We start from the raw sequence: 144,179 nt of genomic DNA, 5'->3' as shown, positions 1-144,179 counted from the left end.
TTGATAAAACTTATACAACAAAGCGAATGGAAAAAACCCTTCATCAAAATCCACTCGAATAGTCGTCGAGAAGTTTTGTAGTATAACTAAAATTACAGTGTTTCGCTCATTCATTCATTCATTCATACATTCACAAATGTCAAAAAATCATATTTAGCTTTTTAATTAAATTCATTATTTTTCTTTCATACATGATTCGTAAGTTTGGCTGATATATTATATCGTCTACATGCTGTTATTATGCGCTTACTATTAGTGTAGGAAGGTCGTCAAAGTTAGGTATAATTTTGTTCATAATTAGAGAACTTGCATTAATTGGTGTGACATATTTACACCCGTTGACACCACGATCCAATCGGAATCACGCTAAATTCTCATTTTTTCAGCTTGTTTCTATGCAAAATTACGTTATGATATATTGAAAGTAAGTTTATAAACCAACCATTTATCATTTTGGAAGTAATTTAATCATTTCTCCGTGCGGTGGCGTTGCTAAAAACGATGTGTTGACGTCACTGGCGTTTTAGAAAAACTTTTTTCAATTGTAAAATTACATGAAAAAACAATTTTAAAAAAAGTAATGAATTAATTACAAAATTTCTTAATAAATAATAGTAACAAAATTTTAAGGAGCTTACCAAGGTATAGAGTCTACCCAGGTAACTTTCCTTCCTTTCCTTTACTGCTGGTGCCTGTAGTCATCCCTGTTTTCCCTTATATACTGCATTTCTCATGTCGTACGTATATTCGTTATTACGAACTGGCCGACTTGACGTGTGCTAATGGACGCCGCAATGTATAATAACTTCTAACATCAAGAAGCTCTGTTATTATAATACGATGAAAATTATAATTCTACTGTATTTAATAATATGAAAGTGGAAAGAATGATTTATTTAGCGTGGTAGGGGGTGTTTGCTTTAAGTGACTTTTGAAGGGTTTCCATACACATATAAAAATGTAATTTTTTGTGATATATGAATATTTTTTTAATAATAATAAACTGACTATTCTTGTAGGAACTTAGAAATAATAATACCATGATAATGGGATAGTTAGTTTCGATTCTATATTTCAAAAAAATATTAATTTTTTTGATTGTATTACTAGTTTTCCAAAATTTTGAGATCAATGTACTCTAGGAGTGGTTATTTAAAGATACGACCATAAAAAATTAATTTAACATTTACCAATGTTAAACACTGATCGGATTTAGTGAGGCTGGTGGATTGGAAGATTTAATGAACCGTACTGACCTTTACAAATTGAGGCTAAAGCCTCAACTTTCTTCCTTAATTTACATGGACTATTTTTGGAGACATTTATGAAAACATAGCTTCCATCTACCATTTTACAATAAAACCAATGTTAAATATGCCTTGTTTTGAAGTCATTTCTGTATTTAAATAATCGGACACCCCCCCCCCCCTTAAAATTTTCATAATTGATTTAGATTTAGCCCAACTTCATACACAAAAAAATTAACCTTTTTATTAAAAATTTCTTTCAGGATTCACTGTGTGTATGTTAAGATTAATCGGTGTTAATTAATCGATTAAAGGTTTCAACTTTAAGTCAAACGTGTAGGCGGGCGAAAATTGTTCCGATTTATTAGACGTTCCCGATAATCGAGACTCTATTGTATTATGAAGAAGTAAATTGATATTTCAATTAATTGAAAGGAAATTTGTTTTTATCGTTTTTCAAAAACAAATTGGTTTATAAATATTAGGTATTTTTATAAACTATAAATATATGATATTTTATGATATAAAAATCATATTTGAATAAAATCTATGTAGCTATTCTAAAAGCTTCATGACGATATTATCCGCTGTTATTTATGTCAGTTTTGAAACGATACCACACATAAATGTATAATACTATTTCTAGCTAGCTCAATACTGAAAATAGAACAGTTGTTTGATATAATGTTACATTTTAAAACCATTGTCGTATCACCCGAAAAACTCATCAATCAACAAACTCTCAAACGAAGTGAAAAGTACCTAAATCAAATTAAAAAAAAAAAAGTTTTTCAATTCTTTGCACACAATAGTTGCAAGACTTCGACTATTTTCGCGTATCGTTAACGAATTTCTATTGGTTTATACAGCAAACAAACAAAAATCGTCAAAACATGAAAATTGATCTTGCTCTCATTGGCCAGAGTTACATTTTTCATCAAAATCCGAACATCAAGATTGCTAATAATTTGCTACTGTCTCTTTTTTAAGTGCGTAAGTGAACTTTGTTTGCGGTAGATTCTGATTTTAGTTTCTGTAATTGCTCTTACTGTAGTTATCAATATTGGCATGGTAAATTAAGATATTGATACTTATCAGGCCACATTTAATGAAATTTCGTCCATCACTGATTTTTTCGATATACAATGGAAGTGACAACATTCAATTGAACACAAATTAATTGAATACTTTATAAGCAATCCTTTTACACCGATATTTTATACGTGATATGGATATTTTATGTCTGAAAACTTAATAAAAGGCTCTTTTTTTCTAAAATTTCCATATGTAATTTATCGAAATTACTCAACCCGTTCAAAATTCCGAATTGCAGTAACCGTGGCTAAAAACAGGCCAGAGAAATAATATACAAAATAATTTACTATAAGTGATACAAAATATCAAAAGTAATTTACTTTCTTTTAATTGCGTGTATAGGCAATTTTATAACAAATATGAAATGAAAATTACATACTGAACAAAATAATATCTTGAAACCATAATCCGTGCGGTATAATTTTTCGTCCTTAGCCCGTACGATAAGCTTTAAAACGGGGGATTAATAATGGAAATTGGTCAAGGGAAAAGGAAGATTTCGCGGAGTGGCAGAAAAACAGGGTAGATAAAACATATAAGATATAAATCGAAGCATCATGCTTTAAACCAGAAGTATCAGTTTTGAAATCTCGTCAGAGAAACTTTTTCCCTTACAGTTATTTGTTAAGACTGTACGGCAGTTAATTGAAGAGACTCTTTGCAGAGAAAGGGAATTAACTAACGTCTTTTCCTTGTGGTAGTTTTCCAAAGTACAATATTTGTACGAAGCACAGTATTTTTCTCTAATCGCTGGAACACTGGATATTATTGACTGTTCTAACATAATTTATTAGAACTACACCACTGGTCTTACTCCAAACCTATTTCTCTTCTATTTATGGTACACGCTAGCCGAAAACCGAATAGGGATGAGTTTTCCAAGGAGAGAGTGTAGGCTTGTTGGTTCATGTTTAGATGGAAAATTTATATACAAATGTAGATGAATACATCTGTTTTGTATGTATGTACCTACCATGAAAAACTAGATGAAAACATCTGACAATAAAAGATTATTTATAAAGATTTAACCTTCAAACGAGAACACACAAAAATTTGTATACATAAAGCTTTCGGTTTGTGCTTTTTTTTATGATTAACATAAAAAGTTGACATAATTTTGAGGTGGTTTTTTGCTTTTATATATTTTTAATAAAAAAATTTTCAGTTGACTTCTGATAAATTGATGAATTTAAATTTCAAAGGCTATAAAATTCAAAAAATGCAAATTTTTAAAGACCACAAAAGCATTTCGTTCAATGAAAACACGATAATGTTAACCAGGGTGGACTTTTATCGAAAATTCTAAATACATGAACTATTTGCAGAAGTTTTTTTATTATTGTTCAAATTTTGTTAAATTTGCTTAAAATATGCCAATTATAAAATACATATGAGCGCCTGAAGCTTTTACATATGGTAAAAAATAAAAACATAGAGTTTTTTGGGTACTTCCGGTACATAATATAGGTCATTAATATTTAATAATTTGATTATTTAAAAATATTTTTAATGATTTATGGCACATTTCTGTTTTATATTATCCATCTATATCCCTGAAAGGACCTGCATAAATTACTGTGGAGTATTTAAGATTTCTTTTCACAAGAGACTCGTGAGACAGTCGAAATTTCAATGGGATCATCAAGGAAGGTTTCAGTAATTTCTCCTAATGTCAGTTGGTTGAATATAAAAACTACCTATATTTGAAACTTCACTTCGATAAAATTAATTTTTTTTTTTTTTTTGAATTATTGTAATAATACGAAAGTTACACGAGTGGTTTTGCTCAGCTTTGATGAATATGTAATTTTTAAATGTATACACATCATTGGTAGGTATTCAAATTTTTAAATAATGACAAGTTTGAAACACACAACATCAAACGAATTATAATTAAATTATATTCTGTATAGTGTACGAGAATCGATATTTTATTTATCATATGTATATTTTCATTTTATTTTTTGTGTAACAATGTTGTATAACATTGTATCACAAATGTTTATAATATAAAATAAATAATTTTAAAAAAATCAAAAACCCGACTGCGTTAAATAAAATCTGAAAAGAAAGAAACAAGTCCAGTTATTTATTTTGCGATTTCAACAGTCTGGGCACATTTTTGAGAAGATTTGAGTCTAATGGGCCCCAACTGTTAAAGTCACTTTGCAAGTATTGGACTTGTTTTTTTATTTTCAGATTTTACTTAACGCAGTTGGGTTTTGGATTATTTTAATTATTTAATTTATTTTAAACTTTTTAATATATTTGTAATCCCCTTTAAATTTTCTCTGATTTTGATACCCTGCTCGTTAGGTTTAGTTAACTAACTTATTAACGTATTACTATTTCTCTCCAAAAATTTGCCATTTTGTTTTGTTTTAAAAAAAATCTATCTGTCGAAGAATATAATTTTCTCCTCTTTATTATTATTTTTTTTTAATTTCTTATATATTAATATTATATGAAATATTGGCGAAAAACGAAATGTTTAATTGGTTATAAATTTGGCAAATTTTTAATGTGCTGAAAAACGCTTCTAGCACTTTTTTATGGACATTATTTCAAATCCAACGAGCTATCACACGTATTTTTACGAACAGTATTTTTATATTTCACGAATTTGAGCTTATCGCCTAGGCTATCTCTTATTTAGATTGAAATCAGCAATCTAAGTATGTTATAGAAAATTCATGTGTAAATATGGACTAATTATTTAACATAACATACACATTAAAAAAAATATATTTAAACAATATTCATATTCTGTTTGTGTATGTTTTAAAAACCAATAGTAATTTCTCATAATACTACAGTAAATAAGCCGGAAAATACCATCAAATGTGGAAAAGTGGTGGAACAGCTCCGATTTCAAAAATTTTTTGTGTACGTGTTCCTTAGACCTCTAGGAACATTCAGCCGCACTAACCTTGGCATTGGAAAAAAAACTGAGAAAGTTAGGGTAGTTTTCCCATCCCCAAATAGTAACAGTGAAAACAAATCAATATTTCACCTCAAAAATCGTCTTCCGAGGGCTTTCGAGGTCACTGATCATGAATTCAAGGTTTAAAAACAACTGAAAATGGTTGCAACCCCATTAAAACTACCCCTAGAAGTGTCAATATTTAAAAAATTTTGAATTTGACCTCAGAAATTGTCTTTCTGCGGTTTTTGAAGTCGTTGATAATGAATTTGAGGGTAAGAAGCAACTGAATGTAGTTCCAAGCCACCCCTAAAAACCACCCCTAGAAGAAACAGATATAAAATTTTAAATTTTTAATCGAATATCGTCTTTCGGGGGGTTTTTGGCATCGCTGATCACGAATTCAAGGTCAAAAAGTAACTTGGATGGTTGCAACCCTATTAAAACTACCCCTAGAAGTGTAAATGATTAAAAAATTTGGAAAACTTTGAATTTTATTTTAGAAATTGTCTTTCTGTGGTTTTTGAAGTCGTTGATAATGAATCTGATGGCAAGACATCTGGGGGTAGTTTTTTTAGGGTTGCAACCCTCTTCAGCTACTTTTTGACCTTGGATTCGTAATCAGCGCCCCCAAAATTACCCGAAAGTCGATATTCGAGGAGAGAATTCAAATTTAAAATTTTATCTCTGTCACTTCTAGGGGAGGTTTTAATAAGGATGCTGTGACATTCAGTTACTTTTCGACCTCAAATTCATGATCAGCGACTCTTAAAACCGCAGAGAGGCAATTTCTGTAGTGAAATTCAGTATTTTCAAAATTTATTTATCATTGACATTTCTAGGGGTAGTTTTAATGGGGTTGCAACCATCCAAGTTACTTTTTGACCTTGGATTCGCGATCAGCGGCCCCAAAAACCCCCCGAAAGACGATATTCGAGGAACAATTTTAAATTTTTTCTCTGTCACTTCTAGGGGTGGCCTTTAGGGGTGGCTTGGGACTACATTCAGTTGCTTCTTGCCCTCAAATTCATTATCAATGACTTCTAAAACCAGAGAGAGACAATTTCTGAGGTGAAATTCAGAATTTTCAATTTTTTTTTATCATTGTCACTTCTAGGGGTAGTTTTAAGGGGGTTGAAACAATCCTCAATTGCTTTTTGACCTTAAATTTGTGAACACCGAAACTAAAAGCTCCACGAGACACGATTTCTGAGGCAAAATTTTGAATTTAATAAAGTTTTTGTCTCTATCACTTTAAGGGTTATTTTAATGGGGTTGAAACCATATTCAGTTGCTTTTTAATCTTGAATTCATGATCAACGACCTCAAAAACCCTCGGAAGACGATTTTTGAGTTGAAATATTGATTTGTTTTCACTGCTACTATTTACAGAAATTTGGGGATGGGAAAACTACCTTAACTTTCTCAGTTTTTTTTCCAATGCCAAGGTTAGTGCGGCTGAATGTTCCTAGAGGTCTAAGGAATACGTTCACAAAAAATTTTTGAAATCGGAGCTGTTCCACCACTTTTCCACATTTTCCGGCTTATTTATTGCACTATAACATGGTTTTGAATTTTTTGTGTGTTGTTTTTTCACCAAAATACACTATTTTTAATAGGATTTTTAATACCACAATGGGACAATTTTATCTGATTTTAATGAACATGTTTTTATAAAATTTATCAGATTTTGCGTTGAATATATTTTGTAATAATTTACACATAATTTTCAATAGTTATTCTAGGTTCAGTTTTTAAATATTTTGTTTAAATTTTCTGAAAGCTTTCTGTAGTGGCTTACGATTTCAATCTCGTGCTATTGGAATCATATATGTAGTTCCAAATTGTATTACAGATTAAGATTCTTCATGCAATTTTTATATGTAAAAAAAAAAAAAAAAAAAAAATTACGGAAAAAACAAATATTATATAGGACGAGCATTTCAAAGTGGCTAAATGTCAGAAAAATCTTTGTCGGACCTATGATTTTCATTAAGAAAATATAATTTTTTGTAAGAAGAAAAAAGAAGGAAAAAGTGTACAATTGAAAAATAAAAACAAGGGACCCAGATAAACTTAAGAAGACCAAAAAACAAGGGCGGTGGTCGAGCCTATGGCGTAAGGGCGGAACATGAGTAAGACGACATCTGCTCATAGAAACAAGGCTGTCTTAAATTTAGAGCCATTAGTTTTTTTAAATAGATAAATTTGTACGTAATTTCTTGCATTTCCGTCAAATTTCAAAGTAAAACAAACTTTACGATAACAACGTTGCCTAACACGAAACGAAAACAATTTTACCAATAAAATTAACTTAATTTTGTGTGAAAAATCTTATTCTGTAATTTCAGACTTCCATTTAAAATTCTATAGTTATCTCCTGAATTTAATTGGCTGGAAGTCACCTTCAAAATTATTCGATAACTTTATTAAAAATATTGAGTAAGTGTTTGGTATCCTAGTTGAGCCAACTCATCAATTTTTATTTTTAAAGAATCTCTTGTTTATTACGCTTTCACGCAAACACTACTAAATGGATTGGAATAAAACTTTGGAATATGGAAACTGTGTCGTTTGATGATTTTTTAATTTGATACATGGTTTAATTACATAACATTAAAATAAACTTTAGAAAAGGTATTTATCTCTTCACGGTATATGAAACAAGTTGTTATTCCACGCGTAAAAATAAATTTTTAAAGAACTATTTCAATTTTAATAAAAAGATTAAAATATGAAAATTACTTTTGCAAATTTGTACTTTGAAGAGAAATAAATATTTAAAGAATGATTAAATATTATATATTTCGAAAATAAAAACATTTTTCTCATTAAAATATCTTGATCAAATTACATATTATGTATGAACAAATTCAAGGGTGGTTGGTAAAAAGAAATTAAGGGGATATTATAATAATTATTATTATTACTAATTAGACAAATTACTTTTAATGGTTTCTTTCATTTTTACAGTGTAACAACATTTACATCTGTAGCAAGTGTATACCGTAACAGTGCGAGTGAAATACGAACCAAAGACCGCCTGTAGTGTACGACAGAAACGCCAAAAGTTTAACAACACAAATTTTGTCTACATCACCATAGGGGGTGTACAGTGTGGTGGATCAGTGGGTGGTTTTTCATTTCAAACGAAAATTTATTGTATATTCGACGAAAATTAACTAAGTAAGTTATATTTTTTTGTTTTACTTTGGTATCAATGAATTATTACACTAGTTTACAAAATAAAATAAGTCATATCCATCAGCGAATATCATATCGGTTTATTTAGTGGCAATAACTAAAGGCAAACATATATTTGTTTCATTTTTCTTACGTAAAAGAATCAAGTTATCGTCATATTTTACTTTCGGGCTTTGAATAGTGAAATAAATAATCATTTTTAAACTTTGTCAACTCTACGATAGCTTAGCTTAATACTATCATAGCTTTTAGCATTTATGCTCCATTTTTTCAAACCTTTTTGAAGGAACTAGGACTAGGCCACAAGAAGGGCACAAGAGACAATTATAAATTTTTCTAAATTTTTATTTTATTTGTTATTTTATGGATTCTTATTTTAAGAGACACAAATAAATATAAGAAAAAAGCTAAGACGAGTTTTTTAATATGGTTGTAGGCGTTGTAAAACAAAAATAATAAGTATTTTGAAAACATTTTTTTTTCTAATTTTTTTTTTAAACCCAGTGCATCTCAATTGTTAAGAAACACTTTTCATTGAAAGGAAAAATTTTTGAAAGCTAGTTATTAGTAGGTTTTAATAGAATGGCTTCAATTTTAAGGTTTATAGATATGTTAAGTTTTATTTACTCTGCAATTTTTAATGGACAATTTAAATTTAGTATAGTAAATTGTACTGAATAAGTTGCACAATTTGATTTAAAATTTTTCTAATCTCATTACGAAATCCTAAAATTCTATTTACGAAAGTAAAGTAATTAAACAATTTTATAAGCATCTAATATAAAGCTAATATTCATATAGAGGCGGATTCATCTGTTTGCTGTACGTATAGGCACGTGACCTATAAAATATAAAAACTGGTGAAACTTAAACTTACTTATTATTAATTAAAAAACTTACTTATTATTACTATTACTTCTATTTTCTAGAAAATAAAGACCCTAACAAAAAAGTTTTGTCGATTTATTATTGAAATGATTGCAGGCTCTTTAAAATTGACCTTCGATTGATTTTCGATTATTCTTGAAGCCTATTCATAATTTGAAATAAACTTAACTGGGATAGAGTTTTTGAAGCGGATTTATAAGAATCAGTGGAAATTTAAATCGTGTTTCTTCTTTGTTTCCGTTCCTTCTGATTTAAAACTGTATAAAGAATTTTGAAATGGGAAATTCAATTTCCAATTTAAATATTGTTTCCATCTTCACAGGCAAACCTAATCCAATGAATTGACAACATCGTGCCTTAAAATAGGTAAACAATATGTTCAATTCAATTCGATTTTCGTAAATTTTGTGGGGCCATATTCACCTTAATAAACAATTTTTTTTTTAACTGAAAACAAAAATTTTTATACTGATTATTACTTAGCATAAGGTAAAAAATACGATCTATTCAAATATCCAATGAACTGGCAGGGACAGGATCATAAACCGACGGATTGAAATTGACGGACAATATGTTCAAGTGAATACAATTACCACAATACAACATATAGCATTTGTTGAGCACAGAATAAAGGTCGCGCCAAAAGAAGAAAATTTACAAATTTCTCTCTAATACAATTATTTTTCACATATTAAAATTAATAGGCAATATTATTGCATAAATGATACAATTTTTTTGTAGATGAGAAATATTTTAATGTTATTTGTGCTCATAGTAATTGCTTTTAAATGTTCATTCTGAAACTACACCTGATTTAACGAATCCAAACCAATTAGCAATCAATATATATAAATACACTGATTGTACAAAGATAGATTTAAGTGAGCTTTTATGAAAATGAATTCAGTTTTGTTAAGTTTCATTGTTCTTGTATTTATATGGGTAGCAGGTAAGCAAAATTGCATTTTTTCAAAGAGACGAAAACTGAAATAAAGTATAATTCAATGAAAACGAGAGTTATACATGGTGACGAAGCAACTATTGAAGATTTTCCGTTTATAGTGTCTCTACAACATAAATCTGAGGAATCTGATAACTACGAACATGTATGTGCCGGCTCAATTCTTAAATCCAATGTCATTTTAACTGCTGGGATTGTATTCTAGTAGGGAAGCTTAAGGAATTCCGAATTCTTGCAGGCTCAGAAAATAGATATGATACGCACAAAGGTGTAGTTATATTACATCTGCTATTAATAGGTTTCTCCATCCATCATACAATGTTATATTGAAGAAAGATGGTTCGTTAAAGGATATAGCCTATGATGTAGCTTTGTTGATTCTAAGAAATCATTTACCAACAACATTTTCTAAAATTAAATTATCAAGAAAAGATCTTGAGGCTGGGGACGTCGCAGAAGTAGCTGGGTGGGGTCTTATTAATGTAAGTACATGACGGGTAAACAAACAGATCGAATTACTTACGAATTAAAATTACAATAAAAATAAAAAAAGGTAATGCTTTTAAACTGAAATCATTCTTGTTTTAAGAAATATTATTTTATTTGTTTCTGGCCAATCTTAGCAACAAAATAAAAATATATCTTATTTATTTTTCTGTCTTGTATGTTTCTCTTCTTATCTTTAAACTAAAACATCGATTTTACAGGGCTATTCGTGTCCGTTTAAGAAAAAAAATATTGTTTATTGTGCTAACTTATAAATGCATTAACTTGAGAAATTAATACTTTTCAGAAATACAATGACACAGACTTCCTACAAAGAGCACAAGTTTCAATACTCGATGACAATAATTGCAAAATAAAAGCTAAAGTAAGTGTTCCCGATGTTATATGTGCTGTTCCTGGCCTTGATGGTGGTCTACCATGTGTAGGAGATTCTGGTGGCCCATTAGTGAAAAATGTAACTGGTAAAAAATACTTATATGGCGTGGTATCAACCACAAATTGTTCTAAACTTTACAGAATTGCCACTTTTAAAAAAGTGTACGCTTCCGACGTACTGGATTGGATTATAGGTGAACTGAAAAAAATGAAGAACTCTAAATATGATATTTTCAATTATAACATAGGTTAATAAAAAAATTTATGACATATGTTAGGTATACATATAAGTCGCGATTCATAAAGTATTATCGAAGTTAGTAAAATAAATCATTTAATGTCTTAATTGTTGAATCATAAACTTGTGCCAACTAATATAACTATGGACCAAACTCAATATTAATACCAATTTATTTGCTGACGATAGATTTTATATGATCCGATTTTATAATAACACAATTTATTAATAATAATATTAAGTTATTGATCACAAACTTTCTTATAAAGTTTCAAATTACAATTAGTTCAAATTAATTTTGTTCTGTATCTCAGACGTTGAATAATATTGTATCCAGATGATTTTTGAATGATTTTTATATAAATTTTTTGAGTCAAAATTGCGTTTTGTTAGAAGTGGCACTTTCAATTACCTTTTTCCCACTTTTGAACAAAACTGTTTTCATAATAGTAGGCAGATTTTCGTAGGGCCCTGATTATGTGACACAATGAGATCGCTTCATATTTCCCAAATCCGGCACTGGAAATTGACATTGTTACTTTGTTATTTTTCATAGATATTTTGACAGTTCTCATTCCCCAAAAGTCATTTTATAATTCCAGTCTTTGCTAAATATCTACAGCAAAGGATCTGGATTACAAAACATGTGCATATAGGAACGTGCAATAATATATTTGTGTTGTCTTACGAGATAAAAGTTTTCAAGTGTATGTAACTGTAATGAGGTTCATGATTACATTGAAAGCATGTCTGAATAACTATTTATTTCAAAATGTCCGAAAATGAATTCCAATCTGATACTGGTAAGAAACTGAATGTAAATGAATCAATTTTAAATGTTTGGGAACGATGGAAATCGGAAGATAATCAAAATGAAAAACGAATCGAAGCCTTCGAAGAAATTAAAAATTGTAAGGAATGTTTATATTTGGTGGAAATGCATTTATCTACTCTTCCAAGCACTTTTCCATATGGATTAAAAAAATTGATTCTTAAAGAAAACAAACTCACGCTAATACCAGAAAACTTACCGGAAACACTTGAAATTTTAGACATTTCAAACAACAAATTATTTATGATTACAGGGAATTTACCATCAAATTTAGAGGAATTACTATTGGGTCATAATAATATTATCAATGTCCCAAATACCTTACCAGATTCAATAATACACTTACAACTATACAGAAACTCAATTACTACATTGCCCAATAAATTACCTAGATGCTTAAAACTTTTGGACATTCACTCTAATAAATTATGTTCCTTACCAGAAAACTTATTCGGCTCCCTGAAATCATTACAAATACTACAAATGAAAAGTAATAATTTAACTAAAATAAAATTGGATTCTGAATCGTTAATTGAGTTGGATCTTGGTAATAATGAAATTGAAGCAATAGAATTTTTCAATTTGCCCAAATTGCAATACTTAGACGTTAAACATAATAATTTAACAAATCTACCCAATTTATCCCAAACATTAGAATATTTATATGCATCTTCTAATAAGTTATCCGTAATCTTCGAATTGCCAAACTCACTAAAAGCATTATATTTAGATTCAAACAACATTTCGATTTTACCAAAACCTTTACCTCTTCAATTGAAAGAATTGTCGTTACATAATAATAAAATAACCGAAATACCCACTGAGCTACCTACATCATTAACTTATTTAGGTTTAACAAATAATCTGATTATTGACATAAATTCAAGAGTTAAATTTCCGACGAATGCCATAATTGATCTGGACGAAAATCCCTTATCTGAGACAAGTATAGAATATTTAAAACAATTAATACGTACCGGAAATCCCCCAACTATTTGTTTCGATGATCTCGACGAGTATTATGAAAACTATGTTAAAACTAGATCATTAGCAGAAGAAGTACCATACTGGCTGGAGGATGAATTGGTTGATCCGTGTTGGAATCTTATTTCAGAAGAATCTGGAGCTACATCTTTTTCTTATTTTTTGTATAGAATACGACAATCGGTATTTTTCGTTGAACCAATGAAAGGAGATATATCGAAATGGTTGTACTCAATGGGGGAAGAAAATAATTCTAAACGTACATTGCGTGAACTAATATTTTTTATGGCAACAGAAGAAGAAGAAAAAAATTTCGGGCCTTGGAACGCTATGATTAGATGGACCTGGAACCAAATGAAGCTTCTTGAAGTTGTTTTAAACGTTGAATCTGGTAAATATGATAATAAAATAGAAGAATTAATAGAATTAGCAAGAGGGATCTATCGATTAAACTTACTGGAACAAATAACCAGACGAAAGTTGCAAAAAATGAACCAACAAGAAGAAATAGAATGTAATGAATACCATATGAATGTAGACTATCAAATTCGTTTGAAAGATATATTGGAATTGCCAATTAGGCCCTACTTTTGGCCATGGGAGCGGATTAAAGAAGAAAAAGTATCACGAAATAGTGAAAAGGCATCCTGGTATAGTTGTTTTGCATTATCAAATAAGAGTATTGAACAAGCTATCAAAGAAATTAACGAGAAAGAACAAACTGAATTCATTAGTTTTTTATTGATTGATTGGCAACCATGGAAAGAAGTACTTAAACGATGGAATTATGAAAAATATATAAGTTCAGAAAATGATGTCAAAAATGAGGAAATTTTTTGTCAGGCATTGGATAAACGAAAAACAGAATTTATAATTGAATCTAATATGTCAGATTTACCGTTAGACATTGAAATTCAACTTGGTACACAAGTTCAACGTGATATTGCAAAAGATATTTGGTATAAATTAACCAATGAATTTTTAGAAACTAAACAATTACATTTAAGAACACTGGTTTAACGAAAATTGAGCCTTTGTAGACGTTTGCATTTTTAATAAATATTATTATTCAACCTTTCATATTATTTTGAAAAATTTCGTGAATACCCGACATCCAAACAGTTTTGGACTTTGTTTTTGAAAATGTTTTTAATTACAAACATCACTTTTTGAATATCAAAAAATAGAAAATTGAATTTACGTTTATCATTTATTTGATTAAAACAAATGAATACTTAAACTGTTTTACATAAACTTTTAGCAATAATCCCTTAAAAATCAAAATTCCTTCAAATTATTCCCAAATGACTTACACTTAACTATACAATTATTAAAATATTATTCATAAATTTTATAACTTTTAATACGATTGTATATCTATCGTACAATTTTGAATGAATAATGACAGCTCTAATGTTGGCTCCTGAGTTATATATAAAACTTTTAAGGCTTCCAGAACACTCACCTACCATATTATACCTTTCAGTTAAAGTTCCCTATTGTAATCTCAGGACAAAAAGGCTTTGTACTAATTTATTACTAATAATCGTTAGTAAAGTAGTTCGTTCATATTCAAAGATGTACCTACTAGACCTAGATCGCTTAAAATAACCAACGGAAATTATAATTATCGACTTCATCTGTCTTTTATTAGAAATCCAGTAATTGTGTCATATATATTGGTACTTTATTGTGTAACATTGGCGAGTTCAAGCTTTACTTAGACAGTAATTGATAGAAAAATCTAAGTTTTTGTGCGTTTTTTTCATTCAATTTGAATAAAAGTGGTCTTTGAAGAAAAACAAACCACTTTTATTGGATTTGGCAAATTTGTTTCAAAGAGTGTCTAGATTTCGCAGAAAAAATTATAACAATTTTGATATAAAAACACTTTTGGGTAAAATTTTTTAGTCCGTTTTGCCTATAAACTGTACGGTTTGCGAAAAAAAGTTTCGAACAAAAAATGCTACTTTTTTAGTCAATGACAACTATCTAATTTAAAGTGTTTATCTTTCGATTGAGTACCGATTATGTAGTAGGGTGACCCTTTCTTTGAGTTTGAAAACCTTGGTCACGTTTAATGTCTGCATTTTTCACTTGAAGCATTTTTATCGATAAAAGTAATTTTTCAAGACACTCTGTATATTATATACACAAACTCAGCAATCTATTTTCGAAATGAATACCTATGCGTATATAATAGAGTTTTAGATTCCTACCCATTTGATTCTCCGACTTTATGATTCGACTTTTGGACTATATTGTATGTTCACTATCACAAATGGCATACAAAAGGAGTCTCAAAATCCCAAAACGGTTTATATACAAATCCCATGAGTAGTTCCCATATTATATACATGGCATGTCGTATCATACTGAACTGAAGTATATACTCCTATAAATGTATAAGGTATATATTTTATTTCTATTATTTTAAAATTATACAGGCTGTTTAATGCGTAGTTGTTATATTTACTCCCGATGGAAGAAAAAGGTTTTTTAAGTTTAACATGCCAGTGTATCTGTGAGTCTGCTTGTGGCATTGTATTTCCTAAATGGATGAATCAATTTTGTTTTTTTGTATGTTTGAAAGGTAATTTGATAGTGAGTTTTCTTTGCTTATGTTGCAAGTGCAAATTTAGGGTTACTTACTCCATAATAACTATAAAAGATATGATGACCCTCAAACGGAAGCATATGTCAGGAAACTCTAAATCAAATTACCTTTCAAACAAACAAAAATCAAAATCAGTCATTCCGTTTAGGAAAAACGATGCAACGATCAGACCTGATTTTGAATCGGGATTTTCTTTAAATTTTAAATTTATTAGTAATAAATAGTTTACTGTAATAAAATATATAAGATGAATGATGCAAATTTTCCATCCCTATATTTCAAAATTGGAATGAAAATAAAAAAGGCAAAATAACCAAGGCTGTAACGACGGTTCATAGCGCCGGTGGCTAGTATTAATGTTGCACCTTATATCCAATTTTGATAAACCAACCATGTTGTCCTACTAAATTTGGGTCATACTTTTCAAATTTCTAAGTAAAACACAATTCGCTTACTAGCACGTCAGTAATAGTTAGCGAAAAACATAATAGCTGAAAGGAATGACCCAAAATTAATGGGTTTCAATAAAATTCCAATAAGATCGGATCAAATTTGCCTGAATTATCAAAAATATCGAATTTTTTAACTTTATGACGTCATCAGAATCCAAAAAATTTGATTTTGCTCTATCACATCCAAATTTTATCCAATTTTGATAAATCAAGTATGTAATCCTACTAAATTGGGGTCATACTTTTCAAATTTCTGATCAAAATTAAGCTAGCTCTAATAGGTTTCAAGAATGTGGAGTCCTGGGCCCGGAATTAATCACATAAGTAATAGTTAGCGAAAAACTAACATAATAGCTGAAAGGAATGGCCTTAAATTAGTGGATTTCAAAAAAAATTCCAATAAAATCTTATCAAATTTGCCTGAATTATCAAAAAAATTGAATTTTTTCACTGTATATAAAAGTTTGGTTCCTGATTATTATTGAAATCACCTTTGAACAATTGTAAACACACAGTACATAAAATATTTATACGTACAATGGTACTAACCGAAAATTGTATAGATATCCTAGTACCAAAATATGTGTACATTCATAAACAATACCCCTCTGTTCATCCCATTCCGTTCTGAAACTGTTGTATAATGCTTTTTAGATATACCTTTTTTGATAATAGTATGCACAATTCATTCTGACATATTTCTGTAATGCTTTTAGAAAAGTCTCTACCTCTTAAAGTCACAACAAATTCTCTATGTATATGTAAACATATAGGGTAAAATTTAGTACCAAGTACCAGGAGTAAAATATACCTACAACCATTCTGCAGTTGCTCGGCAGATATCGTACAGCATTTGTAATGAAATGAGAGTATTTTATCAGAATTCAGGTAGGTTGAAGACTGGTTTCAATTAGTTTTGCTTTCGAATCAAATAAAAATAATTTTTATTCTTCTGATTGTCTACTTACAAGCTTATCACTGTTTATTATTTTATAAATCATACTCTACGTAAATCATTCGATTTGGTGGGTAACTTGTTATCCCTACAATATTCCAGTTTTAAACATAATGTTAAATTTTGAGGAGGTTAAGTTTCAAATCGGAAAGTGACTACTTTGAAACTATCAGTGAGCGATGTATTTGCGCGAGCGAAAAGAAATCTCATTCACCACGGGTCTTTATAAGATCCCTGTTAAAGAAACGTAAGGTATAGGTTTTTAAGTTTTATAATGGCATACACTGTCTGATTCTGTTCCCTAGAAAAAATTTCTTTAAAAACCATATAAATGTAAATTTTGATTTTAGGTACTACTCCTTCCCCTATTATATGCCCCTTGTACGCTACTCACATTTTCCAAATTTACAAACAATTGTCGTATATGTTATGCGTTTTTTGTGTGTCTCTTTTGATATATTTATAGGGTTTTTTTTGCTAGTGGTACTACAAGATCATTTATTATCATATTATGACTATAATCACGTGGGTGGACTCTATAAAAACATGTATTACGTTTTATCTTTAAAGATATCCATCATAGTTGAATGGATATAAGTTTCTTGCTTGTAAAATTCCTTTAGATGAAAACCGTCTGCTACTGAACAAACATTGGCACGTAGACCTTATTTCCACAAAAATTTTAAAATAAGTCTATCGGATTGTTTATAATTTCTAATGCAATATTGGAATAAAAAAGATTAAGTTTATAATAAGCACAGTTCATTTACGACGATTGATTTTTAATGGTTCTTGTAGTGCTTTTCACCAATCCAAAAATTTACTTTTGATACGGCTAAAATCAAACTTTTTCCCTGTAGATTGTCTGTACGGCCACTTATTTGATTAAAATAAGTGACCCTATTTATTACTGAAGATATTACTAATATTCTAATAAACAAATAATTCTACATCTGAAATCTCCGGAGACAACAAAGAATCAGAACGTAAGTAATACTTCGAATAAAAAGAGATAATAAACGAAAAATAAAGAAAAACATTATTTGCTTTTTTTTAATTTCACATTTTAAACGAATTTCATAAAAGGGAAAACTGTGTTACGATAATGAAATTTCTCCCGGAAAAATTAATATCCATTTTATAAATTTTTTAAGACATTACAAAAGAAAATCACCCATCGCAGCGGGGTTGGAAAAAAACAATATCGTATCATCCCATATCATTATCGTTATTATTAAACATTGATTAGATATTGTACTTATTATATAACATGCTTTGTACATAGATGTACAAAGAGTTTTAAAAATAGTCAAAGTAGAATTACAAACATATACATTATTTCCAAACCTGTATCAGACTTATTATAGCTACCTATATATTACAAAACACGGGATAATACAAAAATTCTTAAACCCTAAGTAAAAAAGTTTCAAAAAGTAAAAAAGCCTTCCTAAGTAAAAAAGCCCCAATTTCAAAGTTTTCGTTAATGTAAATGATGTAGGTTACACTGAAATGAAGCCACTCACGAATTTCGTAAATGTGTTAATCACGAAACTATACCCGCTCTCTGTACTGTAGACTTTACATTCATTCTTCGTCTAGTATTTTTGAATACCCGGTAAATATACATGTAAGTATGTGGGGTCGTTAGCCTCCCTTGACTAACTCACAAAGAAACAAACATGAGATTGTTATTACTAGACATTGTGGTAATACAATGGTTTTCATGGCGCCATCAAGACTGCTTTAATAACTCCATTGAACTAAACCATCTTGAACTCTCTCTATATATAGTATAGACCTCATATCTATCTATAACTTTTCCGTCGATTTTCCCATTGAATGGCATAGTGAAATGCTTTATAGCAAAGCAGTCAGTCGCAAGGAGAGTGAGAAAGCAAGAGGTTAGGGTGGAATGTGGTGTGATAGATCGCGTTTTACTAAACTATTAGCTGCGTGCGTTTTCTGTTCGAGTCTGTACTTGTATATTTGTTATATATATAAAGCTATTGTCATGCAATAAATATGAACGTGATGAACTAGAAAATAATGCATTTTTATACATCCAACGTAGAAAAAAGTTCGATTTCATTTATTTGTTCAAAGTATCAATGAAATATATTCAATGATGCAAGATAACAATTTACTAAACGGGTGTTTTATGCTTAAATTATTAAATTTTATTACCAGATCAAATAAAGTTTACCGATCTTTTACTGAAAAATTTTATATTCTAGTTATAGTCCAGAAAATGTCGGGGTACTTATTTCGGTATTTTATAGGAATTGTGAAAATATTTCATTTATAGCCGAACTGTTTAAATTCTTACACATTAAGTTTCCCAAATAAGTTTTTGGATCTACTTAAGACGCTTTCGAAATACCAGGTCTTAAATTTTTGCTTGCTTAATATAAGAAGTAGGAAATTTTGAATGTTGTATACAGAGTTCTTTAATGAGCTATTTCCACGTAAACGAGAGTCACATTGTCCAAAAATAGCATCTTTTTGGACAAAATGTCCTCCATTTACGTGATAACATATTACTAAACAAGTCTTTATTATAAGAGAAAAGTAACTCATATAAGTTTTATAATATGCAGTGTTCTTTCAAGAAATTCTCTAATTAGTTTCGCTGGCTGAATCATTGGAAACTTCGTCTTTAAAAAGAATGGCGTGTCTTATGGCTCAATAACTAATGTGGCCATTTCGGAAACACATAGTCAGTAAACTTTCCCCATATTGAACTGGTCAAAATTTGTGAGGCGCCATTCTGTTTGGAGAAGGAACATTCGAAATCAAAGACAATAAATGCAATAAAATGAGGATCTTAGACGTAACTGGCGGCCGACAGCAAACAAGTACGATCGAAATACTTTCGAGGTAAATTTCGTTGGGCAAGCATGAATTAATTTCTCTATTTTCCTAGGCATTTAGGAAGTATTCTTGCATAATTTTTCCGAGTATATTAATTACTCATTTTCGCTAGCCGTATAATTTTAGCTACTCTATCAAAAACACGTTTATATGCCCAAATATTTGGCTTTGTTAAGTTAAAAATCATTTTCTCGTTAAAAATACTAATGTCAAAGAAATATGATAAAAATAAAAGTAAACTCCATCATAAAATGCTTGTTTTTAAATTTATTTAAAATCGAATAAATATGAACATTAATTTTCACACTCTAAAAAACAAAGTATCTACTCAATAAATTTAACAGAAATAATAATTTGTTAAAAATATTATAAAAAAATTACAGTAAAAACTCATTTACAATTTAATGAATACAGTGGAATAAAAACACCAAACCTGTTACCAATATAAAATATCAAAACATTTTATTTTGTAAAGTGTGTACCAAAATTAAAGCCAGAAGTAATTTAAATAGCAGACACAGTTTTTTTTTATGTTAAAAATTGTAATTTTTTTATTAATTCATAAAGTTTACAGTATATGTTTATGTATACAAAACTATATCCAGTAAAAATATGGTCTAATCTTTATGAATTTTTTTTAATTTATCTTTTCACACATTTTATGAAGCTAAATCACTATTTCAACCATAGTTTAAACATAAATCGCGAGCTGTAGCTATCTAAATTTTCGCCCTGTTACCAATTCCGCCCGCGGTATGCTTAGGGTAGCGGGTTCGATTCCGGCTGTCGCAACAAAATTAATTAAATTAATAGTTTTGATGGGCTGGTGTAGTGCATGGTATATGCATGAAAGAGGTGCACACAACCTCAGATATGGTATCACAATGGGCCTTATAGCCTAAGTGTGTCCTTCGTGGACAGTCAATATAACCTAACCTCACCTAACCTAAATCATTGCCCAACTGTACCCAACTTAACGTTGTCCAAAAAACCAATGAATGTGAGTGAATTTCCAGGCCTCACGTTGTCATTGCTTCTTCATTGTCAACACTTAGCCACGCAAATAGGCAAATATTCAAATCTTGCGTTAATTTTGGGACACCCTTTACAAATTCACACACACACAAACACACATTAGTTACTATAACGAAAACATAGCCGTTGGGGGAAACTTAAATTATGTGTTAAATTTCCAACCATTTTAATAAAAACATTTACATTATTATTAAGTATTTTTAATATTATATATAAATGGAAAATTATGATGGGAAAACATGAATTTTATATATTTTTTTCCTAATGTCTAAAATCATTAATAAGCATGTTATTATCAAAATAATAAATAACGATACAAAGGGTTGAAGGTTAATCATGTAAAATACCTTTCAAGCACATAAAAGACTCTTTAAAACTTCAAGATAGCTGACCAGTACCCATTAAAATGATAGCAAGTCAAAGCGCTCCATTTTTCGTTTCTGTTTTTTTTTTATACATACCCTCAAGGGCAGTTTCTTCTCAGTGCCTTTGTGCTTATACCCTGGTAACAAAGCCTTTTGAGAAATATCCACTTTTCTAAAAACAAAAATTTTAAATTCAAAAAACTAGTCAAAATTCGAATTTTATCTTTCGAGATTTAAAATTTCCGAATCAAAGACTGTGGCAATGGTTTAGGTTTCGGAATTTTAAAATCCAAATCAAAATAGATATCTGTGGAAAAAATTCGAGATCTCTATGTCACTTAGCAACTAAGCAACTTAGCTCTGATTAAATTTTTACATGGTTAATCAAGTGTGATTAATCTTAGACAGTAAACCTTACGCCAGGAACAATAATAATTTTTGACAATATTAGCCCCGGTTTATTAAGTCAAAAACGAAGCTTTTTGGGACCAATGCATTATTTTTTCCTGTTCGATCAGCAAATTTTGAAACCGGGATCAATACCTATGCTTTTGGAAAAACTTGAACTTTTCAACCCAAATATTTACGTAAACACGTTCGCTTTTAGATATTATGTAAATATATTTAAGAAAAATTGGCCTTTTATTCGATTTTCTTTACCCTGACTTATGTTTACCCTGAGTAAATTTACGCCTGAGTAAAGGAAAATGAAATGATATTTTTAAAATTATCCGATTACTTATTTACTGACGTTTTAAAAACGTTTATAATACAAATTGGTATTTCTTTGAAGTAACAAGACCTTTGTAATATTTTTCTTGAAATATTTGCAGCATTAAATAAGAAATAAAATCTAATAAAGGAAATGAACAAAAAAATACAAAATAGAATGCTAATTTATAAAGGTTTGAATCTTCACTAAACCATACAAGAACGCTATTGATGGAGAAAATCTGTACTTGAAACATGAATAAACATTCGATAATACAGTTTGTTATATCAAAAGAAAAGTTATTCATATAGTTAGTTACCTGCTGCCGTCTACCGATCAAAAGTTAAATTGTATGTTCAATTCGAGAAGTTAGTTTCTAGTGTTGGAAAAAAATAACATTACACATAAGAAATGAATTTGTTCACCATCGATTTTCTGTTAAGTAGAAATTTCTCGGATTGAACCGAGGAATATAAATACAGGATGGCACACCAAAAATTGATTCTGTTTTCTGATAATGTATGAAATTTTTCATTTTTCTTTCATAGTGAAACTAGAAGCCAAAATTATTGTTCGCTATGAAGTTTTCCATACAAAGACCGTGAACCCATAATCAAGCGCATTTTCAAGTTTATTTTCTTCTTATATACAGAAAAGGCTCGATAATCGTCCAGTAATCGGAACACTGTTCGCCCACCCGCAATTTCCACACAACTCTGTATCAATCGCTCAATATAGTACATTTGATGGTTTATTGTTATGAATCTAAAAACACAAGTATAACAGAAACACGTGTTTAATGCTGCGTCTACAGTTTCGCTTAAATACATACATTCTAATGCTGTTTTTGCAATGCTTTATATTATTTATAATATTTTTTTGTCTTTTAATGTTCTCTTTCAATGGTTTGTACTGAGTCCCGATTGTCGAAACTCTGCTTTATATATATAGGAATGCATCATGTTTTTTGATGTTTATTTTGGCCTGTCGTATACGATAAAAGAAAGCTATTGACAATACAACACGAAGAATGAAAAACGGGATGCAATTGTAAAAATAAAACCCGTTTTCAAATCTTGCAAATTTTCTATCATTCTTTTTTCTCTTATTGTATTCTTAATGGCTATCTGCGAGCAAATAATAATCTTCAAAAAACTCAAAAATTGAAACGAAATAAATTTTCCTAAGTGCTTACTTACTGTCTGACAATTGATAGATTGATTATATTGGTCAAAAGGCAATACTTGAATGTCCTCTTCACTTTACTGAGGCGTTTTCGATGTATTCGATTCTGACCTCCTAACTGGGTGTTATGAGGGGATACAACGAGAATAATCTTGTAGCATGTACATCGAAATATATCATGTCATTTGGTACTACTTCTATACTTGGAGAGTTGAGTATTAAATTATTGAATTGTGTATATTATTCGTCTGTAATAAATAAATTAAAGGACTGCAGGTACAGAATGGTTCTCACAATACGAAAAAATTGGCCACGCCAATTGGGCTCCTAGGGACCCCTTTTCAGTACTCCTCTTATTTATAAGTAAGTGTTTTCGAGTATCAACCTACCAACCATCAAACAGTTAAGATTTATACACAAAAGTGCATATTAGCCAATTTTTTCGTATTTTGAGAACCATTCTGTATCTGCAGTCCTTTAATTTATTTATTACAGACGAATAATATACACAATTCAATAATTTAATACTCAACTCTCCAAGTATAGAAGTAGTACCAAATGACTATATATTTCGATGTACATGCTACAAGATTATTCTTCTCCATCTAAATTACTTTCTTTTTTTTGTATGTTTTGTTGTTCATATTATTCTTTTTCGTTATATCTTAAATTGCTGTTTGGTAGCAGAGTATAGAGCAAAGCAGCAGACAAATAAAAATGAAAATATAATTTACAACTTTGAATTTATTATTATTTTGTTTCGTGTGAATTTTATATTTTTTTGATAATATAAAAGAAAAATATTGTAACATTTCTTATATCAATGTACAAAATTCAAATACGAAAGTATGGGCGTGAGAGGATTAGACAGACCCTAACTATCAGAAATATCTAGTTTTACAACAGAATGAAGGAATAATTATTCAATCACTAATCACCTCCGTTCAGAAAATTAGGAATAATTTACTATCAATAGATGGTTAGACGTTCAAAAGGTTATATTTAACTTCACTTTTATGTATGTCTTGGAATTTTGCAATCAAAATTCGAGACATTTTCGGGTTTCCAATTGAGCTAAAATTTTGCATGCATATGTAAATCAAATGGCAATGCATATTTATGATAAACATTATTTAATTTTCCAATCGATTCCACCATATTTGGCATACATACATCTTTTAAATTTAAATAAAAATACTTTTTAAGCGACAAGCCTCGGGAGCGCTCCATTAAAAATATCTAGGATGATTTTACGCACCTGAATCTTTTAAATAGTCTAGTATGAGTGACTTATAGGAAGAATTATTTTCCACTGTTTAATACAATAAAGCTTGTTTCTTGTTTCTTAAAAAGTAATTTTTATTAAAATTGTTTATATTTACAACAAAACTTTAATAATATTTTGTCTTAGAAGTACCAAAATAGTATCAAATGATGATAGAATTACTTTAATTAATTTCTATGTAATATGTCTATAAGGGATGCTACAAAGCAAAGGGCAGATGTCTAATTAGCTGTTTGATGATACTAATTATGCTCTAATGATGCCTGATCTAAGCCAAACGTTTGAATACTGTATAAGATATAGAGATGACCAGTTGATGAAAATTTGAAAAATTTACATAATGAAATAACTTTTGCTTCTTATATAATATTAAATTTAAAGAAACCCCGACAAAAAATCAGGTCTGATCAATCCATTTGTAGCACCGTTGGTTTGAAACGGATGAAGTGTTATATATTTCAAAAAACCTGTTCAGCTATTTGAATATCATTACCTCTAGTTTTTATCGGGTATGGAACTTTAATATCGACCGTGAAACATAGTTAAGAACACTGTCGATCAAATTACCTTATTTATAAACAAAAACAATCAAAATCGGTACATCCGTTTAGGAGCTACAATGCCTCATACAAAAAACACAAAGATACCCAAATAGAAATATACCCAGATACAAAGACACCTTAAACTTGGAACACACCTTGCCAGTGTGTTCCAAGTTTAAGGTGTCGGGGGTAACAAATAATACTGAATAAGTAATGTTTATTTTTGATTTTTATTGGTTAGGGCAAGCTTTGATAATATTAACTTTTGCTCGATTGGATATTGTAATAAATCACCATCCATGTATTTATTCCAAAACCGTATATTTTTTTAAATAAGCATATGGTGGAAACGCAAGGAAGTATTATATTGTAGAGACTTACCTATTACATTAAATGTTATTTGCGCTTCCACCATATTATTACTTGATAGATAAACAACACTCTGATAGTTATCATGTTAATTATCATTTAAAAATATATTATTTATGCAATTTCCTCTTTTATTTTCAAAATTTCTAATGAAACAAGTTTAATTAATTGATTTTATTCAATAATTTGTCATTTACTATAGCAATTACCACAACAAATACCACAATCGATAAATCATTTCAAAAGTAATAATCGCTGGAGTATATTTTGTTCCAACCATAAAGTTTGTTCATGCTAACGACATTTCGATTTTTTTCAAGAAATAAATAAACACCTTCTCAAATGTTCGATTTAGTTTAGTTCGCTAAATTTTTTTCGCAGAAACTTATTACGATTTAATGACAATTCAGCAATAATTGGATCCCAAAAAAGCGAAAATAGCTTTTTTATATTCAATATTCTGTAATAAACTAACTTCAAGTTTTTGAGATCATAGTACAGTAAAAGATGTTACAAAAATCGACTAATAAACGAAAATGAAAAGAAACCGATCGCATTTTGCTAAAATCTCATTCATTGTGTTTCTAGGTGTCAAATATCATTAGTAACTCATGAGGTAGTGGGGAAAATGTTTCTATTTGTTTATACATGTATAACGTATACGTAATTCAAGTTGCCTATTTATTAATTTTGTAGTCAACTTTAACATTAACCGTTCCATTGAATTAAGAATTTATTGTTTATTAACAAAAAGAAACATTTGCGTCACTAACACATGCCATACTAATGATATTTGACACGTAAGAAACACATTCCATGAGATTTTACCAAAATTTGAGCGGTTTTTTCATTTTCCGTTATTTGTTACATCTTTAACTGTATTATGATCGTTATCTGTTCATATAATTTCCACTTTCGATTATAATTCTCATAGTTTTAAATAGCTATTAATCTCGGTAATTGATTATATTTACATAAACTAAATTTGAAAACAAAAAATGTACAAATGTAATCGAAAACTTGAATACTGTAATTGAATGGAACAAAAATATTTCAAAATTGAGTTGAATTAAAGTTTGATCATGTTTGTTTACTTGTTTGAGAATTATTGATACATGAATATAAAATATTTATTACATACTATGATATGTAAAATGTTTTATTAATTAATATGAAATTTTAATTAGAAATTTAAGTACCAATATGTTTGTACGTGATTTATTTGATATTGTGGTAACAGTTTAATTTAACATAAATTCGTATTCATAAACTTTTACCATAAGTTCGTATTCATAAACAATTTAGAAATACGTTTCGGTGTGACGACATCTTACAGGAGTTTTTGAAATATTATAAAGTGTCGAAAAGAGCCTACATTTACAAATTCAAATTTCATACAAATTTGGTTATTTTTACAATGGATATAGTAAAAATTACACATTTTTACATTTGGCAGCGTCCATGTTGATTCAGATTATAATATAATTCGATATTGGAAGCCACCCCTGCACCTCATTTCCCAATGAAATAACAATTTATATCGGCCAAGAGAAACAGATGATATAAGCGGATACAAGCGTCTGAAACTACTAGTTAGACAGAGGGATCGAACATAGTATTTGACGTCATATCTGATATTTGCCATAAGAACTTCATTCTAAATTATATTTTGCTAGAAAACGATACAAACAAATCTTTGATGACTTTTACTTGGTTCTTTTTATAGTTATTTAAAAAAAAAAAATTCTGTGCTGTTTGTTACATGGAAGGACTTTTATTAAAGCGAAGAAAATAAAAGAAAATCACCATTATGCTCGGTTAGTACACAGAAAATCTATTAATAAACTTTCAATTAATGGTTTTACTTTCCCACAAAGTAATTTGATTATCCACGAGTTACCTTTTATTTACAAATAAGCAAAGAAATAAGTAATTTAAGTACTTATTATAAAACTCGCATCATAGAAACATTTTTAAGTTTTCTGCATTATAAATACGTATTTTGACTACAATGTAGTAAGCCATCATCAATATTAAATCATAATCGTAATTATTCTTCTACGAGATGTTTTTCATCACCAATCTGATGATTGTTTCACCCAATTATCGATATATGAATGATTTATGATCATTCTTAGTATCAAATCAAAATATATCTTTTTAAATTCACCCCAGATAATTTAAGACTTATTAGAATATTGACTATGAATGTTGGTTAAAAACATACCTCGTTTGTTAAGTGTAATTGAAAGTTTGTATAATGGAGATTGGATAATATTATAAACTAGCTCGTCCCGTGAAGAATTCCGCTCCCTTAGTTAACCCGTGGCTACCCAATATCCGTGGCTAAAAGCAACAAACAACAAATTTCATAAAATGTGAACAGTAACTGAAGTAACGTTATACTTGATTTGATATTATTTTCAAAAAAACGTAATCACATTTTATATTTAAGTCTGGAATGAAAAGCAAAGATAAATAAAAAAAATACAAACTATTCATCATTTTTAAATGGAAAATTTTATTTAAAAACCCCACAATTATTTTACAATGAAAACAGAGAAAAGACAAGAAAAATGAGAAAGAAAATTTCTAAACACAAACACAAAAACCTAAAGAAATGAATAAACACAACTCAACAATATTCTATGATGTGTTTTAGACCGTAAGCCCACGATGAAGCAAAACTTGCATGATTTTCTTACTTTTTGGGGGTTAATAAAAGTATATTTGATAATCAACAAAATTAAGGCTTTAACCATGACACGTGATTCAAATTTTTGGACATTTGAGTTTTACAATTTTCGTGTGTTTTTACGATTTTTTTCAAGATAACTTTCGATAACATCATACTTAAATAAAATTACAGACAGTCTACAAAATGGCAGACAAAAGGGTGGAAAAATGAAAAAATGAAGTTCAATTTAAAAAAAAAAACACTTTTTTTCAACTTTTTCATCAGTTTCAAGGATATGTTCAAGTGGCTCTCCTGTAGTGGGACACTTATACCATAAGAATCGTTGTGATGCCCGGAAGAAAGCAGTACTCCATGAATCATTTGGAGCTGTTTAAGAACAACAGGAGTCAACAGACCTCAGGTCGGAAAGATTGTCAAGGAAAAGCTGACTCTAATCTCAGCTTTTCCTTGACTCTTCATGGCAAGAGCTGAAGAGTAACAGAGAAGATGAAACGTCGTTTCTACCTCTTACCTACTGTGACTGCTTCTTCAATAGCCGTGATGCACTGGTTGACCCAGTGGTTCTGCGTGTCTCCCCAATACCCAGTTTGTGTCCAAGCTATCTTTAAAAAAGTAGATAAAAAAAGTAATGGAAATTTCGTTCCATTATGAGTTCACGATCTATGTGTATTCTACTATATTCTACAATTAAAATAAAGCATTACTTAAATGACTTTGAGAATGAGAGGAGAAAGAATTCTATACATCTCTAGCTTCTACTCTATGCATCTCACATAGGAGAGTTTAAAAAAAGGACCTTTTCATGTTTCATCAAATTCATTCGGAAATATAAACTCGAGTAATGAGTGGTAAGTGAGTTACTACAACTATAAATTTTACTACTAGTGTGCTAGAAAATACTTTAGTTCAGAAAAACTGTACCTATCTATTACTTCAATCAAATATTTGAAATTATCCCTAAAACCCTCTTATATTCACCATCAATTTTATTGTTCAAATGTCAAATGTTAGTTTAAAAAAACGAAAAATCGTTTAGCGCTTACACTCATCAGCTTACACGCTCAAAACTCAAATTAAGTAAGACCTGTGTATAGATTTTTATGGGAAGATTATGGCCAATTTAATCGTACTAGTGAGCGAATAATTTGCATCATTGTGAAAAAGTTCAAGTAAACTGTAATCATTATAAGTAGTGTGTATCATCGTAGCGTCCGCCAAGAATACGCTCTTGAGTTTCTGTTTGTGGGGTTTTCTTAATGGTCGCGGTTATATAAACAACATACAACATTGGAACCGCAAATATAGCCAAAATAGCCTCCCAGAACTGACGACAAGTCATAGAAAACTTCCTCGAAAAAAAATTACCTTGGCTAGCCACATTTTTCATATTAGATTTATCAAAAATTAAAAAAAATCAATTTGAATCATTGATAAAGAAACTGGAGACTTTGTTAATCAGATAATAATATGTAAAATATCACTTAAACAATAATTTATTTTTTGATCATTTTTTGTAAAAGTAATGTTCGCAGATATATTAACGGTAAGTAAGAGAAGTTGCAATGGTTGGTCATATGGTCACGCGTATGCGTCCTCAGTCATAATATCTCGTTTCCTTCCATTTGTACTATTAAAATAAAGGTTTGTTCTAAAATTTAGCTTATTCTGTTAGATTCCGAAGATGATTGGAGTAGAGGGTCGCACTCCCATGAACAGCTTGTTTGAATTTGATATTACAAGCATATTTTATTATAATATAGTGAACAATTCTGATGAAGTTGATGCATCCAAGCAAATTTAAATTTGTATGTACAACAACTATAAAATAGAAATTCATTCATTCATTCAAGTTGACAATAACAAACATACCTACTATGTGCACTGTTATACACAAGCACAACAGTACCCACCCATTTAGTTCCAACTTGTATAGTATAAAAAGCTGCTTGCTGTGTAAAAAGCTCTCAATACTCCAAAAGCTGTGCTGTCTGTGTGTATATCGAATAAAATGCATTCATTTTCTAGGTTACAACACAGAAACACTACTAAGCGAGTACTCACTCATTTTACTATACAAAAAAATATATTACAACTAAAGTGAGATAAAATATGTTCATACTATTTCATTTAATTTATTTACATAGTCATCTTAGAATATGTACCCATGTATTCAATTAAAATGAAACACAGCTTAGAAATTTTGATGTAATAAGGAGTGAAATTTTCATGGTCTGCATGTCAAAATTTACAAGAAACATGGTGATGCAATGAGACTAGAGTAGACCTATAAACACCATTGGATGTTTTGTATGTTATTATAAAAACTCGGTTTGGAAAAATATAAATGACTGGAACATTTAGCGTCTCTCTGAGAAATTTCCGGTATTAATTGTAATTAGTGAACCAGATGCAATAATTCATCCGTTTAGAATCTACGATGCCACAAACAATCAGACTTGATTTTATGTCTTTATATTTTATACCATGTATATATGAAATATATCAAGGTATACTCAGTTTAGTCCCAAGTTTGTAACGCTTAAAAATGTTGATGCTATGCACAAAATTTTGGTATATGTGTTCATAAAATCAACTAACAAGTCCATTTCTGCTTGTCTGACTGTCTGCTTGTGAACGCGATAAATCAAAAACGAAAAGATATATCTAGGTTAATTTTTATGGCGTGCTCAGGACGCAACACAGATAACGGTCTTGTCCGTAGGACCCATCTTACAAAGCGTTAGAGATACAACAAAAGTTTAAACGTAGAGAATATTCCTTATGAAAAGGAAAACAACTTTTGTTTGAATCATTTTTTCGTAAACATCACTGTTTACCCGTGAAGGCGCAAATTAGGTTATAAACATTATATAGTATGAATACATTATTACCATAGAATAATTTAATTTAATCATTAATAAAAGTAACAATCTTATAATAAAGTTTGTAGACATTTTTTTTTTAATATTTCCTCGAGCTGGCGCTATATTCGACTTTGCCCACAACGAATATTTAATACTTTATGTGCATCTACAAAGTACACTAATATTCAATTAAATTAACAGAGCTTAGAATTCTTAGAAAATTCAGAAACCAATTTCTTATATCCTACGGTTTACCTGCAGTTTAAAATTTTCAATAAATAAATATTAAAATAAAACATTTTCAATTTGTAGCAGCACTGTATGACGAAAAGTCCGAAGGTAATTTCTATCAACGGGATTTTTGACCGAGTTTTAACAGTCGTGCTTCTATTAATTGGAAAAATGGTATGCAATTTTTGTTTTACTAAGCTTTTCTAGCTTTCCTTAGCATGAAAACTGTTCACTCTCTGTTCTACTTAATTGTACGTCTGTGAAATATGTCATCACCTCAATGGAAAATCAAGCAAATATAAATTAGTTACTTATTTTGAATGACTCATAAATAGACAAAAATATAAGAACGAAAAATTGATAATTTATAAGAATTTTGTTAAAAAGACAACATAAGTTGTTTTAAATTCTACTCACGTAACTCAATTAAATGAAAATCTTATTTAAAAAAAATATATATATATACTACCAATCAACTTTTTTTGATTTCTCTTTGTTTTTCCACTTACATCTACAAATATATTTCTCTTTGTCTTTCTCAACCATTCGACTTTTTAACACAGACAAAGAAAAGTTTTTAGTATTTTATTCCTTAAATAATATTTATTGTTGACTTTTCATTAATTAGAAAGTTTTTCCACCAGATATTTTTTGGGGAGTCAATGAATTATAATAAACTTTGTCGGGTTGTGGAAAATACAGTCTGTACAATTTTTTTTTTCTGCGTTAAACTGTTTGACTTTTTAATTATAAAACTTTCTCTGTATATTAAAAGAAAATTTCTTGTGAAAATTTCATTGTCATTTTCATTAGCATTACTAAGATGATAAAACATGATGAGTTGATGAATTTTTAACTTTTAAGAAATTAGAGATAATTAGTATGATTATAGAAAATTTTATTGATTTTCCATGAAAAAAATTCGATTCGTTTCTTTGGAGCGTTGCTCTGCTTTTGAGTTTTTCTAGACTAGAAAAGTTTTTCAAACGGCTGAGCAGATTTTCTAGAAGCAAGGCTAAGAAAACTCCCGATCAAATTATCTCTCAAACAAAAATCAAAATCCGGTTCATCCGTTTCGGAGCTACAATGCTACAAACGAATCGATCAAACCTAATTTTGTGTAGGGGTTTCAGTATATTTTTACCCGACTGAGCAACGCAAAGGAGTGGTAATGTGTTTATCAGTCTATATATGTGTGTTCCTATATGACACACTAGAGATCAAACACGTGGGCCGATTTTGATGATTCAGACGTCAATCAATTTTTTTTTAACCATGCAAGTGCTACTGAAGATATGACAATAATGAAAATTCCATATGGCGACCACCAGACGCCATATTGAATTATGTCAACCATGTCAAGTGAGGTATCATTGAATAGCTATTAAAAAGACAAATCGATTAACGCAATAATCATTAAAATCGGTGCACACGTTTGGTCTCAAAGAACCAAACATACATACATACATTGACTGAAAATGAAAGTCGACAAACTATGGTAAATGTGTTATAGTTGAATAGGTATTTAAAAATCCTAGCTAAAAAAAGTACAATAAAAAAATTAGTTAAAAAACAAGTTCAGCAGTTTACATAGCGATTTTAAAAGTCGGGACCCATTTAAATCTACACCGGCTCAAATATTACCAATAATGGGTCCCGACTTTTAAAGTCGGGTTTTTTGAATTTTTAAATAATTTTGTTCATTAATTTAATATTATTATAAAGATTAAACAACAAAAAATCAGCGCCTATGTAATCTATTATCATAATTTTTTTTTCTCTTTATAACAAAATATCGAATATACGATACAAGGTTCGACCGATCAAACGACCCCGAAAAAAAAACCATATTTTGTTTAGGTATATATACATTTACGTTTTTATATTTTGTTGCAATCTCATCTATTATTGTTCATTCATATCACGTGATATGTGATAACCTACATAATATAACACACGTAAAATATACGGCAGAGAGACGGCTAGATGGACGGGCACACCAGGTATGGTGAAAAACGATGAATAGATGGACATTTTATAGTTTGCAAGTTGCTAGCAAACTAACGTTTATTAACTTCTTGATAGAATGTGTAACTATTCAACTCGAAAATTAACATGAAGATATTAAATAAAAAATTTAAAGAAACCCCGGACATAAAATCTGATCGATTTGCTTGTGGCATCGTAGCTCCAAAACGGATGAACTGATTTGGTTTTTTAGAGGTTTTTTTAATCGAGAGTGTTTTATATTTTACATTTTATTTGCAATAAAATATACGAAGACGTTTTAAAATTTTCATCTTTTCTAGTGGTTATTAGGTACGGAACCCTAACCCGTGCTTGAAATATAGCTAAGAACACTCTCGATCAAAAAATTACCTTTCAAAAAAGTAAATTAATAAAAAAAAAACAAGTGAAAACAAACAATTGACTGAGTTAATTGTTGAAATACCATGTACAGAGTGTTGATGTGGTGTCACACACACAACACTGGTATTCCATTTTAATACACACTATATAATGTTGTAAACTAATTTGCGCCCTCACGAGAAGACAGTGATGTTTACGAAAAAATGTTTTAGACAAAAGTTGTTTATTTTTTTATAAGGAACATTTTTTTTATTTAAGCGTTGGTTCTTTCTCTAACGGCTTACAAGTTGGTTCCTACGGACCCCAGACCCAATTGAATTATGTTGCTCATTTACAAAATCATAGATCTTTCGGAAATGGACGAATTAGTTTATTTTATGAACACTTATACCAAAAATTTTTTCGTAGCATCAATATTTTTAAGCGTTACAAACTTGGGACTAAACTTAGTATACCTTGATATATTTCATATATGCATGGTATGAAAATAAGGCGAAAATAAGACAATTCCCCACCCTATCTGCAAATTTTCAGGGTACTGTTTTTTAAAATTTACTTTATTTAAAAAATTAAATTTTATTTAACAAAATAAAATAAAAAATCACAAAATTATTATAAGTTTGTGTTTTAAAACAACACTTATTATTATTACCTATGGAGAGAAAAATGAGGCTTAAATAACCGAAAATGACGTAACAAAATTTATGGACGTCCCTTAATCACAGAGGAAGATATTGGTATGATCCCTTAACCTCAAACTCACCACGGTTGTATATAAATATTTTCACTGTAAACTTTTTAAACGTAAATTACAACACATTTACAGCAGAAAGAGGAGATAGATAGATACATTATCATCATTCTAGGTAAAATGTGATGTTGTGAAGTTTTTCCGTCTTTTTGACTCTCTAAAACGGTTTGCACTACTCATCATTACTATATTCGGGTGTTATGTATATTATAAAATTTAGGAATCCGAAACTGCTTCAGATCACAAAGATTTTTTAATTTATGCAAGATATCAAACAATGGCTGACTTAAGTATACAAGTCTTTTCGTAGTAATGCCTTAACAGTAAGCTAAAGTATTTCTGCAAGTTTTGGTGGGAACTTACAGGTCCATTTGGAGGTACTTACATGAAAGTAACAAAAAAAGGCCTTTGTTTGATGGTTTGCCAGTGCAATCATTCAGATATCTTAAACACGCATTTCCCTAATCGGATAAACATCGTTGTTTGCTTTCAACTAATTTAAAAAAGTTGACTAAAAGTGATGATGGCGCTTCACGATTATCAGTAATCAAGGAAGTCAGATTATTATTCGTGGCTACACGGAGACACAAAACACATTCTAAATGACGCTTTAACATTCTCAGGGTCGTTCGAATGATCAATAGCCTATGTTGGAGCCTGCACACTTTTTTTATAAAACAGTTCTAACCAAAATCACAAACACCAAATAGTTACAAGCGACGGTATAAGGTCGATCTTCACCCACCTGATAATCAGATGAAACAGAATTGTATTAATTTTAAACACACAGTTTTTTTAGGCAAGCATATTATTTTCGTAATTAAATTATCTTTCTTCTGATACCAATTTCGATTGATTAACAGATCGGTGTTGTTACATTTATTGGCTGTTCGTATGGTATGAACAGATCTACACCGATCTGTTAACCAAATGAAATTATTATCAAAAGAAAGATCATTTAAGAAAATAATGGTATGACTTGATAGAAAAACTATGATAGAAGTTTTTAAAAATCAATAAAATTCATAAAAATATGTCTCATCTGGTTATCAAATGGGTGCAGATATTGTTATTATTCTGAAAAAAAAGGTTATTTTGAATATCTTTTTATTTAACTTAAGGGTAGAATTTACTAATGTATTCTGATCCTTCGACATCTTAAGCCCCATACTTGTCCGAATTTATTTACTTGTTTATAAGATAACCTGAAATATTATTTTGTCAAGAACTATATAGGTCAACCGAATGAAGCAAACACGTGTGCCAAATATTTTAAAAAAATTTCTAGCGATGAAATGTTTTTTTCCTCTAATTGATAACAACTTTTTTAAATTGCATTAGAGTGACTACCAGATACTTAGTGAATCAAACTTTTTTTTTTGCTGGAAATCACTCTCCTCTTCATGCCTTTCAATGACTTTGTTAACAGCAAAATTGAAGATAAAAACATTCTTCAGTTTTATATCATTTGAATATAATTATGCATAATTTATATAAATTTTTGACAAATTGTAAATCATAGCCTCTACATAATTTTATATAAATTTATTTTTTAAAGCACTAGCTAATTAAAAATAGTAGATAACATGATTATTGAATGATGTTTGAGAGTAAAAATATGAGAGCACAGAAATAATCTAAATTATTAAACTCATTTTAACTAATTTCACCGTATTTTTATCACAAAATTTGTTAATACAGTTTTTAAGATTAATAAGTTTTACAAAAAAATTGTTTAAATAAAAGTTGAAGCTAATTTTGAGTCAAACAACTTTCTCATTTACACTTTTACAAAAACATCATTTTTTCTTAATGAAAATCGTGGAAAACGCTTTTTTTGATATTTTAACGCCACCTACTTTTTGTAATTTAACTCGTATGACGTTGCTCCAAGGACATAAAATGGAGCTGACAGTGTCTTCTACATTTTTTATTTGAAAAACTTTTCCCTTAAATCAATAGATTCCGAGAAAAACGCATTCCAAATTTTTTTTCCCCATTTTTTTGGATTTTCTCAAAAACAGCGGAACGAAAAATTCTCTTAATTTTTTTTAAGTTATTTACATGCCCCCCTAACGATCTATAACCTCAGATCCACCATTGTAATTTTTTCCAGTCAAAATGCCAGATTTACTGTACCATAACAGCTTAATAGTATTTATGATTTTAACCCACAAGAATGTGTTTAACATGTGTACGAATTTGTGTGTCTGTATGTAGCAACGTAGCTTCGAAACTGATTTTGAATTAATTTTTTCGGTTGCTTTATTTGCAGTTTGAAAAGCTTTCCTCATCTCTGCAGCTTTTCGAACGTTTAAAATTTGATTAGATAGTACTTTAGAAGTAACAATTTGAGTACCATTTACCCAGTAATGTTTTTTTTTTATTTGCTTTTCTTGGCTTTTCTTTAACATCAGGTTTATTCCGAAGTTCGGTCTTTATTTATTGTTTATCCCCTGGATTATATTGGAACAGGACTATTCTAGGAATTCATTTAATATTAAATTTAATCTTAGATCTTGTTCTTCTATATTTCAAACAATCTACCACTCAACACAACACAAAATACAATTTCTATGATTTATAATATCATATTCTAAGTGGGGAAAAAAGAGCAATACGAAGAGCACTCACCAGTTATATGGAGTCGTCTAGAACGATATGACCCATATGAATGTCATTAATGCATTAGTAATAAGATTTATATATACACTTGCTACCAACACACAAACTTAAATTGTTGATCATAAATTTAAGATAATGTGTTAGTTGTCGTGTCATTTAAGTCCAGTTAGCAAGCACCAAGTGAGCTTGGTGCGCTTTATATGTATATCAAGTTATATATAGTTTTTAAGGTTTAATAATACCGCTGCAATTCATACAACAAGTCTAGACCTCATATTTCTGTAACATATATATATCGTATTCGAGGAAGAAATAAATATTCCTCTAGGGATGTTCTGAGGAATGACAACAAACCATATTACTTATACATCGGAATTATATACTTTACAATACGTTTAATTGACGATTACCTATGGGCACTCCGTTTCAGGATGTACGAGCGCCAGGGCAATTTTGGATAAGAGGCTTGATTGATTTTTATATGAAGTTGGAATAAGTCTATATAAATTCGGTAAATTTGGGGGGGGGGGGAGGATAACCCGATTATTCAAATAAATAAATGACTTCAAAAGTTGGCATGTTTAACATTGGGCTAATGGAAATGGATGATATATTTTCATAGATTTCTCCAAAAAAAGTCGGAGAAAAGTAAAACAAACAAAAAATCTATTTAAATTAATGTTAAAACCTTAATAAATTCTTGAAAACAAAAAAAATTTGTCGTGCCGGACTAATTAAGGATGTATGAACACGGTATTGGGGACACAAATTAAAAAAATATATATTTTCAATTTTGATGGTAATGTTATAATTTGAATAAGGCGAAAAGTAAGAATACAATTTTTCCATATTTTGAAGAATTTTCAAAATATCTTTGTTTAATTATTTAGGTCTCAATATTTCGAAAACCAAGGCAGATATCGAAAAATTGTATTCTTACTATTCGTCTATATTCACAATCGCCTACATTAAGCGATAGCAAAATTCATCATCAAAGTTGAAAATAAGGTACAAATAATTTCAATCACAAGTCTAAACTTTTTGGCGCTCGTACTACCTTAAATTCTTAATGCTCCTTATTTCCGTTTGGGCAATAAACGATTTTATTCAAAATTTTATGTGTTTGAGGAGGAAATTCTTTGTTCTGTGTGTGAATATGTTAGAAAGATTACCGTACCAGCTAACTAGAGAATTTGAATGAAACAAAGCATCGAAGAGGGTCATAAAACAGTTTCAAGTTTGTATTAATAATTTTGTTAGCGTTTACTTGTAATACTTCAGACTACAATTTTTTTCATGCTCAAAATCATTCCAAAAAAAGAGGGGGGAACTGCCTCCATTTTAAGGAAAACCGTTTTGGGCTATATCTCCGTAACAGTGCACTTTAGGCCAAAAATGGTCTTTACCTTTACTGACTATTTCACCGGTATATTTTTTAAGAATAAAATTATTATAACTTTTACATTAAACTGTTTTTTCTAAAATTAATATTTATGAAGTTATAACGCGTTCAGTGTTGCAACCACCGGGTGCAAGATTAATTAAAAAAGAAGTATACATAATGTCATCATAAAAAATTCAATAAATATATGAAAAAATATTAATGATAGTGATATAAATTGCCTTCTTACCTGCTAAAGCAGCGACTATCCTTTGAAATTATTATTAATTTCATTTTTATGTTGTATTTGATGAGTAAGAAACTTGGTTTGACTGGGTTTTTTAAATATGACTCATATAAGATTCTTAATCTTAATCTCCGGAAAACATTTTTTTTTTTTAATCAAAAATGAAAGGTTATTTTGTTTACTTCCCGTCGTATGCATTCTTTTTGCATTCAAATCAATATAGGCAATCGAGAAGTAAGCGCATTGTATACCATCCACCATTCTATGATACCAAAAGCTAGAAGCTAGATAGATACTTCGCTATTCTACATAAATACATATTCTACATTTCTATAATGTATAGAATTAAATGAGCTTTTGAGCTTTCAACAACATATTTTAAAGTGTTCACACATTTTCTATTATGTCTTAAGGAAATGTGTTGTGTAATGTTTTGGACTAATTTATTTAGTAAAGTTAATCAAGCGTTTAAATCGAAACAAGACCTACAAATGATTAGATTGGTATAAATGGTAAATAATATTGGATGATTGTTTTCGAAATGATTTTTCTTAATTATGTAAAATTCTGTGAATAATAGAATTATGCTTCATTGATCTTTCATTGTTAAATATATAAAAATTCGATTTTTCTGGCGATCAGAAAGAAGCATGGTTTTTGGAATATTGTCCTTTTTCAGTCCTGCGATTTTATGGAACATGTTTTTATGGACTTGACTATAACGGTCCTAGCATCCCTAACTGGGGCTGTAACAAGTTACGCTACTTAAGTGTGTAGAAATCTTTTATACCTTGATTTTAAAGTCTTTTAATATTATTGTTTAAATTTAGTAAAGTTTCTACAAAGTAAAACTTTTTCCAACGAAGGCGACTGGCATTTACTAATTTTTCTTACATCAGTAATGAATATGAAAAAAATTACTCCTTGAGTGGGTAGGTACGAGCCCAAAAAAATCTGGAATTTCAAGTCGAAGAAGCTACCAAGGCAAATTACATATCTACAAATCTAAATTTGATGTCTGCAGTTTGTAAAGTTGCTGGATGGTTGGTTAGTTACTAAAATCGATCCAAAACAAGCCGGAAGTTGGAGTTGCCAGCACTGCTTGCCGTTTTTTCATTGTTCGCTGTTTCGTGCTTTGCCAATTAACTTTTAAGTTTCTTGATTGTTCAAGAAAACACAAAATTCGAATAAATTATACAAATTCATCGACTCTTCTTCAAAATAGGTTCAATATAGTTATCCAAATTATATCCAAAGGTATGGAATACGTATAACTTCAACCAAAGACCGGAAAGATTGTTGATAAAAAATATTATCCTTAAATCATTATAGTCACCTCCTTCGTCGTTTATAAAAATCAATTTGTAACTACCGACTTACCAATTCATTGATAAGGCACGTTTTTGTACACACTTAACATTTTTATACCATGCAATATTTATATGTAATATGCAAGGTATACTAAAGTTAGTCCCAAGTTTTATACCATGGATATATGTAATATGCAAGGTATTCTAAATTTAGTCCCAAGTTTGTAACGCTTAAAAATATTGATGGTATGAACAAAATTTTGATACAGGTGTTTATAAAATCACCTAATTAGTTCATTTTCGGTTATCTATCCGTCTGTCCGTCTGTCCTTCTGTATGCCAACACGATAACTCAAAACGAAAAAAGATATCAAGTTGAAATTTTTACAGCGTACTCAAGACGTAAAAAGTGAGGTCAAGTTCGAAATGAGCAGCATAGGTCAATGGGGTCTCGATCTATGGGTCCGTAGGACCCACCTTGTAAACCGTTAGGTGTAGAACAAAAGTTTAAATGTAAAAAATCTTCCATATCAAAAAATAAACAACTTTTGTTGGAAACATTTTTTCGTAAACATTACTGTTTACCCGTGAGGGCGAAAATTGGGCGTAAATTGTATAGTATGTATTATATGGGGATATCAGTTACGTATGTGTGACATGTGGTATGTTGTCATGTGACAGAGTAATCAACACTGTCCATGCATGGTATTTCAACAATTAACTCAGTCAATTGTTTGTTTTCACTTGTTTCTTTTGTTTTATGATTAAAAGTAATTCGTTATACTTTGTATGAGTGTTAGGTGTGAAAAAAAAATATAATAAAAAAATGGTTATTTATTTTTTTATGATTGAAAGAAAAAGGTGTTAAATAAAAATTATGTGAGGTTTAAAGGTTATCATAATATCATGATCTATTATTGTAGTGATATGTGTACATTGCCTACCCCACACTGGCTACTATTAACCTCATACAGTACAATCAGTCACCCTATAAATGTTAGGGAAAACCTTAGGTATGTAAGTTTGACTACAATACACATATTTTGTTTTATATACCGACTACCGACTGTATACGCGCGTCGTTTTCGTCAGTTAGATATGCACATTTTACCCATACGGTATCCGTATTATATTCGGTATGGTATATAGAAAATTATATATTTGCGCACGCGTCAAGTTACATTTTCTATATTAGAAAGAAAATACCATTGAGTTTATATTATATTATCAGGATTATGAAATATGAAATATATAATTTGTTTTTATTTTGGCACAAATTAAGTAATTATAATCCTTGATTCTTGGTTGCTGTTAAGAAAACGATTTGTTATATCCTTCAATTTAAGATTCTATAACCTCAAAATTTAAAAACTGAACAATTTCAGTTTTAAATTAAAAGTATATTACGACTTCAGGCTAAAACCGTAGATATCCTGGCGTATGTAATATATACACCAGAGCATCCAACATTCTGTGTAATAAAAAATACAAATTATTTTAAAACAAAACTATTGAAACCAATTGACAATTGACTGAGTATATTATTAAAATACCATGTAGACAGAGAGTGTCAATTACGAAATCGTTTGCATTTTATATAGTAACTCTTACACACAAAGTAATAAGAGTTTTTTCTTATCATTTTCTTAGTGAAAATATTAATAATCAAATACCAACATACATAAAATAAATGTATACTTGATAATATACAATACATGTATAATGCTCTAACCTAATTTGCGCCCTCACGCGTAAACAGTGATGTTTACGAAAAAAACGTTTCAAAAAAAGTTGTTTATTTTGTTTTAAGGAACATTTTTATGATTTAAACTTTTGTTCTATCTCGAACGGTTTACAACATGTGTCCTAAAGCCCTAAGGTCCTACCCTAGACCCAATTGACTTTTATTGCTCAATTACGAATTAGCCTCACTTTTTACGTACTAAGCACGCTACAAAAATTTCAACCACATACCACAAGAAAGATATTGATAATTTTTTTTAAATCATTCTTATAAGTGTACAACTGAGATCAAAAGCCGTCGAGAATAACGTCAATTTTCGGTTAGGGGATAAAACTGGGCAAATAATGTGTATGTGCCTCTTTCACATTTCATAGTCACTCTAATTGGAGGAAAAATATAGGCCGTTAAGATTAAACTATTATATTATTTTATGGCAGACAAATTTAGTAATTAAAAATTAAATTTAATTAAAAATTTATTCAGTACCTATAATATTGATGAACAGATCAAAGTTTTAATTTTGTCAAATTTAAATGAATGTATTTTGGAACTTCCCAACAAAACTTCGTTTGTATTTATTAAATTTCATCTGGCAATGCTTTCGAGTTTGAATTTTGGAATTTTTATTTCCTCTTGATAAGAATGAAGTACGTCCTAAACCTGAAAGCGCTTGTGTTACGAACGAAGGATCTGGGAAAGTATATCGAGATTTCTAACTGGAAAACAAAAATTTTATTGTTTGAACATAGATCAAATTCATATTCCACCACAGTAAATTGGGAAATTTTTTATAAATTATTTATGTAGTATTAGGGGCAATGTTAGCAAATTTGTAGCAATTTGCTTAAATGATTTTAAAATCAGCATTCTAGATTGAGCACTAGAAAACACAGTATATTAAATATAATCCTATCAAGTGTCAGGCATAGTTCATGCCTATTTAATTTTAATCAATAAAAAATACAAATTTAAAACCCCGCCGTTTTGAAATTAAATTGTTCGTGATGTTGCCAGCTCTTATACCGTAAAGTTAAATCCTTATAAAATATAAAATATCAATGATACATCAAATCCAGTACCAAAAAGGCATTTAAACTTGTACAATATTGATTATATGTATCTTTGTTTAACACATTTCATATTCAATATAATCTTACTTTATCTAATAGAAATGGCTATATACTAGCATTATTTAGTATGTTAAAAACATTTCAGAACACCACCATACAACACATATATATATGTATACATACAAGCAGGAAAATTGTTGACGTTTGAAGTTATGTTGTTCGAGGAATTTCCCATCGGTTGTTGTTAAAATAGCGTCGTGGCGGCACATCGCCAACATCGAATTGACATAATCATACACATAGAATATAGAAACGTGTAATACTGTGTGGTTTTCCTATACTTGCTTTAATAGGGCGTCACCAAAAAGGCATTAAAAATTTCGCCAAAAAAAAGGCAAACAATTTTTCATATATCGATTAGAATTTTTCTATCTATTCTGTGTTACGTGATATTTTTGTGGGTATCTTACCATTTCGGGGATAGTTAGTTTTTTCTTGACACTTGAAGTGAATTGATTTATTTTTGATTTGACATTTTCCCCGAAAAATATACGAAAATGATGATTTTAATGAATGACAGTTCTATTTCTTGTGCCAGGTTTGGTGGTAAGTACGAAAATTTTATCTTGCACAATTTCTGTTGTTGTTTCCAAACCGGCTTTACACCAAATTGTTTCTGGCAAGCTTTCAAGTGCTTTTTGTTTGTTATGCAATAAGCAATATTTATAAGAGTTTAATAAATTTATGTGAAGCTTATTGAAGTATAAATGTTAGATAAAAATGTTCTAGTTTTTGTATGACCATCGAAAATAATTAATAAAATTATTCTCGTTGACCCGTGAAATGAAACATGATCTCTTTAATCTCGTTTTATCCATACTATATACAGGACCGTATTTATTTGATAGTAAAATACTTTTAATGTGTCCGCTTTTAATTCTGCTATAGTCAGTGTATTTTTTTGGAAATTCTTGCAACAACGTTAAAAACTTGTAAAGATGAAGTACTAAGGTAATCAAAATATGGTGAGTAGAAGCACTATTGAGAAATTTTTGAGTAGCAAACTCTTGAAACTCCTAAAAATTTGTGGAATTTTAGAATTATTTGCAAAGCGTTCGTTTTATGTTTTATCTATTATCAGCCATTGAGCTGTTCAATCGTAATGTTACCAAATTGTAGCATGAGATAATGGACTAAATTAAAGCAAATTTATTATAGTACTTTAGAATTCGGAAAATATTTAAGCTTAGTTTAACAACCCTTTTACACTATAATTCTTGTTAGTGGAGCGTGCTCTTTCACGCGATCCGGAAATTATCCTGCCTTACAGGCTACAATTTAACAGATAACCACTTTTAAATCAGTGTCGAACACGAAACGATTTCTGCGTTTTTTTTTTCAAGTATATTCTAAATGGACTTAAAAAATACGGGACTTAAAAAAATAGGGGGAGAAGTTGTTAGGCTAAGCATAATTAAGCCGCAAACCAATATTTAATGGTGTATCTATTAATGACAATGTATGGTGATGGGCACTCAGGCTATTCTGCATGAGAGTCTAAGTGATAGATAGACTTCAGAAGTTTGTTACTTAAAATATGGCGCTTATTCAGTAATGTTTAGCTACCTAAAGATCATCTACACGATAGAACATGCTTGGATATTGTCATGCACTTTTCAAGCATATGATTCACATGTTCGTATTTAGACCTTGAAAAGTTGGGTCAATTTATAACCAAAGAAAAGAAAGGATTTCAGTTGTGGGAATTGAAAACGGTATATCTTCCATCGATATAGAAAACTATTTCAAAAAATAAAAAGGCAACAGCAAACAATATTCCCAAGCGATCTCTCATCAAAGTACTGACTGTGTCCAAAGTTGCTTAACTTCAGTAATCAGTCGTGAATCAATGTTTAGAACATTGTCACGCGATATGCATGTCGCCTCTGAGGTAACGATGACGTCATCAAAGCTTATTCGTGATGATTTGTCCAATAACAATAATCGTAACTGCCAAGTTTCACCATCGCCACTTTACGAATATGACCAGTATACATAAGTTCGACCATTCTTTTTATTCACAATACAATTATGTCCTATTTATTGATTTAAAGTCTATCCGAAAACCAATTCAAAGTAAAAAACGTCATTTCTCATCTCGCATACAATAAATCGACTATGAATGAGTCTTATTAACGGAGGCATTAGTCAACATTCTAAAATTTCGCTGATGATATGATCAATAATAATTACTAAAACCTCCGAATTGGATAGCTGTAGCTTTAACTGCAGGGCCGCTGTTGGTTGGCAAAGTTAAAGTGTTAAAATTGCAAAACCCTGTAGGTATAATTAAAGCTATTAAATTATGCAATAGCAAAAACAATTTTCAAACCAACATTTATTGATTTAAAATTGATTTTGAATAATAATAAATAATAAAACGACATTTCTCTCTCCCATTGAAACTAGAAATCGAGTATGTGTGAAATTCATATTGAACATTATAACAATATAAGTGATTTACCTTTAACTCCCCCCTCCCCACCCCCACGTTCATCCACTCTTATATCCCTCTCTATATGTAATATATTCAATTGATAATAACAATAATGCGTTTATAATAACATTACCACAGACACATACATAGGAGTACTTCTGCCATACAATTCAAAATTAACCATTCGAATCAACCCAATAATAATTTTCTAGGTATCTACTCAATTCAAACCTCTCTCATTCATGCATATGTATATTTGGATTGTAGTAGTTCGATTTGGTTGAACCAACAGGCTGATTTACATATAATCACGTAAAACGTAGCATTGTTATACACACAAGTGTAACATACAAGTTGAATTCCTGTTTTAGGATGTGGAATCCAATTAGAACAATGTGGTTTAAAAGTTATTTTCAACTATTATTTTATGAATCGTAAAAGATGTTTTCAAGGGATAATTTTATTAACCTTTTTTCATGAAGCCGAATTTATTTTTTTTAATACTAGCTGTGAACTACCCGCTTTGGTGGGAAAAATTCCTACTTTCACATCTCCCCCCGTATATCCTTGCGTAGGGGTTGCAGTTTTATTATATACACGTCAGGCTCTTTTATTTGATACCCCACTTGGGTATATTTAAAAATATTCGATTATTCATCATCACTCCATCTTTGCATTCCACTCCTTTTTAAATTTTTGGAAGACAACCCTTTCAACTCAAAACTCTACTGTATTATGCATGTATTTATTATACATAAAAACATTCTTCTTAAATCACTCTTTCTATTAGAAAAAACCACATCAAAATCCGTTGCGTAGTTTTATAGATTTAAGCATACATAGGAATTGGGGATAGGCAGACAGATCGAAGCGACTTTGTTTTATAGAATCTATTGATTCGATTTAATTTTATACCAAAAACCAATCCGGTCATTTTTAATAAAACCAAAATCTGAATTTCCTTTCAAGAGTATGTTGCTCCGTCAGAATATCATTGGTCACAATACTTTGACCAACGTTCAAGACACTTAAAAAGTTTCCCAAAGAGGGCTGAACTTTTAGACACTACTGCTCTATATATTTACTTATGCAAGGAGTCAAATTTACAATTACAATTTGGCTGCCTTGACTTCTATATTGCATGTAAGACGCGAACAACATATAAGTTCTGTATTTCAAGAAATATATCCTTATTGTCTTCTTCATCGACACCAAAACCAGACTAATTTGACTTTGTCGTACACGTTGGTTCTGGCCATTCTATAATTAACTACCTTACTGTGTCTTGCTTACGAGGCGCAGTCGCCTTATAAATAGTAATACTGTACAAGACCTAGACCAAACGGAAAATAAAGACTTTATTTGTTATGCGAGTAAACTTAGTTTAGTCCGAGCTTTTTTCTTTCACATTGGACTTGGTCTTGCGAATCTTGTTTGATCTTATTAATATGCAAGAACAAAACTATAATACAGGGCCAAGTTTGCAAAGCAGATTCTCAATCATAGAAGAATAACGTGTGAGAACCAAGTTTCTAACTGCTCAATTGCTTGCGACTTTAGTTTTTCAAATTTTATTTCTACAAGATTTTACCTATTTATTGATTTATCTGGACACTTATTATTGGCTCTGGTAGTCAAGATAACCTTAGACAATTTAATAAGCGTAGTGAAAGAAGGTATCCGAAAACTTTGAGTATTTTGAATTGATACGGTACAACAATATATCGATTACCCAAATAATAAATAAACCACTGCAGGTATCCATTTCTTTAAGCATCACACTTTTATCACCACCAGGATTACATGGAAGAACAGACAAACATATCATCTATATATGTTTGGTGTAATACCATGATTGTCTTATTTGCTAAATTCACATCTCAAACATCAGCTGGTTATATTGCATTATTGTTGTCATCACACAAGTCTAGTTCAACACCAGATTGTTTCCTCCCAAAATCCATTTTACATAATGATATTCTGAAGGAGAAGAGATGATACTACCATCATCTACATTTACAACATACAGTTCAAAACCAAGACGATATAAAGAATTAAGTTTTGTACCTTGGTAATATTGTACCATGAATCACCATTCATTTTATTTAAATATATTAATAGCTAACAGACATCGAACTAAATGCAGGCAAAGTTTATTTAACCATCTTCGCTCCTAATTTATTGGAAAATAAACAATTATTATTTAAATTGGACAAAATGATTTTCAAATTTTTGTTTGACTACCGTAGTTTTACTGGATGGAAAAATAACGAGAGGTGTCGTGGGACACCCGATAGAAACTATGCCTCTTTCGTACAAATAACTTTATTAGTAATTAATTATAAATATTAGTTTTATGGTACGCTGTCTTGCAGGTTTTGTTTTCTCTCGATACTCTTTGCATTTCTGTGCGTTGGTAATTTTAGGTTTAATTTGTTGTTTTTTTTCATTTTTTCTTGTACGATACTGCTTGCAAGTCAACTACTTGTTTTATTGTTTAAAGAATTAAATATTATAGCTAATTTTACTCTACTTTATACCTCAAATTTAGTAACCAATCCAATATGTGGGACAACATTACCCACAATTTAATTGATCATATTTACTATGACATAACATAAAATTCCCTTGAACTTACTTTAAATAAGCTCTATTATGTTTAACTTGTGATAACTCACAACTCATTTTTTTGAATGAAAAAACATAAATTTTGGACAAAAAATACAAATTGACAGATTGTATAATGTTTTTGCATACTCTCAAAATTCATGGCAAGCTGAATTGATTTAAAAAGTTATAGTTTCCTTGGTAACCTACATGTCAGAATTTGACTTTTTGTGGTTTTACCTCCCAACCAGCAAACATATGATAACGCGCGATGAGGAACATAGTTCCGATAATAAGTTTTTGTCCAGTTATACTAGACGACAAAAGTTGACAGAAATCAAGCAACCGTAAAATGGTTATCCATGTGTTTTGATTTTCATGTGAAATAGAAATAAAATATTTAAGTGCAAAAGGTAAAAACTGTTGCTTTTGCCGTTGTTCCCAAACGTACTTCAAGTGTTTCTAATCTCAATAAGAAATAGAATATCCTAAACAGCCTACAGCCATCTTGAAGTCAAATAATATAATTTTAATGAACCAAGAAGCAACTCTCTTCCAAGTATGTTCATGTAACCCACCTGCAGAACATATATATTATAGTTATTTAAGAAGAATATTGTTCTGTGGTTTTCTTCTTGTGGTTTTGCTGCTTGCTATCACGTGTATATTTGATGTATTCCAAGTAAATTATTCCCCATTTCCTTATCTTTAAAATATTCATGTATATTGAATATAATTTGAAAATAATAAATACAAAAGATGTGTACCATTATCATTTGTGTATGTATTTACAATCATTGTCATCCTTGTATATTAACTGTCATAAACGTAGGCTTTTTTTCAAGGTCAAGAAAGATACAAAAACATTTTCTTCGAAAAGTTGATTAAATTATATGGAGTTTAAAATTAAAAACGGTTTTTTTAAAATGATGAATATTTACTTGAAACTTCGTTAGTTCCTTTTGACGAGTCTAGCAAACTTTCCTCTACGATTTACAAGTATTTTCCTCTACAAGTACTGCGTTTTCAGATGTTCATGATGACGTTATATTTGAGTTATCGGATTGAAAAAACGCAGCCAGGAATTTATCGGACACCATGACCACTTGTAACATAATAATATTTTTTCCGACAAAAATATTGCACTGATGTACCTGCTACCACCCAGAACATGCCTTATTTAAATATTTTTGTTTTTTAAAAAATACATAATTCACTTTTGCTTAATTATTTATTAATTGTAAATGTTATCAAATGGTCATAGTGACCGGAAAAATTCCTGCTGCAATACTCAAATATGAGTACATCATGCTCATTTAAAAACGCAGTACTTTCGAAAAAATCGTAGAGGAAAGTTTGGTGAACTCACCAAAAAGAAGCCACTCACGAAATTTCAAGAATATATTTATCATTTAAAAAAACCCTTGGTGCCTCACAAAAAATTATACACATCTGCCAAGAGTTCGAACTCTGACCACATATTAATCTGTATCAAATAATCATTTATGTCTGTAAAATCTAAAAATGACGCAAAAAGTCTTAACCTTAAATTAAAATTATAAATCGAGTTCCGGGAGTGGGAATTTTTAATGGAAATTTTCTCCTCTTAAAGAATATTTTTTTTAAATTTACAAATTATGATTTTATAAAATATTGGCGAAAATGTGCTGAAAAACGAAAACGCTCTTGGTACAATTTTCTAGACAACATTCCGAATTCAACGAGCAATCACACATATTTTTAATGACCAGTATTTCTATATTTCACCAACTTAACCTTGTTGACTAGACTAGTATAATCTATTTTGATTTTAACCAATAAATTTATTATTATTATTATTGTAATTCCACAGACAGGTCAACTACTTCAAACTTGCGACATACTTTTTTTTTGGGAGTTAAAAAAGAGTATCTGCATACCTGCCTGTCTATATATCAGGCATGGGCGAGTTATTTTAAATCGAAGTCACCATTGTTATAACTTTATTGTGTGTCTCTTTATCCAAGTCCGTATGCTTTTAGAGCAGGAAGCGAGATGGATATACAACTTTTCTACCTATTTCAGTTTCTCTAATAGTAATGACATAAGTAGAAAAAAAAGGTGTCTCTCTGTCTTACTTGTATTTTAAGTTGTCAGTGATTAGGTTGTCACTGTCTTACTCGTATATTAGTTTAGGAACTTCTGAAAGTCATGTTTGCCCATGCCTGCTTTATATCAATTAGAATTTATGCTCATAAAATAATAATAATATTATATCTTATTTAAAAATACCATTTCTATGCGGGAGAAACCGCGTAACATAATTTATATTTCAAACGTGAAAAGCATAAAATACCAACAAAAAAAAATTGAAAATCATGAAAATTATGAAAATGATATCTGACATCGTGATGTCAGTGGAAAATAAATGTTTAAATTATTTTTGCAAACAAAATTCACGTTTTGCATTGAAAAGGAAGCAAAAAAAACAAATTTAATAATTGAAAATATCCTTTTTATTATTTTGATGGGTGTCGTATGTGTTTTTTGAGGTATATTAAATGAGGTTTTTCTTTTACAATATCAAATAAAAAAAATTCGATTAGAAAGGGCACATATGAAATATAAAAAATAAAAAAGAAACAAGCAATCAATGATGGTCTTTCAAAACATTCAAATTTTTTTTTTTTGGTATTTTTTTTTAATAGAATCTTCTTTATATGTTCTTTTATCTCATTTTAATAATAATATTATTTATATAGAGTGGACTTCTTTTGAGTTATTGATCAAAGAGACTACTCCAGTCTATAAAACTGAATTTCATTAAGTGTTTCTTAATCAAAAATTACAAAACCTAGCGGCTTTTATTATAGTTTGTTTATAGGTATCTACTGAAGACTTTTAATTCCTTCTGAAGAATAAAATTGTTATAAATTGGCTTCTTTCTTCATTTTGCCGTATAGTTCCTTTATTACAAAATCAAAAGGTTGAAAATTCTCTGGGGGAGTTGTATTTGTAGTTTTTTCGAGTTATTAACGATTAAGTATTCCTTGAATTGAGTTATTAACGATTAAGTATTCCTTGAAGTATGTTTGTCATTTCTAGACGTATGTCTGTTTTTGTGTGTGTGTTTGTCTGTGTTTCTGTCCGTGGCATCGTAGCGTTTAAACGATTGAACTGATTTTGATTTTTTTGTTTCGTTTGAAAGATAAGTTAATGGGGATTGTTCTTGGTTATATTTCAATTAAGAGTTAAGGGTTTCGTACCCGGAACAACTAAAAAATAAGCGATATCCTTAAAATCGGTTCAGTTTGGACAAGGCACTAAGGAAAAAGGTAATTTAATGAAGAGTGTTCTTAGATACGTTTCAAGTGCGAGTTTAGGGTTCCGCACCCGAAAAACTTCACGGGGATTTTTTAAATTTTGTAAATTTCACTTGCTTTAAATGTGCCAAAAATAAATAATAACTTTTAAAATAGACCTAAATTGATATTTTCGAATTCAAATCATTTCAAGAAATGGAGCAGTTTTTTTATTGGAATTTTTGAACTTCACTTCAAGACTCAATTCAAGCCCATTTGAGTTTAGGAGCACTTTATAAGTTTATAATATATGTTTCTATGCTCTAGTTTCTTGATATTAGTACTACATTATATATTATATTGTATGTTTTCTATGTATGAGGTACAAAATTTGCATACGTTTCCTTTTTTTAATGTCATTGAAAAAAAAAACGAACAACATACAGAAAAACATAAATAAATAATTCAATAGATGTATGTTATTAACAAATATATAAAAAAATGTAAAAACACAAACAAAACAAAAAAAACGAAATTCTAATAAATTTATTTGGTTTGAAAACCTCTCTCTACGTATGTTTACTTAATGGTAGGCCGTATCCATGCGAGGCATATTCTCTACATGCCCCCAAGCTTCGTGAGAATTTTACTCATATAAATAAATAGCTGTTAATGAAACGTCATTATCAGACTCACAAAATTGGAATCCATAAAAATTTTTTTCATGAAAACGTTTGTTTATTTGAAAATGACATTTTTCAACATCCTTTATCCCAAAAGGAAACACACGTTACTGTTTTGTTATATAGTCGTATGAAATTCGCAACCTTATGGTTAAAATATATCTAATTTAATTGCTTACTTATACTGTTAAATCAGCGACAAAACCCCGGAAAATTTGAGAGTAGTCTATTGTGTATGGGTACTTATATCTGGTATCAGATTGTATTTATTCGAAATCTGCCGATAATTTTTTAATTTTCTTAGTAATTTTTGGTAAATTTTAAGAAAAAAAAATTAAAAACATGCAAAATCTCTATTATTAAATTACTATCGACGATGATATTTTGATTTTTTTTTTTAATTTGTACCATGTTTCCTAAATGGTACCAATACGGAGTTCAGAGATTATGTTTATTTAGTTTTTATTCAAACCCGATTTTTTCAAACCCGATTTAAATTCATGATTTATTGTGTATTATAAACTTTACTTTGTTATCAATAAGAAAAAGTTAAATTATAGAGAACAATGAGGTCCTTATGTTTTATAATACTAGAGTAATATTTAAGAGACGAGCAAATATCATTTATGAAACCGGCTACCATAATGATACTTGATTTTAATAATCAGCGAAAATATGAATAATATTTGCTTGTAGAATTTGAGTTAAAAAAGGTAGACAGACATTCACAAGGATTGCTCTGCAGTAGTGAAAACTTAAAACTTTGAAATTATTAGCATTCAGCTAAACCCAGCCCTGTTTTGCTGTAGCTCTGTCTAATATTTTGTCTAATACTAGTATAGTAATTAAAAAAAGTGTGGAAACATATTTGACAGTTATAAATATTCGTTACCATACGAACTTTATAACTTCGCTTCGAACATATAAATACAATTTCAAGTCATCCATCAACTACTTGTCGAGTGTCCTGTAGCGTTCTCCTATTCAAGTACTGACTGTGATCAATATCACGTGGTATGTGTGTCGCTTCCAAGATGATGATCCAAATCATGTAGACCCCCTACTAAAAAAATTATTGTAATGAAATCGTTCAGAGTGGCTAAAGAACTCTTCACTTCGAAAAATTTTGAATCAAATTGATACACTACCTGTTTAAAGCTAAAAAGTACGAAAATCAATTGTCTACAAATGCGTCATGAGTGCTTTAAAATCAAAATTTATAAAAATAAAAATATCAACGTTCCTTTATATAGGTAAAAAAACCTATACACATTATTATATTGGTAAGACTACGTGTATATACAACATTTAAGCTACTTTGGTGTTATACGTATCTACTTTGCCGCTGACCTCCCTATCAATTTTCTTCTCACCTTTCTCCTTGTATACATATATATGTATAGGTATATACTACATATACCTATTACCATTTCCTCCTCAATCAACTCTATCTCTTCTCTATCAGAGACTCTCTGTTACTCTTCGTTGCCATAACAACGACCTATTGCAGGTATTATATTAATGTTTACTTCTCTATATAGTAGAAACAGTAGGCAAAATGACACGCATATTCATTTAGTAAATAATATGAAGCGTTAAAATATTGATACAGATCGTATAACATTTACAAATTAAAAAGATGTAATCGAAATTTATGTTTAAGAATTTTCTGCTCTTAATGGATCAGTAAGGATAAGCGCTGGTTGAGGCTATAGAACATCCATGGGCAAACGTGGCTTAGAGAAGCCACTCAGACTTCTGTAACTAACATACGAGTAAGACAATGATTCCCTTTCCAGTGTCAACCAATAATACAAGTAAGAGAGAGAAACAACATTTTTTTTCTACCTATCTCATTAATATTGGAGAAACTGAGATAAAGAGACACACAATAAACTTTATGGCACGCAATAAACTTATAACAATGGTGGCTTTGACTTAAAATAACTCGCCCACGCCTGCTATAAAGTGACGCAGAGTCATTCACTATTTTATCATTTCTCCACATAGATTGTAAGATAAGACAAACACTTTAAGATACATTATCTCCAAAACGAACGCCGCGGAGTAAAAATAACTTAATAGTTTTAATTATAGAGAATTGAAAAAGTACATATATACCAGGAATCGAGTCCGAGTCTCTTGCCTTAATAGTCTTTACCAACACGATCATATATGAGGTAAGTGTGATATACAATTTTTCAACTCAATGAAAAATTTCAGCATTCTTGTAATGAAACACGAGATATGGAGACATGATTTTTTCCCTAATTAGCAATTTTTTACAATGGTGAATATCAAAAAACCAGCATTAACAAAAACAACAATTTAAAATAAAAATTTTCGATTGCTTTTTGGTACGCCTTAAAATATGGCTAATTTTTTATGGTTAACCTATATTACTGATACATCCTGTGTACAAATACCTACAATATAAAACATTTCTATATGATAACATATAAATTTATGTGTTTCATGTTAACTTATTATTATTAATATTTAGTGAATATTTATATATAGGTAGAGCTAGCTACCTAGTAAGTAGAATGAATACTGCCTATGACATAATATGTAAGGATAAATTATTATCAAAATTTTAAGGGCTGGTATTTTTAAGGGTAACATAAATATTATAAATACCCTTAGTGTGTACTAAATATTATACATATACTTTATACACTGTAATATATTATATTATACTTGCTACATATACATATCATATCGTCTTATAAGACATCGTAACATAACCAAAGAACATACCACCTATCCCACCTATCCCCTATACAATATATCTCTATATATAATGAATGTGAAAGTAAGGATGTTTGGTTGTTTTTTATTACGCTTTCATGCAAAAACTAGCGAATGGTTTTTAATGAAACGGTATCGGAATAACACATGAGCTATAAATTAAAAAGATATAGATTTAAAAAAAAAATTTAATCTGTCATTTACTATAATTTTTGCAGAAATCTTTAATTTATGGTTCAAATTGATGATCACAGATGGAGCAGAGTTATGATCATAATTTTGAACCATAAATTAAAGATTTCTGTGAAAGTTTAAAATAGTAAATGTCACAATTCATAGACACTTTTTCTGATATACTCAATGAATTATGACTACTTTACAATTTAAAAAATTGAAAACTGTGCATATCTTTTAACAGCGTAAAACAATCCCTTCAAGTGTTATGGAAGGGGGATAAGTAAGATCAAAAGAGGTGGAGGCTATAAAGCGGTGGTTTTTACTTTTAAGCCCAGTGAAGCGGGCGGGTATCAATCTAGTACAATATATATACTTACACTTCATTTTCTCTTTAAAAAATCATCATTTCTCATCGTATCTTATGTTAATAATAATAATAATAATATTCTTGTAATATTTTTGCTTGCATATTTGGTATTTTGATTTTTTATTAAAATCATTGCTTTCTTTAAATTACTGAAAACTGACGTACGTAAAGAAAACAAATGAAATTTTTTTAAAGTGTCAGAAAACAATATAGAAGTTGATAATTTTTTTTTCTTCTTCATCTGATCTATTCTCATTTTTCTCTCCTGTGTGTTCAACTTCTTATTAGTGATTCGTAGATCTCGATCAAATCAGACTTCGAATAAAATTACCACATGGAAGTATGCAAAGCAATTGATTTAAAACCGGTATTAACTATGTGCTTAAATGTCGGAAACCACTTATAGACACAGGAAATAATCCTTCATTGCCAAAGAAAAAATATTTCTTACAACTCATAAATTTGTTCCAACTATAGTAGACAAGAAATTTTAGGCTACTGAATTATAGTCGATTTGATTTATTTTAATTTTATAAAATAATAGTTCGATATCTATTAGTGTTTATACTTTATAATCATGACTCAGTCTTGTGAGAAGATCCCCAGGAGTTTTTGAAAATTTAAGTGTTTTAATTCTTGTTATAGTTTGCACTTGAATCTGATAAATGTGCGAAAAATTCGTGAATTGAAATAGATTTTTCAACTTCTCTGCTTTTTAGTTTTTTTAAAGCTTATGGTAAAGAAATTTACCGATTTTAACAATTTAGATAATATATTTTTGAAAAGAAAGGGGGTTGCCTGTGCTTTTTAATTTTCGAGCCTGAAAAATAGTCCCACCAGCTAAAATTGAATAAGGTTTAGTTTTTTCTGATTTTAATAAGAAGAAAACTGACTCTTCGTCGCAGGCAATCTTTGCCCGACATTTACCAAAGCGACATATTCGTAATCCAATACTTTGAAATTTGTAATTTTTAAAGTAGTAGGAGAGTCGATTATGTTATTAGATTAGAAAAAAATTGAAAATGGCAATCAAAAATTACCATAACCACTTAAAAATAGATGCTCTCACAATTATCTAAGTCATTATTGTTATACGGTAAGCATTAGTAATATTACAGAATTGAATAGATTGGGCTATCCTCCAGAATTATTGAGAAGAACAGAACCAGTATGGGCCTGACGCCCATATTGCATTGACTCGTCCGCCATAATTATTTCTAATATTACAATTTACTCGATGGTCAAATCAGTATGGAGTTCACACCAATACTGACATAGTGAAACCCACAAAAAATTGCTTACCGTGTGAATAAGGTAAGAACTACGTTACAAATTTTTGAGTTGTTACAAATAAGTCCTAAAAATTTACGCTACATTGCATCTAGAAACCAGTATGTATACAAATAAACAAGAATATTTGTAATGTTTTAATGATAGCATTCTGCACTTTGCACGGATGAAACCAAATAAATGTATTGTGCCACTATAATACCACTACAAGTAGGCTATTATGTGTATATTTTGGTGTTGGTATCGTTAATAAGTGTAGTGTGATAAAAATCTATTGTTATTTTGTATATAGAGAAAATTGGTTTTTCCAAACAGAACTTGTTGCCATTATATTTTATTTTATTACATTTTATTTTGCATGTTCTTTTTAACCTAATTAAGCAACCTTGAAAGTAATTGTACTGTTTTTTTTTTTTTTTTTGTATATAGCCTCTGTATAAATATATTATTTTGAGGTTCTATTCCATCGAAGAAATCAATACTTTTCTTTAATTATCATCATGATTTAAGCGTTTTGAGACAACCTCTTGTCAAAAATATCACTTTGATCATGTTAACATATATTATTGGCCTGTATATAAAACTGCAATATCGTGAAACCGAGAAACTTTCACTGGAAACAATTTCGATATTTAAAAAGTCTCTTTCTTGACTTCCAAATACTGATCTGACCTCTACTGGTTTAAATACGAAGTGGGCGGAAGGTGTAAACATTATCTTGAACTGAACAAATAATTAAATGAAACAGAAAATTTCTAATAATTCACTTACGAACTAGACTTGTGAGTGAGTAGATTATATGTTCTATAGTTTTTGTTTGTTAATACCATAGAGATACATGTTTATATCCCATAGAGATGACACCATAGATCTGTATAGACATAAGAAGCGCAATAAGTGAATTCTTGACCTCAATTTTAACTTGAAAAGACGATATAAGTCATCTTATGAAAAAATGATACTATAAAAAAATCAAGTTTTAATACATGTCTATAAATGAATCTATACATAGAGGTTTTGTGGAGTAAATAGCACATTTTTTTTTTTTTTGTAACAGAATAATAATAAAAATTAAAATATTTTTATTTTATTTTATTTATCGTAACATGCATCTAATGTTGTATAATATTTTATAAAATAAAAATAAACGACAAGATTTAAAATTACTGTTTTAATTTGATTATGTTTCAATAAAGTGCTTCATGTGCCTTAAGAGTCAAATTAAATCTGGCGCCAATAGTAGAAATAAAAATCTTATAATTTTTGTAGGCCTATTATTCAAAAATTAATTATCCGAATGTAATGAAATTTGTAAGGAATAATTAAAACAATAAAACGAAGTGCCTGGTAAAGATTTTGTCGAATAAATTTTTTTAAATATTATTTTAGAAATTATTCAACCCGCATAAAATTGTAAATCTTACCTTATATGGCTGGTGATTTAACTTTGGTTCTTAATTTTTATTTAATGATAATAACTACCAATGAGTAAAAACTAACTTACAAATTTTTATACAAATTCCGGCTAGCTTGAAGAACAAGATCTGCTTGACCTCGAAATTTTTCTTTATCTTGCATTTGACGCAAATTTTAAAAAGTTTCTGAAAAACGATTTATAAAGTGCTTTTTAGCCGCAGGATTCGTCCTAAAATATATAAAAAACAGACCGCAACATATCAATTTTATTTTAGTTTTGCATTTATTTTTCTTGGTTTAAACTTCCATCAGGTTCAACTTTTCTATGTAAACTGTTCGTAAATGGTTCGTGTCTGGTGCAGCCTTCATTCTTCTAGAAGTGCAAGTTTTCATAGATATTTTCAATCTCCCAAACCTTCTACAATTTTTTAAAACAACTAATAGGCTCTGACTCAGCCATATTATATCCAAATTCCTCTGAATAGCAATAATAAATAATTACTAAATTCGGTACTGCAGTTTTATACAAATTTTATCCTACTTTACCAAAAAAATCACGTTTCTTTAATAAAATTTTCAGTTTAAAAATTAAAATGAACATATTTCAATTTAAAAATCACACATTATACAGACTTGATACATTTGAGAAAAACATTTCCATTACTTGATCGTGTACATGCATACAAAAAAGAAAAGAGTTAAAAAAGCATACAAACTTATATGTTTTGCAGGCAGGCAGGTAAATACCACCACATTTTACATTGAATTGAAAAACCCAATTGGAATGAGTTTGCTAGTCGTCATTTAAGTGTATAATGTAAAATAAATGTAACTGACCAAGAGTTTTGTGTTGTTCCACTCAAGTAGTTTTTCCTGATATTACCCTTACGGCCATAGGTGATCTGAATTGCATACATACATGTATACAGATATACAAACATTCACTACACAGTTCAAGCTCTCATGACAGTAACAAATAAGTCATGAAACATCTAAAATTAGAAAGATAAAAAATGGAAAAAATTATAAAAGATGTCAGAAACATTATGGTACATTTACCTCGGCAAAATAGGAGGCCTTAAGAGAAATAAAAATTTGCGGTTTTAAGATTTCACGAAAAAATTAATGAGTTTCAACTTTCAAGATAATAAACTTTCCCCTATTTTATTATCCTATAGGTTCTACAGCAAGCCCATCTTGATTACTGAGACTTTGCGCAGTGCATGCGGCAGGCCAAACTGTGTATAACCACAGCTAGACCATTAGATTCAGAATGTTCGGATCCGAAACCTTGGACCCATCTATCTTGGGAGAGATCCCGAAGAAGAAGTGGGCTTTCTGTGTGGCGTCTGGCCTCGATAGAATCCTTTAGCTTCATCCGATTTCAACGGGATAACAGGTCGTTCTCTAGGAGGGCACAGAGGACTCTTGGCCTAGGTGTTAGGGGCCCTCTTTTGTTTTATTATTATTATTATCCCATAGTTTAGGTTAGGTTAAATTGGCTGTCTACGAGAAACACACATAGAGTCCATTTTGATACTATATACGTGTTTTACCACCTTTTCCGCTGATAATTAATTTCGTTTATCAGATCCTCAATTATTTTGAGGCTAAATTAACCTTCTTCATACATATACCATGCACTACACCAGCCCATCATAATCATTAATTAAATAAACTTTTTGTTGTGGCAGCGGGAATCGAACCCGTACGAAATCGGTTACGTTTTAACCAACTGAGGTACCAGGGTCGACTTAGTAGATTATCTCATAATATATAACAATTTCATTGAAATAATCACAATTTTGAAACTTAAGTCTAGTACAAAAATACAATGTTTTTTTTTGGCAATATTTTTGGACTTAGTAAAAGTATAATTATATGTGACTAAAAACATGCTCGAGCAATAATATATAAGTGATACAAAATGTCAATAGCAATTTTCTATATATTTATTGCGTATAGGCAATTTTATTACAGATATGATATACAAATTACATACTAAATAAAACTATATGGTAAAAATGATACATTTTTAGACCGTGGGGTTAGTTTTCGCCATTAGCCAGCGCTATAAGCTTAAAAATGATAAAATGATGAAAGGATTGAGAATGATCTCGCGGAGTGATAGAAAACCCATTCGCTGCTTTTAAAATTCTGATAAGGATTCTCATTGCCTTCACTGTCAGCTTTATCACATTCCTTTTATATTTTCCAATTATATTTACTTTTAATTTGTACACGTTTTATGACGTATGACCATAACCGTCATGTAGACGCTACTGTCATGGGAGCTTAGATTACTATACTTACAGTCAGTGACGACAACTTCACTTGATATGTGTATAAAATGACACATATGGTTTTTGTGTTTCAAGAGAAAAAACTTTAGGGGAAAAATATGTCTGTGTCTAGAGTAGAGTTGTACATATACAATTTTTATTTTAGTGGAATAAAAAAACACCTATACAGTATAAAATGGGAAAAAACAAAAACACGTTATGATTTTATTGGAAAACATTACGTGTTTTATATTTGAAATTATATAAGAACTGACATATTTCAAATATAAAAATTGGAAAATTGTTTTTCTTTAAATCCATATTAGATGGATTTTTAGATGAAAAATTGCATGTTAAGAATGAATTGAAAATAAAATTATTTACTTAAAATTTTCAAAAAATGCATTTGAAAGCATTTGACTGCATTGAAAAGAATGTCACAAAATATCTCTTATAAATTTTACTCACGTCTTTACTTCATGATAAATAGTGGATAAAACCAAAATTGTACACCCCAAACAGAATACACATGGCAATAACAAAAATTTTTACGAAATTTGAGCTGTATTTCTAAGTAATATGGTTATTCGAAAGCTTGTACTTTCTAGTTTATGAATTCGAAGTGCTAGTTTATGAATACATTTTTCGTATTTTCATACGAGTTTTCTTGACCAAGACACAAACTTTTTTAAATATTTCATTGAATTCCAAATTCCAATTTTTGCAGACGATAAATTTCATGCTATTATAAAATAACAACATGCAATAAATCAGCTTGTTTTTTCAGCCATTTTGAAAAAGGAAACTGTTTTTATCTTTTATTAATTGGACGTTTAGAATGAATTATAATTAGACGTGTAAGTAGGTGAACTAATAAATTTTTGAAGATAATTTTACTCGGCATTACAAATCACATATACTTGTAAAAAATAATAAAAAAAATATATTATTTTATTATATATTATTTTTTTATACTTGTAAAAATTACACACGCCTAATATTTTACTCTCCTACGGAAAAATATGTTTTCTATGATATAAAATGACATTTCTGAGAGATGGCTAGCTTTTTGAAAAATTGGCGTTGTCTAATTACTATAGGTAAATTAGTCGACTCTTGCAAAATCCCGCAGTATCCGTGGCTAAACACAGGTTAGAAAAATGATTTAACAAAAACTTTCTACAAAGACATGGTATCTATCTCCTATGTATTTCTGTGAAAACTTTCGATTAAGGAAATCAGGCATACAGTGTAATAGTATTAACTTTATATTTTAGAGGATTGAACGGAAACATTTCTAAGGAATTTTTGGAAGAAAATTTGATGTAGAATTACAGGTTTACTTCTGTCTTAGCTTTTTCGACTATCTATTATTATAACAAAATGAATGTAATAACAATATTTGAAACTTTTACTATTGATTTTCAAAAACCGCTGCATAGGGAGATCAAGAAAACACTGGCACAATACAGGAGCTTTTCTGAGAATAGGTTATCCACTTATATCTTTTTTGGGTGGTGCTTTTGTAAAAATTTTCAAATAATCTTAACAAAGGGTTTAACCCCCAAAAACAAAAACTCAAAGCCATCATTGGCGTAGCCAGATCATCGTTGGCGTAGCCCTCCCTCATTGCTTTGTCCGTGGTATTTATTTCAAACAAAAAACTTTCAATAAAAATTCAAAAAACTCTCAAAACAAGCGTTTTATATTTTATTCTTAACTTTACATTGGCGAAGAACCACTGTGCTTTAATTTTTTTGTAGAAACGTTTGTCTTTATCCTAATTTCTATACCTTTTTCTATGTGATACAAATTAATTCTAAGTAATAAATATACAATTTTGTGGTGTCCTTAGTAAGCATATTGTGTTTCTAGGTGAATGAAGGTATGTTTAAGAATAATGGTCTTAAATAAACGTTTAATTTCAAGTTAACTAGAATTGATTTCTAGAATGAAACTCATTTCTGTATATGTATAGAAATTCAGTTAATAATCGTAAATTACAATTTAAGTATATTATATTAGTTTTTTCAACTTTATATATATACAGTGTGATTTACGCATAGCAATGCAGCATATAACAATACAAAGTAACTATCATGTTAATCCAAAACATATAAAGCTAACGGACATTTTTTTAAGTTATTAACAAAAAAGCAAAAAATTCGTATGGGCATAAGTTGTCGAACCAAACTGAGAATGGGAGTTATTTTGAGAGCTGCGTTTTTTAATTTCTTGAAGCGGAAAATTTTAAATCAAATCGGCAAAATTTGTAATGATTCTACTTCACAAACTATCTCGAAAATTCGTTTATGAAGTCCACTTGTGTCCATTTTCCAATTTGCCTATCACACAAAGAACTTTATTCTAAATTGTCAATTCCTTTTCAAAGTTTTATTTGTCTTACAACGTTTGTATGTTATTCACTCAATTGTCCTGAAATTTGACATATTATTTCGGTTCCGATGGCAGTTTATTTTTAAACTGTGTTCTTTATCGCACGTTAGGTGGACGAGGGCTAGCTTCACTTATACATAATTTATAACGAAAGGAACATGGTTCCTACCGGAACCAATGTTCCTTCAAACTTGATATAAGTACATACGTTTTTTTAGTCTTAAATAAAAAATTTTAATAAGAAACTATTTTTAAGGGCTTTTATGAAACTAAAAATGAGAAAAAGTTTATAGAGCACTCATATTTACAATATTAAAATATCCAGAATCATTCGGAGTGCCTCAAGCTTTTACAAAGGGTCATGTATATATAAAAGTATTTTTTAAGAAAAATTTTTTTTCTCCTGAAAAATACCGAACTATGATAATTGCCTTTCTATTTGAATTAATTAAATTACTTCTTACATCACAGTAATATTTTGAATGGACAGATTTAGACTACACTGTATTTGCGTTTATTTTCTTCTTTTTTTTATTAGTTCACAATAAAGTTATAACCACCGCTGTCGAGGTTAAAGTATATTATATTATATATCCAATATAAGAACAACAACGGGAAATAGAAGTTTCCTTTTTACAATAATAACAAAACTACTACAATATGTGTATTATATATGGGTGACTATTGTACCTTGGATCACAATAATATAACAAAGGACATTTCTTCTTATAGTACCATTTATTCTACATCATGTATTTTTAAGCCCCGAACTAAAAGCAAGGAGCTTGACCGCTATATGTGTGTGTCTGTCTGTGAGTCCGTCTGTTTGTCAAAACTGAAAATCCAAAAGTTGTCCATGATTTTCCAAATCGACTCAAATTGGAAAAGGCGTTAAGCAAAAGGCAATTTAATGGCGAGTGTTCGCAGATATGTTTCAAATGCGAGTTTAAGGTTCCGTACCCGATAAATTTGTCGGGGCTTTTTTTTAATTTTCTAAATTATCATCATCACCACTAACTAAAAACATCATCATCAATAAGTAGTCATCATCAGTATGAAATAGTTAATCGTAATTACTCTAATTGTGTATGCTACGAGTTGCTGATTTGGTGACGGTCTGCATTCTGAGATCGTCACAACGACTTGATTATCGTAATACGTATTTATATAATACAAAAATTGATCTTGGAAATGGGGAAAAATCAAAATTGAATATCAATATTAAACAGTTATCGAAGATTGATATTTTATTAATATGTTATCAATGAAACTATGACTATTATGTATATAGGTCACAACCTAGTGTACCTTGAATCATTCAGCCCCATAATGCCACGAATCAATGTGATTAAAGCATCCTACTTTCGAAGTTCCAAGTAACCATTATAAGCAGCGTGTTCTCTGAGCTCAGCTAATTATTCCATTTTCTACATGGCATGTAGGCTAATTACATTTTCTCAAAAATCATGGCAGGCTGAATCGATTGAAAAAGTTTTTGTTTCCCAGGTACATGTTAGCTTTTGCTTTTACATCCCAACCAGCAAACAAATTAGAACAATAACATGCGATAAGGAATATAGTTCCAAAATTACAACCATGTTGTTGGTTGGTTATCCTCTGCTAAGTAATACGGTTGTTGACTCTTGGATAGCAATTTCTTTCAATAAACTCTAAGAAACATAAAAATCATGGTACAATACTTTACCTCCACATATAGTACATGTCCATTAAAATACCATGGCTTCGACCATTTCGCTCACATCCACCATAATATAACGGTTAGAACTGTACCCAGTTTTCTAGTATATAATAAAGCATTGTTATATTGCCTTTTATTACACAAAAAACATTTATATTATGAAGTAACTGAAATGAGTAATATTTTTATTTCACTATGTAAAGAGATAAAAAAAACAACAACGACTTTGTGTGGAGCTTAACCCACTCAAAAAAGGTTATGCAACGCAATCTTTATATAATGTAAGTTTATCGATGATATTGACCACATTAAAATTTGTGAGCTGAAACTATTTTTAATCATATACACACTATTGGACCAAACTTTGAGATTACTAGTAAAATGAAATGATTCGTATAAAAATTACTAACTCTTTTAAAAATATCCTTTTCTTAAACTCATTTCAAAAACTTTTATCATTGATTAAAATATATAACTTTGCCTTAAGCCGAAATGGAATTTTTGATTTCCTAAAGAATAATTTTATTTATTTATTTATTTATTTTTTTTATTTTTTTTTTTTTTTTTGTTTCCGCTTCGCTGAACTCATTAGGCCATAGCAGAACCTCCTTTATCCATTGAATAGAAAGATGCCCTTCTCAACCTCAAGTGTCATTCTAGACTTATCCACATGAAGTATGCAAAATCATTTAGAAAACTTTTGTTTACTGCCCTTTCTATGTTCACCAAAGATTACCTGACACTGTTTATTAACGGTAAAAGAAAGATTTTAATTTTTGTTATCAACTCAATTTAGTGAACTAGAAATTGCGACAATCATATAATTTTCGGAACAATAATAATCAACGCATGACTTGTTTAAATTGCGGTACTGCATCTTAAATAACATTGCCCTAGAAATTATTGTTTTAACCTTTTTTCATTATTAGTGAGGTTTTCTTCTAGTTTTTTCATTCTGATATTTGTTTTTGTGTTTTTTCGTGTATACCAAAAGTCTTAATGGATTTTTTGTTGACTGTATTTGTAGTGTTAATTAATTTATCTGTATATAACATAACGGTTGATTTGAAGCTATTTTGTTTAACGCGATAATTTTCAATTGAAGGTAATTTTAAAGTTTTCATGATATTTAATTCAAATTCAGACATTATATGCAAGGATTAAAAGTTATAGTTTACAAAAAATTAAAAAAAAAAACATGCTTCATTACACTAAATAGCGGAAATTATAATTAATTTTTATGTAAAATTCAAAGCGTGGGGTGGTTTCTACATTGTTCTTTTAATTAATTGATTTTATATATATGAACTACTCTACGCTTTGAATTTTACATTACAATTACAATTATTATTCAATTTTAGTGCAATAAAGCGTGTATTGTTAATTTTTTAAATTATTTTTTATTTTCTTATTTTTAGGCTTGCTAAGATAAAAAATTGTGTGCTCTTTGGGTAACGAAGTAGAATTGAAAAACCAAATTATATTAACTTGGATGAGTTTTGCATGCAGAGCGCAGTTATTATAACTACTTGGCCACCTGGTAATTCAGTAATGAAGAAATAGAGATAAGATTAATTCTGGTTATTCTGGTCAGGATACTGTGATAAAATTTTGAAATTATTGTATTGTCACCGGACCTTGAAACTATTGCTGTTGTATTTCATGTTCAACTTTTCATGTTAATCGAACTATTAGAAGTAGGTTTAATATGTTAAAGAATCTTTGGTATCAATTGCCTAATGTAGCATCAATTGCCTAATGTAGCAAAAACAGCTTGATCATTTTTGAGTCTGATAAATACGGTGAAAAACTTTGTATTTTACGAATAAACCACGGCGTAAAACCATTTATTCATTGGAGGTTTTCTAAGATAAGAAACTACCTATGGCAGTAAATAGGAAAAATTTGTTTTGGTTTAGATTCCCATACAAATCACGTTGATAAAACATAACTTTTATCGTATGTAATAATTTCGTTGCAAGAATTTCTTCATATTCTTTCTTCGATTGCAATTATTTTTCGAAGAAAGGAGACGAAAAATTTATTAAAAATTTAACGTCCATAAAAATAAAAAAGACATAATACCCTGCTTTCGCTCTCTCCCCTCATCCAAACAAACAAAAAAAAGAAAACATATTATGTTCGAAAAATATAATAATATTTTATTTTATTTTATTTTTTGTTATTTTTTACTAAAAATTGATTGTAATATAGAATTTTCTAGTGCCTGTACATATACTTCGAAAAAAAATTTGTATGTATAGGATAGTATATAGGCATCAGATATTCTTTTCGTTGTGTAAGGAATAGTTCTCTAGGTACGCCAGCTGTCTATTTCTCAACCCACTATACGAGTTTTTTGTCTTCCATTTATCATCATTTTTACTTATTTTTCGTAGTAGTAAACATTGTGAAAGTCTGAACAAATTAAAAATTAATTTTTTTAAGTTTTTAATTCATATACTCATCATGGTCAGTATTGTGAGATATAACATGATATGTCTATATGTGAGATATACTGTAAAAATTTAACGGATTATTTATTTAAACGATTAATTCGATTCCATAACGCATTTGGTATTTAGTACTAAGAGAACGTAAAGCCTACTATGAATACTTTTTATACATGGAAAAAGCCTCTTCAAAATATTATCAACATGAAAGCTATTTCATTGTCTTTAATTATATTTCAACATACATTTCGCCAATCTGGATAGAAAGAACCAAACATGTTTTTTTCATGTTTTATCCAATCAATTCAAGTTATATAGAATAGTACTATTTTTTCGTTACAACTTAACTTAAAAAATTTCTCTAATTCTATCTAAAACAAATCTTATGAACGAAAGTTATAGATATGAACAACCTAGGTGACCTTCCCATATAGTAAGAATATTATTGCATAAAAGATATGCTACTGTAATAAACTTCAAGGTAATAACATAGACATAAGGTAAAATATACAGTTTTGGTTGGTGTAGATGTTGTATGGTATCTAAAGCTTTACTTTAGAATATACATTCGAATACATTCTAAGTGCAATATGTAGTATAATACCTATACAAACGAATATCCAAGCTACAGGATACAGAATGTTGTAAGCATTTTGTAGGTACTAGACAGGTTAAAGGCTTACTTCAGCAGTTCCGACACTCACTTGGACACCTAAGGTCCATTTTGTCATGTCACGTATCTTACCACCTTTTTCATCGATTTTTTCAGCTCTTCAATTATTATGAGTGGCTATTTGTACACCACCTTCATGTATATAACATGTATTAAACCAATCTATCGCAAGTATTAATTCTAATTGTGGAATCGAATCCGATACGTTAAAGATGTCGCATAGAGAATTTGTTACTCTTTAACCAACTTAGGTACTAGACGCACTAAATTAACTTATGTTTATATATATATTATTATAATTATCTTTGTGGTATGTAAGTCACCGCGGTACTCTAATACTATCTGTTTATAATAGACACAGTAAATATGTTAAAAATTCAATTTTCCTTGGTATTAGAATTATTATAACTAAAAATTTTACTTCCTGAATTCACAAAAAAATAATAAACCAACCAATATCGATAAATTTAGAATTAGTCTTGATGGCAAAAGGTGGTGAGGCAACGGCTGCTTTTGTTATGATTTAAGCCTCTTTGCTTGCTTTGATTACTGGCTGGAAGGTTGTGGATTGGAATCCAGGCAACGGCAGTGTGAACAAAAATAGTTAATGATGCGTAAATTGATCACACTGTCGTCGCTCGAATAAGAACGAAGTAACCGACACCACCCACATAATAAAATTAATTGTATACTCGGATGTAATTTAACAAATATATAAAGATTAAAAAAAATGATGAGGGTGGCCACTGTTATAAACGTGGTCCGAGAAACGGAAGTTAAACTCCGTCATTAAGCCTGTTTATGACTGACATATTGTCTGCTTGACAATAGCAGTGATTATCCCAATAGATAGTATGAAATTTTTAATTTCATGCTTCCATTTTTCTATCTAAAAATAAAAAAGGTTAAGAATATAAATCTAAAATTAGGCCCAAATATTCGCGATTCAAAAAACCGTATCGCATTGTATAAATATATAGTCAAAAAAGCTTCCGTACAAACACACATACACACACTTGCACACAAGTAGGTTTATATACTATTGAAGATGATTTCCCCCGGGTTATACAAACAACGGTCATATCTCAACCAGGATGATATCGACGTTGCCACGAATATCCCACTCTCGTCATCATGATGGGTACACATGGGAATCACTAGGATGCTGTTTCTCTTCTTGTAGAATGCCCACACTCACAAGTACAAACAGGTATATAAATACTTATTGTTTGTGGAGATACGATAAAACTGCTTTTTGTCTGCTGTTATCGATAGCGTCTTTGTTCAATGCAATAATATTTATTTTGTAAACATACAAAAGTGTAGTATAGTACGACCACATTAATGAAGGGCGGTTGCATTCGCATATTAGCTTTCCTTCTTTTTTGTCGGGACGTTACAAAAGCTATAGGTTTATCTATATATAAAAGTCATGGTTTCTGACTAGGCAAATTGGTCATTGGATCAAACCCTGCTGCGAAGTATATAAAGACTGAAAGTGATCCACTCGAACTATAAAATTTGAACAGAATACACTCCAGCAGAAAATTTAATAAAGCGACCCCGATTTTATTTTTTTGTTTGTGCGAAAGATCAATTTTTTACCAATCTATCATGAGATCGATTATGAGGAAAACAAATAATACAAGTTTTTATTGTAAATTATGGGCAATTTTTACCGAACAGTTCGTATTATTAGAGCTTCGATTAACGAGGTTTAACTGTATGTCAATACGTAATATTTATTGTAAATAATATATAGATTATCGAAAAAATCTAATTTCAAAATGATTGGAAAAATTCTGTAATCTTTTAATTAATTTATATATATTTATCTGAATGTAGGAGTAAATTAAGTTATGGAATGAGAGATTGGAAAAAAGATTTATAACATGATATCGAATGAATCTTTTTCAACAGAAATGAATGGAACTTTCCTATTTTTATTTGGCTTATCGTTATTATTTTATATTATTAATTTTAACCGGAAAAAACTTATTTCCCCTCCCAAACGGGCTAGCATTAAATTTTTGCAGCTAGGAAACTTAAAAATGTTATTTTAAGCCCCCTAGCTGCAAAAGGATTTTTTACTTAATTGGTTTTTAATTTATTTTATTAAACCTTAATGATGTGAATAAAAAAAAATGATATTAACTTATTCCTGTCATTTAAATGACCTGTTCGAATGGATCTCAAGGACGCGTTTTAGATTCAGTATATAACATCTGTGTTAAGAAGCTCACTAATTTTAATAATTTTTCTCTTGAATGTAATAATTCCTCACTAACTAAAAATGAAATATGATCTTCAAGCTTAAAAAATTTTAGTTTGTATGATGTGCGAGTAAGTGAGATAGATATATAATTTATATAAAAAGGCGACATACAGGTATTTTCACTATATACATATAGGGTGATTTTTTTAAAGTTTTCATGCTTATTTCAGGTGCGAAAATGCGTATCGGTTCGTTTAGCGGAAAGAAGATTTCAAACCCAAACCTAATTTTTTAATAGAACTAGATATTGTTGTATCGGTTTCTTGTTTCGAACCGGAAAAGAAATACAAGGGGAGAATCAGTAAAACTTGATGTTTTCACATTATAATGTTACGAAACTTTAAACTCCGTGTCTCTTCCTTCTTCTCACTGTCTTATATTAACAATAATTGCCTTTCCCATTCACAGATGGCACTCGTAATCAAAAATTTAACAATAGTTCTATTTCCCATTCACTGATAGCGCTCGTGTCATTAATGAAGAAAATAATAAATTTGAAAACGAATTAGGTACAGAATTTATTTATTTATATAACATTATAATAGTTGTAATTTTTAAACTTGCTTTTTCTGTCTGTTTCACTTCTGCCCTGGATTTTCCGACTCAGTTGTTTTTTTCTGCTAAGATTCTGCTACAAAAAATATGTAGTTCCAGTTACAAATACAAAATTGGCCCCTGTAACTATGAAAACGTCTCCGTATAAAGAAGATGTCTCCGTGTAACTATGAAGACGTCTCCGTATTGTATTTTGTGATATTCAATTCCGCTCTCAAAATATTACGACAACATATTTTTTTCAAATCATCTTGTATACATTCCTATACGTATACATACCTTAACACGTACCTAGCCTGATAGGTAGGAACCAAAAACATTTTCGGGATAGTACCTACAATATGTCACGTGCATAACATTAACATCTTATAACGCGAACGTTATACGGTTTATGTAAATACTGGATGTCACAGAGTAGGTAGCACAAATATTTAGTAAAATGTTTTTAAAATTAATCCAAAAGCGGTATCATGGTATTTTGTCTCTGGTAGGAATTGATAGTTTTCATATTCAAATATGACCAGTCATGTCCTTACAAAGATTCCTTTTTTTATTGCAAAAAGTTAAGGGTCATTGAAATTCCAGCTTTCACTTTAAGGTATCATGGCGTTGAGCTATATTGGACAGGGATAGTATAACTTTCAGACTCGAATATGACTTTCTATTTATGGTCTTCTGGTGTCTTCACAGAAATCACCAGAAAAACACACTTCTACTTTAGAACATATTGGCGTTTTCTTTCTTCAAGCCTAATGGCTTAGTTGGTTAAAGCGTACAGAACCCATTACGAACGCGGTACACAACAAAAATTAATTTAATTAATAGGTGTGATGGACTGGTGCATGATTCTACCCTTAAGGGAGAGCATGGAGGGATAATATCATTAAGAGATTAAATATTTTTAAAACAATTTTTAATAAAGTTTCAAATACTTTATACTGAAAGATAGGAATACTTCTTCTTTCACACTCTGTATCTTCAACCATCGTTATTTTCGGTTGACAAACTTGATCGCTTTTTGTAGGTATCATAAAAATTGTTGTTTTGAAGTAATAAAAAACAACAGACACCACCCATCTCATTCATCTAGGTGTAGGTAATACATACAACACAAAATAACTATTTCGTGTTTACTTGTTTATAATGTCTTTATAAATAACCGTTTTTTATATGTTTCTGTTGTTACTTCCATCATTTTCGAAAATAATTTTCGATATTGTTAGAATAAGTTTCCTTAATTCGAAATATTAACAATATGTTCAAAACCCTAATTTTTTTTTTCGAATTCATAACTCAAGAAATTCAGAAACTAAACAGTGTCTTCTCGATTCTAGGGGAGGCTTGTAGAAAATACAAACTCAAAATAGGCTGTATATTTGAACAGCCATATTTATAAGATTTTATTATTTAATGAATCTCGTTGTGAAATATCACAGGGAAATTGCAACTAAATCCTTTATTTAAAAAGCAAAAAGGCAAACTTCAATCCAGCAATGATTTAAATTGATTCCTTTTAATGATGGCAACAATTTCATTAATGTAAGGAATTTGATTTTCATCCCTTTTTGGCTACCCAAAGTTGCAACTTGATTGATAATCTACGCGTCCCAAGATGAATCCAATCTCTTCTATGTTAAACTTGATTGTTTTAAGATATCGTATTCAAATATTTCTCATTTTCAAGAAAGATTCTTGAAAATTCTTAAAAATTTTATGCATAAGTACTTCATAGAAGTAAAACCATGTCGGTATTAAAAAACCTGTAAATTTTCATTAGTACCTATAAACCAATAAATTTTCAAGAAAAACCTGCTGGGCGTTTGTCATTTTGGCGTTCATCCATATGTTTGTATTATTTTACGGAAGTCAAATTACGATGTGCTCAAAATAATTTGAGTGTTGAAAGTATTAAATATACCTATCACCATATTCACCATTAAATTAGACATAATTCCATGTCATTTGGGCGTATTTAATACTTTCAAAAAACTATAATCCTTAGCAATAACCATTAAATTGTTATAAAAAGGTTAATAGGCAATTTTATTATAATAATTTTTTTTAATACGTTTTTTTTTTATAAAAAATTTAAATTGAAATTAAATTTTTAATTTTAATCATTCTCTGGGCGTGCAGTAACTGCTTCATCCGTTTTTGTAAGTCTATTAGTACCTATGAATGGTACTTTTTTTCCAATAGCTTCAGGTATCATATGCATACCTTTGAAACTAGATAAAATAACTAAATACCCACCTATAATCATTGATCAGTGGTACACTGAGTTGTTTGATCCAAAATACATGAGGGTAGATTTTTTCAAATTTTCCGTTTAATGTTTAAAACTGAAATGTAACATAACAAATTACCTACGAATAAGCATTATTTTAGTTAGGTTAATATTTAAAACAAAACAAAAAATTAATCAGTGAAAATCAACAGTAAAAGCAAATTATATTTTACTTGTTAACAAAAGCACATAGACAACCATTGTCTAGGTTGCTTTGCTCTCTTTTAGTAAATAAACTTTATATTCATATAGTTGCTATTTCAAACATAACAATATCTTTCAAGAAATTAGAAGATGATCCAAGGTACATTATCTCCAAGACTTAACACTTTACCTTAAGCATTGATTAAATTGTTTAAAATAAAAATTCAATACTTTAACTATTAAAATAATATGAAAGATTTTAAATATTATCCACTGATTTGTTTATTTTTTTTATGTTCTATTTTAAAATCTTCTCTAGAGAAATTGGTCAAGTATTTAATGCGGAATAAAAACTAATGGTCAGTGTCTTCTCTATTAAAAATAATAACTGCAGTATACTTTTTACAAAATAAAAATGGAGAACAATTTAAAATGTAATTGCAACCATTTAGATTAAAAACATTACATTCATTTATATATAAAAGAAAAATTTGAATAAGCCGCAATACACGGTCGACTGGGTTCCATTAATATACAGACTGATTATTATCAAAATATTTGGAATTTTCTTTTTAGAAAATCCACCATTTCTTTGGCACTGCATATCCGGTGTTTTCGGAAAATGATGTTTATAGAATAAAATTTCTTTAAAAAAAATTGATTGAAATTTAACATTTTATTTGGGTTTCCTTGACTTTCAAGTTCGCTGAAAAGATAACACCAACTTGGAACTGGTAAAAGATAGCAGAAAGTTGTTCCTCATAAAAAAATCAACAAATTTTAAAAACATTTTTTCGAAAGCTCAATAGATTCGGCACAAATTAAATTCCAAATTCTAACTGTTCGTATATTGATATACGAATCAAAAATTAAAATATTATTCCCGGTTTAAAGCACTATCTTTAAAACTCCAGGACTTACAAGGTCGAATACCAATCAAATTTAGATTGTAGAAACAACGAAAATTCAGTGTTGCTGTTCTTTGAGTTATAATTTTATAGCAAATTAATAACGAAAGAGTTCCTATATTAGTTTTAATCTTTTGAACTTGGAAAAAGTGGTTCTGCCGATAGACCAGAAAAATACAACTCGTTGAAAGTTCAGTAAATATTTATAAACTAATAAACGGAAAAGGCACAGTATGGGAAGATTGAAGAATAAAAGTTTTGACTAACAAAAGCTAACTTCGAGGTCCTTAAAGCAAAAACAAATCCGTAAAGAATTGTATAAAGACAAGCTATTGCATGGGTGATCAATGGGTATACAAAATGCATGGGTATACAAAATTATTAATACAAATATACTTTTTAATAACCTGACAATCTGTTAAAGGTGTCAAAAGTGCCTTACCTACTACAATAAATTTTCTTAATTTTACCTCAATTTTATTTACAAAATACATTTAAATTTAAAATCAATTTCAATTAGAAATTCCATGTAAGAATCAGAACATATTAAAAGCAAGAATGTTTTACACAATATCCATTTTATTTCTGATAAATTAGATGGAAAAATGTTTTTTATTAAATTTTAAAATGCATATAATTACATTTAAGGTATAGAAGAAAAAGGTTTTGTTGTATAAAAAGGTAGATTAGGTTGAAAGATATAAGGTACTTTAAGGTTATATTATTATAGGGTTGTAGATATATGCTTGTATATGCTTTTTAGCAAAGAACAAACAACACCTTAATTTAACAACCGTACTTAATCCGTAGTAACGCCATGGTATAAGAGGGATGGATAGTCTGTCTCGTTTGTATTTACATCAAGGAAGAGGAACTCTTTATTCAACTCTGCCTGTAAGTATAGTTTGTAACACTCAAAAAACTGTTTTACTTCGAGGTGTAGGTGTCTTCCGTAACATTTATATTAAATTACTTAGTTACATGAGATTTGCATTCAAGTTGGTAACGTCATTTTACATCTTATATACCTTGAATAAATGGCTTGAAGAACCAAAAAATCGATCAAAGGATCAGACCGTGACAGTAACAGGAAGTTATGACGTACTTAACAGCACCTTATATTGCAGATAATAAGTCAAATATGCCTATTGCATGCAATTGTAGGCACGACTTCAATACATTTTTCAGTACCTTTCTTGGGTTTTGTGTACCTTATCACGAACTTGTGAAAAATGGGAAAGAGTGAACTTTCTATAAAATTGGAAATATAATATAAAATCAAAATTTATAAAAATTTAAATTTGTGCCTTAAAACAACTTTCTTCTCGTCGAAATATGGTGTCTTCAAGCCTTGACCAAGGAAATCACCAAGGAAAAAGCACTTAGTTTCTGCAATGTTTTAGTGCTATTTTTAGTCCCCGACTAAAAGAGATGTGTTATAAATTTAGGATGTTTGTGGATCTGTGTGTCTGTCTGTGACATCGTAGTTCGTAAAGGAATTACCCGATTTTGATTATTTTTTGTTTGTTTGAAAATTAATTTGATCGAGAGTGATCTTACTAAGGTAAAATATCGCTTTCAACTCTATACAGAATTCTAGCTAAAATTCCAAAGAACCCCGCAATATGAGATACGAAAATTTCTCTCTGTGAAACTGTTTCTAACCCAGTCTTAAATATTCTTTGAATCATTCTGATCAAAAGCTCTCACATATAGCCCATAGAATCAAAAACTACTCGTTGATAAGTTTTGTGGTCGTGAGAGTTTTTGATTAGAATGATTAAAAGAACATTTTAAGGTGGGCTGGAAAAATTTTCACAGAAAGCCATTTTCCTATCAAATATTACAGGTTCCTTTATAGATGTGTGGTAAACGAATACCTTACAAGGATTGCATTACGAAATATTTCAAGAAACATAATATATCTTGCATGACCTATTTACTAAAAAAATTATTACCCTTTTTAAAAACAATCAACATTTGTAAAGTAATTTACTAACAAAGTAGACGTTTTAATTTTCCATAATTTTTCTAATAACGATTTAGCATTGTTCTACACATATTTAGTATGTGTTTAACGTGAATAACCGGATGTTTTCTTCACGGCAGACTAGTACTAAAAGTAATCGTCAGCCTTTTTTTCTATAATTCAAGAAAACAATACCACCCCTATTTGCCATGTATTCATATATATTGGACTTCTACATAATGTAAGGTTGAAAACAACAGAACAGACATTTGGTGGCTCCGTTATTATTGTCGTCGTTGTTTTGAATGGACGACAATAGACGCCAGTCATCTATATATATATACATACATACACTATAACTAATGACTTATAGCACGCGATATCCAGGTACAAGTATACAGGTTTGAATATTTAATTTATACAGTCATTCATTGGTGGTTGCTTGGTATTCCTTTTATTTAATAATGGATAATCATTTTATATGTTATTTGTTTACTAATGGTTTTTTTTCCTCGATGTTTTAAGAAATATATAGAGAAAGTGTTTTCCAATCGAAATTTCCAAATGGTTCCTAGACGGTTTTCGATGCTTTTAAGCCCCCTGGATTTAAATATTTTTAATTGCTCAATAAATGTGTGTTGTCAAATATTTTCCACTTATGAATAGACACAAATCTTTCGCCATTCAAATCTAATTTATGCATTATGATCTTGTTACGAGATTGGGTTGCTTATATACTTTGAACAAATGGCTCAAAGGACCATAAATTCGATCAAAAGATCAATTCGTGACAGTAACAAAAAGTTATGTTGTACATAATACCAACTAATATTGTAGATAATATGTCAAATAAATCAATTGTATGCAGTTTAAGACACGGCTGTACATTTTTAGTAATTTAGAAATTTTCTCGGTTTGGACGTTTTTTGTGTTAAGGAGATATGCAAGGATTGAATAATATACTAGGAATTTCAATAGAACTTTATAAATACATTTTTTGAATAACAAAGTTTCCAAAAATCACAAAAAATTCCTGGGTTATCAGGCTTCTTAATATTATTTTAGCGTTCAAAGTTGGTTGAAAAAATGATGAATCATATAGGGTATCATATTGGATATTTATATATCAAAAAATCTAGATAAAGTGATAAAAAACTATCTAAAATATTTAGATAATTTTGTAGTTTATAATAATACCATAAAAACATAAGATTTTCGATGATATAAAAACAAAATTTTAATTTAATTATGAGTTCTTCGAAGATTCATCATTTGATGAACATAGACGACTATAGTTAAAGTATTGATGATTGAAGAGCGATATTTATATTATCAAATTTATAAGCATCACTTGCACACAATATATTATATACTTTGTAGTTGCGTTTTATTGTAAAGCTAAAAATTACTTTTATTACTTACTTGACTAAAAGGAAAGAATTTGGTTTATATATATGTACCGTGCAAAAAACTAAAACTTTTTTACAATACTGTAGGTTTACAATCACCTTAAATTTTCACGTCTATTTGTATGTAGAGGTTGTGTGGCGTTCATACAAACATGTTTTTAAATCTATTGTATACTAAATAATACATACACGTTTGTAAACGTTTACATTTAGAATTTATTTTCAATAAATATTTTTACAATTAGAAATCGATTGCTTCTATATTACATTTCTATATACCTAGACGTGATCAATATTATGAATTCATTCACAATATCATTTTATAAAACAATTCGAATAACAAAATAATTTTTATTATTTTTCAAAACAATTGAAAATTTTGCATTATCTGTTCAGATCATGATGATTGAAATCGAGATATATGTGCTTAATTTTACTCTCCCTCCAGACAGCTCCGAATCTAGGGCCAGCAATCCAGTGCACTTGCCCCGAAAACCATAATGCGTTTCACTACAAAACATTTTAAAACGTTCAGTTGATTTTTAAGCGCACCTTAAGTTGATTTATGAACACATTCCATGCTAGATCCAAGGATCTGCTGATAAATAGAGCCGAGCTAGCACAAAAAAAGTGGACAAAAATACTGAAATATTTAAAATCTCTTCCAACAGCCAAGATTCAATATTTTCAAATCTTCGAGTTTCGAAAAAGAATAGAGGAAGAAAACTTTTGTTTTAACACGTACCAACCATCGGATTTTTACAAAAAATAAATGCAGATCCTTAACTAAATTGATTGTTATTAATATATTTTATTGTATAAACAATCAAAATTCCTGATATTCGTCATATTTATTTAAAACAAAAAAAATCTATCTTTTTTCATTTATTTTACAAAATAAATTTAATTGCACAAATTTTGGTTACCTACTTTTTTTTATTTATTTAAAAATAATTGAATTTTTAAATTTTCAATGACATTATATTTAAGAGAAAAAACCTTGACATGAACATTATAAATTGATGTGAATTACAACGAATAGAAAATAGAGTATGATACATTAAAAATTAAGACGAAAACTTTTCTGAAAATCTTTTATAATCGAATTTCAAATAAATGCTATGTGGTTGGTTGTTATAATTCGATTATAGCCCGAATTGAAATATACTGAAAATGGTGTGTGGTAATCGATTACAATAAAAATAGAATTATTATTGATAAAGGAATTCGATTAAGTGCTGATTTGTCTAGACAATCAAAGGACAGAATATTTTTTATTCTTTGAAATGACTAAACAACAGCCTTAAATCAGAACCCGGATTCTACAATGGAGTACGGGCACTTGATTCTACACTGAAGTACACACCTAAAAATTCTTGAATGTCCAGTTTAGGATCTAAGATCGGTTTCTAGGCTGTGACTCTATTATTATATGTACCACAGCTCAATTCATATTCTGAAGACACTTTATTTTCTGTGGAATCATGCAAATAAGCAAAGCAATTCGAATGACAAAGATCAAATCAATATTCACCGAGATTATTGGCGGCAAAAGAAAGGTAAAGTGATCTTTAAGCAGGCCAGGATTTAGAAATTTTCAGGCAGTCCAAAAATTTATCCCCCCCTTCTCAATACTTCAAATAAGATGATTATTGAGATAGAGGCATAGCGAATATTCTATATAAGGCCAATAGCGAGACTTATATTAATCGATTATTCTCTCGATCCAGTTGATATGCGTGCCAAGTTTCAAAATTGCTCGTCTTTGGGTTCTTTTCATCCTACGCACAAACCTACTCTGTTTGCCTTGTAAATCTGCGCCTGCCAGGAGGTACCCCATCAAAATTTCCTGGAGATTCGAATACCTACTCGATAGACCATTACTGAGTTAGATGGACAAAGAATTTGGCTGGTTGAATCGATTTCTACTGGCTTTTTGGTACAGAATTCTATATACAGAAATTTTTAGGAGCCACAACTCGTAGATAGATGAATGTGTATTAAGTAAAATAATGATAGGTTATAAAACCACACACACCAAAACGGGTGTACATTATGTTCGATGGCGCGTGTCGATATACTGGCACACCTACAACAATAATGCCCATTCAATGTTCACTCACTCACTGAATTTTAGTTGTGGCGTCCATATAACACTCTAACCTTTGTCTGTCCGTCTATCGGTCCATCGTACATTTAAAGTCTATCTATCCATCTCTGTATTTCAATCTATGCGTCATCCATCTATACATCTATACATACATACATGGATGTCTGCGGTTTATATGGTCCGTTTACAATGAATATAAACGTAAGAATTCCGAAAAGATAGTTTAGCTAGCTGCAATTATACGGATAAACTATAAACGATCAATATTTAAAATCAATATATGAACCAAATTAGTCCTTAAAAAAAGGCCTGTAAGGCCAACTGTCTTTGAGAAATTGAAAATTTTTCTCACGGTATACAGTAAGATTTTTTGGGATATCACTATGTCAGTATTGGTGTGAACGACATTCTGTATACTGTATGCAAGGAATAGTAGCAGTCAGCATCATAGTTGGCGATACTCACAATACTTTTGGTGGATGACCCTGTTCAATACTTTTTTTTTTTTTATAGAGGTACGAAAAAGATCTTCCAAAGACGCCGCCATCATTAATACTCCGCCGCCCATCTTACGGCAGATTAAACGATGGACGGTAGTGTGGCGATTTTTACCCACTAAAAAAACACTCCTCTCCCCTTTCCCCGTAGATGGTACGGGGAGGACTAGATTGGAACCGCGTTAGCGTTACTTCAATCTAGTCTGTGCTGCGTCTCACGACGCCTACTCCCGGCTACTGTTCTCTTTCTGAGACTTTCTTCTTTAAGAGGCGCTGCGCGTATGATGCGACAGCTGACCAGTTTTCTTTTTGTTTGATCATATAGCTCACCAGGCTTGAGGGGGAGAGCCTGGCGCCTATGATCTCTTCGATGCTGCTTCTGTAGTTCTTCCACCGTGCACACTCGAAGAACGTGTGTTCGGCATTGTCAATTTTGTCCGGGCAGTATTTGCATGTCGGCTTGTCATGTAGTCTCATCTTGAAAAGATAATCATTGAATTGGCCATGGCCCGTCAAGAACTGGGTCAAGAAGAAGTCCGTGTCTCCGTTCAATACTATTATATTACTTATGCCAACATATACACTATATGTATCTGCCTTTACATCATACCAGCATTGTAGTAAACGCCATGCATTTCTTACCGTGATTATAGTTAGTCCTTAGTTTAAGTCTATTTGTGGGAACTACTCTCTAAGGAAATTAAACTGACTGACAGCTGATTTATTATTTTCAATATTTATTTTCAGAAACATGTCTATTTGAAAAATTTGTGTTTAAAGCCAACAGTAATCTTAACTTTGTAAATCAAAAAGGTCTACTGCATTCTCCTGAGTTAGCTGTGTGCCTGTCCTCAAGCTAAGACTATTTTATACATCGACTTAAATAACTGAAACTTAACTTACTTTTAAATCGATGAAATAATTAATACCTTAAAAGCTTTTCAATTTTGTATAATGTAAACAAGTATTATGCAAACAAGAAATTGTTTCTTAATCTTTAATCTAGAAAAAAAAAGATGTTTTATTTTTAGTAGTATGTTGACGTACGTCTTTGTTGTAAATTTACATTCGTTGTAAACCCTACGTATACTAGCAATGTTTAGTATGTTTACAAGCTTGCAAGAAGAAGCAATCAATATGGATATTATTTTTAGAAATTATTAGCTACTGTTTATGTTCAAACAATATGTGTTTGTTATTGTTTTATCATCATACACAAGACAGAAACCCCGTTGAAAAACCAAAGGATCCTTTTTCATTTAGTTTGAAATGAACAAACCTATAAAGTTCATACCATTTTTCTTAAAATTTTCAATTGGAGAGAGTAAGCTACTTTACAGTTAAATTTCAATTTCTTACGTCATAAAACCTAAAAATATTTTAAAATATTCTAAATATGAAAGAGAGGTAGCACTCTTTTTGTAAATTATGAATACATACTTGAAACTTCGTCAATGGTTTCCTTTTGACGAGTCTACCAAACTTTATGTCTACGACTTTCGAAAGAGCTGCGTTTTCAAATAAGCATGATGTAATATTTACGCTATTTGTCCAACAAACGGAGCAAGGAATTTGTCGGACACTATGACCACTTGATAACATTAATAATTTTTACACAATAAATTAATTTTGACCGACAAAAATCACCTAGCCCCTCGAACATGCTGAACTTGGGTATTTTTGTTTCTCAATACATACCGATAGCTCAAATGGTCATTTGAACGCAGAACGCGAAATCAGTTTTCAGTATCAGAGAGAGAGTTTTCAGTAGGCTCGTCAAAAGGAAAGCATTCCTGAAGTTTTCAGTATGTATTGATCATTTAACAAAAAGCGTGCTGTTCGGAGGAATAATATGTGAGAATAGTGCCAGTCTTTAAACAGTAACATTAAAATCCATCCATGGATCCAAAATCCAATGAATCTATTTACTAAAGTTACTGATTTGTGAGGTTCCCCCATTGCACTGGTTGAATTTATTATTATATCTTTGCTTTTCATTTTGGAGAACAAAAAAAAGTCGATTTGAGCAATTATCGAACTGTCGAAGTAATAATTCCATCATGGCCCTTCAATATTATTTCGTCTAAGTTCAGCTAGAAACTTTGAAAGCTCAAGGACAGAGTCTATATTAAACCATCCAAAATCTGTGCAAATCTATCCAATTTGAAGCTCGAAATATTTCGCCATTGTGTTTGCAATTTGTATTCGCGACATTTCTTCTCTTTTCTTTCCAAAACAAGACTAATCATTGCTATACTTTCCGTTTTATATCTTACATCGGTATAGTTAAGAATAATTGTATATTAAACTAACCAAACTTCAAATTGAACGCAAATGAACTACACTTCAAAAACTATTGAAAATTTTTTGATTTAAAAAATCAAATATGATATAAAAGTTTTCACAAGCTTTTTTTCTCAATTTAAAAATACAGTTAATATTTCCGAACGAGTTAAAAATAACAGAAAAAAGTTAATCTAAAAAAATTTAAGTTTCTTTTGAAATCAAAAAAGTTTCTTGTGTCTCTATAATCATTAAATTAAATTTCATATATAAGTTTCTATTTTATTTTTTCGGTTGGTTGATGTACAAATTAAATAAATGTCCATGTATATTTCTCTATATTCTTTCGGTATTCGAAAGCTAGAAGAGAAGTTTTGTTGAACATTGTGACGCGACGACAACATGTATGTCACCATATTGCTACCGAAAAAAAAATAAGGAAAAAAATTGTATATTAAAGGTAGATGAGACACAACAATATGTGACCACTCAAAACTATCGTAGAAATAAATTGGAAAAATACTGACAGAACCAAACAAAAATTTCATGCTAAAATTTTTTGTTAAATTTGTTGGTAATACAGTGTGTATATTCTTAAAAATTTATTCAATAGGTATCTTTAGAAAACAGATTTTAAGGATAATATTTACCCATAATGTTAAAAATTTCGTTTCCCGGAGAAAGGTAAATATATAAGAATAAACGTAATACCCTCAAAATTATAATTCTTTGTGGATTTGAGAGGTGAAAATTAATTATAGGTAATGGGTTTTCACTACAATTCGCAAATAATTTTCAGGTTCAATTCATCTTAGGAAAAACGATTTTACAAGATTTTACTAGAATTTATAATCCGGTGAATTAGATAACAATTTGCTAGCAAGAATTCTAAGCTATTAAATTCATTGTCTTTGATAATAACCTGTTTGAAAAGACTGAGGACGACTCTCACACAAATTCAGAAAATGGACTTCTTTCCTTCGTATTTTCTCACTTTGAGAAGTCTCTCAAATTAGTCTTTACAAACTGACTCTTTTTTTTTGTTATTTCAGATATCCCATCTTTTACGTTTGGCTCGACTAAAAAATTAATTATTCTTGGTCAGAGAGACTGCTAACGATATGAAAACCTAATTAAGAAAAAAATAGGATTAATAGGAGTGTTTACGATGACTTAAATTGAATGCAAAAAACCTGAACTTATTCCAGACAAATCAATTTTCTTGGAATCCTTACACTTGGAATATGTACAGACTTTCCTTACAATACTCCAATATTAAAAATATATCTACCATCTTTAAAATAATTCAAGCTTTTCTCTTGCTGGAGATGAAATAAGACACGAAATTCGGTACAATTCCGTCAAGGTTCTTCGACTGGCGCCACGCCATAAAGCACAGTTAAAACTAATATATTCTTTTATTGTCAATTAAAATTTTTTTGAATTGAATATGAAAAATTTTGGCTAATAACTTTGACCCAAATAAAATACACAAAACCAACAAATTTTGGCAAGCAAATTCCTATAGTTTAAATTACATATTCTTGATATCTATTTGTTATTGGCGTCGGATTATAGTTTATACGACGCCAATGGAAAACGGATTATAAACAGAAGCCACTCAGTGAGTAGTAAAGAGCGTCATGCTGTGCGTCACACAGCGTCGATGTACACCGTCGCTATATTACACATACACATACCCAAGTATAATATATACCCAAGTCCTAGACAGACGGACGGACGCTATAACTTCTCCTTTAGTTCTTGGTAGTAGTGAATGGTCTCTCAAAGACTTCCCAACAAATATACCTTATATATATGTAACCGTCTGTGCCTGTATAAGAAAATTCCCGTTTACCATATTTTTATAATAAAACTTCAGTTCTTTAGTAGATGTTTCAACAAATTGACGTCAATAGTCATATCGTGTATGAGAATTTTCTCTGTTTATTTTTCAACCACGCGACCGACCTATTGACGGACGGTTTTTGAGTACTTTGTTCTTTTTAATTAAATTAATCTTTGTTTAATTATTATTTTTTATATAAAAAAAATATAAACAAACAAAACATTTTGAAAAGTGTGACAAAAAGTTTCAATTTGTGCTCAGTTCAAAAGTATTTAGTGTTGTTTTTTCTTATTTGTATACTTTTTTTTTTTTAAAAGGAAAAGTTTTTGAAAATGGTGTTTTTAATGAGTTGGAAATTTGATTCGATTGAAAAAAATGGTAATGGACATTATTTTTCTTCGATATTGTGTTACATTTAAAGTTTATAAATTTTCTTTTATTTTGCTTTTATTATCGAAGTAAAATCAATTTTCATTTTTCTTTGCTTAGTTTTTTTTATAAAAGTTTTAATTGAAGTTCATTTTACTTGAAACGAACTTTAAAAATGTTAATGATTTCAATAAAATTAATCGTTCTAATTATTATCAATTACCACAAATGGTTAAGAGTCTCAGCAGTTCTAAACCTATGTGTAACAGTCTCAAAATAAAAATGTATACGACATGTAAAAATTTCTACTAGCATAAAAAATATTTGCTTAAATTGTGTAATTTTGAAATTTTATTATTTTACACAGTTTAATAATTAGAACAGATAAGAGTCAAAAACAGAACATTCCTGTTAGTGGTTCTCTTCATATCCGCCAAATTTTTAATTGATTAATAATTGCTTTTTTTTATTTGTTTAATAGAAAGATAATCGACTCCCTGACATCTACACTTAAAGTAGCGGCGCATACGAAGTCGAACACTATAAAATTTGAAATTATAGTGCCAGAGTGAGACAAGCCTCTATATTAAATGTCAGACCGAAGGTTACAGCTCGAACCAAGCGTAAAGGGTCTATGATGCGAAGCACACATGACACAAATTATTTCTAGTGTGAGTTTCTATTGTAGGCAGTTTCAAAATTTAGCGCCTCCCCTTAATAAAAATATCTCAATAAAGATCTTTTCTTAGTTTCTGAGTACAATTCTTGCCTCAACCAACAATATTGTCTGTAATTACTAGATATACAGTCACTCTGAATGTTTCCCGATCACATAATGAAGAAGTAATATATTCGGCAGATTCATCTACTGTGAGCTTTCTTTTCCACGTGTCCGAAGTCTTCTTTGTGTCCTTTTCATATTCTGGAGTTCCAAGCCTTTATGTTCATTTTTATCAAAACCCTTTTTTGCAAAAATTATATGGCTTAGACTGTCGTACATTTGAATAACTGTACAAATGTCAATATCTACGGACTGTAATTTTTTACATACTTAATTGTAGGTTTGTTTAATGTTTGTTAATGGGCATCTGAGATTCAGAGATCATCTTTTACGTGGTCTTATCGTTTCATAGACGCAAAAAAGTAGAAGCAACCAATGCAAGGTTCTCTATCTCAACGAATTTCCCTGTGACTAAACGAGTGTTCTCAAACTTCTTAAATTCAATATCATAAAATGTTTTGAATAGGTTCATGAATATAAAATAAATTACTAGCCAGTATTTTGCGAAACTTGAATATTCACGCAAAAATAAAATAATTCGTTCGGTATTCACATAAACTCTTAAAAGAAATAAATATTTTCTTATTGAACCAAAAATAAACAATAAAATTTAGCTAAAATATTAACTGCATTTTTATGGCATGTCATCATGGATTTGGTTACACGATAATATTACTATACACCAAGTACTGAAACTGATGATAATATCTCTAGAGGTTTTGTGTTACATTTTAGCACGGAGTATGTGTATGTGTTCAAGTCTTTCGTGTGTGTTTGGAGGGTATAAAGTTGGCAAAGCTAATTTAGAAAAAAAAACTTAACCCTCGTCATGTTCACACACTCAGTTTTCGAAAACTCACTGGAAGCGAAAATGTTAAACTTGAAAATACTTTGTTTTCTATTGATTCGATACCACTAATACGTCTTCATCAGTTGATTCAGATTTTCTAACTATCACTACCTGAATAAACCTTTTGACGAGAAGCAGGAAACTTAACGTAAAAACATCAACTTTGGTCACATCAAACCCAAGCGTTATTTAATTTTTCTTGATTTTGAGTCTTATATATTTCCCAAGCAATTAGTGGTCTAAAATGTGATTTATTATCTAAAAACTGCGTAAGTTTCTGTCTGCTAAACACATATTTTTTTCTGATATCAATGCATGATATAGAAAAATATATATGATATTATGCTTATATTGCAATCCTTCATTACGAGAATACTTTTCTTAATTGTCTGAACTTTTCCATTTTTTTTTTTTGGGAAAAGTTTTTGTCTTACATGAGCATGAGAGATCTATGCTATTAGTAGTGCTATTAAGGTTCCAATAGAAAACAAATTCTATTCAGATGCTAGGTAAAGTCTTACAGTCTTGCATTCAAACTACCAATATAAGTCTATTCAAGTTCTTCAATAATTTCCAGGCTGGCAATTGAACGACTTTTAATACATATTTTACAGTTTTTACGAGAATGGTATATATTTCTAAAGGTTTTTAACTCTTAAAGGTTCGAGAGTGTGAAAAATACTGTCATAAAGAATGATATCTTCTTAAATTACGGGTAAAAAAACAATTATTTATTTAAAAAACCTCAACATGAATTTGAATTATTTTAACTTCGACACGGGATTGAAAACGGATGAGATTTGCTACCGTTGTGACAAAATAACAAATTATTAAATGTTAAAGTTGTTTATCGAAGAAATAAGCAAATACGACTTTATTTTTAGTTGAACCATATACAGCCTAGTAATAAAGTATACAATTGGCTATAGCTATTACGAAAATTTAACAGTTTGGCGATCGAATAATCTCTTGTAGAGCAAACGTGAAATGGTTGCTTATATGCTTATAACTTGTGATTATAACTAATGATCATCAAACAATAGATAATCTGAAAATAACCATCACTGATGTCATTCAACAGAATCTACACATAAATTTAAGAGTATTTTTATTTGATATTTTTGGAAGAGTTACATAAAGTAATTAAAAGGAAGCACTTTTTATGAGCTCTATTGCACAGTTATAGAACTTTTTCGCAGCTTAGACTGCTTTGCCAACTTAATCTAAACATATGTTTGTTTGTTGGTGTTGTAAACAGACAATATTATATTCTGTTGACAATATTATGATGATGATGAACGCACCCCTTACTAACTTACTTATTTACTAACTTGCTATCTATGTGTGTAGTCTGTATAGCGTATAACAACTATACATCTCTGTTTATTACATTTGTTTCAATTATACCCATCTAATTAGGTTAATGGATACTTCCTCTTTACTGTTTATTACATCTATATGGGTAGCATAGCATTTTATATAGACACACAAATGAAATAAAATTTTTTGTTAAGTGTGTGCTTATGTCTATGATGCTATCGCAAGTGATTCAAAAGAGCACAAATCCTTCCGAATGATGAATTTAAATCATTTCTGAGGTTTATTATTCAAATCACTAGGATAGTGATAGTTTGTGGGAGGCAAGAGGCTAGTATTAAATCGTACTATCTTGGCTTACTATCCGGGCTTGATTGAATGATTGAAGAGTAGTTTTTTGCATGACGAAAACAGACTTACCACCTTTTCGGCGACTTAAAAATAGAGTTAATATATCCATTACAATCCAATAGACGCTACAAGCCGAGTTGGGTTTGGCCTCTTCGACCACTCTCCTCCAGGTGACTAGGTCCTAAACAGCGAAACCACATCTAGTGACTCGCATCATCTTCAGGTCGTCGAGAACCTAGTCCAACCACCTAAGTCGAGTCCTTCCTCTTCTTCGTGTGGCGTACACATTGAGATACAACATTTTATTGGACATCGTTTCTTCCTCCAATCTTTGCACATGTCCGAATCATCTGAGCCCTGTGATTAAATGAACTTCGCAATATCTTCGCCCTTCAGGATCTCCTGGATTTACCACCATAAATCCTTCTTATGATTTTTTGTTCAAATCTTCTTATTTTCTCCTATAATTAATATATAATACTATTTACAAAGTTTCAGCTCAAGCTTTAATTCTTGTCAAGTCGAATTTTTCGATTTTTGCAAAGAGATCTCTTGGAGGATCCGTACCATTACTACAACTAACATGTTGTTCTCATATATTTCATTACACAAAACTTTCTATTTTCTAAAAATTTATCAAAATTATATTATCTTTCGAAGCATAACACGTATTAAAACTTAAATTTTCATATAATTTTATTCTTATTGTTTCAGGCAAGCAACAAAATGCGTTTGAAAGACGGTGTTGGACCGTTAATAACAATTAATAACGGTAACAACATCAACAATCATCATTTAAATCATCAAATCAATTCAAATACAACAAACAACACTACAACAAATTTTACAAATCAATTACGTCATCAACAAAATTTAAATGAACAAATCCAAACAATATTAAAAAATACAAACGATACATTAGATGCGGTTGTGAATAACACGCAATGGTCATATACCGACATTTGTACAAACAATACACAATTAATACAACAACAGCAACAACAGCAATTAGAAGCAAACAATCGAAAGATATTAACGACAGTAGCAAACAATCGAAATCATCAACAACAACAACAACAACAACAGAATTACAACAGAAAAGATTTATTACAAAATTACAACAACAATCTGGCGTCGTCCAACGAAGAAGAGACAACAACAACAATATTAAATCATTTACAGCAGCAACAGCAACAACAACGGAACAATATAACGACTACGTGTCCAACGGTGGTGCTGGGAGGCGACTCGAATCATTCTGGTACAATACGACCGCCTCGGAGAAATATAACGTCATCTTCGTTATGTTCGGCGGAATCATCACCAGATGATAGCTTATTAGAATATGAAGGTACGTGTAAATTATTATTTTTAATTTAATTTTACTCCCCCCCCCCCTTATATTTTCTTGAAGTATTAAAGATTAACGTCAAAATTTTACAAATTTTCAAAGGTTGATACTCACTCAATGTGGCATCGACTGCAGCGCCACGGAGCAGGCTATTTGACTTACTCGTTAAATTTTTACTTGACATAATGTCACATAATCTAGCATCAATCATAGCAATAATGATTTTCTGGATCAAATTGTTTCGTAGTCCCTACCTGTGGTGCTGCCACAAACAGCTTTTGCTATAAATGATTGTTGACGTTGATTATCATTCACGAGACTAAATGGCATTTTAATTTAAGGAGCGTCTGGTTTTCTACAAAAAGCATTCATTGGAAGAATTCCAAAAAATAACCGTTGATGCCTTTATCGCTTTTGCTTCTGAGAATATTGCAGGCTATGTATAAAGTAGTATAACTGGTGAGAATTTTGAGGAACCATCTCTTGATAAGATAGGACAAGCCCCTAATCCATGCAGATATCACTAATTAAGACAATATATTTCATATTGTCAAATATTTTTCCTATTTTGCATACCATACTTTACCATTGTGGCAATTCTCAGAAACGCTGCGTTTTCGAAGTTGACGCCTCTAAACATGTTAATTTAACCGTGTATTAATTATGTATGATAACATACTTCTCACTTGTAAATAAAAGATCACCTAGTCCGAAAAATTTTTTGCACCGCTTACCCAGTTCAAAGTTTATAGCATGTCGTTTTAACAGGGTTATAGTTACTGACTGCCACACATCTGTCCAACGTACATTTCTGAGAATCGTTATAATGGTAAAGTATATTAGACTCATCAAAACGATGCCACTGATGAAGTTTGGGACATATAATAATCACTAAATTATTAATAAAATGAAAATGACTGCAAATAATATGTTTCCAAGAATTGAAGTTATCAATGCAATATAATCAAAATCATCCACAACCTGTAGATTTGAATGACTTGATAATATTTTTCCTCGAAAGACAATATCGAAATAAAAAAACAAACAAATAGTATTTCATAGATATATTTTTTAATAAAACTGAAACGACAATAATAATCCATCAATGTCAACCAATCGTTTAATTTGGAACTAAACTTGGCCGTACATCTATTATTATCGACGCCCATATCACATGTGTCAATATTCCTTTAATAAATTGATTCATAGCACCAAAGCGTGCGACTTATCTAATAATACATTTTTCACTAGATTTGTATTTTCAAATATCTTTGTATTTGTTCTAACAGGAATAGATATTCGAAGGACATTTAATTCTTTTTTACTCAAATGAGGTTTAAACTTGGGACACATAAGAGCTGCAAGTATTCAATTTAGTAAAAATTAGTGTAATAAAAATGTAGAAACGTTTAGAATAACGATTTGAGACATTGGGCACCTCTTTTAGGGTACAATAAGGCTACTTTCTTTTTAAAACAAATGTTCGAAGTCCATTTACACTTCCATATCACAAACAATAACAAAGTGTTAATTTTTGTGGATATAAGCATGACCATTTAATGCTATTCTAAACTCCAAAGCGTCATTTTTGTTCATTCACGAAGCCATTTAACCAAAAATGAGCTTCATTGATTTTTTTTTGAAATAACGGATCTGCTTGAACACGAGAATTATCGCATATGAAACTAAAAATCCCACGATAAACCCGCAAATCATTATTAACATCAACAAAACTTGACAGAAGTGAAAACAAACAATTGACCGAGTTAATTGTTGAAGTACCATGTAGAAACAGTGATAATTACGTTTGTTTTTTTACGTAATGTAAGTAATGAAAGATTGATTGACACACTTTAACACACAAAGTATCTTTCTTCTCACTTCCTTTGTGAATATAGTATATGATTTGCTATAACAAACAAACACATACATAATATATGTAGCGTATAAGTTTAAAAAATATAAAATAGGTACCTGTATACATACTATAATAATGTTTTTAACATAATTTGCTCCCTCACAGGTAAACAGTAATGTTTACGAAGACGCAATTGACCTATGTTGCTCATTTACGAACTCGACCACACTTTTTATGTTATGAACACGATATAAAAATTTCAGCTTCATATCTCTTTTCGTTTATAAGTTATCGTGTCCACAGACAGACGGACGGACAACCGAAAATGGACTAGTTAGGTGATTTTATGAACACCTATGGTAACAACTTGGGATTAAACTTAGTATACCTTGATATATTTCATATATACATGGTATAAAAATCGTATTGATATCTTATACTGTTCTGTTTTTATTCCAATTTAAAAGTGTCTAACATCGTATCTAATCATCAATTATAATATTTTATTATTCGTAAATTATTTGATTTAATAAAAATTATTCAATAAAAAAGTATCTCTAGACACATCACATAAAATCTATTAATGGGATTTATATTTATTTAAGACCTTAATAATAATTGAATCATTTAATAATAAGATTATAATAATAATAATAATAATAATAATAATAACCTGATTGTACCTAATAATATTTGATATTAGGTATAAAATATAATATCTATAATAACTAAACTATTTAATAGACGATATATTATTCATTACCACCATAAATTTTATATCATATTCACATGCAATATTTAACTCTAATCAAATTATGTGTATCAAGTAAATGTTTTCTTTTTACTAATATTTATAATTATCACACTTTGATTTCCATTTAACATTAACTGATATTAAATTTACTTTATGTAGCGTTTTCCATGGTGCCCGGCATAATGAGACGACTATTTATTTGAATAGAGAACTTGCATTAATTTTTTTTTGTCACAAATTCTTACATAAATGAAACAAACGTAATTTTTTTTTTTTAAATTCCATTATTTTATTAATTATTAATAAAAAATAATTATATTTTTGAATCAATAAATCGGTAGGGACGCATTTACACCCGTCGAGACTGTGAGCCAATCGGAATCACGCTGAATTCACATTTTTGAATTCGTTTCTATGGAAACGTAAAATTACGTTATAATAAAGTAAAAGCAGTTGCGAGACAAACCATTTATCATTCTGCATGTTATTTTATTATCATTTCTCCGTGCAGTGACGTTGCTAAAACGATGTGTTGAGGTCACAGACGTTTGAATTTATAGTTTAGAAAAACCATTTTCAATTGTAAAATTACACGAAATATCAAAGTAAAAAAAAATTTTCGAAAAAAATTAAAATTAAAAAATATGCAACTTCTTTATTGCCGGTAATTTTTAAAGTTCAAATCTTTGTCTATCTAAAAATATTTTCGATAGTTGCTACCAATGTGGTATATATGAAACCTTGACAACAGCCCGGGTAGCTAGGTTGGTAGAGCATTGGACTTTTAATCCAAGGGTCCAGGGTTCAAGTCCCTGCTCGGGCGGAACATCATTTTTTTACTAAAAATGAAGATATAAAATACAGTCAAATTGGGTATAAAGACGAATCGCCTGTGAATGCATCAGCTATAACAACATCGGTAAAGGCATATCGGCTAATACGACTAACGCAGGTACACTCACTGTCAAAAAAAGTGCCACAGTTAAAACATTCTAAGCGTACTCATCATATGTTATGTTATAATAGTAACACTTAGAATGTTTTAAAACGAGCATTTTTTGTGACATTGAGTATACATACTTTTCAGTTAAACAAAATAACTTCATAATACTACTATTTTTAACCATAAGTAATTTATTTAAGCCTTATTAACTTTATTTTTGATGTACTGTTCATCCGGTTACCGATAAGCCAATTTGGTACCCCAAAAAATACAAAAATAAAAATAATGATGGTTAAACTTTTCTAGCCAATTAATTGTAGAGAACTTTACTTTGTAGCATTTTGAAAATGTCTAATATGAGACGAAGTATGTCATGTTTAAAATTATTAAAATGTTAAAATAAAATACAAGTGGTCTAAGCAAAGAAAATTGGAAGTTTTTTCTTCAAATCCTAAAGTTTCTAACCAAGTTGACTTAGCAACCTATTTTTGCTTGAAGAAGCAGATTAAAAGTTAGAATTTCACTTGAAAATTTTCCAGTTAATTCATAAGCCAAGTTTCTAGCCCACTCTTGCATTTTAAATTAACCCTTCCTTTATTTGTAAAAATACACTCCCGAAAATGTAAAAAATACACTCCCGAGAAAACATTTTTAATTTCTATTATTGCAATATAGACAGTTATAATTGTTTAAGTACCACTGATATATATTAAAAACATTTTTTTCTTCATTCCCTACATTTAATGATGTATATTATGAGATCATTATATTATTGTTACTCTCCTGTTAATAGGTCATTCTTTAAAATTTATGTCTCATTTTATTTCGTTTAGTCATTAAATAAATAACTAACTGCAATATTGTTAAATTTGTTAAGTGTTTATGGAATTATTTGAATTCCTTTTACGTTATTAATATACTTTTTTTTTAAAGAATTTATTTGATTGTTAAGAATATTTATCGGCATCTCGAAAGGTATTTTAATTTGAATTTATTTATTGTTGAAATCTATTTTGAAAGTTTATTGAATTATTTGTGGTATTTTTACTGTCAAACGTTGCTTTTGTTAGAACGTAGAATTGGGCCCTAAGTTAGTTTATTTTACTAAGCGAACGATTTTCACACTCACAATCTTAGAGCATATAATTTAAATAGATAAGCCCAGTGTATACCAAGTATGTATATTTTGGCGTCACAGAGTAGATTAACAAAAATGAAAATACAATATTCAAACAGCTGACAGAGAAAACACCATTTTGGAGGCCTGGTATTCAATGCGCATGATAGTATGACCGGAATCAGCTGCTTCAATGATGTGTTTATATTTCACATTCACATATGTCCTTAAAATAAATAAATAAAATTTTATTTTGTTTTAACGTTCAAACGAGTAATATTGTTAAATAATTTTGTTTAAATTGTATGAAAAAAATTTTTTTTAATGGTAAAATGGTAATTTGTTCAAAATATACTGTTTTAACTTTATTTAAAAGTGGTATAATCTTATTTTAAATACGCGCCAGGATATTATTTTATATATTAAGACATGCGTATTATGACCAGGTCTCGGCATTTATTATCCTTGTCAATCTACTTTGAGACGTGGTTCTCACTCTGTTGACAATTCCAGTAGTGAATTTTCAAAGCTCACAATATCCCATGTCTTTAAGAAAAAAAATATAACGATATATGTGGGGTGCTGGATTCCTGGAGATCGCTCAGTATCTATTTTGAAAGTTTCTTGAATTATTTATGGTATTCTGTCTGTCAAACGTTGCTTTCGGTAAAACTGGGCCCTCAATTAGTTTATACTGTACTGAGAAATTTTCAGACTCAATATATCCCATATCTTTGGCTGGCTAGCTGGAGATTGCTCATTTCGGCGAAACGCAGCGTATGCCTGCCCACAAAATATTTCCAAAACTGATTTCAATTATTCCTAAAAAACAAAAATTTTAAGTATTGTCGATTTCATATTTTAATTTCTGAAGGTTTTAAAATTTTACGTTAAAAACCACAAGGAAAATTTTTACCAAAAATATTTCTCTTTCATAAATCTTCAGTTTTGTTGCGTTTCTTGATAATATACTACCATGACAATCAGAGCTATGCAATCAAAAAATGTGGCTGGAGCATTACGTCTTTTAAGTCTTCGACACTATTCCCGATTTCACTGAAGAATTTTGAAATCCTCGATTAAAAATTATTGCGAAATTTAATTAAAAATTAGTTCCAAAATTCCCAAATCTGCAATTAATTATTTTTGAACATTCTAAATGATAATTGTTGATTAATATTCCGCTTTTTATTTTTCCAGAACCCCAACAAAGTTGCTCATCAGTGGATACATCCCCACAAGGTGACGAAGAAGACCGTGGTTTTGAATTATCCGATTCAGAATCATTATCCGATGATGGTAATTTAAGTGGGGGTCTCGATGAAACACATCATCATCATTGTCATCGACGTGGTATTGTGAATCCAAATTATCCAGGATTTCAACATTTAGCACACACCTTAGAATATTCAATTAAAACAACACACACATCAGACACGGATTTCACCGATGATGATCTAGACTTAGATCAATCATTATCACCACAACCACCCACATCATTAATATTAAATAATATTAATAATAATACAAATAATAATAATAACAATAATAATAATAATGAAGAAGTGGTAGGTGGTGGTGGAGATAGTGGAGTGAGTATTGTTGATGAAGGTGAAGAATTTAAAATCGATAGTGTTAATCGTTTGGATAGTGTTGAAAATATATCGAAAGTATTTTATGATAAACCTAAATTTAATTTACCATTAGAGGAGAGTGACGTCACTGAAGCTGCAACAACAGAAGTATTAAACATTATAAATGTTGAAGAACATGAAAATAATAGCGCATGTGCTTTAATTATCGATACTCAAACTGGATTAAATATTAAAAATGATGATTTAAGTTTAAAAGAAACAAATACAACAGTAATTGATGAATGCGCATGTGCAGATCCTATAGAGACATCTATTGTTAAGGAAGAATTTCAAAGTGACAAACAAGTGAACGTCGATGACATTCAAGCGCAGTTAAAGGAAACAGATGAAGTGACAATCAAAAGTAATGAAAATACTTGCGCACCCGCAAGCGTGATAGTAAAAGATGATATATCCATATCTCAAAGTATCTCAATTGATGATATAATTGGTGATTTTGGTAAGGAGTTAGAACAAGAATTAGATCGCCGAATTGAATTGAATCAAATTGAAAAAGCGATTGTAAAATTAGCGATTTCACCCGATAAGGATAAAGAACCAGCTGCATTTAAATATAATATTGAACCGAATGTAAATGAACCGTTTAAAACGGTAAGTAAAGACGAATTAATTAAACCGACTGAAATAAAACGTGTTGATAAAATGGATACAATGATTCATCAACATCAAACCGCCCCACCAATAATGGAGCATAAAATAAATATTTTAACACCGCTAATGTTTCATCATCACTATCCGGAGACTATTAAATCAAAAATGGCCGATGCATTTTTATCAGATACACGAGATGATATTGTACCATTTGAAAAACCATCGTTAGACTCAAATCGACAAACGGAAAGTCAAAAAATTAAAAAAACTATTTATGTTGAACAACCGAAAATTTCTCCGGTAGAGAAATTTTGCAAAGAGGATTTAACGAAAAATGAAAAAGAGAAAGATGAATTAGAGGAAAATGTTGTGCCAAGGAAGAAAGAAAAAATGGAAATTAATCATCATGCTAGTGCATTGAATACTACAGTAGTGCGTCGTGAATTATCTGGAAGGAATCGAAGCGATTCGATTGTGAATCGACGATCTGCCCCAGCGTCTACTACCCAACGGTCATCGAACTCAAGCGGTGCTACTGGTGCCGATAAAAAACGTACATCACCCGATATTTTCGGTGAGTAATTTTAATCTTATTTATTATTTAATTTAATTAAAAATCAATAGATATAGTAATGTCTAGTATAAAACAGTATAAATTAAGAGAAAAAATTCAGTTTATATATGAAATCCGTTGTTTGGGTTCTAAATTTTATATTCATCCAATAACTGCCCGGGTAGCTCAGTCGGTAGAGCATTGGACTTTTAATCCAAGGGTCCAGGGTTCAAGTCCCTGCTCGGGCGATTTCTTTTAAAATTTTTTTTATGAATTAGACCATGAGATGTTATTTCTGCAAAATACCGAAAAATATTTTTATTGATAAAAAAGAACTTATTTAACTATCCTGCGATTTGTAAAAAACGACAATTCGAGATACTTTTGAGGTTACAATTGACATGCTGAGATTTATTCTTTTAGAGCTTAAGAACATCTGATACATCTATAAATTTTTACCTAGTTGCTTTTCCAAATGTCGAACGGAGCATACTGAAAAGTTATACGTTTGCTTAGAAAGGTTTTTGCAAAAAAATTCCAAAGTTTTCTGCTTCGTTAATGAAATGTCTCTACCGGAAAACAACCACTTAACCAGAATCACAAAAACAACAAAAACAAGACTTGATAGCACCAGCACGTGTAATGCGGGGTAAATTCTGACTGGTTGTCTGACGAGATTCCCCTATTAACAAAATGTGATATAAAAAAAGCTCGAATAATTATACAAAAGATATATAATAGGTTCATTTGGTAAAACTGCAATGAATATAACATGTAGGAGCTTTAAACTGATTTAAAAAAAAAAAATAATCAAGGATATTTAACCTATTTGAATAATTTAATAGCAGTCTCATAATATGAATGCAGTCACATCATTGTGTCCCAGAGGCCTATCATTTTAAAACAGTTTATTATATCCCTATAATATTCATATTATAACACAATACACATTATATAGGTACACGGTGTTTTTTGTTTAACTGCTCATAGGAAATATACAGTGTGTCGCATTTAAGATGATGGAGACACTCTCATATGTTTGTTATTTATAGAAATATCGATGCTCTAACCCATTCTGGTTAATATGTTATACTCACTCACTTACTAATTTTAGATGCCATATATGAATATATGAAAGTTTTCGCTGTTTTTTGGCACTTCGTACGATAAGAAACCGATAATGCTCAGACATTATGAGTTGCTGAAGTTTTTCTGAGATAAGCCAAGCGTTAAAAACTTTTTTGAGCAATCCTCTTTGAAATAAAAAACATGGTAAAAATTGTATAAGTTTGTGAAATTTAATAGCATGCATTTTCCACCGTGTGATAAATTGTGGCGTGTATTGTTTTTAAAATAGTGACTCATTAGCTTTAGACAAAAGGAACTTATTGAGCCAAAACATGAAACTTTAGGACACTCGATTTCGGTTAAAAAAGTATGAAGAAATGGGGAGAACTTATGCTGGAAATAAATATTTATATCTAGTTAATAAACAATTGGAAAATTTTGCAATAACTGTGTTTCCTAAATTCAATGACGGTAAAAACACCTTGTAGAATATGATATAATAGTTAGTAACACTGCATTGTTATTATATAGTATCGTACTGCTGTATATATGAATGTCAAAAGATTAGGCTGCTACAGCAATTCGCTCATAGAATGCCATTAATAGTTTATGAATTATAAATGAAACTTTTAAAAATTATCTACAATAACAATCTGCTATCACATTTATAATGGACATCAATTATTAATTTATTAATCATATTAAAAGTATGGATTTACCCTGGATTTACCTCTATACACATACATAACGACAACGTAGAGACTAGAGATATACCTACCGACTGGGGAAAATGTAAGCCCTCGGCTATAGTTACGAACTATCATTAAGATAGTTTGCTCTGAAACCCACAAAGAAAACAAATGTTATGTAAACTAAACATGAAATAGCAAACCTTTTTGAGCTGACTTATCATCCGTCAAATCCCTCTATAGGAAAGGAGCAAATGACCGCGACACGACTAGAGAAACTTTCCTGATTAATTTATATAATGAACAAATCTGAATTCTCCACTCCTTTAAGGAGCTACAATGCCACAAGCGGTAAATTTACCTTGAAATGCACTTACACTAGAGACTTAATCATATAATCAGTTATGATTATTGCGCCATATTTAGTCCATAATATCGTCATTATAATTCCAATAGATGGTGTGTCGAAATTTCAAGTTAATTTTTAATTGATTCTATTTTTCTATTCCATTTTTCGTTCCCCTTGAGTTTCCTCATTCATAATGAAATATAATGGACCTCTAATTGATCTAAGATATTTCTTTGGTACTTGTGACACGAGAAAATGCCTGAAGTAGAGTCAATAAAAAATATTTCAAATTTATCATAAGATCTTTTGAAATTACATTCACGTCATGTTTTGTATTTATTGCTATGCTTAGACTTTCAATAGAACTTCTTTAAAATCGAAGTACGGGATTAATTGGGTTAGGTCAACAATTATTTCATAACTTGAAAGTTTGAAGCTGTCTCTGATGTTAAGTGTCTAAGAAAAAACATATTGCCATACAGGCGAATTAATTTCGAGACGATTCCACCTGGAGATAAAGAACTTAATGGAAACTATAGGATATTTTAAGATTAAAATATTGTATCGAGAATCTGGATCCCAACCATTATTAAGACAGTGTCAATTAAGTTTGCTGTTAAAAAATGAAATGTTTTCAATTGCATTAAATATGGAGGTGTTGTGAGTTTTGTATTGAAATATTTCGAGAGATAAGTGATATAATCGTTTCTAACCCCCAACAAAAAGTATTTTAATAAATTATGTGTTATTATGATATATAAATGAAACATTTGAACTGTTAGTAAGCGGTATTTATTGTAAGCACGCAAAAATTTTACAAAAATGTTATACAGTTTGCCTAAAATTCTATCATAAAATCGTTGTTCAAGTACTTAAAATTCTAAAAACATGATTGGATGGTGAAATAGATTTTTCACCAATTTTCCCATTTCAATTTATTATTCTCTGATTCAAAAGGAAAGCCTTTTCAAATTCTTAAATACAGTTCAAATATTTTGGTTTTTCGTTTAAAAACTAGACTTAATCAAGATGAATATATCTACCTACCAGCACCTTGCCTCGCAATTGAAATATCGAATGATTATTAAAATACCACCTCAATTTTTCTTTCTTATGGATGTTGCTCCGCTTTTGAATTATATGCATGCAGTTTTGGATTATATGCATGGTAAGAATATATGAGCTTCTAGTAAAATGATCTGTACCAGAGTGGTCGAAAAACAATCTATTGGCAAAAATAGTTTTCATCCTTTTATTTATTAACCATTGTCCGATTTAATCTTCACTCGAACAACCTAGACTTAACTCTAATCGTTATCCTTTCAGTTAAAGTATAACCCGTAATCTGTAGGCCATTTTACAACATTAAAAAATGCACTCGTATATAATTCCCAAATAGAAATTGTTAAGAATTTTTGAAATGATTTTTATATCCAAAAAGTGTTAAAATTTATATATAAATATTGTAATAATTTAAAAATATTACATAATTTAAAGTATTTAAAAGAATTTCTTCGTTCCTAATATATAAACTCAATGTCAAAAATTATGACAATTTACATTAATTAATTTATTAATTATGGAATAAATTATATTATTTAAAAATTGTTTAATTAAATAATGTTATATTAAAAACAAACCTCACACCATAAAGTTACAAACGTATTTGAGTACGCAATAAAAAATGAAAGAAAATGGAGAAAATATCTTTAAACGTCCACTAAATCAGGTATAGAGATTGTAAAATTCCTATAAACCCAATATTTCAATTGAAAAATGGTTCATGGAGTATTGGCCGGGTATGGGCCAACCTTTTTTTCGGTATCACCACGGGGTTTATGGTCTAAATGAGTCCCACCCCAGGACGACCACGCTCTCCTAACCTAACTTAGTACAATAAAAGCTTCTTCCTTAAAAAGTATTTTCTATTAAAAAATTTTTCATATCAAATAAAATTGGAAATACTTACTTGCTGGCAATGGCAGTTAAAAGTGATCGTTTTAAATTCATCACATTTCTTTTATTATTCCTTAAGGAACATATTATCTCAATTTCTATCATAACAGCATGTATGCTATATGTAGAACCATTGAGGTCATATTGTTACAAATTTAATTTCCTTATTTCTTGTATATTTCTTGATACAAAACATTTAATATTCCTTAAGGATCACACAGAATTTTATCTCTAAACTAAAATGTTATTCTGCAGGGTGTTTCCTAAGTAAGTACAAAAAAATTTACTATCATATTTTTGAGCCAATTTTATGAAAAAAGTTCATATAAACATATGTCCGCAAACGCTTCCTTTCCAAAATACAGGATGGTACATTTTTTAAAAGAAAATATTTTGTCATTTTATACATTTTTGTAAACTATTTTAAACATTTGGAGGCGTTTTTCGACTAAAACTTTGTATTTCTTTCCATGCGTGACTCTACATTGTCTACTCATATCTTTAAGCGTTTGCCGACATTTTGCAAAATTGGCTCATTAGTATTATTTTTAATTTTTTGTTCTTACTAAAACCACTCCTTGTATCAAATCAGATCATTTAAATATATATTCCGATTATATAGAGGCTACGTCAACTGCACGAATTTCCTCTGAATAAACTAACTGATGCTCTTGTGTATCTGTTAAGATATTGATTGCATTCTTTATTATCAACTCAATAAAAACACAAACATGTTATCATATCCTTAAAACTGTTTTATCATATAACAGCTTTTACCCCATTATACCAGCTTCAAAAAAAGTTTTTTGTGATTTTTTCATTATTCTAATTTTGTTAAAACGAGTATTTTAAAAACTGAAACTCGTAAAGGAATTTAAAAAAAAAAAAATAAATTAAATTAAATGAAAAAATAAATTGTATTTTGCATCTTTGAATAAAATATATAAGAGTAATGAAGTCTTAATCATCTTCTTAGTAATATTGATAATAATAATATAATATAAAATTAAGCGATATCCACATACAGAGCGAGGTCGTCATTGTTTTTCCAGTAAAAAATTGCAAACCGATTATCGAGATCCACGAATCACTGTACGATCAGTAAATCGTATGTTCACATTTTGTATGGCCATGTTTGGTGTAAGGAATTCTCGTAATGTATTAACACCATTTCTAGGCTCACGATCAAATGGATAACCCATAGAACGACGATCTGGGTATAGTCGATCCTTGATTCCACAATAACTTGACGAATCTGAACACGGACCAGATAAATCTTGTTCAACCAAATCGTCAGCAATGTTTGAAATCATAACGAATAATGTGCATGGGTAACCTTCTGGTGTACCCTTTGGAATCAACATATGTTGTGGCCATCCACAACCACAATAGTTAAATTGTTCCAATTCATCACCACCTGGTGGACGATTCAAGTCCAAATTACGGAATGTACGTTCAAATGGAATTGTGACTGATGATTCAGTCGATTTTCGCACAATTTCATTACTTCCTGGATCCACTATATATAATTAAAATACAAATGTAGCAAAATTTACTATGAATCTAATAGTTATTAAAACTTACATGTGACAATAAATCTATCTAGTTCGATGAAGAATTTACGATGATCCGTGAATGGAATTGGAATTCCACGTTCATCATTGTTGGGTGCCAAATATATTCGACAAGTACCACGAATTTGATTTCCAGAAGAGTTGTTTGCTCGGATGCTTTAAAATTCGAATTAAAATTTAGAAATATGAACGTTTTCATTAACAAATGAAACCTCACCGATAACTGAAGACAGAATGTTGAAGATGAGTGAATCTAACTCGAACTGGTCCACGTGGACTGAAATCCATACCACGAGACAAATCAAGATCACTTTGTTGCCAAAATGTTTGTAAGGTATTGCTTGGCCCCCCAGCTACTTCGATATTAACACCAGTAAGTCTAACTGGTTGATATTCCAATTGTTGAACTGTGTATCTTGGAATTGTGGACTTATATTTATGGAAAATGTCGTCAATAAACGCATGCCAACGGTAAAATATTGGATCGCGCATATTAATTGCAGTATCACCCATAGGTGCAAAATTTTCCAAATATCTGTGGTCCGGATCATGAACATACGCAATAAATATATGACCCATGTTGTGTAAATTTCCATAGTATGCCATATTCGGTGCCAAACTGCTCGCTTCGAGCATGTTACCAAGCATATCAATACCTTCATCAAATCCATTTTGGACGCGCAGTTCTTGTTGACTACCGTCGGGCTGAAATAAAATTTATAATTAAACGTTAATTAAAGTAAGCATTAATTGACATTTACCATTCGAACAAAACCGGAATTAATTGCTTCATGAATCCGATCAGTCCAACGAGTCATATCATCTAAATCTTGTTTCAATCGATTGGCGGGACGATTTAAATCCTTGCACACCATATGCGCACTTCGTGCTGGCCATGCTCGACTTGATACTAAACTGTCCAATTTTGAAAAATATGCTTCCTCCATTGGTTCTTTTAAATTTACTAAACGTTTAACACGTGGTAATTTATTACAAAATCGTTCAACATTATATCTAGCAATGATTTGTTGATGCATGTAATAGAAAAGTTCACCACGTCTGTCTTTTGCCACAATTTCACGTCGTCCTTCAAATGGATACACCAAATGCCAATGCCAGTGGTGTAAATTAATACCCAAATCTTCTCGGAAATAAGCTATTCGATTTTCTGGTTCTAGATCACTGGCTGAGTAATCACGCGGAAGTTCAATTGGCTCCTGTAATATGATAGTTGAAACTAGTTAACATTTCATAAGTATGTCTTTTTGTACAGATAACTTACCCGTGATCCATCTGGGACAATGGCTGCCTCTTCTCGCGCTTTTCCAAATATTGTACTATCAACAAATTTTTCTGGAAATGATTCTGCAAAATTTGGAATATCCGTTCCTTGGGTATCAGGGCGATGTAACATGGCAACGCTCAAAGCATAATTAAACAAGAAAGGATTGATTCGATCGCGAACATAGCAACATAATGATGTCAAATCCCCAACACTTCTCATACCCATCATTATGTTAATTAATTGTGCAGCTAATTCGCGATGGAACGGTATAAATAATGAGAAAGGTTCACGTCGTCCAAGTTGTTCAATTTGTCGAGTATTTGGTAAACTTATTTTTTTCACAGTAATTTGGTTGTCAGCCTCTTCACCAAAACGACTTTGTAAAGATGGCCCAAGTGGTTGATAACGGTCAGCCAAATAGTTTCCGGGTACTTTGAAGGCTGTATTTTTTTCACCTCTTGGTACAAACATCGGCTCGGTAGGTCGTTCGAAGAATAACTTCAAATTTTCTACTTCTTGTTTACTCATTTTGAAAACTAGGAGAACGATTTAATTCTTTTGAAAAATTCAATTTAATTATAGTTTATATTTAAAAAATAACTTACTTGATTTTTTATGGACTGTTAATTCACAGAAAAGACTTCTTCGCTGGTAATCACAAGAACTACTAATAATTTACTTATTTTCGCGTACCTATTTATACTGAAAATCCAAGAGCGAAATATAAATTGCAAATAGTTCAATACCGTATTCAGTTGTAGACCAGCAGGTGCTAACAAAAATTTTGTATTCCTCAGTCCACGTATACCCTTTAGGATATTTATTATTTAGGTAGTTTTGTTTAATAACTGTTTTCTATTAAGGCGTAAACTTAGAAAATGAAAATTGAATTTGTCGATTTTCTTGTCTCAACAATTTTTTGATAACACAAATAAAGGACAACACAAAAACACGTAAAAAAAAATTGCAAAAAATTTGTTACTATCAAAAGAATAAATTGATTGTTTTTTCAAAAATTTTTGTTTTTTGAACCCTTTTTTTCAATCTTTGAATCTTTTTTTTTTAGACCCTTTCTTTAATCATGGTTGACAAAAAAAAAACACGAAACTAGAAAATCGAACAATTGGATTACACGTTTCATATTCCAACTTATGATTTAATATACCCCCAGCTATTAATCAATGCTATAAAAATATTGGATATTTTAAAGGGCATCCGATAGAAAATTTCTGTTTGTACCTGCTGGCCTATCAAGAACAGAATTTTGTCTTATCTCTTGTTAATTAAAATTTGGATAATGTGGTTTGTTATATATATTTATTTGACAATTTTATTTTCGTCTTCTTTAGTTCCTGTCGCAAGTTGATAGGATTTTCTTTACTTCCGTAAATAATATATAAAGTAGATGTGCATCTAATGTTTTAAAATAAGTTTGCGAAATTTAATAAACCATTAATCTTAAACATCAGCCCTTAATCATTAGGTGGTATATATTATTGAATTTCTATTTTGGGAGTACTAGAAAATAATAGATTAAAAAAATTTCCAATATCCAAACTCCAATATGTTACTCTTTCTAAACTTCACATATTGTTATTTTTCATCATATCGCCACCAAATTTGAAAAATAGCTTATGATCATAAAATCTTTCTTCTCAAATTTCAGCAAGTACGACTAATAACTACTTTGTTTAACATATAAACTGAAGGGCAGGTTCCATCAAACCACTGAAATGACACTTACTTGGAGGTCTGCGACCCATTTTGATAGTCTCTATAAGGGCCACCTTTTTCGGTGATAAGCTGAGAGGCTAAGTACACATTACTTTCATGTTTATCCGATGCAGTTCGACAGCCTATCACAAGTGTTTAAATTAATTTTTGTTGTGACAGAGGAAATCGAACCCGGTCTTCAGCTATTCTTATTATCAAAATAAATTCCAAGACTACCTACCTCCACAATCTATAGCCAGTGAAATTCGTAACAAAATAAGGATTGATGTCATTTGTATTTTTCTATGGTTTGATACACATTGATAAGTTTCTAAAATTTCATATTTCTATTAGGGATTATAAAGGATCGTGTTCTATTTTTGTAAAGGATTTAAAAATTGCGAATAACTTCCATTATTTATAAACATGCTGGAAGTGTTGTATTCGCATGGATAAAATATTTGTTTGTGGCTATGAAGGTCAAGATAAGTAAGCATTGAACTTGACCATAAAATGTAAATAAATAAATATTAGATAGCGTATTGCGAAATATATGAACCTATTTCTTTCTCTGGATAACTTTTTTTCAATACAGATAATAATGAATAATAATAGGTAATAAATAGTTATCCAAAATCACGATCATTTAATTGATTATAATTTTTGAGAAGAGCATGATAAATTTGCATTAGTTGCAGAGCCTATTACATAATTTCACGCCTATGGTGCAGAATAAGAGCTAGGAGAGTTTTCGTTTGCTTTTTATACATGGAAAGAACTTCAAAACTTTTAAGACCTCTTTTGGTCTCTGTGCCAATAGCACACTTGCTACTTTGAGCTGTCTATGTTACACGAAAATAAAATATATTTTTAAGAGCTCTAGGTACATGAAAATTTATAAATGTGTTCAACTGGAAGACTACAAAGGACATTTGAAAAATAAGTACATAAACTTGAAAAATTAATTATATATTTGAATAAAAAGTATCTGTAATAAAATAATAATAATGTGCGTAGTCTCGCAATTGCGATATCCACATACATAACGATGCGATGTCATCAAGCCTCTGAACGATCAGTAAATCGAATACTCACTTTTTGTATTGCCATGTTTGGTGTTAGAAATTCTCGAATTGTATTCACACCAGTTCGAGGCTCTCTATCAAATGGATAACCCATAGAACGACGATCTGGATATAGTCGATCCTTAATTCCACAAAAACTTGACGAATCTGAACATGCTCCAGATAAATCTTGATCAACCAAATCGTCAGCAATATTTGAAATCATTACGAATAATGTGCATGGGTAACCTTCTGGTGTACCCTTTGGAATCAACATATGTTGTGGCCATCCACAACCACAATAGTTGAATTGTTCCAATTCATCGCCACCTACTGGGCGGTTTAAGTCCAAGTTACGGAATGTACGTTCAAATGGAATTGTTACTGACGATTCAGTGGATTTTCGGACAATTTCATTATTTCCTGGATCCACTATATAATTGAATCCAAATTTAGTAATTCATTTATTATAGTATTAACTCATTAAAACCTTATTAAGACTTACATGTGACAATGAATCTATCGAGTTCGATGAAGAATTTGCGATGGTCTGTGAATGGAATAGGAATTCCACGCTCATCATTGTTGGGTGCCAAAAATATACGACAAGTACCACGAATTTGATTTGCAGAAGAGTTATTTGCCTGAATGCTTTGAAATTAAAATAAACTTCAAAAATAATTATGGTCTCTCAAAATACCTGAAATCTTACCGATAACTGAAACCAGTATGTTGAAGATGAGTAAATCTAACTCGAATAGGTCCACGTGGACTAAAATCCAGACCACGTGACATATCAAGATCACTTTGTTGCCAAAATGTTTGTAAGGTGTTGCTTGGTCCACCAGGTACTTCAATATTAACACCAGTAAGTCTAACTGGTGGATACTCCAATTGTTGAACTGTGTATCTTGGAATTGTGGACTTATATTTATGGAAAATGTCGTCAATAAACGCATGCAAACGGTAAAAAATTGGATCGCGCATATTAATTGCAGTGTCACCCATAGGAGCAAAATTTTCCAAATATCTATGATCTGGATCATGACAATAAGCAATAAATATATGGCCCATATTGTGTAGATTCCCATAATATGCCATATTCGGTGCCAAAATGCTCGCTTCGATCATATTACCAAGCATATCAATGCCTTCATCTAATCCGTTTTGAACACTAAGTTCTACTTGACTACCATCAGGCTAAAATGTAATTTTTATTAGATGTTCATTGAAGTAAATTTAAGTTAAGAATTTACCAGCCGAACAAAACCAGAATTAATAGCTTCATGAATTCGATCAGTCCAACGAGCCATTTCATCCAAATCTTGTTTCAATCGATTGACGGGACGGTTTAAATCTTTACACACCATATTAGCACTTCGTGAAGGCCATGCTCGACTTGATACTAAACTGTCCAATTTCGAATAATATGCTTCCTTCATTGGTTGTTTATAATCTACCAAACGTTTAACACGCGGTAATTTGTTGCAAAATCGTTCAAAGTTATATCTAGCAATGATTTGTTGATGCATGTAATAGAAAAGTTCACCACGTCTGTCTTTTGCTACAATATCACGTGGTCCTTCAAATGGGTAAACCAAATGCCAATGCCAGTGGTGTAAATAAATACCCAAATCTTCTCGAAAATAAGCTATTCGATTCTCGGGTTCCAAATTACTTGCTGTATAATCACGAGGAAGAACAATTGGCTCCTGCAAAAAAGTTGAAATCAGTTAAAATTATCTAAAAATGACTTTAGATTTTGACTTACGCGTGATCCTTCTGGAATTATGGCAGCTTCAGCACGTGCTTTACCAAATATAGCACTATCAACAAATTTTTCTGGAAATGTTTCTGCAAAATTTGGAATATCAGTTCCTCGGGTATCCGGGCGATGTAACATGGCAACACTCAAAGCATAATTAAACAAAAAAGGATTAATTCGATCGCGAACATAACAACATAATGACATCAAATCTGCAACGTTTTGCATGCCCATCATAATCTTAATTAAGTGAGCAGCTAGCTCCTGATGGAATGGTATGAATAATGAGAAAGGTTCACGTCGTCCAAGTTGTTCAATTTGACGAGTATTAGGTAAACTTATTTTTTTCACAGTAATTTGGTTGTCAGCCTCCTCGCCAAAACGACTTTGTAAAGATTGTCCAATTGGTTGGTAACGACTAGCTAAATAGTTTTTGGGTACTTTAAAGGTTGTCTTTGTATCACCTTTTGGCATAAACATTGGTTCAGTTGGTCGTTCGAATAATAACTTCAAATTTTCTACTTCTTGTTTGCTCATTTTGGAAACTACATGAACAATTTGAATCTATTAAAAAAATTACTCAAAAAAACATTTTTTTTTATTAATTGCAATTGCTTACCTGTTTTTTGATGGGTTGTTTGTTCACAAAGAAGATTTCGTCAGTAGTGTTATCACAAGAACTACTAATAATTTTACTATTTTTGTTTATCTATTTATACTAATACTGAAAATCGGAAAAATGCATAGAAAAATATTAATTGCATTTAATTCAATATTGCATTCAACAATAGACAAGCAGCTGTTCATGAGAATTCTATGTCGTTCCAATCGCGTATGTCCTCCAGAGTTATTATTATACACAATATTGATTACATACATATTGATTAATGATTGGCGTTCCTTTATGAATCGTTTAATCGTTGCAGTTTAACATGAAACGTATTATCCAGTTTTTCGACTACGGTATTTCTGCGTTTTTTTTGTCATCTGCCGCATATGTTAAATGAAAATTATTGGCAAGGCAGCGCAGTGCAGAAAATGGCTCACTTCATTTTTTTTGCCTCGAGGGTTGTAAGCTCCCGGAATTTTTTTTCCGTAAAGTATGTTTAATGAATCTATTTTGATACTTGTGTAAAACAGGAAACTTTTTGAAAAACGATAATCAAAATACAAATATCGAAAAATTGCACGTTTCGTGTTCCAAGCATACGATAATATACCTCAATCAATCAATACCTTTCAAATATAATACAAATCGTGAAGCAACTATGTTGTTCGATTGACCCAAAGTTACGTTAGTAGCTGCTGGCCTATCATGAATAGAAATTCTTCTTATCTTTTGTTTATTTATTTCAAGACCGCATATACCCTATTCATTAGACTTGGATAATGTGGTTTGAATTATATGGAAATTTTATTTGTGTTTTCTTAGTTTCCTGTCATAGATATCACGGAATATAATAGCAAACAAACTTCCATTAATAGTAGAGTAGAGTCTCGATAATCGGGACTCAATAAAAACCAGGGTATTCCAGAGTTTATTGCTCTTAATTCTGTTTACTAAATCCAATAATTTTTTTCTCATGAAAAAACTGAAATTGCCGCCCGTGCGCTGAAATGTGTAAATGAAACTTAAAAAAAGTCAAATACTATGCTCAGCAAATATTCTCAGCAATTTCATATTTTATTATTCTTTGATTCCTACTCAACTTGAAAAACTGCTCAAAAATAGAAAAGGCTCTGATTAGGTTTGCAACATGCATTCTGATTAATATACTTTCCTTTCTTTAATAATCTACCTTCAATAAAAAGACATTATTGATCTTAGACCATCTACAAATTTCGAAGCTACGATGCCTCATAATGGACAGAATAACTGCCTGTGCAAATTTCGTTTAATAACACGTTTCCTGGCTGGAATGTGCTGCTTCAACTATTAAGACGGATTCAACTAAGACTTGCTAAATGCTTTTGAGGGGGTGTTATAATAAGAGGTAGTTTTCTATTAAGGATTAAAAATTAATTGATGCGGATTAATTTTAATAGCACCTCCATTATTAAAATGAATGTTGGAAGTGTGGAATTGAGACTGATTAGATATTTGTTTTAATGCAGGTCAAGAATGAGTTACATGAGTAATGAAGTTGACAATAAAATTTAATAAGCAATATTTTACAAACAAATATCAATCAGTAAGCTTAATGCGAATATCCGATTGCTTCCTCTGAATTAGTGTATTCAAAGCCCGCAGTCGATACCAAATGTACCCAGTGATTAATGTAGTTATTCGTAGATATACTAAATATACAATCCATGAAAAATTATTTGCGCGTAATAAAGACCCACGATCCAATACGATTTTTCTACGATTCAATTTTTTTTAAATCGTTAAAAAAATGTTCTTTTATCCTTTATGATAAAGTCCAGAGTATGAGAAAGTTTCAGCTTTCTAGAATTCATCATTTTTGTAGATGGGTCGAAAATTGAAAATCATACATCTCTTATTTGGGAAATTGGTCCCTTTAAAAGTATTCGTGATTTTTTACCCTACCCAAAAATAGTCACGAAAATCTTGTTCATTTGACAAATATTTGCTTAGAAATTGTCTGTAAAGTATGTATCCAATCGTTATATTGCTGAGTATCGCAATTTAACTAATTTATCCCTTTGAAGTAATAGAAAACTTCCAAATAACAATATTTTTTCGAATCTAATAAAGGCGGTTTATTAGTCTATTTCAGTTTTTTAAAGTCTAATTTTCAAAATTAACAAGATAATAATTTTCAAATAAAATTATTTGTAATTTTTTTTTTTTTAAATGTAGACGGCTCACACGAGTTATTAGAACCAAACTTTTCATTATATTTTTCCTAATAAACGACACGCAATATTAATTGATTGTACAAGTAATAATTTTAATAGCCTTTATTTAAAAATAATCATTTATATAATGCAATTGTAAAAGGAAATCTATATAACCGACCATTAAATAAATTACATTTTACTAAAATTTACTTAATAAACTTTATTTGAAATAATTTTGTGGAAAACTTATAACGCATTTATATAATATAGAGGGTGATTTAATAATACACAGACAAAATTCAGGCATGGAAAGAATTAAAAAAGTTTGAATAAACAAATGGTCCAAAGTTTTCATTTCCGAGATACTTACAAGGTGATAAATTTTCAAAATAAAAATATGGTTAAAAACCCCCGACAAATTTTTCGGGAACGGAACCCTAAACTCGCACTTGAAACATATCTAAGGACAATTCCCATTAAATTAACTTTTTCCTTAAAGCCTTCTCCAAACAGAACCGATTTTGATGATCACGACTAATGTTTTAGTTGTTCCGGGTACGGAACCCTAAACTTGCAATTGAAACATAGCTAAGAACACTCTCCATTAAATTACCTTTCAAGGGATCCAAAAAAATCGAATCGGGTCATTCGGTTAGGCGCTATGATGACAGACGGACAGACACGGTTCGGGAGTTAAAAAAAGGATGCATATAAACATATTGTTGAAGAACTTTTTTTTTTTTGATACATAACAAAGTTTTCAGAATAGTCTTGCAAAATTTTATGATTTAACTTTTTTTCAAAATATTTTGATTTGAAACTCTTACCATCTTGCATCTCGAAAATGAAAAATTTTAGGCCATAGTGTTCTTCTTTCATGGTCAAAGTTTGTCAGTGTATTATTGAATTAGCCTGTATATGACAAAACACAGTTGGTTAGTAAATGAGGGGGAAAAGTTTTTCAGACATTTTAATATTTATAACTGCAGGCAAAAAGTATAACACTTTATACTTTTAAATGAAAATTATATACCGACACTCGTAAATATTAGATAAACGGGACAGGAAAACTGTTTTACAGATGAGAGTTTTCCGACATGAGTTTAAATATATTCGTTCGAATGATAAAGGGTGTTTTTTAGAGGTTTACATCTTTGAGTTGATAGCTTTGTGTTTAGTTTGGTTTGACATTTCATAATAAACTAGTGAAAACAAACAATTGACTGAGTTAACTGTTGAAATACCATATATAGACAGTGTTGATTACTCAGTCACATTACACAAACATACAAATGTTTCAAGTAAACATGAAAAAATGTTTCAAACAAAAGTTGTTTATTTTTTTATAAGAAACATTTTTTACATTTAAACTTTTGTTCTATCTCTAACGGTTTACAAGATGAGTCCTACGAACCCAAGACTCAATTGACCTATGTTGCTCATTTACGAACTCGACCTCACTTTTTACGTCCTCAGCACGCTTTAAAAATTTCAGCTTGATATCTTTTTTCGTTTTTGAGTAATCGTGATGACACACGACAGACAGGCAGACAATCGAAAATGGACTAATTAGGTGATTCTATAAACACCTATACCAACATTTTTTTCGTAGCACCAATATTTTTAAGCGTTATAAACTTGGGACTTTACTTAATATACTATGTATATTTCATATATATCATGGTGTAATAACTAACGCCAAGGCAGGGGAAATTTCACCGCAATTGCTGAGAAAGTGTGTGAAAATTAGACATCCAAATGGCGCCATATACGCTCCAGCCTTGTCGGCCACATAGCCTAAATCATAATCAAACATTAATGGCATAAAATTATCTTTCCAATAAAGCCAGTTTCATTGGTGTATTAAAAAGGTTTTTCTTTGAGCTATTATTCCATGTATATGAAATATACCAAGGTATACTAAGTTTAATTCCAAGTTTGTAATGCTTAAAAATATTGATATGAACAAAGTTTTGGTATAGGTGTTCATAAAATCACCTAATTAGCCCATTTCCAGTTGTCTGTCGTCTGTCTGTCATCACGATTACTCAAAAACAAAAAGAGTTATTAAGCTGAAATTATTATAGCATTCTTAGGACGTAAAAAGCGAGTTCGAGTTCGTAAATGAGCAAAATAGGTCATTGGGCCTAGTCATCTTGTAAACTGTTTAGAGATAGAATAAAAGTTTAGATGTTAAAAATATTGTTTATACAAAAATAAACAATTTTTGCTTGAAACATTTTTTGTAAACATCACTGTTTACCTGTGAGAGCGCAAATTATGCGAAAATTGTATAGTATGTATTATATGAGAATATCAGTTATATATGTGTGACATGTATGTTTGTGTAATGTGATTGAGTAATCAACTCTGTCTGTACATGGTATTTCAACAATTAGCTCAGTTAATTGTTTGTTTTCTCTTGTTTAATTTAAAATTGTATTCCCCTAAAAAAAACACCCGCTACTATGTATAATATTATTCGAGAAATTTTCAAATTATTTCTTATTTAATAAATTTATTTTCAAACTAAAAGTTTATGTTCATGAGTTATAGAATGTCCATTAGGAATAAATTAGATATATAAAATTTACCCATTTCATTCTACTCTAGATTAAATTTTGGCATTTCACAAAAATGATGAATTATTAACAACGAAATAGTTCAATTTTCAATTTTCATAACAAACAGCTTTGTAATTTAAAGGCCTTTCCAATCTGTTATAATTTTCCAATTAACAATAATTTGTAAAGGGTGAGTCCTTAGTATATAATTATGATCCAAAATATCATACTAATCATTTGATTGTCAAAAACTAGCCTCACGATTGTTGAATGAATCCATTTTTTATGCTTTTTGTGTCAAAATTAAGTTATATCTCGCAGCCAACTGTTTAAATAGCCGTTAAATTAACATTCTGGCCTTTTAACTAAAAGGCGCAGTTCAATAAGCGGCCCTGAACTGGTTAGCTGATAGCCATTATAGAATAAAATGACCCACCCAGTATACATACGAAATTTCATTAAATTCGGAAACAAAAAACTTCTTGTTATGGCTCTTTTTTTGATATCTCTAAATTTTTTTACAACATTGCATCTCATCAGAGGTCTAAATGGCCGAGCGGTCTAAGGCGTTAGTCTTTGATAGTTTGACTAATTAGACTTAGATTGCGGGTTCGAGTCCAAGCAGCGGCAGTGTGAACAATTAAAATTAATGGAGTCTGTGGAATCGATCACATTGTCGTCGCTTGGATAAGAACGAAGTAACCGATTCCACCCACATCATAAATGTAATTGTAAAAATTGTAATTTAATAAGTAAAGATTAACAAATAATGCTGTGGGTGGCCTCTGTAATAAAACGTATGTCAGAAAAACGGAGGTTAAACCCCATTATTATTACAACATTGCATTGCTACAAATATTAATTTGTTTTCGTGCCAAAATATATAAATATCTAGGGAATGACTTTTTGGAACCGAAAGTACTTTTAAGATACATTGTACCTATACCAACAGGAAATTACTTTACTCCGGAAAACAAGTGTTTACATTTTTATCAATTCAATCTGAATAATTACAATTTATAGAAATATTAAAAAAATTTATTGATTACGATTTCCTGAAAAGAAAAACTGGGTTAAAATAAGAACAATTTAATTGAAAGAAAATAGAAAAGATTTATTTTTTATTTTACAATAGAAATTGATAAAAGAAATTTATAAAAATAAAAACTAATCAAAATATATTTAAACAATTTATAAAATTTTCCAATAATCGATAGCGAAGTCATCATCGTTGTCCACATATTTTCAAGAGAGCATTGTGAAAGCAAAAGTTTCATCGTGCCCCTCGAACCACTGTACGATCGGTGAAACGAATTTGTACATTTTGTGTTGCCATATTTGGAGTAAGGAATTCACGTAAAGTATTCACACCATTACGAGGTTCACGATCGAATGGGTATCCCATTGAACGACGATCTGGATACAATCGATCTTTAATACCACAATAACTCGAGGAATCATTACATGTTCCTGATATATCTTGATCAACCTAGAAAAATAACGCAAATTTTAGTTGATAAAATTCCTTTGGGATCTATAAAATTAACTTACTAAATCGTTAGCAATATTCGAAATCATAACAAATAAGGTGCATGGGAATCCTTCTGGTGAACCTTTTGGAATTAACATATGTTGAGGCCATCCACAGCCACAGAAATTGAATTGAGCTAATTCTTCGCCACCAACTGGACGATTTAGATCCAAGTTACGGAATGTTCGTTCAAATGGTATTGTTACAGATGATTCAGTTGATTGACGAATGATTTCATTACTTCCTGGATCCACTATAAAAATCCAAAAGTTAAAGCTAGCGAAAAATATTTATTGGTTGATGCGAGCTTACATGTGACAATAAATCTATCGAGTTCAATGAACATTTTACGATGGTCAGTGAATGGAATTGGAACACCACGTTCATCATTTGTGGGTGCCAAGAATATACGACAAGTACCTCGTACTTGTTGTCCCGAAGAGTTATTTGCTTGGATTCTGCAATTCGTAAAAAAATTGTTTATGTTTACATAAAAAATTTCAGGCAAGAAAATTCTACCTGACAGAGAAATCAGAATGTTGCAAATGTGTAAATCGTGCATTAACTGTTCCTCGTGGAGCAAAGTCCATACCACGGGACAAATCTACATCACTTTGTTGCCAGAATGTTTGTAAGACGTTGCTTGGTCCACCAGATGTTTCGGTACTCACTCCAGAAATAGTAACTGGTTGGTATTCCAATTGTTGAACTGTATACCGGGGTATTGTGGATTTATATTTTTGGAAAATATCATCAATAAATGCATGCCAACGGTAAAATATTGGATCACGCATAGCTGTAGCTGAATCACCCATAACACCGAAATTTTCCAAATATCTATGATCAGGGTCATGACTGTAAGCGATGAATAAGTGTCCCATATTATGCATATTTCCATAATAAGGTATATTTGGTGAGAGGACAGGACTGGCTTCAATCATGTTACCAAGCATGTCGATACCTTGGTCAACTCCATCGACTTCAGTTAACTCCATTTGACTACCATTTTCCTGCAAATTAAAAAAACAATTAAAAAATGGTTCAAGAGATGTTGATAAAGTCAAAGCTTACCAAACGAACGAAACCAGAGTTAATAGCCTCATGAATTCGATCACTCCAACGTTTTAAATCATCAACATCTTGCTTCAATCGATTTGCGGGACGATTTAAATTTTGTAATGTGGTATTTGCACTACGTGCTGGCCATGCTCGACTTGCGACTAAACTATCTAACTTTGGGAAATAAGCTTCCTTTATTGGTTGTTTCAAATCTACAAAACGTTCAACTCGCGCTAATTTGTTGCATAATCGTTCAGCGTTATATCTAGCAATGATTTGTTGATGCATGTAATAAAAGAGTTCACCACGTCTGTCTTTAGCGACGATATCACGTCGTCCTTCGAATGGGTACACTAAATGCCAATGCCAATGATGTAAATTAATACCCAAATCTTCTCGGAAGTAAGATAGACGATTTTCAGGTTCTAAATCACTTGCTGTGTAATCACGAGGAAGTTCAATTGCCTCCTGTAATATAAAAGTAAGTTACTAAAGGAACATATTTCTTTAAAAAAATTTAACTTACCCTTGCTCCATCTTGAACGATGGTAACTTCTTCACGAGCTCGTGCAAATACTGCACCATCCAAATATTTTTCCGGGAAAGTAGAAGCAAAATTTGGTAAGTCAGTTCCTTGTGTATCTGGACGATGTAACATAGCAACACTAATTGCATAATTAAACAAGAATGGATTAATTCGATCCCGAATATAACAGCACAATGATGTTAAATCGTCCAAATCTTTCATGCCCATCATAATATCAATACATAATGCTGCTAATTCACGATGTTCAGGAATGAATAATGAAAATGGTTCACGTCGACCCAATCCTTCCAATCGGGCTGTGTTCGGTAATTTAATTTTTCTCACTGTAATTTTTTCATTAGCTTCATCTCCAAATCGACTGGTTAATGATACACCCAATGGTTTATAACGATTTGTTAAATAATTATCGGGCACTTCAAAAGATGCTTTTCGGTTACCTTTTGGAACGAACACCGGCTCGGTGGGCCGTTCCATAAGTAACTTCAAATTTTCGATTTTAGAATTGGCACTCATTTTGGTAAACTATCAAAAAAGTTAGATTTGGTTAAAAAAATAAATGTTAAATGTTCAAAAGATTCACTTACCTGTTGAGGATGTTTAGGTGAAAAATTAAACAACGAACAACGATGATGACTTCAACGAAAGACTGGATAGTAGATCTGATGAACTACTGATGAACTCCAAAAAATCTGTTTTCTTTTTATACTTACAAAAAATACTTGATAACTCAGATTATGGTCGACTTCTGCCATAACAAAATATATATTTGTTATCATTTTAATGATGGGTAAACCACATACATCCCTAAAAAAAGATTTGATAAAATTTGCGGTTACCTTCTTATTTGTGATTTTTTTGAAAACTTCCTATTTATTATCATATTTCAAGAATAATAACTTTTGTTTTGAAGTTTATTTTTTAATTTTTTACAGGAGGATTTGATGTGTATAATATTGAAACGGCAATGCCAAATATTGATTTGGATGCTATCGAAACTCATCTTCGAGCTGCTCGAGAAGAAGAAAGACGAGTAAGTAATGTTTTAAATATGTTATTATTAATTATAACTTTAAAAAAATAGTAATAATTTTTACCAATATCAAAATATATTGAATTTATGGAAGTTTGAATTCTGTTACCTCATTTGAACTGTGAAAATTCAAAGATCAAAAAAGATAGAAAGCCAATGCGACATTCGGTTAAAAAAAAAAAGTTTAAAAAAAAAAGTTTAAAAAAAATATAGATACAATAGAAACGGTTCAGATTAAGATTCTTCAGATTAAGATTTATTCTTAGAATTTTCGGATGAAATAGATCCTGTAGGTATTTAAAAAGAAAATATGTAAATGATTTTTTCTACTCAAAGTCGAATACTAGGTAATTACGTCCAGATTTAAACCCTCGGGAGGGTGAGTTACATTCATCATTCATTAATTATTGAAAATTTAATTAATTTTTAATACTCTCACTTACTTCATTGTAGAAATATTAACTCGAAATTGGATTTATCAGATACTAACAAAAATTTTATGGTACAAAAAAAAAAACAATTTGAAAACATTTACCGGTACTTCAAAACCTATTTATGACTTTTGTATTTTTGATTATTAACATCAATCATCACAACCCACCTTTTAATATAAACTCAAGTACTAATCAGATCAATGCACTTGAAAAAATTAAAGAAATATTTTGTCTTAATTCAATATAATTTATTTTTAAACGAAATTGTTGTATAAATAGAAAAACTCTTGATATTTAAGTAAATCGATTCTCGAAGCCTCTCTACCAACTCAATGCTAAAAATTATTATGTTTTTCTGTACAAAATTTGATACAAAGAATTTGTTTTAAAATTATTTTTTATATTAAAAGCAAATACAAAGTCTAAAAGATAAAAGTTTTAGCTTTCCAAATTTTGGTTATAAGTACTTGTAGAAATATTACACAAATAGAAAGGATAAGTACTCGTAGAATAAGTCCTCGGGGAGTGGAACGAAAGTGGTGTTGTTTGGTCAATCTTGTAAACCTGTTAAATTTTAAATGCGCATCTCTCAATTTTGGCCTTACCTGTACAATTTTACAAATTTAGGGCGAAATTTATGGTATTAGTATTAGTCTCCAGGTAAAAGGATTCAAACGTTAGGTAATACCGGGTTATATATTTGTATTTCTCAGTTTTGGTTAAACCCGTCATCCTGTGAGATTTTACAATTTTAGAGAGAATTTGCGTCCAAACAAAATACAGTAGAATCTCGATAACTTAAACCTCGGTAACATAAAAACCTCTGTTACTTCAAAAAATACTATGTTCCCTTCCCATCAGAGCCCAAAACCTCTATAACTTAAAATACGCAACCTCTATAACTTAAATAAATAATCTCTGTATAGGCCCTCAGTAACTACATAGAAACATGTACATACCTCTATATTAACTAGGGTACATAGAAACATGTACATACCTCTATATTAACCTTTACCTAACATAGACACTTGATAACTTAAAACCTCTATAACTTAAAATATTTTGTGTTTCCCTTGGACTTTAACTTATCGAGATTCTACTGTACCTGAATTTGAAAGGAAGGGATGATTTTCGATACAAATCTTCAGAACTTTCTAGATTCTGGACTTTTTTCTTTCGGTTTTGGTTATACCTGTACAACCCTACCTCCGTTTAACCCGGGAATTTGTGGGAAAAGAATAAGGCTCGGAGAACTTAATTTTAAATACATTCAGTATGGCTAGCACTTTATCCAAAAAATACGTGAGGCATGGCATAATTGCATCCACTAGCAACATTGAAGTGTTACTGAACGATTCTGCAGTTTATGAATTAATATTTTGTTCAAAATGCTGAAATATATTTTTTTAAATTACTAACATTTTTTCCAAAATCAAATAAATTTGGTTCAAAATGAACATTAATTTCATGCTAGCTAATACCCGCCCGCTTCTTCACACAATTCAAAATATGTAAAAATCACATATCGACATCTTCAGATTTTACGAGATATCAGTAACAGAAACCAGGCTACGAATTTATTTACAAAGACACCGTTACGAATTGATTAAACAAGTTTTTTCGTGTTAAAAATTTTATAATTTTGAAAAAACTTGACAATTAATATTTCCCGGGCGATAATAAGTATTTTACGAAAATTGTAGTGTATTCATGAGAAAATGAATCATTTTCAGTTTATTTTACAATTTATTTATTTAGATTATTTTCGGAATACGTTTTTTTGTAGGGGAAATAACCAATGACCGCAATAACTATGAATAGGTTTACATTCTAGGAAAATAAATATTTATAATAAATGAAAAATTTGTTATTTAGGTACAGAATGTACAAATATTGTTCCTGTAAATTTATTGGATATAAAATAATAAACATATGACTATTAATATAACAACATTAAAATTTATTTTGTTGCTCCAACATCACGGATGGTTAAACTCTACACTAGATAGATTGTCTATTATTTTAGGTTGTTGTAAACTTGAAGTGCATTTATTTATTGTAAGTCCATGACTCGAAAGCTAAACTCGTAGAGTAACATAAAAATTTGTCCATTGCTATGCAGGGGCGGTTTATAATGGCAGTTTATCACGAAATAAATTATCAAAAAGTAGGGTAGGTAGACATCTATGATTAAATCTATGTCAGAATGATTACTATTTGTCTGGAATTTAAAACATTATGTCATAATCTTTAAAAAATTATCCGGGATATAAAAACATTATTTACAATTTAGAATACATAAATATTTAATTTATAAAGTTCAGTTCAAACAATTCATTTTATATATTAAAGTACTAGAAGATACCTGCCCGCTTTGTTGGGAAATTTCTCCTTTTTAAAACAAAGACTATTACGTTATAGCCCTCACTTATCCTCCCTTTTGTTCACAATTTTATGGATTCTAACTTTTTTGAAAGTTTTGCTCATGATACTCCAGACATTTTACTTTTCTATAGGTCCAATCATAAACTTAACCTGATTTTTATACTTTTTGGATCAAAATTATCCTATCCATTCATCAAATTCCAAAAAAAATTTTCTCGAATTTTTCAAAGGGGACCCCTTAAAAAAATTTCAAAAAATCGGAAAAATTTTTTTGATCTCCAATTTTGATAAAACTTAAAGTATATAAGGTAATTTTGACCTAAAAAGTATCGGGTGCATTTGTTGACTGGTCGAATAGATCCAAACTTGCGAAATTGGATGGCAAATTTTAACATTTATCAACTCTTTTTGCCGGTTTGAACTTTAAGTATATAGCTTCAAAACCGTTACCAAAATATTTTTATTTTAAGGTTTCGATTGAAATAAAATTTTAATCCATAATTTATTCAAAATCTAGAGAAAATATAAAGCTTGTAAAAAGACCCATGTAGAAATTTACTACACTAACCTTGACAAATTTCCAAGACTGATTATTAAGCCTGATATAATACGGTGAATAATATCTTTTCTACGGAAATAATTTGTGAATCATCTTAACTTATTATTAAAAAACATAATTAAATTAACGATGAAATAAATTAATAATAATTATTCATGTCACTATTACTCTCTAAAGCATCGTCCACATTCAATCAAAAAACAGATTAAGTACAAATTTTTGTCCTGAATACGATCATTGTAAATTGAAATGTTCATTTTATTTTTATTATATTAGGTCAAAAAGTCTTTGGCATATGATTGCTAAATATTTTTAATCATATTGTAACGAGATTATTTAAACATTTCTTATCAATTCAATTATAAAATTTTATATACTATTACAAATATTTTTATTATGTTTACAAGCGTAATGGTTTAAAAACGATTTATTTTAAATTTATGAACTAACTAAGAATAAAATTTAATCGAATAACCTTATAAAACTATTCCATTTTGAAAATTCCCATTTTCGATCATTTTAACTCATAAAACATGTTTCGTTCAAGAACAAAAACTTAAAAATGAAATTTCAAATAAGATTTTCAGCAAATATTCTGAAAAAGTAAGCAAAATTTCAATTATTTAAACAAATTTACTTATTTCTACTCTGGCGCACTGTTTATTTGAAAGCTTTTCTAGACCTGTAAGAACCAATTATAAATATTTTTTAAGCTTTGATATACTTAAAGTAGGTAAGACTAAACTCCGGCGCTTATGGAATCTGACGTCACGTAATCACTCTTAAGGGGTCAACAAAAAATCTTTTATAAAAATACTTAAAATTGCAAGCTCTTACTGTAGGTAAAAGTAGAAAATAATTTTTTAGGAGTCACTCATACATGACCATTCGTAAAAGGTTGAGGTACCCCGAATCATTGTTGATATTTTATATTGAACGCCTAAAGCTTATAAAAATAGTCATAGCATTTATAATAAATTTTCTCATTCAAAAAACGTAATTTTTGTGTGTAAAAATTGAAGAGATTCCTTTAACATATTACTTGTAGTACCTAGTTTCTTGTAGACAAGAAAGTCTCTTCGGTTTAGACAGCATATCTCGTACTTTTCCAGACTAAAAGCAAAAATTTTTTATTCATTCTGCACATCTCAAAACTATATAATTTAAAAACTGACTAAATTGTCTAAAAGTCTTCTTTATCCGGTTTTTGTAGACCCCAAGAAAGCCTTAACACATAAAAAACATTTAGATTGTATAGCAACTGGTAAGATCTAACAATACACCGGTATTGGTTACCCAGACATGTGTATAACCATATAGCGACTAAATTGCGCTTCATAGCGAGCCATAATAATAGTTTTGAGGGTAAATTTGGACTCCTCCAGGAATTTGTGTTAGTACGTCACCGAAAATATAAAAAAAATAGCAGGTCTTCGGGTAACAATTAAGAAATTAAACAAGAAACTAAATATTTAGACTTATTCTCATACTCATAATATCGTGCACTTGCATAATATCAAACAAAACTATCAAAATCATAAAATCCAACTGCGTTGGGCCAGTGGGAGGCGAATTACCGCAAGAAGGGGGGGGGAGTATATCCACATTCGTAATTCGAAATCGTGATCAGTGACCCCAAAAATACCCAAGTATACTTTTTTGGTCCATTTTGTTGAATATTTACAGAATATTGCAATTTTGGAGCAGCGGGGCGAATTACCAGGGGGAGGAGAGGTAATCGAAATTCTGGAATAGTGATCAGCGGAAAGCCCCCGAGTATACGTTTCGAGCCCATTTTGTTGCATATTTTCAAGGTTTTAAAATTTTCACAAATCACCTTAGAAATGGATTCTAATAATTGCCTTATTTGGCACGTAACAATGGCCAAACTTTCTAGCGGCAACAATTTAGGAGTAGATTTTGATATATGGACCTCCCTGAACATTTTAAAACAAAAACTGGCCCGATAGGTTGAGGTACATAAAAATTCGTCATTTTATACTTTTTTTCATCTAAAATGATTCGTCTATCTACAATTATTAAAATAAATCGTTGTTATAATCTACACATATAAACAAACTAAATCTGCCCACATGATATTTTCATTTATCGATAATATAAAAATTACATTAAATTATTAAACTCTCAAAAATGAATAAAACAAAATTTGTATTATGCAGTTGGCATATATTAAATTTTCATCACAATATTTTCTGCATAGAACCAACCTCATTTGAATTGTTAATATTTTATTGATTAGAAAAAATTTAAATTTGTAAATTCAGATTAATTTACTAAACTTTAAACATCATTTCATTTCAAATTTTTTTTTTTATTCAAAGATATGATGTCATTCTATATAAAACATCTTTAACATTCATTTAATAAAATCATCATTTGTAATTTCTTATATTACTCTCGATCATTTATTATTAAAACCTATTTTAAATGTTTGTGCGTGTTCCGTTTTTCTTAAAGTAGCACATGCGCGTTTTAAATTGTTTTATACTTGTGTGGAAAAAATATTATTAAAAAGTATACTTAATTGTTGTTTATGTGGGGTTTTGTTAACAAGTTTATATATCCGAAAAAAATGGAATTTCCTACACCAGCACCACGAAATCGTACCAGAGAATATTTAACTAAGGTAGTTTAATCTTTTTTTTTATTTGATGTTAAACTTATTTTTTAACTTTTTTGAAATTTAAATCCAGAATCATTTTTATCGAGTTAATTTAATTTGAAAATGTAAATATTTTTGTTTCTACTTTCAATTCAATTTCTTATTCATAAATGTTGCCTGGCATAATCGCTAGTAGAAGGGTTTAAAAAAATCCTGTAAACTTGAGGAACGAAAGCGAAAGATTAAAATAATACTTAATGTCGACGAAATTTTCTCACCTACTGCATCCTTATTGAATCGTGTCTTCGATTTCGAGTGATAAAAAAATGATGATAAGCCTCTGCATAAAAGTTTAATTTTATTAAAGTAATCAATGTCTTAAGAATGTACGAGCACCAAGGCAATTTTAAATAAATGCTTGATTTTTTTTTATATAAAGTTGGACTAAGTCTAAATCAATTCTGAAAATGTTAGGGATAGGAGGAGGTCTTGTTTCACTCATGATCAATGTGCAAAATGCAAAATTCTGAATTTTTTCAAAATAACAAATATTTTTGTATTTTTTGATCAGGTTTAAGCAACAAAGTATTCTTGTGGTTTTTTCTCTAGACGCTCAGTTTTCGAAATAAAAATTATTTAAAAATAAAAAATGCAATATTCGATTATAAGAAAAATGTGTTATTTCTTTCATTCTCTGAAGGAATTCGTTTAGCTAACGCAGCTCCTGCGTTACGATTTTTTTTAATCGCCGTAGAACGATTCGACTGAATTTTTGTCGTGTGCTTCAAAAATTCCCCCTTAGAATGAAGGGAATTCAAAAACTAAGAGTTTAATTTTTTTTAAATTACCAATTTTCAGTCACTTTAGCGCTTCCTAGAAGGTCCTGTTTAAACTTAAAGAAAAAACTGTTTAAATTTAAAGAAATAAAATTTTAACTGAATTTGGTCATTAAAAAATGTTTCCAAAACTTGTCTTCAAAAAAATGTTTAAAAGAGTAAAAGATTTTGAAAAATTTCATGTAGACAACGTTTTGAAGTCGACACAAACCATATCCTAAGCTAAAAGCTGATTTATTATTGATATGATTATTTATTTTAAAAATATTTTCAAATTGGAGCATTATTTTAAAATTAGTTCTATTTTTTGCAAAAACATATTTTTAATATTAAATATGACATATTATTATTATGATTATTATTATTATTATTATTATTATTATTATTATTATTATGTAGGTAAGTTAGGTTGCGAGATTATTATCATTAAAAACAAAAATGTTTATTAAAAATTTTTAATTAAAAATATTATTTTTAATAGAAACACGTATGTCATTACATGTTGTATAGGTATACATTTTTGTTTTTTTCATTTTAATATTTTAGTTAAAAATTTTTCAGTAATGATGTTTAAAATGGAAAAACTACAAATTAAAAACAAAAAATAAAAAATTTTTTAATCAAAAACATATTTAATTATTTTGACTTTTCATGCAAATATATTTTTAATTTTTGAATATATTATGAAAATTTGCTATATAGAATAAAATACAAATAATTTAACAAAGACTAATTATTTTTGTGTATATTTTCTCAATTTCATGTGTAAAATGATTTTAAAATAAGTAAATAGCTAAACTAGAAAAATATAATAATTATGTCAAACAGCTTAGGTCCAAAAACTTGGTCTCTGTTTAATATTCTAGAATGATTGGGACACAAATATCATGAAACCTAGTCAATTTGATTATTTAGCTTCTTGAATTTGGTTTAAAATATATCCAAGACATGGTTCTTGATATAAGATTTCAGAGTATATTTAAAAAAATTACTCGTGTATTCATCAAATACATCATCATTTGACCCATCAAAGATAGGTCAAGGGTCAAATTTACCTATATACAGCGTGTCAACTTAAGTTGGCTTCATATGGAAAACTTTTTTATTATAAGGTTTACGAAAAAAAGTTATTCTGTATAAAAATCTCTGCTTTCGAAAATATTAACATAGAGCTATTCATTTTGACATCCAATGTACAGAGTATCCTCCTCTTAAATTGAAAAAGATTGTTAGAGGAATGTTAATGGTCGTTTAGAAATGTATACCATTTAGAAAGATACTAAAGGCAACGATTCAAGAAATCACTCCCGAGATATGTAGGAGTATATTTTAAGAATTTTGTAAAAGAACAATTACATTTATAGAACGCGAAGGTGGGTACGTTGAGACAAAAACGAACTGAATATCAGATATCGTGTTTTATAAGAAGGATTTGGAAAATTTAATTTAAAATTGAAGTGGTTAAATTGAAGTGGTTTCCCTTATTATCTTTTCTAAATGGTTTACAATTCTAAACGACCATTAACATTCCTATCGAACTTTTTCAATTTGTGACACCCTGTACATTCGATGTCAAAAGTTAACATTTTCGAAAACAGAGATTTTTATACAGAATAACTTTTTCTAAACCTTATAATAAAAAAATTCTATCCCCAATATATTCTCAAATCTATGGCTTCCTTTTGACTAAAAAAAAAGCATAAGTAACTTTTTTATCGGTAATTCCTTGACACTCCGTGTATTTTGAGCTTCAGAATCCAAAAATAGGATTAATTCGAAGGTTGGGGAAGTATTTTGTTTAATTTAGCCTGAATTCCTGTATCAACTTCAAGCACAATATCGGAGGGAGAAATTACTCATTGAAGGGCAAACTAAATTGGATTTTTAGATGTTTTGGTTCTTATTATGCTTTTCTTACAAAAAAAAAGAACGATCTTCAAATAGAACGCTCCAATTTTACGAGAGTTTTCGAAGAAATCAAAAGTTATTTTTTGAGTTAAGCAACACAAAAATTTTTTGGGACCTATTTATCAAAATATCAGAAGCTCAGAAGCATTAATTGTGACGAGCAACCCGTCGAAAATAATAGTATTCGAATTTTTATTTCTTTTTATTACTATGATGATAAGGACATATTTTAACGTTAAATTGGTAAACAAAAATAATAAAGATTTGAATGAATGTCAGTCACAAACTCACAATATTTTTTTGTGGTTTTGTTGATAAAGTAGTAAAGAAACAAACCACATTTAAATATAATATTCGGTTCGCTTATCACAAAATAATTCTATATATATATATATATACAAATGCATGCATATATTTATTCTTATCTACATATGTATTACAATTATTATTATCAAAATTCACATAAAATGTGAATGTACCCCTTTTACCCTTCATCATCCTCATAACACACTCGTTAGTTCGTTAGTCCTCTGTTTTTTTTGGTTGATATGATGCGGTTTGTAGGAGCAGGATATTCATGTGTTTGAAAAATTGTATTTTTCGTCAACACGATACAAAATTCTGAGACCTGGATAAAATTCAACCTTTTCTCATTATCCGAGAAGAAAAAAGTACGGTACATGATAAACCTTTCACACAATAAGTTGTATCGTGTTAACGATTCGGGGAATGGTTTTCAGATTCTTACCTGATCATAGTAAGTGACCAGCAACTACTGCAGAAAAAAGACATAGGACAGCATGCATAAATTCTCTATAGAAAAAAGCAAAGGAAAGCGCTTAGAAATAGATTTAGTGGCCTTGTGCGCAATCTTGTGGCATAGTATGATTATGATACTTATCTACAGAGCTGTTTATGCACCTTTTGTTACAGGGAAAACGTGGTATGTATTGGTCTACATACATGCTTTCTTTCAGGCTTGGAAAGCTATTTTGTAACATATTAGGAACTATACATTTTTAAGCCAAAAATGTTTACCAGTGTAAGACAAGTCAGAGCAATTAATAATGTGACCTAACAAGTAATTTTCAGCAAACTACGCTGTCAAACTGAAAAAATAAGGGGATCATAAATCTACCATAGGGAATAAAATTGTAACGAACAAACCAAATATTATCTACTCTATTGGGAAAATCATTTTACAAAAAAACAACCAGTGTCTTTTAAACAAATCACGATAAGAAGCTTAGATTGGGTTTCACCAATCTAAGTTGAATAAAGGAATGAATATTAGGAAATCATAGTAATTTTCATCGAGTTACCCTGTTTATGGCTGCCATATTGACCGCTTGAAATCATTAGTGATTTTTCCAATGGATACCTAGTACTCCAAAGTTGACGTTCCAAAATTTTTGCATAAAGTTCTAAATTGCGAGTAAGAGGCTAGAAAAAATAACGTGCTTATTGAGCCACAGGAACAATGTACTTAATGGGTGGTCATAGCACTGACGATAGCGACCTTCATCTTATCTTAACCTAACCTGTCGCCTTTGAAAAGTTTACAGTAAGTGGATAACCTAATAATCCCAGTTCTATATAAGCTACTATTTCCCCTTATAATATTTAAACTCCTCAACTCAGTAAGTGTAACCTGACGGACATTTTCAACAAATTATATATAAAATTAATGTAAATATTAGTTAGAATTTGATAACATCTACTGTATATGTATATTACAAGTGTATACAGTGTAATATTTACTTACACTGTATACACTGTAGTGTGTATGGTATGGCATATAGGAGTTAATTTACAGTAAAATGTGTTAATAATAATTATTATTATTATTAAGTATTATAGCATGGATATTGTATTGCTTTATTTTACTGGAAGGATTCTATTATACAGGATGCTTAATATATATGGATAGCCAACAGGTTCGTAACTAGGGCGTGGCAAAGGAGGCACTCGCCACCGGCGCATAAGAAATAGAGGCGCAAAATAAAACGTATGTTTTATACGCAAAACGTTAGTAAAGAATCATGTAAAAGGCGCTCATTAATTTAAATAAAGTCATCAAGTTAAAAAAATTTTTGATAACACAGGAAAATTTGATTTGATCTTATTGGAATTTTTATTGAAACGCGCTTTTGGGTCATTCTTTTCAGCTGTGATGTCAATTTTACGCTAGCTATCACTTATGTGCTTAATTCCGGGACCAGGGCTCCACATTCTTAAAATCTATTAGAGCTAAGTTAATTTTGATCACAAATTTGAAAAGTATGACCCAAATTTACTAGGATTACATACTTGGTTTATCAAAATTGGATAAAATTTGGATGTGATAGAGCAAAATTAAATTTTATGGATTCTGATGACGTCACAAAGTTAAAAATTCGTTTTTTTTGATAACACAGGCAAATTTGATTCGATCTTATTGGAATTTTTTTTGAAACCCACTAACTTTGGCTCATTCTTTTCAGCTGCGATGTCAATTTTACGCTAGCTATCACTTATGTGCTTAATTCCGGGACCAGGACTCCACATTCTTAAAATCTATTAGAGCTAAGTTAATTTTGATCACAAATTTGAAAAGTATGACGCAAATTTAGTAGGATTACATACTTGGTTTATCAAAATTGACAATATGGTACTTTTTGATACATTTTAATAAACAGTGAATATATTAATAATAATTAAAATTTTAATCCAATTTTGTTTGTATTTCTCTGTATTATTTACTTTATTTACTATCAACAAAATTTCGATTTTGGAGGTTAATCAGTTCCATATGAAAAATACCCCAGTATCATTTAGGAGAGTAATAACCCCTTAAACTACTAAGTAGGCAGATATTAGATAGAGAGCATGAGTTTTTTAAATTCAAATTAGGCAATTTCTGTATTCAAGCAGACTCATCAATTTATGAATGCATTTATGAAAATCTATGAACTTCATTTTTGGTTAAATGGCTTCATCAATAAGTAAAATTGCTACTTTGGAGTTAAGAATACTGTTCATTAATCATGTTTTCATCCACAAAAAATAATCATGTGATTTGTGATATCGAATGGGCTATATTTTGTCCAAAAGAAAATACCTCTGTTGTCACCTCGTGCGACGTGTTCAATTACATTAAATCATTTTTAAATTAAAATGTCGTGATGGTACAATGTTTAAAGGTATCTATCTTATTGATATCTCATACCGTTTAGCTTTTATTTCAAATTAAAAATGTATAAACCCAATTTGATCATCCTATATATGCATTATGCACTATACTCTAGTAATATTATTATAAAATTGAAGTAATTAAAATATCATGTATACATTTTTAATTGTATATTTTTTTTAAAAACACAACAAAAATAGCTTAAATCATTTTTTATTACAAAGTTAATTTAACATTTTTAGTAGCTATATTTAGCTTTGTTTTTTTTTTGTTCTGCCTTTGGAAAAGTATCATGTTTTTATTAATATTAAAATTAATATTCATGTTATATATTTTAATGAAAATTATACCTATAATTTCATATAAAATTTTATACCTATGATTATATTTTATTTTATATAATGAAAATTAAGGAGTTTCATTAAATTTTATATAATTTTAGTATTTAAATTTGAAAATTAATCCTACTAATAAAAAGTTGTAGTAGAGAAAATAAATATGTATTACACTTCATTAATATTTGTTATATATGATTGTTATACAATCCCGGACTGAGGACATAAAATTTATTTAGGTAATTCACTAAAAATTTTGTCCGCCTACGAAATTTTAATGATAAATTTTCTGTATATTAGCTAAAAACGCAGTCGAGGAATTTAAATATCTCCAAAAATCCGTTCAGTCAAAGATTGTTGCGTTGATTAGCATATTTTTTGAGAATATAATCGTTTTTTTTTTAGTTTTTCCTTAAGTTTTACGTTACTTTTATGTTATCCATCGTTTAAAGATTTAGTGCCAAAAGAGACTTCTATTTAAATACAGATTTTTCAAATAACCGTTTTTATTTATTATGAGTTGCCTTCTAAATTCAAGGTCTCTAAAAGGGGACCTCCTATGTACCTGGAGCTCCACACGAGATTCATGGGGTTTGTTATTCGCATCAAAATAAGTGTCGTATTATCTGGATATGTCTCGTATTGTCTTACAAAAGTATGAAGTAAATTTAGTAGGATTACATACTTGTTTTATCAAAATTGGATAAAATTTGGATGTGATAGAGCAAAATTAAATTTTTCGTATTTTGATGACGTCATAAAGTTAAAAAATTCGATTTTTTCGATAACAGAGGCAAATTGGATCCGATCTTATTGGAATTTTTTTTTGAAAGCCATTAATTTTAGGCCATTCTTTTCAGCTGTGATTTCACTTATGTGCTTAATTCCGGAACCAGGGCTCCTCATTCTTGAAACCTATTAAAGCTAGGTTAATTTTGATCACAAATTTGAAAAGTATGACCTAAATTTTGTAGGATTACATACTTGGTTTATCAAAATTGCCAAAAACTTTTTGGTACATTTTAATGAACAGCGAATATATTAATAATAACTTCAATTTTAATCCAATTTTGTTTGTATTACTCTGTATTATTTACTTTGTTTATTATCAACAAAATCTCGATTTCGAAGGTTAATCATTTCCTTTGCAAAATACCCCAGTATCATTTGGGAGAGTAATGAGTTCCTTAACAATTTTTTGCTCGGGAATGTTGAGAGAAATCAATACTTCAATTTGATACTCTCATTTGAATAATTTTAAAAAGTTTATCAATTAAATGTACACACTCTTTAACGCAAAATGACACGATTATGGTGACTCTCCCCCATTTTGCCTTACTCTTATGTTAAATACTATCAGTATACGAATTTTCATCAAAATCGTTAGAGCCCATCCCGATATATATAAGGCGCAACCTAAATACTTGCCACCGGCGCCATGTACCCTAGTTACGGCCCATGAGTGAGGTAACTTTGGGAAACCAAAAGCTTTTAATTTTTTTAAATAAATGTTGCACCTTTGATGAATTGGTGAACCTAAGCGTAAGGTGAGACGATTAAAAATATATTCATAAACAAGTTTTACTATATTCATTTACAACAAATCTATTCTAATTAATGTTAAATAATTTTATCAGTTTTTAACTTTAAACAGAATTCCACATAATTTTCCCTATTTATAGAAATAAAATTATTAAAATATATTTAAAAAAAACTAAAAATCGTTTATAGTTTTGTTTCAAACGTTTTAAAATTAATTAACTAAATAATTAATTATATTATTGATTTAGAATTTAATTTAATTATAATTTTGTGTATAGTGCTTTATTGTCAAATAGTTTTCAAGTGATTAGTTAATAAAATATAAATAAGTGATTTATATTTGTTAATTGCATTTCAACATACTTTAATAATCTATAAAAATGATGTCTGAATATAAAATTGATAAAAATAGTCCATTTTATGATGCTTTAATTAAACAACCAATGTATAGTGATGGTTTTGTGAAGGTAGGTTTTTCATAATTAATTTTGTTTTTACCTACCTGTTTACATTGTACCACGTCGCCTAGTCTTGATCTGGGGAGGAAAATATTCCTGGCCTGGGGAGTATAGGAAACTGAATGGGTCGATAGATGAATCGAATTCGCGTATGATAACTCGTATGTTGTTTGATAACGTTTGTTGAACATATGTCCATCAATTGTATCTCTTTCACTCTGTTTTATAAAATGTCAAAAAAATAAATTTAATTTTTTTTACACTCCTTAGGCAAGACTTAGTTATCCGCTCACTTCAAAAATTATAATATAAATTATATTGAAAAAGGGTGATATTACATAATGACAAGCAGAATTTCACTTTCACCCTCGTACCTCCCCCCTTTTCCTGCATCAGGGGTGTTATCCGCGAATTCCCAAAAAGTTTCCTCCCCACCCCCTTTTCATAATGACAACTATACATATATTGGAAGGACTACAGATGACGAGCATAACTCGGCTCTATCTCTTAGATCACGTCTCACCTTATTTAATTTCAACCCCATATTATCTAATTTTGTATACTGATTACCAACCTTTACCGGCATTTGAAAAAATATTACGATTAAATTTACTGGTGAAAAATTTAATGGGCACTGTTTCATGATCTCAAAAAATTGAAATAAAAATTTATTTAAGATTTATATTCTGACTTTTGAGATACCTACATTGTTATAGGTATCTACTATCAAACTTCCATACCTTCAAAAAAGAGCGAGAAAGCTTTTGGCAGATGAGAACGCTTAAATAAATAATTCAATCTTGTAAATAAATAAAAAATTTAATAATTCTATAAAACTTCGTACTCTCTAATTATCAAATTGGGGAGAGGGGAAAAGGTGACTTAGAAGATTACGACAAACACAATGTTATAAAAAAAATTGTACTATAATTTACCAAAGAATTAGTATTGAGCATTATAGTTCACCTTTGGAGTTGCTGATATTAGTTCGTCCACTTTTAGTTCTTTTGCTTTTTTCAAAATTATAACATTGGGAGCTTTATAATTAAACAAGTGAAAACAAACAATTGTCTGAGTTAATTGTTGAAATACCATGTATAGACAGTGTTAATTACTCTGTCACATTATACATACATACATGTCACATATATATAACTGATATTCCCATATAATACATACTATACAATTTTCGCCGAATTTGCGCTCTCGCGGGTAAACAGTAATGTTTTCGAAAAAATGTTTCAAACAAAAGTTGTTTATTTTTGTACGGAACATTACATTTAAATTTTTGTTCTATCCCTAACGATTCACAAGATGGTTTCTACGGACCTAAGACCCAATTGACCTGTGTTGCTCATTTACGAAATCGACCTCACGTTTTACTTACGTCCTTAAAACGCTATAAAAATTTCAGCTTGATATCTCTTTTCGTTTTTTAGTAATCGTGATGACAGACGGACAGACGACAGACGGACAGACAACCGGAAATGGATTAATTAGTTTAGGTGATTTTATGAACACCTTTACTAAAATTTTGTTCATAGTATCAATATTTTTAAGTGTTACCAAATTGGGACTAAACTTAGTATACCTTAGTATATTTCATAAACATGGTATAAAAATTGAAATATTTTAAAATTTTACAGGCAGCTATAAATATATTTGTTATAAGTTTATAAGAAGGTGAGCAGAATCGTTGCTGAACTAATTCGCATAGTTTCTTGAACAAGCCTACAATGATGTGGTCTCTAAGTTTCATACTCACCACAGCCTTCGTTATACATTTAACACACCTATTGTAATAAATCTCAACGTTTTCAAAACAATATTTTCTTTCATTATTTTCCTTAATTTATAAACAATATAACATTATTTTTTATAAACAATATTTCTCTTGTTTGTTTATTTTTGAAAATAATAAAATCAATCACTCAAGTACTTTTAGTAAACCATACTTTTTACATAATAAAACAATGGATTGTTTTAAAGATCGAACTAGAGCAGGCTGAAATGGCATAGTTATATGAAAAACTTCTTGGACTGAGTTGGTTTAAAGAAACCTTAAAAAGCTTGCTTAAAAATTGTTCCAAAAGACGTTTATTAGCAGAGATTCAGTTAGCTAAAAATATATTATACCAATTTGAATTCATGAAATGTTAAGAACTTAAATTTCTAATTTGCCCCGTACATCAAAAAGTATTTTTTATACGTCTTGGGTCAAAGGTAGGCCATGCTTACACGCTTTTGAATTAAAGTACAATTATTGGACAAAAAATCTAATTTTGTATTTCAATTTAATAAGACTAGATACTACAATCCAAAAAAATTTTCAAAATTACAATCAATAATTATATCGGAACCCAATTTCTTTACTGATAGATATTTCGGATTGAAAAATGTTCTTCTAATGAGATTGTTTTTGTTCACTCTGTATATCTACAGGGTGCATAAGAACTTTTGATTCATTTCATAGTGTTACGGCGACCTTTAAAAAATTTTAATTAAGGAGTACGAACTTTTAAGCATTAAATTTAATTCAAATTATTACATTGCGTGCCAATTCATAAAGTTAGACAATAGACTCGCCTTCAAAGAGTACATTTTATTTCCGTGTCTTCGTTATTTTAAACATCCATAGTTCTTATATGCTTTTCGCTCAGATGAAAAAGTATATAATTCGAATTTAGAATGCCAGCGCGAGTTTTGAGTTATGAGGGTTCGACATTGTTGTACTTTCAACAAATTAATATTATTTTTAATTTTTGAAACTTATTTGTTATTTCTACCTCAGCAAAATCATTTTAAGGGAGTTAAAATCGGCTAATTTTGCTAAAAAACAACTAGGTTATGTAGTGTTCACGCAATATTGTTAATTGTTTCGAATGTTTCGATCAGGAAGTCACCTTTTCATCCGGAGATTGGTAAAATGCCCAGTTTATCTGAGACTTCGAATAAAATATTTAGATTTGAGAGTCCTAATTCCAAATATTATTTATTGATTTTTAGTCTCTGTATAAACTTTAAAAAAATGTTTTTATACACAAAAATTATTTATTAAATAAAAATTAGCGTTAATAATTATACAATTTGTAACAGCCTTGAATATTTTACAAAATATATGTAACAAAAAAAAAAACTAAATACAAATGAAAACAAACAATTGACTGAGTTAATTGTTGAAATATCATGTATAGACAGTGTTGATTACTCTGTCACATAACACATACATACATGTCACACATATATAACTGACATTTCCATATAATACATACTATACAATTTTCGCATCATTTGCGCTCTCACAGGTAAACAGTGATGTTTACAAAAAAATGTTTCAAACTAAAGTTGTTTATTTTTTTATTAGGAACATTTTAACTTTTGTTTTATCTCTCCAACGGTTTACAAGTTGAGTCCTTCGGACCCAAGATCAAATTGACCTATGTTGCTCATTTACGACCTAAACCTCACTTTTTCAGTACTGAACACGCTATAAAAATTTCAGATTGATATATTTTTTCGTTTTTGAGTTATCGTGTTGTTGCGGGCAATTAGGTGGTTTTATAAACACCTATAACAAAATTTTGTTCTTAGCATCAATATTTTTAAGCGTTACAAACTTGGGAGTAAACTTAATATACCTTGATATATTTCATATACATGGTATAAAAAACAACGAAATGAAATTAAACAATACTTTTTGTATTATGTATGTATTCAATCATAAAATTATGAAATCCATTTTCCAAAATAATTTCATAACATTTTTATTACTTATACAATCAATTTTAATAATCGAAAATTGGATAAGAAAACCAAGGTTATTTTATGCAATACTATTATAAAATTTTTCGCGAAAACCTGATACAAATTTTTTTAATCTAGAACAATCTTTAATATTTCGACATCATATCAAATTTTTTTTAGTATGAAAAACTGTTGATCCGAGATATGCACGAGAAAAATTAATGCTTTAGATAACTGCGTTGAGATTTCGATAACCATTAAGATATTGTCCTATCTATCGTTTTGTATTCGTTGATATAAATTCTTCAAAATTTAAATAATTCCGGGTAGTATTTAAATAACTGAACATGGCTGCATCGCGTAACGTGGAAAGATAGCTAGCGATAGACTTATAAGGATATATCCACCACTTTGCACCAAATTTCGTCAACCTGCCTTCGGGTTAGGTTAGGTTAGGTTATATTGGCGTTCACCAAGGACACACTTACGCTATAGAGACCATTGTGATACCATATGTATTTTACCACCTTTCCAGAGGCTGAGTGCACCTCCTTCATGCATATACCATGCACTACATTAGCCCAACAGAACTATTAATTAAATTAATTTTGTTGCGACGGCGGGAATCGAATCCGCTACCCTAAGCATACAACGGACGGAATTGGTTACGCCCTTACCAACTGAGCTAATAGGCGACCAACCTGTCTTCACTCGGACAGGAAATGGGATAGACGGAATTTGTCGCAAAGTAGGTAAACAACGGCACGTAAAAGAGGATACTTTGACTGGTATTAAAAGATCGACGCATCCATCTCTCGCCAATTTTTTCCGTCTATCTCCCGGACAATGTACCGTGCTTTATACAACAATAAATATAAATGCCTCGCATACATCTCCCACCTCCTGAGAAGAAAATAAATTCCAAAAATTTTATCAAGATATTTAATTTCCAAAAAATCATTACTTATTTTGCAAATATTTATTTAAGACTAGTAAATACAATTGACTGATACCCTCTTGATGCGATTTTTGTTGAGACTAGATTAATTTTTTTTTTTAAATCTCACAATTTTAATAATTAATTTTATTTTATTATTATTATTATTATTATTATACATAGTGGAACCACTGAGGTGAAACCGTTGCAGTAAACTGAACAATCCGACTGTATAGTTAGTACCACGCCGGCAAGATTTCATTACATCAAAATTAAAATAAACAGTTTTAATATAGGTAGTAGTTTTAGAGTTATTGCGAAAAAAAAGTAAACTTTCAATTGAAAAAAAATATTATTATTATAGTAATTAACTAACAAGTTTTAATAAATGCATTATTTTTAATAAAAATCAGGTTAATTTAATTGTATTATAGTTCTGTTTGTTAGCTGTTGTTATTAAAGGAAATTGAAGAAAAAAAAAATGCTGATTGTTAATTGTTATTATTAATTTTATTTTATTTATATTTTATAAATTAATTGATTTATTTATTACGTTTTTGTTGTGACCGTATAATCAATCAATCAATGTGTGATTTCTTTGCTAAAATAATGTGATTTTATTTATATTTTTTGTGATTTAATATTGTTAATATTTTTTCGTGTGCCAAAAATTTTACTATGATTACTACAAATATGGGAACGATAGCTAGACGACATTATAAAAAAGATACACGATTTTTATTAGATTTGTATACGTTGACATATGATGAAAATGAAGATTTGGAAAGTTTGGGTGAAATTGTAAGTTTGATTTTCACATATTTATTTGTTATTTCTAAGTCAAGAAATATCTGCGTGTAATTTTTGAAAGAAAAATCTTAAGAAAATTATGAATATTAACATAATTAGAATAATTATTCTTGCGGACATAATGATTCTTTTTTTTTTTGAGAAAATATTTCGTTTAATTTTAACGAACTTGAAAATTCTCTCGGAATAATTAAAAAGGCCTATGAGTTATACTGCTTAAGAATTATATTGAATAAGAATAATTATATTATCGCTTCTCGCTCATGACGTTATTTTTATACCATGTATACGAAATATATCAAGGTATATTAACTTTAGTCCCAAGATTGTAACGCTTGAAAATATTAAATATTGATGATACTAACAAAATTTTGTGGTGTTCATAAAATCACCTAATTAGTACGTTTTCGGTTTTCTGTCCATCTCTCCGCCTGTTTACCAACACGATAACTCAAAAACGAAAAGAGATATCAAGTTGAAATTTTTATAGCGTGCTAAGGAAGTAAAAAGCGGGATTGAGTTCGTAAATAACCAACATAAGTCAATGGAGTCTTGAGTCCGTAGGACCCATCTCGTAAACCGTTAGAGGTAGAACAAAATTTTAAGCGTAAAATCACATCACTGTTTACCCAAGAGGGTGCAAATTAGGTGCAAATTTTTTAGTATGTATTATATGGGAATATCAGTTACATGACTATCTAAGAGTGGATATCTTTCTTTACTTACATGACGTTAAAAAACAAATAATTGGGTCATCAACACTGTCTATACATGGTATTTCAACAATTAACTCAGTCAATTTTTTGTTTTCAATTGTTTTGAAAAATATTTCGTTCCATAGGTGCTAGGAGGAAGTGCCTGGGGTGCACATACACCCCCTCCCCCTTCGCAAGAACGAAAATACACAGTAAAACATTAAGAATTTCTTTTAATCACCGTTTTAATAAAAACTTAAGACCAATTTATGCCTTAGAACGTCGTAACGTGCTTGATATATTCCATATATACATGGTAGAACAAGAATTTACGCATCTAATAATAAAGAAACGCCTTCAACAGGAATGTGCAATTATTTTTAATTCAAGGCTTTTATTTTGGAATTAGGATATTAAACTTCCTCTTTATTATTTTATGATTATTTTCAACTTTTATGTGGCCAATTTTCGGCATTTTAAATTCATTATTTCATTATAGTTTTTGAAATGGAGAAACTACATATCTAAATGTGAACGGAGGGCCGCAAAATAAATTCTTATTCAATAAAAAATATTTATTTTTTTGTGTCATTATTTTTAATAATCATTTAAAAAATTATTATCATGATTATTGTATTTTTTTTAAAACATAGCTATAGATACAATTATTACTTCTTAAACGATTTTTCATTGAATTGAAACCAAAATAAATAAAAAAACATTAATTACATTTTAATTAGTTTTAAATTTATTTTTTTTTATATATATATATTTTCATTTTTTAAGAATGTATTAATGACCTAGTCTTTGGTTATTTTGTGGGTTTTAAGTAAATTATACAATTGAAAGTAAAATTCATTAATTCATATTTAATTTTGATGCTAATTATAATATTTAAATGAACTGTTTATATAATTAAAGTAATAATTTTTTAAGTGAAACCATCATCAAAATGGTTTCATAAAATTAATTTTTTATAAATTTGAATAAATGTATATTCAAATAATAATAACTAAATCTTTCGGAATAAAATAATCATAAGAACTGTTTAAGAAATGCTCCGCTCATACTATGGAGGGTAGAGGTAAGGAAGACATAACTAAAATAGGGGTCACACTAGAGTGTCCAATTGAAAACATCAAATAACAGTTCTAAAATTGACCAGAATCTTCTAAAATTGACCAGAATCTTCTAAGAAGTTCTAAAATTGAGCACTTCTTTTAAAACTTACACTTTTGCTACAGCAGCGCAATCCTTATTTGCTACTTTTCGATTGACACTCTTGATACAGATGGTCCTCCTATACCCTATATAGCTCATACTATGCGCTTTTTAAAGAGGATGTGGTCTTTGTAAAATTAGCACTCCTATACATAGAAAAACTATCTTTTTCTAGCAGATAACTAGAAACTAGTACTAAATGAACCGAAAGAGCATCCGTTATAAAATGAGCGCATTGCGCTGGACTACCATTATTTAGAGGACCATTATTTAGAGGATTTAATAAAATAATTTGAGTTGAATTATGATGTGGTTTTTATTACTAATAATAGCGGGTCTTTCTTTGAAACGATTCATTGATTTAAATAACGGCAAATAAAATTTGAAATAAATAAATGCCAGTATTTTTAAACATTTTTTATGTCAAAATTAATTCTTGGTAACGTGAGGTCGATTATTTAACAGAAAATTAAATAAGTAATTTTAAAATAAGTAAATTTAAATAAGTAATCATAATCCTTAATAACAAAAGATTAAGATTTTTGAGCAATTTAAGTTCAATTCGAAATAATTAAAACGCTATAATGGTTGTAAATAATTTGTTATAAAATTCGTACGGTATAGATATATTGAAGAATTTTAATATATTTTGATTTATAATTTTATTTAAGAGGAAATTCATGGCCATTGAACAATAAATAAAAAACTGAAGAAATTTACTTAAGCATTTAATTCCAAGGTCTAAAAATAGTTCCTTAATTTAACAATAAAATTTTTGCTTTGTTATTAAAAGTGAAATTAAACTCCATAAACCATTTTTAAGGCATTTATGGTAAAGAGAGAAAGCTAGATTTTTAATATTTGTACCTCACTTTATCTTACGATATTTAAAATATGCTATCCTTTGTATATAATACCGCCAACAGTGTTGCCATATCAGGATATCTTTTAAACTTTCAAACAAACGTATTTTTTTTTCGTGAAGATTAAATTAATTTTGATAGTATCTTATCATATTTTCGTTATAAATATACGTTTTTTCGATTCATTAATCGGTATATATGCTTTAATCGATATTTTTTTATCAATAATTATTTGATTATGTAATACTGACAACATTGGTGTACAGTGTGATTTGATATATTACGATAACCTGTAAGAATATTTTTGTTTATATTGAAACAAAAATGTTCGAAAACTTATTAACAAATTTAAAAACACAAACAAATAAAGTTTCTACGTCATTTAATGAAAATTTACGTACTCAAACAACAAAATTAAGTGAAAATTTTGATAATTTTAAATATAAATTAAAAACAAATAAAGTTTCAAACTTTTTAACGAAACATAATAATGGTAATGAATTCGATGAACAATTAAATAACGATTATTTTTCACCGCGTGCATTTAGTACAAAAACAGTTCACTGTGAGGAAAATGATTTAATGTGGCCAATCTTAAATGAAAATAATGAAAATATTATAAAAGTTATACCGTTTGATGAGGATCCTGAAAATTTAGATATAGTTGAACGTTTTATTAAAGTTATAACGATTAATGATAACGATGCTAATGAAATTGTAAGGGTAAATTATTTTGGTGTAAATTTATTTAGGATTAATTTGAATTTTTTGTTTTGTTTAGAGACGAACAGATCGAGAAGAGATACGACGAAGATTGGCTATGGGATCAGAATCAGATGATTATTACACACCAGGTGATCGACCTGGACGAAAACCAAGTCTTCAAGCACGATTACAGAGTGGTAAGATCTTAAATAATGCAAAAGACGATTAAAATTGTAGAAAAGCTATCTAAGAGTCTACCAAAATTCTTTTAAAAATATCAGTTTCGGTTAAAGTTTTATGATGCAATTGCTAAACATCGTCCAAATATGAATTTCAATAATTTAATTTGATTCTAACAATCTGCGCCATAAATGTTTAGTATTGACTCCTTTATTTGGAATAACAGCATTGTGTTATTATAGACAAATATTTCAAAACGATTATGCTAAAAGGTCTACTGGCGTTGCCCCAGCTTAGACCATATAATATTGAAAATAATTTTTGGTTTTATATATTACGAGGAAGAATCAAAATATTTTTCTAGGAACAGGCTAGTTTTCATGACCTTGACCCACTTTTTAAAATAAACAACTTGAATCAAAATGTTTTTTAAATAATAAAATTTTGTTACAGGGATGAATTTACAAATTTGTTTTATGAATGAAACCGTATCGGATTCAGACAGTCCAAATTCTGATAATGAATCGACGACGATTACAACACCAGCAGCTCCAAATAATAATAATTCAAAACTTATATCACGAGCCCCTCCATACCATAAATCAACACCAACTGTTGGAAATAATACACGAAATTCTCGACAATTAAATGGTCAAAGGCCACTCAGCTTACCCATTAGTCAACCAGCAGCTCAACCACCATTAACGACTCAATCGACGCAATCTTTAACTGATTCAGTGAATGAAGCTGATTTCTTTGCACGACAGGCTCGTTTACAAATTGAGGCTCGAATGGCACTTGCTCAAGCTAAAGAAATGGCACATATGCAAATGGAGGTATGGAACAATATATTAACTTTCTTTTGTAAATTTGGTGTTTTTTACAATTTTTTAACTGTCTGAAATTTTGCAGACATTTTTATACCATAATATGTATCACTCATTTAATATGAAAATAATCAAAATTTAGAATTACAATTCCATGGGATGTAGATGTAAATACGAACAATATGCCAACTATGCCAAATTTCCAAAACAGTTTTCAATTGTCCAAATTTTGTTTCAAATTTGATCAATTTTACATTTGTTTTAGGTTGAACGACAAAGGCAAAAGAAAAGTCCAATTACCGAAATGGTACGATCAAGTTTAGAAAAAGTTGGTATACAATTTCCTGAAGAACGTCGACGAGTATCGCGGCAAATATTAACAGAAATGAATGTTGCTCAATTACAAGTGATTGTAAATGATTTACATACTCAAATTGAAGGCTTAAATGAAGGTTTAGTCAGATTTTTAATGGATCGTGATGATTTACATATGGAACAGGATTCAATGTTGGTTGATATTGAAGACCTTACCAGATATTTGTAAGTATAAAATCGATATTTGATATTGTAAAATAAATTCATTCCGAATTTAACGAGATGAAGTGTCCAATGCGATGTAGCCAAATTTCTTTTTTTTTTTGTAGATTGTCAATTCTCCTATCTTTAATGACTAATATTCTTAAACCATGAAAATCCAACTTGCTTCGCGATTATATGAGAATTTTTTGAAATATATCCCGAATTGCTCCGAAAAAGAAGCATTGTGCACAGAATTTTAGGCGATATCTCAAAAATTACTCACCCAATCGTTAAATGGGTAAAAAATCTTTTTGTACAGTAATTTTGTCTAAAAAAATGCAAATAGTGGATCGATTTGAAGGTTAGACAAACGATTCTAAGATATCGCCATTGACTAAAATCATATACGAGAAGTATATCCCGGAGGCAATTCTTTAGGCCATAGTTCAGCAACTGGTCGGCAAATCAACCATATTTTTGTGCCAATGATTATTTAATAGTTAGGATTCAAAAACCATAAAAGTTAAATTTTTTGACGATTAGATGAGTTTTATACCGGATATCTCTAAAATCGCTCCTAAATAGAAGCTTTTCATAAGGGATTTTTATGCGATATTTCAAAAACTTTTTAACCAATCGTTAAAAGAACGATTTTATTTTTTGAGTCAAAATTATTCTAGCTGCCAAGTTTCAATAAAATCGGGAAAAAAATTTGTTTGCTATGAATTGATTTGAATAAAAATCATTGTTTAGAGTTGTAGTTGGACGTGTATGTGCTGATGTTGTATCAATATCCCGCAGACTAGTCTTCGAAAAATTCTGCTTTATTTTTCGTTTGATACCTCGCTCACTAGGCCTAACTTTTTTAAAATTAATCATTAATCATACGAAAGATTTAACAGTATTGCCATGAATTTGTTTATGTAATATGTCTATTTATATGTGTTTCTTTCTTTGTTACAGAGGCGCTAAGGAACAAAGTGTTAAAGAACAAAAATTAATAACACCACCAGTAGTTAATAATAATATACCACCACCGTCGCCATTAATGGCAATTAGCAGCAGTATGAAACCACGTTTACACAGGATAGCTAGCCTTGTTAAAAAGTAAACAAAAATACCATCAAAAATTTAAAAAAAAAGAACAAAAAATATCAAAGAACCTGCCATCATTTGACAAAAAAAAAGAAAAACAACAATTATTAATAATATTTAAAAAAACATTGTAAATATGAATATTCTATCTCAATCTTACTCTTTCTAATCAAATTCTGATTGATATTGCATATAGATCTATTGACTCTCTCTTTATCTCTCATTTTTAATTTATTGTATTTTTGTTTTTATTTTAAAAAGAGTGTGTTGTGTGTTGTTGATACAAGTGATGAAAAGTTTTCTTCCATTTACAAACAAAATAAAAGTGATTTTATAGAAGCATTCTATCAAACTCAAAAAGCATGCTAACTCAGAAACATACAAGCAAGGAATGCAAGCTTTTAGATGCGAAAGTTGGTAGTTATTTCTTATTTTGATAAATACTGAATAAATACAAATAACGAATCTGTTTCGAAATACAGGTCGTTTTAATGCCCATCACTGTTTTTTTCATTCTTATATAGGGTGAAGATTCTGCAAAACTATGCTCTGAGATTATCGAGACGAACGAAAAAACTCATTACCAAATTTAGATTCAATGCGTATTTCCCAATCACAGAGCACAGAGTCAGGAGGGCATTTGGGTAGCGCAGTGAAGCGTCTACTTTGGAGACGGAAGGGAAAAAAAAGAATGTCAATACAGTGTTGTCGACTGCAGATATTAGAGCAGTCACCATACTAGCGGGCCATTCAAATTCCACTGTCAACGATTTTAAAACCGAGATATGCCAACTGTACATTTGAATGACCTAATTATTAAACACTTAATAACTTTATAATCTAAGCTCCCTCGAACCCCATGAACCACTAAATAGTTTAATAATAAACGAATTACCATTAATTTTAACTATAAATAAATGTAACCTTAGATTCATAATTTGCACAGACTACTGTCTTGTTGATTAATACTTTTAATTGCTGTACAAAGTGAACAGCTATGTAGACGTCTGACTTTGTGACTGGATTAATTTATTGATTTTTTAATTC

General features: G+C 29.8%; 6 protein-coding genes and 1 non-coding gene across 7 annotated transcripts; 4 read left to right on the top strand and 3 right to left on the bottom strand.

Annotated features, from left to right (window-relative positions):
• Positions 1-10,295: 10,295 nt before the first annotated feature.
• LOC123293804 (kallikrein-1-like) lies at positions 10,296-11,763 on the top strand. Its single transcript, XM_044874723.1, has 4 exons — positions 10,296-10,306; positions 10,617-10,800; positions 11,112-11,286; positions 11,753-11,763. The coding sequence occupies exons 1-4, from the start codon at positions 10,296-10,298 to the stop codon at positions 11,761-11,763; spliced, it is 381 nt and encodes a 126-aa protein (XP_044730658.1).
• Positions 11,764-12,210: 447 nt separating this feature from the next.
• On the top strand, positions 12,211-14,274 carry LOC123293796 (probable E3 ubiquitin-protein ligase NGR_a03640). Its single transcript, XM_044874711.1, has one exon. It carries the CDS (start codon positions 12,211-12,213, stop codon positions 14,272-14,274), a length of 2,064 nt encoding a protein of 687 aa, XP_044730646.1.
• A 29,221-nt stretch (positions 14,275-43,495) lies between these two features.
• Positions 43,496-143,200, top strand: LOC123305582 (putative uncharacterized protein DDB_G0282133). Its single transcript, XM_044887354.1, has 8 exons — positions 43,496-43,542; positions 88,178-88,814; positions 94,687-96,306; positions 117,187-117,284; positions 140,588-140,708; positions 141,145-141,527; positions 141,784-142,058; positions 143,001-143,200. The coding sequence occupies exons 1-8, from the start codon at positions 43,510-43,512 to the stop codon at positions 143,146-143,148; spliced, it is 3,315 nt and encodes a 1,104-aa protein (XP_044743289.1). The 5' UTR covers positions 43,496-43,509; the 3' UTR covers positions 143,149-143,200.
• Positions 96,461-96,533, top strand: Trnak-uuu. Its single transcript has one exon. It is a non-coding gene; the product is annotated as a tRNA-Lys (tRNA).
• LOC123305584 (phenoloxidase 1-like) lies at positions 101,246-103,863 on the bottom strand. The gene is made up of 6 exons (XM_044887356.1): positions 103,812-103,863; positions 103,204-103,742; positions 102,683-103,138; positions 102,139-102,626; positions 101,932-102,077; positions 101,246-101,866 (listed from the first exon to the last, which is right to left on the bottom strand). Exons 2-6 carry the CDS (start codon positions 103,732-103,734, stop codon positions 101,418-101,420), a joined length of 2,070 nt encoding a protein of 689 aa, XP_044743291.1. The 5' UTR covers positions 103,735-103,742; positions 103,812-103,863; the 3' UTR covers positions 101,246-101,417.
• On the bottom strand, positions 105,935-108,423 carry LOC123305585 (phenoloxidase 1-like). Its single transcript, XM_044887357.1, has 6 exons — positions 108,368-108,423; positions 107,755-108,293; positions 107,240-107,695; positions 106,696-107,183; positions 106,489-106,634; positions 105,935-106,415 (listed from the first exon to the last, which is right to left on the bottom strand). The coding sequence occupies exons 2-6, from the start codon at positions 108,283-108,285 to the stop codon at positions 105,979-105,981; spliced, it is 2,058 nt and encodes a 685-aa protein (XP_044743292.1). The 5' UTR covers positions 108,286-108,293; positions 108,368-108,423; the 3' UTR covers positions 105,935-105,978.
• LOC123305583 (phenoloxidase 1-like) lies at positions 114,297-116,973 on the bottom strand. The gene is made up of 7 exons (XM_044887355.1): positions 116,839-116,973; positions 116,234-116,776; positions 115,720-116,175; positions 115,168-115,658; positions 114,961-115,106; positions 114,669-114,901; positions 114,297-114,606 (listed from the first exon to the last, which is right to left on the bottom strand). Exons 2-7 carry the CDS (start codon positions 116,765-116,767, stop codon positions 114,391-114,393), a joined length of 2,076 nt encoding a protein of 691 aa, XP_044743290.1. The 5' UTR covers positions 116,768-116,776; positions 116,839-116,973; the 3' UTR covers positions 114,297-114,390.
• Positions 143,201-144,179: the final 979 nt, after the last annotated feature.

Source organism: Chrysoperla carnea, chromosome 1 (genome assembly GCF_905475395.1).
Source record: "Chrysoperla carnea chromosome 1, inChrCarn1.1, whole genome shotgun sequence".
Taxonomy (NCBI): Eukaryota; Metazoa; Arthropoda; class Insecta; order Neuroptera; family Chrysopidae; genus Chrysoperla; species Chrysoperla carnea.
This window is presented reverse-complemented; position numbering and strand designations above follow the sequence as displayed.

Excerpts from the sequence above, each read along its gene's own strand:
- LOC123293804 (XM_044874723.1), top strand. Across the intron at positions 10,801-11,111 it reads CTGGGTGGGGTCTTATTAAT|AAATACAATGACACAGACTT; the intron begins GTAAGTACATGA and ends AATACTTTTCAG.
- LOC123293796 (XM_044874711.1), top strand. The coding sequence starts at position 12,211 with ATGTCCGAAAATGAATTCCAATCTGATACTGGTAAGAAACTGAATGTA.
- LOC123305582 (XM_044887354.1), top strand. The coding sequence starts at position 43,510 with ATGACAGTTCTATTTCTTGTGCCAGGTTTGGTG. Across the intron at positions 96,307-117,186 it reads TACATCACCCGATATTTTCG|GAGGATTTGATGTGTATAAT; the intron begins GTGAGTAATTTT and ends AATTTTTTACAG. Across the intron at positions 141,528-141,783 it reads TGGCACATATGCAAATGGAG|GTTGAACGACAAAGGCAAAA; the intron begins GTATGGAACAAT and ends CATTTGTTTTAG.
- LOC123305584 (XM_044887356.1), bottom strand. The coding sequence starts at position 103,734 with ATGAGTAAACAAGAAGTAGAAAATTTGAAGTTATTCTTCGAACGACCT. Across the intron at positions 102,078-102,138 it reads CATTCTGTCTTCAGTTATCG|CATCCGAGCAAACAACTCTT; the intron begins GTGAGGTTTCAT and ends CGAATTTTAAAG. Across the intron at positions 101,867-101,931 it reads AGATAGATTTATTGTCACAT|TGGATCCAGGAAGTAATGAA; the intron begins GTAAGTTTTAAT and ends AATTATATATAG.
- LOC123305585 (XM_044887357.1), bottom strand. The coding sequence starts at position 108,285 with ATGAGCAAACAAGAAGTAGAAAATTTGAAGTTATTATTCGAACGACCA. Across the intron at positions 107,696-107,754 it reads TAATTCCAGAAGGATCACGC|GAGCCAATTGTTCTTCCTCG; the intron begins GTAAGTCAAAAT and ends ACTTTTTTGCAG. Across the intron at positions 107,184-107,239 it reads ATTCTGGTTTTGTTCGGCTG|CCTGATGGTAGTCAAGTAGA; the intron begins GTAAATTCTTAA and ends ATTACATTTTAG.
- LOC123305583 (XM_044887355.1), bottom strand. The coding sequence starts at position 116,767 with ATGAGTGCCAATTCTAAAATCGAAAATTTGAAGTTACTTATGGAACGG. Across the intron at positions 115,107-115,167 it reads CATTCTGATTTCTCTGTCAG|AATCCAAGCAAATAACTCTT; the intron begins GTAGAATTTTCT and ends TACGAATTGCAG. Across the intron at positions 114,902-114,960 it reads CGATAGATTTATTGTCACAT|TGGATCCAGGAAGTAATGAA; the intron begins GTAAGCTCGCAT and ends GGATTTTTATAG.